The sequence below is a fragment of the Barbus barbus genome, assembly GCF_936440315.1.
Source record: "Barbus barbus genome assembly, chromosome: 15".
Taxonomy (NCBI): domain Eukaryota; kingdom Metazoa; phylum Chordata; class Actinopteri; order Cypriniformes; family Cyprinidae; genus Barbus; species Barbus barbus.
Genome location: NC_136743.1, coordinates 21,314,590 through 21,458,768, shown reverse-complemented (window position 1 = coordinate 21,458,768; position 144,179 = coordinate 21,314,590). Strand labels below are relative to the sequence as shown.

The 144,179-nt window shown below is 37.5% G+C and overlaps 9 protein-coding genes across 16 annotated transcripts; 1 reads left to right on the top strand and 8 right to left on the bottom strand.

The window, feature by feature from the left end:
• Window positions 1-5,430: 5,430 nt before the first annotated feature.
• On the bottom strand, window positions 5,431-31,531 carry LOC306881580 (uncharacterized protein). The gene is made up of 34 exons (XM_079435761.1): window positions 31,394-31,531; window positions 31,143-31,294; window positions 30,958-31,060; window positions 29,898-30,080; window positions 29,282-29,417; window positions 29,144-29,199; window positions 28,847-29,007; window positions 28,505-28,652; window positions 28,037-28,191; window positions 27,833-27,929; window positions 27,705-27,731; window positions 25,737-25,898; window positions 25,471-25,621; window positions 25,298-25,365; window positions 25,000-25,187; window positions 24,534-24,728; window positions 24,409-24,413; window positions 13,774-13,817; window positions 13,520-13,671; window positions 13,335-13,437; window positions 10,920-11,102; window positions 10,377-10,512; window positions 10,239-10,294; window positions 9,942-10,102; window positions 9,600-9,747; window positions 9,135-9,289; window positions 8,931-9,027; window positions 8,803-8,829; window positions 7,037-7,198; window positions 6,775-6,925; window positions 6,599-6,666; window positions 6,301-6,488; window positions 5,906-6,071; window positions 5,431-5,754 (listed from the first exon to the last, which is right to left on the bottom strand). The coding sequence occupies exons 1-34, from the start codon at window positions 31,428-31,430 to the stop codon at window positions 5,717-5,719; spliced, it is 4,059 nt and encodes a 1,352-aa protein (XP_079291887.1). The 5' UTR covers window positions 31,431-31,531; the 3' UTR covers window positions 5,431-5,716.
• A 15,777-nt stretch (window positions 31,532-47,308) lies between these two features.
• On the bottom strand, window positions 47,309-63,214 carry LOC306881338 (UBX domain-containing protein 7-like). 4 transcript variants are annotated; one of them, XM_079435384.1, is made up of 12 exons: window positions 63,109-63,207; window positions 61,887-61,930; window positions 61,409-61,565; window positions 61,224-61,291; window positions 54,753-54,818; window positions 54,558-54,670; window positions 53,325-53,471; window positions 53,125-53,215; window positions 52,224-52,351; window positions 51,683-52,133; window positions 49,655-49,734; window positions 47,325-48,227 (listed from the first exon to the last, which is right to left on the bottom strand). In XM_079435384.1, the coding sequence occupies exons 3-12, from the start codon at window positions 61,537-61,539 to the stop codon at window positions 48,066-48,068; spliced, it is 1,437 nt and encodes a 478-aa protein (XP_079291510.1). In that variant the 5' UTR covers window positions 61,540-61,565; window positions 61,887-61,930; window positions 63,109-63,207; the 3' UTR covers window positions 47,325-48,065. The 4 variants fall into 4 exon arrangements, with proteins under 4 accessions (XP_079291512.1, XP_079291510.1, XP_079291511.1 ...); XM_079435386.1 differs by lacking the exon at window positions 61,887-61,930 and having other exon boundaries at window positions 47,309-48,227; window positions 63,109-63,211; XM_079435385.1 differs by lacking the exon at window positions 54,753-54,818 and having other exon boundaries at window positions 47,331-48,227.
• Window positions 63,215-65,232: 2,018 nt separating this feature from the next.
• Window positions 65,233-70,731, bottom strand: LOC306881926 (protein phosphatase 1 regulatory subunit 7-like). Its single transcript, XM_079436292.1, has 10 exons — window positions 70,636-70,731; window positions 69,831-69,926; window positions 69,689-69,744; window positions 69,541-69,606; window positions 69,282-69,412; window positions 68,279-68,441; window positions 68,049-68,165; window positions 67,865-67,969; window positions 67,417-67,503; window positions 65,233-66,509 (listed from the first exon to the last, which is right to left on the bottom strand). The coding sequence occupies exons 1-10, from the start codon at window positions 70,673-70,675 to the stop codon at window positions 66,333-66,335; spliced, it is 1,038 nt and encodes a 345-aa protein (XP_079292418.1). The 5' UTR covers window positions 70,676-70,731; the 3' UTR covers window positions 65,233-66,332.
• Window positions 70,732-71,114: 383 nt separating this feature from the next.
• Window positions 71,115-85,205, bottom strand: LOC306881924 (glycerol kinase 5). Of its 2 annotated transcripts, none has more exons than XM_079436290.1 (16): window positions 83,934-85,205; window positions 83,765-83,858; window positions 82,827-82,902; window positions 82,647-82,740; window positions 80,873-81,004; window positions 80,712-80,787; window positions 79,458-79,519; window positions 78,795-78,868; window positions 78,642-78,702; window positions 78,417-78,543; window positions 77,835-77,939; window positions 75,486-75,580; window positions 75,257-75,360; window positions 73,733-73,792; window positions 73,506-73,639; window positions 71,115-72,328 (listed from the first exon to the last, which is right to left on the bottom strand). In XM_079436290.1, exons 1-16 carry the CDS (start codon window positions 84,060-84,062, stop codon window positions 72,162-72,164), a joined length of 1,590 nt encoding a protein of 529 aa, XP_079292416.1. In that variant the 5' UTR covers window positions 84,063-85,205; the 3' UTR covers window positions 71,115-72,161. The 2 variants fall into 2 exon arrangements, with proteins under 2 accessions (XP_079292416.1, XP_079292415.1); XM_079436289.1 differs by having other exon boundaries at window positions 75,257-75,384; window positions 83,934-84,793.
• A 290-nt stretch (window positions 85,206-85,495) lies between these two features.
• On the bottom strand, window positions 85,496-108,981 carry LOC306881923 (5'-3' exoribonuclease 1-like). 2 transcript variants are annotated; one of them, XM_079436287.1, is made up of 42 exons: window positions 108,772-108,981; window positions 107,435-107,667; window positions 107,017-107,114; window positions 106,665-106,774; window positions 106,480-106,590; window positions 106,279-106,364; window positions 106,116-106,203; window positions 105,836-106,004; window positions 105,697-105,764; window positions 105,012-105,146; window positions 103,774-103,843; window positions 103,412-103,514; window positions 103,216-103,305; window positions 102,549-102,705; window positions 102,343-102,462; window positions 102,083-102,252; window positions 101,152-101,269; window positions 100,946-101,041; window positions 100,128-100,228; window positions 99,875-100,006; window positions 99,344-99,506; window positions 99,112-99,225; window positions 98,933-99,031; window positions 98,658-98,773; window positions 97,427-97,573; window positions 97,243-97,332; window positions 96,944-97,079; window positions 96,802-96,858; window positions 96,589-96,721; window positions 96,435-96,504; window positions 95,752-95,947; window positions 94,336-94,431; window positions 94,164-94,256; window positions 93,680-93,769; window positions 93,394-93,471; window positions 90,793-90,909; window positions 90,547-90,688; window positions 90,249-90,412; window positions 89,600-89,713; window positions 89,324-89,423; window positions 89,072-89,229; window positions 85,496-87,765 (listed from the first exon to the last, which is right to left on the bottom strand). In XM_079436287.1, exons 1-42 carry the CDS (start codon window positions 108,844-108,846, stop codon window positions 87,493-87,495), a joined length of 5,076 nt encoding a protein of 1,691 aa, XP_079292413.1. In that variant the 5' UTR covers window positions 108,847-108,981; the 3' UTR covers window positions 85,496-87,492. The 2 variants fall into 2 exon arrangements, with proteins under 2 accessions (XP_079292413.1, XP_079292414.1); XM_079436288.1 differs by having other exon boundaries at window positions 94,336-94,428.
• LOC306881925 (RNA-binding protein 4.1-like) lies at window positions 91,870-93,071 on the bottom strand. The gene has a single exon (XM_079436291.1). The coding sequence runs from the start codon at window positions 93,029-93,031 to the stop codon at window positions 92,000-92,002; it is 1,032 nt and encodes a 343-aa protein (XP_079292417.1). The 5' UTR covers window positions 93,032-93,071; the 3' UTR covers window positions 91,870-91,999.
• Window positions 108,982-110,237: 1,256 nt separating the features above from the next.
• LOC306880752 (uncharacterized protein) lies at window positions 110,238-113,750 on the bottom strand. Of its 3 annotated transcripts, none has more exons than XM_079434492.1 (6): window positions 113,511-113,740; window positions 113,207-113,374; window positions 112,498-112,761; window positions 112,165-112,257; window positions 111,936-111,950; window positions 110,238-110,891 (listed from the first exon to the last, which is right to left on the bottom strand). In XM_079434492.1, exons 1-6 carry the CDS (start codon window positions 113,566-113,568, stop codon window positions 110,749-110,751), a joined length of 741 nt encoding a protein of 246 aa, XP_079290618.1. In that variant the 5' UTR covers window positions 113,569-113,740; the 3' UTR covers window positions 110,238-110,748. The 3 variants fall into 3 exon arrangements, 2 of the variants coding, with proteins under 2 accessions (XP_079290618.1, XP_079290619.1); XR_013785102.1 differs by lacking the exon at window positions 111,936-111,950 and adding an exon at window positions 111,160-111,348 and having other exon boundaries at window positions 110,239-110,891; window positions 112,143-112,257; window positions 113,511-113,750; XM_079434493.1 differs by lacking the exon at window positions 111,936-111,950 and having other exon boundaries at window positions 110,239-111,348; window positions 112,143-112,257; window positions 113,511-113,735.
• A 4,395-nt stretch (window positions 113,751-118,145) lies between these two features.
• Window positions 118,146-125,699, top strand: LOC306880751 (sodium/potassium-transporting ATPase subunit beta-3-like). Its single transcript, XM_079434491.1, has 7 exons — window positions 118,146-118,400; window positions 119,536-119,664; window positions 119,800-119,898; window positions 120,005-120,192; window positions 122,504-122,554; window positions 124,057-124,143; window positions 124,946-125,699. Exons 1-7 carry the CDS (start codon window positions 118,286-118,288, stop codon window positions 125,111-125,113), a joined length of 837 nt encoding a protein of 278 aa, XP_079290617.1. The 5' UTR covers window positions 118,146-118,285; the 3' UTR covers window positions 125,114-125,699.
• A 780-nt stretch (window positions 125,700-126,479) lies between these two features.
• Window positions 126,480-133,718, bottom strand: LOC306880824 (rhodopsin kinase grk7a). The gene is made up of 4 exons (XM_079434597.1): window positions 132,746-133,718; window positions 132,154-132,591; window positions 129,524-129,804; window positions 126,480-129,188 (listed from the first exon to the last, which is right to left on the bottom strand). Exons 1-4 carry the CDS (start codon window positions 133,340-133,342, stop codon window positions 128,855-128,857), a joined length of 1,650 nt encoding a protein of 549 aa, XP_079290723.1. The 5' UTR covers window positions 133,343-133,718; the 3' UTR covers window positions 126,480-128,854.
• Between the last annotated feature and the right edge of the window lie 10,461 nt (window positions 133,719-144,179).

The following is a 144,179-nucleotide window of genomic DNA, read 5'->3' as shown; positions in this document are numbered from 1 at the left end:
GCAATAACACTTCAAGAGGCCATTCACACATCACAATAGCACACTACCACACAAATATCTACATGGCCTTCCGGATTAGCACCGGAACTAAATTTTTGCAACACAGATTGTTATAGATTAGACTCCACCCATCTCCCAGACATGAGCACAGAACACAAACTTCCACCATCGCATCATCACCTCATCTAGACTGTCCAGTCTGAACGCTACACATCACAGAAAACAATGATGGCTTAGATTCCAAATGTGGTACCCCACTAAAAGATCTATTGTCCATCTTCACACTGACAGAAACACATAGATTCTCACACATAGGATTTAGTTAATCCCATGATGGCAGTCTCAGAAAGACACACATAATAGTTATGATTTACAACCATCTGCCAACTCATGGAAAACATAATACATCTGTATGGCTACTGTCACAAATCGATGATGTATAATTCTGAGTGCAGAGTCAAACCTGCCATGAAAATTCAAAAGATTTAAACTTTCTGATTGTTATTGGGATGTTTTGGCAAACCAGAGGGCCCGCTGGTTTCCCAACACATCACTAATAACAGAAACATTATCAAAATGATTAAATATGAAGTGTTGGCACTTCTGTTCATCAACTACAAAATGTACAACTTGACTATGCCATCGAATGTGACGTAGCTTGCATAACACACACATACACATACACACACACACACATATACACACACACACACACACACACACAATTACAAAGGATCCAGGATCTCCATTCTCGTACCTAAGCACACTTTAGATCACTACCTTGAAATCTTAGGTGACTTTGCATTGGAGAATTATATGTATGTCTACACCTTTGTAATTGGGATTGAATATTTATTATTATTGTCATATGTTTTAATGATGCATACCATTTTTATAAACATGTAAGTTACACTGACTTTTTGCTACTTTTCATATAAGCCACTCAGACCAAGCATTCTTTAATTCCACTACCATTAAAAATCCATCAGAGCGGTAGTGAGGAATTAGCTGTTTTAAAATGAGATCACCTTATGATATGAGACCTCAAAAGATACCAGAGACCCAATGTACCATTCGCACTTGTTGACATGATGTTATGTTTTTTGCTTTGTTATATGTTCTTGTGCCAAATCTCACAGCTTTCTACATCGAGTTCATCATTGTTCAATCATTGAGCCATTAAGATGCTGTTAAGTGTCTCACACAAAGCAGTATGTAACCAGCGAGAAACCTTCACCTATTGGAGTCTGCCCAGAAATCTGCACAATTGAAGGTGACGAGATTCAACAAAAGAGGCAAGGAAGTCCTAGGGAAGGTGTCACTAGAGACAGAGGTTTCTCCATGATGGAACGACTCAAGAAATGAAAGGATGCACACGTGTTGTTCTCAACCAGACAGGTGAAACCCTGAACCCGTTCATCTACCTGCTGAGTTCAAGCTACATGCACCTGCTGAGACTGGTATACACAAAGGCCTTTCTAAAGGCGTCCACAGCTGCAAATACTACATCACAAGGACCACAACAAGTGTCTGACAAGTGACCTCTTTGGGAATAATTTGGAATTGACCCACGTGGTCAAAGGGAGGAATCTGTAAGGATTACAGAACCTCAGACACTTTGAACTCCTGAGATGGACAACACACACACACAGTGCATTAACATACAGACATCTGTCTCCACATCCCACTGAGAGAGAATACAAGAAAATGCCTCTCTCACATATGCATCAGTTCCTCTTCATCCCCTTCCTTCCCCCATCCTTCGCTCACTCAGAATGGTCGATAGCAGAAATGTAATGTTCTGCATTAATGCAAGTGTTATTTACAGTCATGTTTGGTATCATTTGAATTGTCTCAGGGCGACTGGTACAATGGTCTCATTCTTATAAGAAGTAAACTAAAAGGTAATACAAATCCTAAGAGTTCAGAGACATTTTGCATACTGTAGGGGGCGGATCAGCACCTAGTGGTTTTCATGCAAATTACCTTCTGTCCCAAAAGGTGCCAACTTGGCTTGATCAAAGCAAATTCAAATTGTTAGTCCCTGTCTCCAGTTTGGGGGATGTTTATTCTGGTCTGAAGTACTTAAGGAAATTTGGCAAAAGGGTCGGGGCGATTTCTGTAGCCAGAAGCCCGTAGTGTGCTGTGTCAATACTCACACTACGTATTTCTATAAAGTCAGGTTTGCATTCTTTACTCATAGATTTATCTTTGAGAATTCTATGTTTTGTATTGATATGATTTGATCTCTTTGAATTGCTGTGGAATTGAGATAATACATACAGTATTTACCTGACTGAGAATAAATTGTTACATTTGACCTTATTCTGTTTTACTCTGTAATTATTGACTCTAGTAGATTACGTTGCATCCTTGTTTAAGACATGAGCAACCGAATGAACGAGTAAATATAAAGTCAAGAGTTAACTAGAATAATCAAATATCAGAAGAATACCAATTAGAAATAGACAAGCAATCAATTCGTATTTCAAGCTAAATACGAGGTCAAGCTAAAATGGAGTCAGATTAAATGATAAAATGGAGTCAGATTAGAGTTTAATTTAAATTGAAGAACTTTGCACATTTGGAAAGACCGAACACGCAGGAAACCTTCATCCACCATCGGATACCTTCTTTGGGCCGGATGGGTGGAGCCTTACACTGTAATCGAACAGCTTGATTTCAGAGAGGGGTAAACATACAAGAAGATAAAAAAAAAAACACTGGATGGATATCTATCATTTTATGATGGTTGTGTACAGGCACTGCCAACACACATTTAAGTACAATCAACTTGTAAAAGTGCATGTACCATTATATGACCCCTTTAAAAATGATTGTCCACAATGCTTTTCTTGAGCAATAATTGTTTTCTTTTTCTCATTTGGCAGACGCAGTGATGACCAACTTTCCATTGGCGACTGAATGGGAAATAAAAAATGCAATTTCTGGTCATTTTAAACCGGCACCAGGGAGAGCAGGGGGCGGGGGTTATGGCTATAAAGCTAACAATTAATTAAACATTTTAGTATCTTAAGTTGTTTTACATATTTTGCAATATTTTATTTGTTCGTTTTTATGTTTGAATGTTGTCTAAGTTGTTAATATAATTGTTCTTAATAAATCCCTTTATATTCAAGTAGTTTGGATGGATTTTCATTTATGAGAACCTGTTGTATTTGAGTGAAAATAATCCTTATGCCTCCTTTTGTTGTCTATTACATGTATATGTAGTGTAATTGATGACTAGTCTATTCTTGGGCTATGGTTAGACGTCTATTAGATTTTCACTGACAGCCCAAAATCAGCCTTGTTTTAGCCTAGACCCATATTGCCTGTCTATTAGACGTATATATGTAGTCGTTTAATAGCTGTCTATTCTTGGGCTATGTTTAGATGTCTATTAGACATATATATGTAGTCATTCAATAGCTGTCTATTCTTGGGCTATGTTTAGACGTCTATTAGATTTTCACTGACAGCCCAAAATTAGCCTCGTTTTAGCCTAGACGTCTGGGCTGTGTTTTGACGGCTATTAGACGTCTATTAGACGCAAAATTGCTTGCTGGCATATATATGCCATTATTAATTAAAGTATAATATAAAAATGAGATGACAGACAGCATAAAATGTTATAAAATAAACAAAATATGATTTTTTTCCCTTTTATTCCCTCTCCCACCCCACTTAACCTTGCAGCCTCTTTTAAATAGAGCACATTTAAGGCAGAAGATATAAAACACACACACACACACACACACACACACAAATTATCATGCGTTATGGTATATCAGGGAAGCAGTCCACTCCATAGGCCTTCATAACGGACCTGAGGCATAGCAAAAAAAATAACGAGGAATGAAGCGAACAAAATATGACGAAACGAAATGCATCATGCAATTTTTCAGTTAATACAATAAAATACAATTTATGAGCATAAATAAAGCACAAATTGTATTGATTTGTTTTTTGTAAATTTAAAAGCATCATGAAACACAGTGGTGGTAAAAAATTAGTGAAAGAGAAAGTGAAGTGACGTGCAACCAAGTATGGTGACCCATACTCGGAATTTGTGCTCTGCATTTAACCCATACAAGTGCACACACAGTAGTGAACATAGACCCGGAGCAGTGGGTAATTGCATATTGCTGCAGCAGTTGGGGGTTCGGTGCCTGGCTCAAGGGTCTCACCTCAGCCATGGTATTGAAGGTGGAAGACGCTGTACATTCGCTCCCCCGCCTACCAGCCCTGAGACTCAAACCCACGACCTATGGGTTACAAGTCCAACTCTCTAACCATTAGGCCATGACTGCTGCAAACACTAGTATTTTCACCAGCTAAAAAACAGTTTTAAGTCCGTTATTTTATCTTTTGAGTAGTGTGTCAGTAGGAAATATCAGTTTACATTTGCAAACATTCAGTTTGCCATTTATTGTAATAAGACAACAGCCAGTGCTCCACACAGAGATCTGATCTGATCATCATCCAGTCTGTCTGGAATAACATGAAGAAACAGAACACAGACAAGAAACCTACCTGCAAAGCTACCTGAAAAATTATGTGCGAGTGCACCAAGGGCAAAAACTGCTTTAAGCACAAGTGCCTAAAACTTTTAACATTACTGTAGCTTTGCAGGTAGGTCTCTTGAAGCATATTGGAGACGTTGTCACAGTTCTTCTGAATTTAGTCTGTCTCAGTTTGTTCTGTTTCTTCTTGTTATTCCAGGCAGACTGGATGATGATGAGATCAGATCTCTGTGTGGAGCACTGGCTGTTGTCAGACTCCTTGTGCAAACAAAAAACTCACTGGATTATTACAATTAATTAAACAAAGCTTTTTTTGTTTTGCTTCATACTATGTGGTGAAGTATTTTTTCAGGTTCTGGTCAAATTATTATTTCTAAGTGTTTTAAGAATTCAAATTAATACAAGTGTTTTCACTCTGACAAACAGCTAGTCAGCATAGCGAAAATTTTAAAAATTAAAAAAATAAAGTGGACTACCACTATTAATAATGATGAACAACACATTTTATTATGAAGGGCCAAATTACTCAAAATTAAACTTAAACAAATAATCTCTGTATGTGTCTGTCCTCAGAAATCTTCTCATGTCATTCAGGAACCCACATACTTTGCAAGAAGTGTTGCTATTATAATATTTTTCTTTAAAGCTGTGTTTAGACTGTCAAGTATGTCAATCAATTATTCATAAATGAATAGTGTGTGTGTGTGTGTTTGTGGTTATTGTCTGACAGGTCACACTAGTTTTATGTTAAAGCAGGCCCTGAATGACAATAACGCTTGACATGATATGAATTGCACAGCTCCACCAGAAGAGGGTGCAGACCTTCAACCAAGTTTTTATTCCTATAGTGGTTTTACTGTAGCCTTTCAAAACTCAGACTTTAATTATGAAACACTCACAGACATGGTTTTGAGGAAAAAAAATATATATTTCATCCCCTGATGTAATAAAGAAATCTGATCACATCCATCACTGTCCTGAGTGTGGACAGTTTGATCATCATAGCATATGAATTTGTACAGACTCTGCTGCATAACATGAACATCATGGTTCCCTCATTCTGGTAACTTATCAGAATAAACAGAGAGATTCACAAATGTAGATTCTTAGTTGGGGAAACATGCCAAGACCTTTGTCTGAATTTCAAATGGCCTGTATTTGGTGTGTATTCATGTGTATTTATGTCAATTTTATCCGCACCATTTAAAACTGCATGCCTTTACCAGATCTGTGAAGAAAAAGAACAGAATAAATCAATATGTTCTAAGTGGACACTATTTTGTAAGTCAAGACATGACTATAAAACTTAACATTTATAATAACATCTATTTTTTTTTACATATAATTTACCAGATATTGTAAATAGACACACTGTTTACCTGGTGGACCCTGGCCGGTCTCGTAGGTCCTTTCAATCATGTCAATGTACTTTTTACCCAGGAATTCCTCCAGAGGTTTAGTGATCTCTTGAAGGCATTTAGTGGAATCAGAGAAAAGGAGGTTTCTTTCACCCTCTGACTGGAACAGATTAACTTTTGGATCAGCCTGAAACATAGGGAAGAGGAGTCAAAACTAAGGCAAATTACTTTGCAGACAAAATGTAGAAATATATTGAGGTTAAAAATCTGGTCTGGTAACACAAAGTAATGAAAGAGTGAACTGAACCACCCTGCGCTATTAACACTGCAATAGACCAAATGCAGAATGTGTGAAAGAAAACTGAACTGAAAATGAAAATTACAGGAAATTCTACACAGAACTGCACTGAACTCACTTGAGCCTGATTCAGAACGTTCACCACATCGATTCGTGCATCTTTCCGGGTGATCACAGCATGAGCTGGAACCTTGGCGAGGTTACAATTAACATAATCAGTGTGTTTTACTGATTTGTCTGGTGATTCTGGACAGATCAGTTCAAAATCATCAGACTTCAGATCCTTAGCCCAGTCCAGTCCTTTACCTAAGCAGATACAGATATAGAAAAGGAACCATATCAGAAAAATATAATATTTAAAAATGTGCCACAATGAAAAATGTGAAGCTTTATTTATCAATGCAAACCATGCTAACCATCAGTGTACTCCCCAACAGTAGTGTGCTTGATAAAAGCAACATCACCAGTTTTTTCTGCAAGACACCTACAAGAGGAGTAAGATCATATTCTGCTTTAGATTATGGAGTCAGCGTACAAATCTGATAAAGCACATTATCCTTTTAATTACAATGTGTGGCATATGGTCCAGTACCTGAAAGCCCCATCATAGCCATAATAAATCTCATCAGAAGAGGCTTTGCACTTGCTCTGCTCTCCCACTGCCTTCCCACTGCCTTTACACAGTTTACACATGTTTGATTTAGGATCAGCACCAGGAGCACAGCCTTCACTGAAGAAATTGTCTGAGAAACGGAGAGTAAATGTGCAATTTTATGTGATTACAACAACTTTGTGTGATTGTTCATAGAAAAAAAAAATTAACCAACTGTGAGTGCATATTTAGTAATACTCACATAGGGTACAGTCAGACGTATTGCCGCATATGGCTGAATCTGGGACTATCCAGCCAGCACTGGTGTTCAGGCCAGTGTGGCAGGACTTCTTCCCTCGCAGGTTATTCCAGGTTACACCCGAACCCTTACGCACCACGGCCACAGCATAGAAACTTGAGACCTCTGTGCACATCACAGAAATGAAGTTTAAAGGTCCATTCACACCAAGAACAATAAATATAAAGATAACTATAACAATAATGATATTAGCGCCGACACAAATGAATGATAATGTTGTGTTTGCTATAAACATGCTCTGCACTTTTGTTATCACTTTAAATGCTCCTTAAAGCAGGGTTGATTCTGATTGTTTTTATAGTTTATCAGCTGGAAAAAATAGTTTTGAAAGTGGATTATTCTATTCATTTTAGATGCTTAAATTTAACAAATTTATATCATTAAAACAAATTTAAAATTATATCATTATCATCCTTGGTGTCAACAGGTGTGCATTAAAGGGATAGTTCACCCAAAAATGAAAATTCTGTCATCATTTACTGTGACTTTCTTTCTTCTCTTGAGCACAAAAGATGATATTTTGAAGAATGTTGGTAACCAAAAAGTTGTGTAAGAATTACAGAACCTCAGACACTTTGAACTTCTGAGATGGACAACACACACACAATGTATTAACATACAGACACCTGTCTCCACATCCCACTGAGAGAAAATGCGGGAAAACGCCTCTCTCACATATGCATCGGTACCTTTTCATCCCCTTTCTTCCCCTCACCCATCCTTCACTCAGCTCACTCAGAATGGTCAATAGTAGAATGGAATGTTCTACATTAATGCAAGTGATATTTACAGTCATGTTTGGTATCATTTGAATTGTCTCAGGGCGACTGGTACAATGGTCTCATTCTTGCAGGAAGTAAACTACAAGGTAATACAAATCCTAAGAGTTCAGAGATATTTTGCACACTGTAGAGGGCGGGTCAGTTCCCAGTGGTTTTCATGCAAAATTACCTTTTGTACCAAAAGGTGTTAACTCAATCAATGCAAATTACAATTGCTAGGTCTTGTCTCCATCTCGGGGGGTGTTGGTCTTGGTGTGAAGTACTTAAGGAAATGTTGCAAAATTTCAACCTAAATACGAGGTCATAATAAAATGGAGTCAGATAAAATAATAAAATGGAGTCAGATTAGAGTTTAACTAAAATTAAAGAACTTTGCGCATTGAAAAGAACCAAACACGCAGGAAACCTTCAGCCACCATTGGATACCTTCTTTGGGCCAAATGTGTGGATCGTACAGTTGCTTAACCCCATTTACTTCCATCGTATGGGAAAAAATACTGTGGAAGTCAAAGGCTAGTATACAATGATTGGTTACCAGAATTTTTCAGTAAATCTTCTTTTGTTTTTAACAGAGAAAGCCATTAATGTAGGCTTGGAAAAAGTGGAAGTTGTGTAAATTGTGACAGAATTTTCATTTTTGGATAGTTCACCCAAAAATGAAGTAATTATGCATAATTAATTGCTAATTATAACAGTAAGTGCATGTAACGTGTGTAACAAAGACATGTTAAAATAAAGTATCACCCTTCTTTTGTGTTCAACATAAGAAAGAAACTTATACAGGTTTGGAATAACATGAGGGTGTGTAAATGATGAAAAAAAAAAATGTTTGGGGTGAGCTATTCTTTTAAGACAGGATTAGCGGACCAGTTTTCACAGTACAGTACAGACCAGTGCTTCACAAAAGTGGAAGTATGTTATACTTACCTCCACCAGCACCAGCATCACAGCTTTCTGCGAGGAAAAAGAGAATATAATATTTGGTTTCATCAAACATGTAAATTCTGACAAACAGGTGGCTTATAAACTGATTTATGAAATATGAGTGTTCATACTTTGATCATACTGCTCAACCATAACTGGAACTAGACCGCACTTTCCAGCAATATATACCTGGCCACCATCAACTGCAATGGCATCAGCTTCTTTGCGCTTTTAAAGTCAAGCAGAAAATCAAACAGAATATTAAGCTACATTTGGACAGCACATAAAGATAATTGACATCAACCTCAGAACTCATCCATGTGATCCAACAATACCATGATTTTCTTGAAGCACTCTTCCACAGATGATGCCCTCCAGCACTTGATACGATCAATCTGACTGCTTATTTTGTCACACTTCTGTTGCTCTGCATGGCTAATGGTACACCAGTCAATTGGAGGGTCTTGAGGCGGGGCTGACGGGTTCCCAGCTGATAAGAAGTTATACATACAATCAAGTAAATGTCAAGAACAGTACATAATACATAGTCAGCACACAACTTTATATGTAGCGTCTGCACTCACATAATGCTAGAGCATTTTTCAGTTTTAGTGGATGTATAGTCAATATCAAAGTTCACAGTTCAGACTAAATAATATATATGTAATTTAAGCAATCGATGAATGCTATATAATTAAAATAAATGTTGTTTAATACAGGATTATTTGAGGCTTAATTGTTGTAATATTTTTCAGGGACCCTGTACATTCAAATGCATTCTTAGCATAATTGTGTGTCACCTCTAAGAGCAAGCATGGCCTCATGATAATCTTCTCCCAGGTAGATGAAGGAGTCTGTGCTCTCAGCGAGCTCCACCAGTTCAGATGTAGAGTCTAAGAACATCAGGTCTTTACCCCCAAAAGCAGCAGAAGAGAAAAGATCTGAATCCTGTTGAACAAAACAGTTGAATATTCAAAGCTGGCTTTCAATGTCTCCTGAATGTATTGTATTATATGGTTAAATATCTAGATTTAGATCAATATTACTCCCTTTCTTAAAACAATGTCAGGGTCTTTCTTCAGTAATAATGTGGTCAAGAGAAATTAAAATAACTAATATAACATTTATTTGAATTGGCATACCGGAATCTGTTTAAGGACTTTATGAATCTGCTGTGAGTCAGCGTCCTTGCGACTGATGACAGCACGGAAAGGCTCTTTGGCGAGGTAGCAGTCCATGAACTCCTCAACACTTTTCCTGCTGCCATCCATGCACAACAGCTGGAAGTTCTGTCTTTCACTCGCTTAAGAGTTCAGATTGGACAAGAAGCTTGTAAATCAGCAGCCATGCAATCATAACCTCCTGCCACAAATCTAATATCTTTAACAGTTTTAAGACAGTCAATAATTATTTAGATTTTAGAAAAAGATATCACTCACATGGGATTGCATCCTGACAAACAAAGGCAACTTGTCCATGACCATTTGTCAAGCACCTGGAGAGAATGCAGGAGTTATATTGTTGTTCATATGTAGAGAAGACAATGGTATATGAGAGTGTGTTAGTGTGAACCGTACTGTAAGGCTCCTTCATCACCGTAGTATTTTTCGTTTTGTGAGCAGCTGCAGTCACCCTGGCAAGCTTGGCACAGGTTTGGGTATTGGGCTTTTGATATTCCAGGAACGCAGCTACTTGAAAAGAACTGTGACACAGCTGGAGAACACAAAAAACACAACTAAAAACCTGATATTGTATTGTATTATTGATTTTTTTTTTATGCAGAATTAAGCAAATTTTACTGTAAATTGATAAATGAACTGCTATAGATAAATAACAAAAGAATAACAAAGTGGAGTAAAAACAAAAAGTCCTCATGATTATGATAATACATTTTATGACGAATACTAGTTTGCAACATCAAGCAGCATACTGGACTGAGATCAAATTGGAAGTCTTGCACATTCAAGTTAAAAATAGTCGTGTCTGCTCTTGTATTAAAAATAAGGTGGATGCAAAGTTGCAATGGATGACGGTCAATATTAAGAAATATCAGACAACTGAATATCAATATTCCAGAGAGCCGTGTAATAATAATTTACACAATAATAAGCCACACTAACCATTCTCAAGAGGCAGGTCATCATGACTGTCCCAGAGAATCTTATTTTGTGCAACCAGTCTTCCAATGGGTATATTCCAGCCTCCAGGTCTTTGATAACAACTGTGGCATGAAGTCTTTCCCTTGAGATCATCGATAGTAAAGTCAGTGTCCTTCTTTACCACAGCCACAGCATAACAGGATTCTTGAGAAGAAGTGGAGAAGAAAGAAGGTGAAGAGATTTAAAAACATCTGACTGATAAATTAAAAGATATTTAGAGACAGTTTCATCATGTGCTGAATGATGATGATTTTTATTAAGGGAAAAAATAAGGAAACATTTGCTAATGTAGTTGTTATAGCACAAAATTAAAAATCATAAAAAGGGGCCATCTTGTCTCACCACTGGGCTAAGAGGATCCCCCTACATGGAGAAAGAAGCCTGCATAAACTTATCCCAGCTATTATCTGATTTTTGCAGAATATGTCAAATATAATATGACATCATTATTTATTTATTTTTATATTTCAAAAAATGTGTCATTAATCTGAAACTAAAACTAAATGAATGTTGTCTATTTTGACAAATTAGTTTAATAAATAAATAATGAATGACAAATCAAATAACAGAATCACAGTTAAAGAGATTCATCTGATTTGCATTGCATATTCTATGTAATACAGGTCCTTTTCAAAAAATTAGCATATTGTGATAAAGTTTATTATTTTCTGTAATGTACTGATAAACATTAGACTTTCATATATTTTAGATTCATTACAACACAACTGAAGTAGTTCAAGCCTTTTATTGTTTTAATATTGATGATTTTGGCATACAGCTCATGAAAACCCAAAATTCCTATCTCAAAAAATTAGCATATCATGAAAAGGTTCTCTAAACGAGCTATTAACCTAATCATCTGAATCAACTAATTAACTCTAAACACCTGCAAAAGATTCCTGAGGCTTTTAAAAACTCCCATCCTGGTTCATTACTCAAAACCGCAATCATGGGTAAGACTGCCGACCTGACTGCTGTCCAGAAGGCCATCATTGACACCCTCAAGCAAGAGGGTAAGACACAGAAAGAAATTTCTGAACGAATAGGCTGTTCCCAGAGTGCTGTATCAAGGCACCTCAGTGGGAAGTCTGTGGGAAGGAAAAAGTGTGGCAGAAAACGCAGCACAACGAGAAGAGGTGACCGGACCCTGAGGAAGACTGTGGAGAAGGACCGATTCCAGACCTTGGGGGACCTGCGGAAGCAGTGGACTGAGTCTGGAGTAGAAACATCCAGAGCCACCGTGTACAGGCGTGTGCAGGAAATGGGCTACAGGTGCCGCATTCCCCAGGTCAAGCCACTTTTGAACCAGAAACAGTGGCAGAAGCGCCTGACCTGGGCTACAGAGAAGCAGCACTGGACTGTTGCTCAGTGGTCCAAAGTACTTTTTTCGGATGAAAGCAAATTTTGCATGTCATTCGGAAATCAAGGTGCCAGAGTCTGGAGGAAGACTGGGGAGAGGGAAATGCCAAAATGCCTGAAGTCCAGTGTCAAGTACCCACAGTCAGTGATGCTGGTGTTGGTCCACTGTGTTTTATCAAGGGTAGGGTCAATGCAGCTAGCTATCAGGAGATTTTGGAGCACTTCATGCTTCCATCTGCTGAAAAGCTTTATGGAGATGAAGATTTCATTTTTCAGCACGACCTGGCACCTGCTCACAGTGCCAAAACCACTGGTAAATGGTTTACTGACCATGGTATTACTGTGCTCAATTGGCCTGCCAACTCTCCTGACCTGAACCCCATAGAGAATCTGTGGGATATTGTGAAGAGAAAGTTGAGAGACGCAAGACCCAACACTCTGGATGAGCTTAAGGCCGCTATCGAAGCATCCTGGGCCTCCATAACACCTCAGCAGTGCCACAGGCTGATTGCCTCCATGCCACGCCGCATTGAAGCAGTCATTTCTGCAAAAGGATTCCCGACCAAGTATTGAGTGCATAACTGAACATAATTATTTGAAGGTTGACTTTTTTTGTATTAAAAACACTTTTCTTTTATTGGTCGGATGAAATATGCTAATTTTTTGAGATAGGAATTTTGGGTTTTCATGAGCTGTATGCCAAAATCATCAATATTAAAACAATAAAAGGCTTGAACTACTTCAGTTGTGTTGTAATGAATCTAAAATATATGAAAGTCTAATGTTTATCAGTACATTACAGAAAATAATTAACTTTATCACAATATGCTAATTTTTTGAAAAGGACCTGTAATTTATATTAACTTGTCATATTAATAAAATATCAATTTACACTGAATAATACCAATCATTTGGTCTATAGGTTATGATGAATAATGAATATGTTTGAAGTGTGTATCTTATTTATTAAATATATTCTTGTAATCAACACCACAATAAAATAATAACATTTTTTACTTGTTTTCGATTCCTCTACTATGACAGGACGGAGGGCATATGGACGTAGTCCAGCTTGATAAATATGTTGTCCATCTACAGTTATAGCATCTGTTTCACCAGCCTGTGAATCATAGACAATTTAATAAAAATGTTATTTAAACAAACAGTGTGTGTGAGGTAAAGCAATAGGCATGTTTTATTACCTTGATGCTTAACATGCACTCAGTTACAGAAGATTTGAGAAGACACTCAAGCTCTGGTGATTTGGTGGTGAGGTGTTGGCATTTCTTCAGCTCATTCTGTGACTTCACACACCATTTGACTTTCTGAGCGCCGGCTGAGGGCAGTGCCACAACTGCAAAGAAAACAACACAGTAATAGTTAATAGTCCACTTGAGCACAATAATTAAATAAGAACTGAAGAAAACATGTCAAAAATATCAAACATGGCAATTACCAAAGCACCCCAGCAATGAGATGAGCAGGATGTTCATGTTAGGCCTTCACCAGGGATTTTTGGCACGGGGAGACAGGAGAGACAAGGCTTTTTATAGGAGCTCTGCAAGCACTATTGGGTTGGATCAGACATACAAGACTAGATCATCATCATCATTGTTTGCTCATGATTTCTCAATATCTGTTTGTGCAGGCTATGTGCCAGTTCACATTTTGCAGAAGGGGCCATTTTCTATCATGGAAATTATCTGGTGAAGTTAATGTTAAATTCAAACATTTATTTTTTTATACTTTTTATATAAATTAATAGTAGAACAGTACAATTATACTGTACATGCACCTAGAAAATTAGAAAACACTTTAGATTAGGGAATACCATTCACTATTGCATATTAGCATGCATATCACTAGCATATTGGCTGTTTATTAGTACTTTTTAAGCACATATTAATGCCTTATTCTGCATGACCATGTTCTGGAACCCTTAACCCGGCCCCATACCTAAACATAAGTATTACAAACAGCTACCTCACTCACTATCAATAAGATGCAGATTGAAAGGGGAAACTCTTAGTTAATAGTGAATATGTGTTTCCTAATCTAAAGTGTTACCAAAAATTTAATTAAAAACAACTGACAACTTGCCCTTAACCTGACATTAATGGAAAATACCCTTCAACCACAGTTGAACCTTTTAGTTAAAATCTACATTCATTATACAGTGGACACTGAATGTTAGTGTAATTTTATTGTGTGTGTGTGTGTGTGTGTTTGTTATATATATACACATACATAAATGAGTGTGTTTGTGTGTGTGTGTTTAATATCATATATACAGTATATATATATATATGTATATGTATGTATATAGGATATTAAAATCGTTAATTCAACTGGAATTTTAACTCAAACTAGTTAAGGTGAAGTCCCTGTGGCAATTAATCCTGATCTCTGCTGTTGTATGCATCAGTATTAATGATTTATTGTCCAACACATGTCTTCATTCAAATTCCTTATATGCTGCTTAACATGACTGACTCATTTTGTGGTGGATGGCTGCATTCGTAAAGACATTTGTTCAGAGTAAACAGTGTTGTCTCTGTTTGGAGAACATTTAGCAGTTTTTGCACTTGGCAATCAGTGGACTGGTCCGTATTTGATTTGAGTACATTGTAAATATTATTCAATGCAAGAGCGTAAAGTACAAACTGATGAAGGTTCAGCAAAGTAACCAAAAATCAGTAAAAGCGTTTTTGACAGATTAAATACATCATTTATCATCATATCCACATCAACTCTCTTTAGTGTCAGTCTTCCATCTAGAAATACACTGTGCCTATTAAATACATGCTGTTTTATACAGTAGGCCTACATAATCTTTATTTACATTTTGAGATAAAAGTCTGATAAAAAATTGTTTATCATACAAATAGTGCAGAATCTTATATTTCTGAAGCATTTTTTCATAATTTTTTTTTTGTTTAAATTAGACTTTGAATAACATATTTCTAGTGTGACTTCTCTGAACACCACTGTGTGTGAATGCTGCTCAAACAACACTGTCATTGTGATTCGTGTGTGGAAAATACAGTCTTAAAAATAACCAGCATTTATAATGGTACTTTATTTATTGCCAAGAGCAAAAATTATTAAGAGATTATTATTTTTGACAGAATAGTATTTCTCTCCCTACTCGCTTCTGAAATGATGGCTACGCCCCTGCTAATGTCAATCTAACACGTTTACATAGAAAAATAACCTTGTCATGTTTCAGTCAGAATTCAGTCGGTGATCACATTGCATTTATCAGCTCAACAGTAGTGTTGTTTTTGGCGGCCTGTTTTAATTAGGTTGGCTTGAGAAAGCCAACCTACTGATCTTCTACTTAAGCTTATTATTATTCTTCTTAGCCAAATTTCTGAACGCATCTCCTCCTAGAGCTTTCAAGCTAGAACCACCAAACTCAGCCCAGCTCTTCAGACTGATCTCACTTAGTGTGCTATATCTTTTCTAACTGATCCGACGTATAGTTTTCATAAAAATGAATATTAAAAATCATAAAAATCCCATAGACTTACATTCATGGAATGTTCAGATGAGCCAAGATTCAAACTCCAACTGTCAAAATTCAAACGTAAACAAACTGAAGCCCTTAGACTCAATCAGACTTCCCTTCTATGTACTATTTCTAATCCATTCAAACTCATTCAAACTCATCTATCTAATATTTCTAATTAATCTATCTATCCTAGCGACATGCTAATCATGCTAGAAACATATTAACAATATGCTAGAAGCTTGCAAATCATGCTAGCAACATGCTAATCATGATAGCAACCTGCAAGTCACTTGCTAATCATGCTAGAAACATGCTAGCAACATGCTAGTCACTTGCTAGTCATGCTAACAACATGTTAGTCACTTGTTTATCATGCTAGCAACATGCTAGTAACATGCTAATCATGCTAGAAACATGCTAGCGACATGCTAGTCACTTGCTAGTCATGCTAACAACATGTTAGTCACTTGTTTATCATGCTAGCAACATGCTAGCGACATGCTAGTCACTTGCTAGTCATGCTAGCAACATGCTAGTAACATGCTAATCATGCTAGAAACATGCTAGCAACATGATAATCATGCTAGAAACATGCTAGCAACATGCTAGTCACTTGCTAATCATGCTAGAAACATCCTAGCGACATGCTAGTCACTTGCTAATCATGCTAGAAACATGCTAGTGACATGCTAGTCACTTGCTAATCATGCTAGAAACATGCTAGCGACATGCTAGTGACTTGCTAATCATGTTAGAAACATGCTAGCGACATGCTAGTCACTTGCTAATCATGCTACCAACCTGCATATGCATATAACATGCTTATTTCTAATTAATCTATCTATCTATCTATCTATCTATCTATCTATCTATCTATCTATCTATCTATCTATCCTAGTGACATGCTAATCATGCTAGAAACATACTAACAATATGCTAGAAGCTTGCAAATCATGCTAGCAACATGCTAATCATGCTAGCAACCTGCTAGTCACTTTCTAATCATGTTAACAACATGTTAGTCACTTGTTTATCAAGCTAGCAACATGCTAGTAACATGCTAATCATGCTTGAAACATGCTATCTATCTATCTATCTATCTATCTATCTATCTATCTATCTGTCTGTCTGTCTGTCTGTCTGTCTGTCTGTATGTCTATCTATCTATCTATCTATCTATCTATCTGTCTGTCTGTCTGTCTGTCTGTCTGTCTGTCTGTCTGTCTGTCTGTCTGTCTATCTATCTATCTATCTATCTATCTATCTACCTATCTATCTATCTATCTATCTATCTATCTATCTATCTATCTATCTATCTATCTATCTGTGTAACTATCTATCTAAACTTTTAAACTGTTTCAAGATAATCATGCTAAAAACATGCTAGCAACAATATCTATGCAATCCATCCATCTAAATTTTCAAACTTCAAGCTTTTACAACTGCTTTTAAACTTTTAAACTTTCAGGCTAGGCTTTCTCAAGCCAACCTAAAGTTTGTCTTGACGAACTTTTTTATCTAGTTTTAGTTTTAGTCTAGTCTTTGTGTGAAGCTGTCATTTTAGTTTTTATTAGTTTTAGTCACGTTCATACTCTTTTTAGTCTAGTCTAGTTTTAGTCTACGAAAACTGATGACATTTAGTCTAGTTTTCGTCAATGAAAATTGTATTTTAGTTTCTTTTTAGTAATGCAATTCTATTTAACCCAGTCAATATAGTATAAGTACCTAGTAGTATAGACGAAACCAAAATTTTCTTTTAGCCAAACCCATTTCAAACAAGGTTATCTTATTATATTATTGTTACCTTATAGACTCAAGAATACAGCCATTCCAGACACAGAAGACGCTCTGATTTGAATTTACAACATTTATTTTACCAACCAAACATGCTAGAAGTACACACACATCTCCCAAAGACGAACCCTATGGAGCGAATTTTGTGCCAATATTAATCAAACAAATCAAGTGTTTTGCAAATAAACACAATCTGCTTTGCAAAGAAAAACTTGACTTTCAAACAAACGCAAAGTGATTTTCAAATACAAAACTCTATTTGAGAGAAAATGTAGAGGTATGGACAAATATATGTGTTGTGTGTTACAACTGTGAGACTCATTTGCCTTTTTATGAGGAAACTTGGCTTGATTTTCTCACAAATGCGACAGGCTGATTTTTCTCACAAATGCGTGCAGGCTGATTTTCTCACAAATGTGTGCAGGCTGATTTTCTCACAAATGCGACAGGCTGATTTTCTCACAAATGTGTGCAGGCTGATTTTCTCACAAATGTGTGCAGGCTGATTTTCTCACAAATGCGTGCAGGCTGATTTTCTCACAAATGCGACAGGCTGATTTTCTCACAAATGCGTGCAGGCTGATTTTCTCACATGTGCAATTGAGCAACTTTCTTTTCCAAAACAGCAGATGGCGCTGTTGGTCAATTTACGCTAGTCTCCCGAGACCTGAAACACCTCTTTACCTTTTCAGACCAATATGAGAGGGGAACAGGTGAGTTTCTGTCTTACTGTCTCTATAATTTACCATTTAGATGTTTTCACAAAGCAACCCTACTACAGTGTCAGTGAAATTCACAACAAGTGCTGTAAAATTGTTAACATGATTGATTAGTTCAAAAATCAGAGGTGACATGGCTAAACATTTAACTAGGCTGTCTTTCCCTATAACAACTGGTCCATTCTCCGTACCTCTTATCCTCTGTTGGATCGCGGGATATAGAATATACATATATATACATACAATTGTTCAACATTCAAAGTAATGCAGGGGTATAACAATATATCGTGTCACAATATATGGTAATACTAAAATGCAAATGTATAGTGGATAGCGACAATATTGTGTACCAAAAATGGAAGCATTTTGAATTTTATTTTTTACGTTAGGTCAAGTAAGATTTATTGTCTTTCTGCTATATATGTTGAAACATAGCCTACAGTGGAGAGAAATGCTGTAGGCTACCTCTGTGGTAAAAGTTTAAACAAGTATAAAACTACACATAGACAACCTACTAAAAGGAGTAGGCTAAACTAATTATACAAATAGACTACTATAATCAAACGAGTTTAAGTTCAGGTGAGCTTTATTGTGATTCAGCTATATAAATGTACCAAAATATAATCTAAACATTAATATCCCTTACGAAAATTAGCCATGGTTTTACTAAATAAATACCATGGTATTTGTAGTAAAGCTGCCTATATTGAAATGGTAACCTGCAAAAAAACATGGTTACCACACTTTTACAATAGTAAAAACAACTTTAATTTTCATAAGGGATATCATAGTTTATCATATTTATGTTTATATATAGTAATATACATGCCTTGTACAACATTTCAAACTAAAAGTGGCCTGTAAAGAGATATTTCATATTTCAACCAATATACCAGCAGATTTTAGTCTGACAATAGCCTGTTTGGAAAAATTCAACTGAAATTATGTAGCTTTTTAAATGCAAACGTTCGTCATCTGAGTCACTCCTAGAAGAGTCCTCGCTGTCCAGAGTGTGTCTTCACCCGTGTAGCACGCTGTTTATTAAACCACTGTTTATTAAAATGCTGAATTTAGTATTATATCAGCGTGATCCTATCACTTGATCCTTCTCCCCAATTGACAGGACAAGAGTGACACCAGAAAATAAATATTCATAATTTTGCTAAGCTAAAAAATACGTAATTATTTTAGACAAATGATTGCACAGTTACATCATTTAAAAAAAAAAGTTTTAGATATTGCACTAAATAATGTGATTTGTTTTAATTTTTTATGAATAATTAATGACCGCTTGGGTGATATTACTATATCTGATACTAAATTAAATTGTCTAAGCTTTCATTTTTGGTACACAATATTGTCGCTATCCACTATACATTTGCATTTTAGTATTACAATATATTGTGACACGATATATTGTTATACCCCTGCATTACTTTGAATGTTGAACAATTGTATGTATATATATGTATATTCTATATCCCGCGATCCAACAGAGGATAAGAGGTACGGAGAATGGATCAGTTTTTATAGGGAAAGACAGCCTAGTTAAATGTTTAGCCATGTCACCTCTGATTTTTGAACTAATCAATCATATTAACAACTTTACAGCACTTGTTGTGAATTTCACTGACACTGTAGTAGGGTCGCTTTGTGAAAACATCTAAATGGTTAATTATAGATCTAGTAAGACAGAAACTCACCTGTTCCCCACTCATATTGGTCTGAAAAGGTAAAGAGGTGTTTCAGGTCTCGAGAGACTAGCGTAAATTGACCAACAGCACCATCTGCTGTTTTGGAAAAGAAAGTTGCTCAATTGCACATGTGAGAAAATCAGCCTGCACGCATTTGTGAGAAAATCAGCCTGTCGCATTTGTGAGAAAATCAGCCTGCACGCATTTGTGAGAAAATCAGCCTGTCGCATTTGTGAGAAAATCAGCCTGCACGCATTTGTGAGAAAATCAGCCTGTCGCATTTGTGAGAAAATCAGCCTGTCGCATTTGTGAGAAAATCAGCCTGCACACATTTGTGAGAAAATCAGCCTGTCGCATTTGTGAGAAAATCAAGCCAAGTTTCCTCATAAAAAGGCAAATGAGTCTCACAGTTGTAACACACAACACATATATTTGTCCATACCTCTGCATTTTCTCTCAAAGAGTTTTGTATTTGAAAATCACTTTGTGTTTGTTTGAAAGTCAAGTTTTTCTTTGCAAAACACTGGATTTGTTTGATGAATATTGGCACAAAATTCGCTCCATACCGCCGAGCTTCAGTGCTTTGCCGCGGCCGCTGCTCTCTGACCGCGGTCAAGCCAGCCGCAGTTCAGAAAAACACGGTCAAGCCAGCCGCAGTTCAGAAAAACACGGTCAAGCCAGCCGCAGTTCAGAAAAACAGAACCTTTAGTGAGATCTCCAGAAGTAAGACTGGGCATACGCTATGACCCATCCATGTTCCAAACCAAACTGCTACAGAGCAAAGACTCCATATTAAGTGTTCTGAAACTGTGTGAGGTATAGTGTGACATTTCTGACAGTGGGTGACTTCATTTTAGCTGTGCTGATAAAATAGGAGGTACCTTGCATGCAAAGGCCATTATTTTTATCTACATATTTATATTGATGTTTCTATGAGCATCAGAATTGGAGAAATAATGTACTGTCTTTAAAAACTTTGTTGAATTCGGATGTATGCAACTTCAAACTGCCACAGTACACAGACTTCTCATTTGGTGTGCTGAAAAAGTAGGAGGTACTTTTGAAGAAATAGCCTTTTTTTACTTATTTGAAATAATATTTCTAGTTTTCAATACTGGAAAAATTGTGCAATGTCTGAGAATTTTCTTGATTTTGAACTCCAAATTGCTACAGTAAAATGTTTTTAATATAAAGGGTGCAGATAGTATGGGAGGTCCATTAAGATTTGGCTGTTGATTTTTTGTACTTATTAGAAAGCATACATGTACAGTTGTATAATCATATAATTGAAATAATACCATGCACTTTAAAAATGATACAGTAAAATGTTTTCCTCTAATGTATGTATAGAAGATGGGAAATGACTTATAAGAATCAACTGTTTTTGTACTTAGATTACACGTACTGTAGATTAGACCTCTCTATATGTCAGTCTGTGTCTCGTGTTCCCCCACCTCTCGTGTCCATATTTGGCCTTCTGTTCCTGTCCTCGTTCCCTGTTCATTAGTTAATTAGTCCCTAGCCCTGTGTGTAATTGCCCCGCACCTGTTTCTGTTCTTCCTTGTTGATTTCTCCATGTTTATAAGCCCTGTGTTTCCCTGTCCCTGTGTCCAGTATTAAACGTCATATGTGTTCTTTTTTCCCCCTAGCTCCACGCTATGTGTTTTGAATAAACCTGGCTATTGCTATTTCCGTGTCTCCTCGCTCCTTGCCCCGAGTGCTACGTGACACTATAAGACTTTGAAGTAAAATATAATGGTACATTTCTCTATAGGTAACTCTTTATTTTAGGGTCTCTTAAGTTGCTGCTCATTAGCATGCATATTAATGCCTTATTCTACAATACCTTATTCTACATTCCTAATCCTACCAAATACCTAAATTTAACAATTATCTTACTAACTATTCATAAGCAGCAAATTAGGAATTTATTGAGGGAAAAGTCATAATTAATAGTGAACAAGTGTTCCCTATTCTAAAGTGTTACCTTTCTCTAAAGTGTCTCAGCAAAATAGCTTCATATAAGAACTGACCACTCATGACTTCTACTTACTTCTACTCAAAAATTAGGCCTTTGTAGCCCTCTAAAGTGTTGTAATATTACATATCTCTAAAATTCTGCAGCAAGCTGTTTTCATATGAGGTGTGCATAAAGTATGGGATGTCCCATATAAGAACTGATCGTCCATTTCTTCTTATTAGAAATGGGATGTTTTTGGGACACTGAAATTAGACAATAGCATATTACTCTGCAGTAAAATGCTGCAGAAAAAAAGATTTCATATGAGGTATGCAGATAGCATGAGACGTCTTGTATATGAACTGATCATTTTTTTCTTCAACTTACATGCCCTCTGAAGTTGAATAATGCAACATTTCTTCAAAACGGTGTAGTAAAAATGATTATTATGAGGTGTGCATATAGTATGGGAAGTCCCGTATAAGAACTGACCATTCATTTCTTGTACTTATTAGAAATGGTGTCTTTGTATCCCTCTAAATAGAATAATGTCCCATATCTTGAAGACGCTGCAGTAAAATGGTTTCATATGATGTGTACATATAGTATGGGATGTCCTATATAAGAACTGACCAGTCATTTCTTGTACTTATTAGAAATTAGGTCTTTATAGCTCTCTAAAGTGTAATAATGTCCCATATCTCAAAGATTCTGCCGTAAAATGGTTTCATATGAGGCGTGCATATAGTGTAGGACGTCCTGTTTAAGAACTGGCCATTCATTTCTTGTACTTATTAGAAACGGGGTCGTAATACCCCTCTAAATCGATTAATGTCCCATATCTCCTTTTCTACGAATCTTGCAATAAATGCAGGTAGAAGAATATAGTAGGCCTAATACAGATACAAAGACAGCAATAAATAACACGAATATTAAGCAGATGTACATAAAACAAACAGAAAAAAGTCATTATATCTCAATTCTGGGCGTCTAGAATGAAAAGCGCTTTGAATGCGCGTTCCCTCTTTGTTGGTGCTGCAATTACCGTAAGTATAGCAACACGCGCGCAGTATTAATTTCAATCGCGGCTGGCTTGACCGCGGTTTTAATTCTTGCCTGGCAGCCAAGCCTTTCTCCGCACAGCGGTGATCCATGCTTGCAGTCTCCCTTGGTCTTTTGGAAACCGATTTTTTTTTATTTTCGACAAGGCATTCAGGTCAGTTTGCATCCCACAGCACAACAACCTGAGCCCAACTTCAGTCTATTCATAACCTTACATTTAACTGCGTTTGTTGTCGGCGCCATATTACCATTCTAGATCAGTGAGCCAGAATGATAAACAAACACAGAACGGAAGTTAACTTAGGGCCAGACGCGTAACCGTGGCAACGCGCATGCACCTGATGAAACCGTCTATAGCCTAAGTGTCTAAATAATATAAAATGCATTATATCCTATGTAAACAAGTAATTGTGGGGAAGTCGTGGCCTAATGGTTAGAGAGTCGGAATTGTAATCCAAAGGTTGTGGGTTCGAGTCTCGGGCCGGCAGGGATTGTAGGTGGGGGGAGTGAATGTCCAGCGCTCTCTCCAACCTCAATACCACGACTGAGGTGCCCTTGAGCAAGGCACCGAACCCCCAACTGCTCCCCGGGCGCCGCAGCATGGCTGCCCACTGCTCCGGGTGTGTGTTCACTGCTGTGTGTGCACAGAGGGAGCATGACCCGGGGTCCACTTCAGCCCCCCCAATGTTCAAACCAAAAACTACGCCCTTCCATTCAGGAATACATGTTCTTTGCAAGAAGTGTTGCTATTATAATATTTTTCTTTAAAGCTGTGTTTAGACTGTCAATCATTTATTCATAAATGAATAGTGTGTGTGTGGTTATTGTCTGACAGGTCACACTAGTTTTATGTTAAAGAAAGGCCCTGCAAGAAAAATGCTATTTTATTTCTCCATGAATGACAATAACGCTTGACATGATATGAATTGCACAGCTCCACCAGAAGAGGGTGCAGACCTTCAACCAAGTTTTTATTCCTATATTGGTTATACTGTAGCCTTTCAAAACTCAGACTTTAATTATGAAACACTCACAGACATGGTTTTGAGGAAAAATATATATTTCATCCCCTGCTGTAATAAAGAAATCTGATCACATCCATCGCTGTCCTGAGTGTGGACAGTTTGATCATCATAGCATATGAATTTGTACAGACTCTGCTGCATAACATGAACATCATGGTTCCCTCATTCTGGTAACTTATCAGAATAAACAGAGAGATTCACAAATGTAGATTCTTAGTTGGGGAAACATGCCAAGACCTTTGTCTGAATTTCAAATGGCCAGTATTTGGTGTGTATTTATGTCAATTTTATCCTTTGCAAATTTTAAAACTGCATGCCTTTACCAGATCTGTGAAGAAAAAGAACAGAATAAATCAATATATTCTAAGTGGACACTATTTTGTAAGTCAAGACATGGCTATAAAACTTAACATTTATAATAACATCTATTTGTTTTGACATAATTTACCAGATATTGTAAATAGACACACTGTTTACCTGGTGGACCCTGGCCGGTCTCGTAGGTCCTTTCAATCATGTCAATGTACTTTTTACCCATGAATTCCTCCAGAGGTTTAGTGATCTCTTGAAGGCATTTAGTGGAATCAGAGAAAAGGAGGTTTCTTTCACCTTCTGACTTAAACAGATGAACTTTTGGATCAGCCTGAAACATAGGGAAGAGGAGTCAAAACTAAGGCAAATTACTTTGCAGACAAAATGTAGAAATATATTGAGGTTAAAAATCTGGTCTGGTAACACAAAGTAATGAAAGAGTGACCTGGACCAGATAGTTACTGAGATGTTACCAACCTGCTAATAACACTATAATTAGTAAGCCAACTTATAATTATAAGCCAACACTATAATAGTTAAAATGCAGAATGTGTGAAAAAAAAATTGACAGGAAGATCTACACAGAACTGTGATAAACTCACTTGAGCCTGATTCAGAACGTTCACCACATCGGCGCGTGCATCTTTCCGGGTGATCACAGAATGAGCTGGCACCTTGGCGAGGTTACAATTAACATAATCAGTGTGTTTTACTGATTTGTCTGGTGATTCTGGACAGATCAGTTCAAAATCATCAGACTTCAGATCCTTAGCCCAGTCCTTTCCTTTACCTAAGCAGATATAAATACAGAGAAGAGACCATGTCAGAAAAATATAATATTTAAAAATGTGCCACTATGAAAAATGTGAATCTTTATTAATTAATGCAAACCATGCTAACCATCAGTGTACTGCCCAACAATAGTGTGCTTGATAAAAGCAACATCACCAGTTTTTTCTGCAAGACACCTATAGGAGTAAGATCATATTCTGCTTTAGATTATGGAGTCAGAATACAAATCTAATAAAGCACATGTTCCTTTTAATAACGGTGTGTGGCATATGATCCAGTACCTGAAAGCCCCATCATAGCCATAATAAATCTCATCAGAAGAGGCTTTGCACTTGCTCTGCTCTCCCACTGCCTTCCCACTGCCTTTACACAGTTTACACATGTTTGATTTAGGATCAGCACCAGGAGCACAGCCTTCACTGAAGAAATTGTCTGAGAAACGGAGAGTAAATGTGCAATTTTATGTGACTACAATAATTTTGTGTGATTGTTCATAGAAAAAAAAAAATCATTAACCAACTGTGAGTGCATATTTAGGAATACTCACATAGGGTACAGTCAGACGTATTGCCGCATATGGCTGAATCTGGGGCTTTCCAGCCAGCACTTCTGTTCAGGCCAGTGTGGCAGGACTTCTTCCCTCGCAGGTTATTCCAGGTTACACCCGAACCCTTACGCACCACGGCCACAGCATAGTAACTTAAGGCCTCTATGAACATCACAGAAAGTTTAAATGTCCGTTAACACAAAGAATAATAAAGATAACAATAACGATTATTACATTTGAGCCCCTGAAAACGGGGGGACTGTGTATAAAAATGTTGTAATTCCTAAGCTTTTTATGTTATGTTTTTGTTCAACCCCTTGACTTAAAGCTTAAAGTCTGCACTTCAATGTCACCTTGATTGTTTCATTTTAATTCTATTCTGGTGGCATACAAAGTCATAATTATGAAAATTGTGTCAGTGACCAATTCGTTATCAATATTCAATATCGTTATCGTTATGGTTGTGGTGTGGACCTTGCTGTTTATTTAAACTCACCCAGATTTGGAAAACGTGGAAGGTGAGTAAATGGTGACAGAATGTTTTTATTTTGGGGGTGAATTAAGGTTATTTTCGTAAACGAAAACTAAAACTAAGATGAAAACGATTGATGAAAAAACTATTTCGTAAACTGAAATAAAATAAATATCAAAATATTTGAAAAACTAAAACGAATCTAAACTAACAACAGTTATTGAAAAACTAACTGAAATAAAATAATAATTAACAAAAATAAATAATCGTTTTCGTAATCATTAAGTTCTAACCCCTTGGCTGAAAAATATATGAGCTGTGTGGCGGTTTAGGGAAATACCTGTAAATGGTGCATCTCTGACGCAAAGCGGTTTAAACCAGAGTCCTGCACGGGTCCTGTTTGATAAACGTGCACCAACAGTAGCTACTTAACACAACACCCGACCTGTTATCCCACAGCAGCACTATATATTTATTTCTGTAGCCTACCAGACCAGAACCGTTTGACATAAAGACAGACCCGAACCGGACCCGCATTAATCTACAACATCAAGAAGGCAAATTTATTTATTTTCTCTTCTAACACAAGCAATCAAACCAACATTAGGCAAGTTGGTGCTTTGAAGAAAAACACACGCATCATGAGAATTAACAGAAAAAAAAAAGATGAGAATGCACCTTTCTGTAAACAATACAAAACTTGTCCTAGCATCTTGTGATCACTGCCAAACTTTAGATCAAATAAATATGCATAGGCTAAATCACATCATACACACGCTTATAATTCTTCATAAATAAAGAAAATAACACATTCAAATGTGAGCCTTTAAATAGGCCTACGATTGCCGTTATTATTGAATTTCATTAGTGTTATGATTTATGATGTTCAAGGAAAAGTGCGCAAGACACGACAGTTACAATATCATGATTATAGTTAAATAAGAAAAAAAAGACATATAACCAAATTAGGCTACGTTTATTTTCATATTAAATGTCTCAACACACCATTAGATATGACATTAAGCGCAACTTAGATTTATGTAGTAAAAAGGCTTACTTCCTTTGGTGTATATTTGTATACTTTAACCGTCTCTCAATCTCAGCATGGGTTAATTCTGTCGCTAAACGTTTGCCTCTAAGGTTAAATTATGCCTAAGTCTTTCTTTGGCCTTCGCTCTGGAAGTGATCTGTTGATTCTGCTAAACTTTAATTAAAACTGAAACTAAAACAGAAACTAAACTATATAAAACTAAATAAAAATGTTCACAAAATACAAACTAAACTAAATCTAACAAAAATATTAATGAAATTAATAAAAACTAAACTGAATTTCTTAGCAAATTTGAATACGATATTAAAATAAAACTAATTTAAAAATTCAAAACTATAATAACCTTGGGGTGAACTATCCCTTTAAAACAGGATTAACAGAAAAATTTTCATAGTAATCTGTGACAGACCAGTGTTTCACAAAAGTGGAAGTATGTTATACTTACCTCCACCAGCACCAGCACCACAGCTTTCTGCGAGGAAAAAGAGAATATAATATTAGGTTTCATCAAACATGTAAATTCTGACAAACAGGTGGCTTATAAACTGATTTATGAAATATGAGTGTTCATACTTTGATCATATTGCTCAGCCATAACTGGAACTAGGCCGCACTTTCCAGCAATATATACCTGGCCACCATCAACTGCAATGGCATCAGCTTCTTTGCGCTTTTAAAGTCAAGCAGAAAATCAAACAGAATATTAACCTACAGGTGTACAGCACATAAAGATAACTGACATCAACCTCAGAACTCATCCATTTGACCCAACAATACCATGATTTTCTTGAAGCACTCTTCCACAGATGATGCCCTCTGGCACCTGATACGATCAATCAGACTGCTTATGTTGTCACACTTCTGTTGCTCTGCATGGCTAATGGTACACCAGTCAATTGGCGGGTCTTGAGTCGGGGCTGACGGGTTCCCAGCTGATAAGAAGTTATACATACAATCAAGTAAATGTCAAGAACAGTACATAATACATAGTCAGCACACAACTTTACATGTGGCGTCTGCACTCACATAATGCTAGAGCATTTTTCAGTTTTAGTGGATGTACAGTCAATATATATATATATATATATATATATATATATATATATATATAATTTAAGCAATCGATGAATGCTATATAATTTAAATAAATGTTGTTTAATACATGATTATTTGAGGCTTAATTGTTGTAATATTTTTCAGGGACCCTGTACATTCAAATGCATTCTAAGCATAATTGTGTGTCACCTCTAAGAGCACGCATGGCCTCATGATAATCTTCTCCCAGGTAGATGAAGGAGTCTGTGCTCTCAGCGAGCTCCACCAGTTCAGATGTAGAGTCTGAGAACATCAGGTCTTTACCCCCAAAAGCAGCAGAAGAGAAAAGATCTGAATCCTGTTGAACAAAACAGTTGAATATTCAAAGCTGGCTTTCAATGTCTCCTGAATGTATTGTATTATATGGTTAAATATCTAGATTTAGATCAATATTACTCCCTTTCTTAAAACAATGTCAGGGTCTTTCTTCAGTAATAATGTGGTCAAGAGAAATTAAAATAACTAATATAACATTTATTTGAATTGGCATACCGGAATCTGTTTAAGGACTTTATGAATCTGCTGTGAGTCAGCGTCCTTGCGACTGATGACAGCACGGAAAGGCTCTTTGGCGAGGTAGCAGTCCATGAACTCCTCAACACTTTTCCTGCTGCCATCCATGCACAACAGCTGGAAGTTCTGTCTTTCACTCGCTTAAGAGTTCAGATTGGACAAGAAGCTTGTAAATCAGCAGCCATGCAATCATAACCTCCTGCCACAAATCTAATATCTTTAACAGTTTTAAGACAGTCAATAATTATTTAGATTTTAGAAAAATATATCACTCACATGGGATTGCATCCTGACAAACAAAGGCAACTTGTCCATGACCATTTTTCAAGCACCTGGAGAGAATGCATGAGTTATATTGTTGTTCATATGTAGAGAAGACAATGGTATATGAGAGTGTGTTAGTGTGAACCGTACTGTAAGGCTCCTTCATCACCGTAGTATTTCTCGTTTTGTGAGCAGCTGCAGTCACCCTGGCAAGCTTTGCACAGGTTTGGGTATTGGGCTTTTGATATTCCAGGAACGCAGCTGCTTGAAAAGAACTGTGACACAGCTGGAGAACACAAAAAACACAACTAAAAACCTGATATTGTATTGTAAAACCTATTATTGTATCCAGCTTATCACACAGCAACTCATCAAAAAACAATCCTTATCCTAACTTTGTATTACTAGCACTTCTCATGTTTATTGCCTCTTTATGATGAATTGCTTGTTGTATTTTGGATGAAAATATCTGCTAAAATAATAAATGTAAATGTAAAAGTCCATGCACAAAACAATTGAAAATAGTGCCATATCCACCTAATTTTTCAATTCAGAAGTACTGTAAATGTGCAAATCATCTGATTCATTACTGTTATAGATAAAGAACTAGATGAATAACAAAATGTGGTTAAAAAAAGTAATAATGATTATGATAATAAATGTTATGACAAATACCAGTTTGGTAATATCAGACCATTGAATATCAATATTCCTCAGAGCCATGTAATATTAATTTACACAGTAATAATAATCTAGCCACGCTAACCCTTCTCAAGAGTCATGTCATCAGGACCGCCCCAGGGAATCTTATTTTGTGCAACCAGTCTTCCAATGGGTATATTCCAGCCTCCAGGTCTTTGATAACAACTGTGGCATGAAGTCTTTCCCTTGAGATCATTGATAGTAAAGTCAGTGTCCTTCTTTACCACAGCCACAGCATAACAGCATTCTTGAGAAGAAGTGGAGAAAAAAAGAAGGTGAACAGAATCAAAAACACATCTATCAGAAACCACTGATAAATTAAAATATATTTAGAGACAATTTAATAATGTGCTAAATGGCAATGTATCTTCCAATGTATTATTAAGAGAACAAATATAAGGAAACATTTGCTAATGTAGTTGTTATAGCACAAAATTAAAAATCATAAAAAGGGTCCATCTTGTCTCACCACTGGGCTAAAAGGAACCCCCTACATGGAGAAAGAAGCCCCCTCTGTGTAAACTTATCCCAGTTGGAGAATATGTCAAATATAAAGTGACATAATTTTTTTTTTTTTTTATATATAAAAAACATGTGACATTAATCTGAAATACTAAATCAAATCTGGTCAACAATTTAGTTGAACTACTAATCAAATAATAGAATCAAAGTTCAAGAGATCCATCTGAATTGCGCTTCATAGTCTATGTAATAATTTGGTCACACTTCATTTTAAGTCCAAATCTCACTATTAATCAACCATTAACTATGAGTTTTGCCTCAATAAACTCCTAATTTGCTGCTCATTAAGTTCAATTTAGGTATTGGAAGAATTAGGAATGTAGAATATGATCATGTAGAATATGTGCTTTATAAGCATTAATAAACAGTCAATATGTTAATAAGAGGCATGCTAATAAGCAACTAGTTAATAGTATTGGTCTCTATACTAAAGAGTTACCAATAATTTACATTTAATTGTCATATTAGCAATAAAATATGTTTACATTGAATGATACCAATCATTTGGTCTATAGGTTATGATGAATAATGAAAATGTTTGAAGTCTGCATCTTATTGAATATATTCTTGTCATCAGCACCACAATAAAATAAAATATTTACTTGTTTTCGATTCCTCTACTATAACAGGACGGAGGTGATATGGCTTGAGTCCAGCTTGATAAATATGTTCTCCATCTACAGTTATAGCATCTGCTTCACCATCCTGTGAATCATAGACTATTTAATAAAAATGTTATTTAAACAAACAGTGTGTGTGAGGTAAAGCAATAGGCATGTTTTATTACCTTGATGCTTGTCATGCACTCAGTTAGAGAAGATTTGAGAAGACACTCAAGCTCTGGTGATTTGGTGGCGAGGTGTTGGCATTTCTTCAGCTCATTCTGTGACTTCACACACCATTTGACTTTCTGAGCGCCGGCTGAGGGCAGTGCCACAACTGCAAAGAAAAAGACACAGTAATAGTTAGTCCACTTGAGCACAATAATTAAATAAGAACTGAAGAAAACATGTCAAAAATATCAAACATGGCAATTACCAAAGCACCCCAGCAACGAGATGAGCAGGATGTTCATGTTAGGCCTTCACCAGGGATTTTTGACATGGGGAGGACGGGGCTTTTATAGGAGCTCTGGAAGCACAAGTGGGTTGAGTCAGACAAACACATCCAGACCAATCATCATCATCATCGTTTGCTCATGATTTCTCAATATCTGTTTGTGCAGGCTATGTACCACTTGACAATTTTGCAGAAGGGGCCATTTTCAATCACGGAAATTCCCTGGTGAAGTTAATGATAAATTCAAACATTTATTAACGATAAACATTAGCATTCTTTTTTGTATAAATTAAAAGTAGAAAAGTACCATTACACTGTACATGCACCTATTAAATTAGTTAACACTTTAGATTAGGGAACATCATTAGCTGCTTATTAGCATGCATATTACTAGCATATTGGCTGTTTCTTAGAATGTATAAAGCACATATTATTGCCTTATTTTGCATGACCATATTCTGGATCCCTTAACGCGGCCCCATACCTAAACATAATTACTACAACTACCTGACTTACTACCAATAAGCAACAAATTAGGGGTTTGTTTAGGCAAAACTCTTAGTTAATAGTGAATGCATGTTCTCTCATCTAAAGTATTACCAAAAATTGCATTAAAAGTTAAACATGCCCCAACCTGACATTTATTTTATTTTTATTTTTAGTTACAATAAAATACAATTATATTGAAATTGTATTTTATGAAACTGGAATTTTAACTCAAAATCCTATAGTTAAGATAAAGTCCCTGTGGCAATTAGTCCTGATCTCTGTGTGTGTCAAGTTATTGCAAACCAAACACAGTCTGCATTTAAATTCCTTACATGCTCCTTAACATGATTCAATAATTTTGTAGCAGATGTACATTTGTAAAGACATTTGCTCAGAGTAAACAGTGTTGTCTCTGTTCTGAGACCGTTGTGTTTGTGAGTTTGGCAATCAATGGACTGGCCTGTATTTGACTTGTGTACATTGTAAATATTACTCAAGAGCGTAAAGTACAAAATGATGCAGGTTCATTGAAGTAACCAAAGAAGTGTTATGACATCCAGATTAAACATTGCAGGTACCAGTATCTGCTACTAAATCACAAAAAATCACACCAGTGTTTGACTGGTGTTGCACAACCCTGGGATGTCCATTATGGGGGGTGGGGGGATTTTTGACTGATTAAATACTTTATTTTGCATGCCATTTGTACTATCCACATGAATTTTAGTGTCAGTCTTCCTAAACTAAAGTGTTACTTGTTTATCTAGAATCTAGATAAACAAGTAACACTTTAGTTTAGGGACCAATTCTCACTATTAACTAGTTGCTATTACTGCTATAGTTGCTATTAAGTTGCTATATTGCTATTAACATGCATATTATTAACATATTGTAATGGAACGGGTCGGACACAGAAGGTAAGTGAAATCACAAGGTGTTTATTTACAGGGTGAACAGCAATCGTGCAGATTCTTCGGACTTGGTGAGTATCAATTCGTGAGGTTAAAGTAATCGGAATGTCAATCACAATCAGTCTCTCTGTCTTGACAGATCCTGGAGTTTGGCAGCGTCAGAGCGGCAGAGACATACGAGGATTCGACCAAGCCACCGGGGACAGACGAGGAGGAGGACTGGAAGAGGACAAGGCAGAAGGTAAGTAAAGACAGGTACCTACAACTACCTATTCGCAGGTAGTTATACTCAGCTTATAGGGAAGCAGAGACGGTCCATGTAGCAATCCGGAACAGACAGTGTAGTCCTGTAACATCACTTCAAGATCGGACCAAGAAGTGAGCTGAGGGAAGTGCTTTTATGAGTGTGGTGATAGGAGATTGATGAGGTGCAGGTGCGGGTGATGATTGGAGATACAGGTGACAGTGATGAGTGACGGGGAAGACGGGCCATTCTGTGACACATATTAGCTGTTTATTAGTACTTATAAGGCACATATTCTGCATGACCATATTCCATATCCCTAATCCTACCCAATACCTAAATTTAACAACTATCTTAATAAACGAAAGCAGCAAATTTGGAGTTTATTGAGAAAAAACTTGTAGTTAATGGGTTGTTAATAGCGAGAACTGGACCTTAAAATAAAAAACATTTTATAGATAACTGAGCCCTAATACTAATTGTATTGTATTGGGTCAGTGACCAATGAAATTGTCCATAATAAAGAAGTGGAAAAATCCCTTAAAATCTAGTTTAAAACACACGTGCCAAGTTATTTTAAAATTGCTCTTCATTGGTTTCATGTGTTGTAAATAATACAGTTTCAATTTAAATGCAATGACTATAAAATTGTCACGTGGAAAAAAAATAGCAATTTAAAACAGAGTTGTGAACATTACAAATTTATTTTAAAAAAATGAAATAAATAGCATAAGTATACCCTTTTCTGGGACACTTGAAATTTAACTCAGGATCATTCAAATCTCTTGTAGATGTAACTACACTTCAAGTGGAGTTACTTTTTGACAAATTCAATTGAATGGGTATGTTTTGGAAAGACTCTAAATACAAAGTTTAACAACTGAAAATGGCTATCAGAGCAAAAATCAAGCCTTGAAGTCCAAGAACTGCCTGTAGAGCGCAGAGACAGGATTATGTCAAGACACAGAACTGGGGAAGGGTTCAGAAAAAAAATCTGCTGCTTTGAAGGTTCATAGAAGCATATAGCCTCCATTTTCTTTAATGGAAGAAGTTTGAAACAGCCAGGATTCTTCCTAGAAATTATCTCAAGCTCAAACTGAGCAACTGATGGAGAAGGGCCTTAGCAAATTCTATATGCAAAAAATGCTACTAAAATAACACTGCTTGACACACTATTATATAATTTGTAATTTTATGTTTTTTCTGCATGTGTATTGCACCACTTGACTTTGGTTGACATACATTTTTCAAATATTAATAAGCATAGAATCTGTTTTAATATATTATCATCATTTCAGTTATGACATTTAAAATATTATCAAGAATCTGATTTGTTAAATGGCTTTTTTTAACCATTACCATTATACCACTCAAATTACGACTCAAAGTGTCAATCCATTTTCTTTACAAGTTCCAGCTGTCTATCTCATGAACTCTGACCTCAGACACTCTGCTATCTGAATGAGATAACAGGTGGGCTTCAAACAGACGCTTCATGATACATTGTCCACAGCATGAGGAGATCATACGTTATTCACACAGTGATATGCTCATAAATGGCAGATCAAGAAAAATATGACGTTGGCTGAAAACTGACTAAAAGCATCTGCATATCCTTCTCTTCTCTTCTTTGAAAAATTTAGGAAACTGGCATTGTACAAGGTAAACAGAAATATTTCTGGAATCCTCTGACACTGATGTTGAACTTTGTGCAGGAAAACATGCTAATTCTGCAACAGCTAAAACGGTGGAGGACTTAATTATTGAAACATTTTAGTTCATGCAGGTTGCAGCATGTTAACTGGTTTCTGAGAATGAACAGAGGTGACTGAAGGTCCAGCTCCTTTATGTAAACACTTCAATAGCATACTGGAGCACTTTCTAGGATCTGAGCATACAGTTACAGTGCAGTGACACTAATTCCAGATACATGCTGGCCGATTAATAAGAGTGAGATCTCTCTGTTTTGATGATACATTCCTAAGTACAAGTAGAGCTGGCAGTTGTCCTATGTCCAAATCCTGTGGTTGACTGACCTGACTATTTGGCCAGCTGCGACTTTTAACTTAGCCCTGGTTGCAAAAGTTTAAAGGTAGTAGTCCAATGTAAGCATTGAAGAGCACTGTGTTAAAGAGGAAAATAATAAATTAAATGTTTTAGCAAAACTGTAGATAGACATTTTACAAGTTATCCATTACAGATTAATAAAAAAACATTCATAAATAGGTGGTTGGTTCATTTAATATTTCATCTGCATAACCAGAGATTCTTGTTCAGCTTCCAGTTAAACATTAATCTGTGGTTTAGCGCTCAGATTTGTTGCATAATTTAGATCTTATTCATATTTTATTTGCTGGGCATTGGAACATTTTATGTTTATTCAGTGCAAGTAGTTTGTTAAAGAGTTTGGTTGGGTTGGGTCAACTCCACACTAAAAAATTAAAAGGCTACAACTGTCATTGTTTTTCATTTTGTCTATACGAAAATGAATGAATAAATAATCGAATGAATTAATGAATGAATAATCCATTATTTAAAATTATATAAAAATAATTCAAAGAATGATTTTATATTTTAGTTTTTGGATGACTGTGATAAATGGCACTGCGTTCTTGACATGATTTAAGAAAAGCGTGTGAGTGAGGTTGGCTGGATCACTATAAAATTGTATAATGGTAAAAATTGTTTTTATTAATAGCTAATATTAATAGCACAAACAAATATATATATACCAAATGCAGTGATAACATGCAAACAACATGGTAACATTCAAAACTTAAATTTTAAATGCATTATGACAAGTAACAATTTGAATGTCTCTTTATAAGCTTCAATTTGCACCTAGTTGGTGGGTTTTATTATATAGATCTCGTGCGAAAATGACTTTTTGAGTGACTTTAATATTTCTGCACAGTATATAATTTTTTGATGAATTTGAAAATGTATATTTGTAAATAACGATATATATTTATATCATTTATTTGAATACTATTTTTGTAACCTCATTCATCAGACTTTGAACCTCATGTGACTAAATTCAGTTGCAAGTTCACATTGTCCCTTTTAACCCCACACACACCTTACCCCGACTTATAGTGAATATGACATTAAATAAATAAAAAAATTGTTCAAGATCTTTAAACCACTGAAACGTTACTTAACAAAATATCTTCATGATCTCTCATTCAACTAACCACCATCAAGATTAAGATAAAGAAATTGCTCAATGTTCACCATAAAAAGTGTTTTAACCATGACAAAAAAAAAAAAAAAAAACTTCTCTATTTCTTCTCTTATAGTTGATGCTCTCTTGTGCTTGTTACCTTGCAGGAAAGTTATGTCAGTACCGTCCTTAATGTGTTACTCTGAGAATCATGACCCATGTTGGGACAAATTCTGACTTCAAATCATAAAATAACATGAAAATTGTGCAATAACAATTGATAGAAATATTGTACATATTTAATAGTAAATTATTGCCTCAGGTTTATCTTTTTTTTTGGAGGTAGCAGTTTAACAGGGAAGCATCTGGACTGAATCTAGATTGTGGATTTATTTCACAGTATAGGCTATTGATTAGTATAGGGAATGGCGTTCATTGCAGTTAGCGGTTCACTAGATAAAAATCACAACCCAAATAGTCGAAAACATCATAGCAGACACATTTCTGTGATCTTTGTCTGAAAAACTGTGTTGGCGGCACATGAGTGGTGGGAGTGTAACTGGTGTTGTCTGCGTTGTGTGTTTTTCGAATAAATAGACAGACATCAACTAACAGGTCGACTCTTCATTTAATCTGACAAGAAAAAATAGTCTCTTACAATGTGTGATTTCACCCTTTTACATTTCTCTCCCATGCAGACACAATGCAGAAAGGGAAGGGAGAACATTCAAACAATAAAATTAAAGATTAATACAAACGCCCAAAAAAAAACATACCTGAAGAGATAAAACTGTCTCTTATGTGTGATTTGCCTTTTTACATTTTTGTGAAGTAGATGTTACATGCAACTAGTCCATGCTTAAAGTTCAGTATGACACAGAAAACTAATCATAATCTTAATCAAAGTGAAAGCATGAAAATAAAACTAAATATTATTTAAAAGAAAGATCTAAGTATAAAAATTTTTTTAAAGCAAAGATTAAATTAGATTATTCAGAGCTTATGTAGAAACCTACTTCTATATAAAGTGCTTTGAGTACCCAGAAAAGCGCTATATAAATGTAACAAATTATTATTATCTTCTGTCATCTGCTCAGTGTTCAAGATCCTCCACAAACCTGCGAATCAAGAACAGTGTTACTGCTCAGCATAGTCGCAGCTCCAGCTATTGAACTATTACTTCTTACTTGTGATCATCACTTCCTCCTCTTCCAAAGCCTTTAAATAAAGCTCTGTTTTGTGGATATTTACTTGTGTTGTCTTCTTCTGTGTGGTGACAGTATACTTGATGTACCTACGTGTGTGCATCTTCCCTTTAAATTGTTTGGCTGCAGTATTGATATTACTTTCCTGTCCGTCTTTGCTCCTCCTTTTTGTTTTCTGTATTGTCTGCATGAGAGACCACCACCAGTGTGCAGCATCCACGAGGATGATGTGACGGCAGCCATATTGTGCCAGAATGCCTACCACACACCAGCTTATTGGTGGAGAGGAGACAGAGTGATGAAGTCAATCAGTGTATGGGAATGATTAGGAGGCCATGATGGTCAGAGGCCAATGGGCAAATTTGGCCAGGATGCTGGGATTACACCCCTACTCTTTTTCAAAGGACATCCTGGGATTTTTAATGACCACAGAGAGTCAGGACCTCGGTTTAACGTCTTATCTGAAAGACGATGCTTTTTACAGTATAGTGTCCCCGTTACTATACTGGGGTGTTAAGACCCACACAGACCACAGGGTGAGCACCCCTGCTGGCCTCACTAACACCTCTTCCAGCAGCAACCTAGTTTTCCCAGGAGGTCTCCCATCCAGGTAATGACCAGGCTCAGCCCTGCTTAGCTACAAGGTGATATGGCTGCTGAATCTGATGAAGGGATCATGCGGCAGGTAAGTGGATCAGGTAAGGTAGTCGGGTAAGTTGATGCACAATGTAACAGCAAGACCAGACGTCAGTGAACTGAAGGGAAGGTGACTATATACTGTGGTAGATTAGTGCAGACAGGTGATGGGAATCAGAAATGAATGATTGTGAACGAGTGGGTGGAACTGAAGGTGGAGACTCCGTCACAGTACCCCCCTGCTCCATGGGTGGTTCCAGAAGCCCACAAGGTGCGACGGCGTGGACGGCCATGGCCTTTGGCAGAATGATCAGGATGAAGAGTATGGAACTCTGTTAACAGGACAGGATCAAGGATGTCATCTCGTGCAACCCACAATCTCTCCTCTGGGCCGCATCCCTTCCAATCAGCAAGGTATTCCAGATGGCCGCCTTTATTACTCTCCTACTGGCCTACTTACATACATGGTCATTCAGAGGAGCTGGAAGAAGGCTCACCAGACCCTGCATATAAACTGCAGGTCTGATAAGATGTGCTCGGGTAGTCCATAATTTTGAAAGACATGTTGAAAGAGGAGCTCGGCTGTCTCGAAGGCGGTGGGTAGTCCCTTGCGATGTATGAGCTTACAGGCCTTGGAGAACATATTCAAGGCTGGAGGGAGAAGGGTTTCTGGAGCATAGCAATTTTGTCATCAAAGGTATGGATTCATGAGAGTGCGTCTGCTTTCTGGTTCTTGAAGCCAGGACGGTAAGTGACTGTAAAGTTGAACCTCTTGAAGAAAAGAGCCCAGCGGGCTTGTAGGGGATTAAGTAGTTTGGCATCACAGAGATATTCCAAGTTGCAGTGGTCCGTGACCACTTCAAAGGGGTGATTGGCTCTCTCCAGCCAGTGTTGCCAGTGCTAGCTTGATGGCTAGAAATTCTCTGTTGCTGATGTCATAATTCTGCTCTGCCGGAGACAGTTTTTTGGAGTAGAAGGCACATGGATGAAGGCACTGGAGGCTGTCTGTGACTCTGAGACAAAAACGCTCCTACCCCTACTATAGAGGCTTTCACTTCCATAATGAAAGGAAGTTGAGGATCTGGGTGTGTAAGGGTGGGAGCTGAGCAAATGTCTTCCTTGAGATGGTGAAAGGCATCAGTGGCAGAAGGCGTCAAGGACAGAGACTTGGGTTTATTTCTAAGTAGTGTGGTGAGGGGTGGCATGAGTCCGGGCCCGGCAGTTCTTCCCGTCTCCACCAGTGGTCACCATCTCCCTTCCTCCCGGACTCATCTCCCGTAAACACATACACCTGTCACATTACATACACCTGTCACATCACACACACCTGTCCCACTCATTACACCCCCAGCTGTTCCCCATTGTCATGGACTATATATACACCACTCTCCCACCACTCTGCCTGGTTCCATTAGATGATTTTGTATTTGTGATTTCATGTGTATGCTGGGTAAAGGTAGTTGTTTGTTTTCTAGTGTCTGCTCTGGTCTGGGAGACATGCACTGCATTGCCATTCGTATCCCAGTCCTTTTCTGTTTTGTTTTTTGTGCCGTGCTCGCCTTTTTGTTTCATTAAAAAAAGCACCTTACCTGCATTTGGACCCTGACTCCGTCTTTTCACGCCACTCCCGAGGCGTTCCGTGACAAGGGGTGCACAGACTTGACTGAAATTGGAGATGAACCTGTGATAGAAGCAAAGCCCAGAAATCGTTGAAGTTCTTTAATGGTGCTTGCTTGTGGCCATTCCTTGACGACTTGTACCTTCCTCTGGTCCATGTGAATACATTCATGGTCACCTGCTTTACGTGTTGGCAATGTTCGGCCATGTTTCGGGAGTAATAAAGGATAATGAACGAATGCCGTCTTCCAATAATCACCCTCGTGGATCTGAAAGAGTTTGTACCAGAGGAGGTTGTAGGTTAAGACCAGAGGAAGTGGATAGCGGTACTTGACTGTTTGAGAGTTAAGTTAATCTATGCAGGGGCACAAGCCTCCATCCTTTTTGAGATGGATGGATTTCTGAGAGCCTCCTCGATGTACTGCTTGTACTTCTTGTACTCCTTAACCTACAACCTCCTCTGGTACAACCTCTTTCAGATCCACGAGGGTGATTATTGGAAGACCTTGGCCTTCTGTTCCGTGGATAGATTCTGCCTTTCTGCAGCTTTGCCCCAGGCAGCAGGTCGATTGCACAGTCCCATGGCCAGTGAGGTGGTAGACTGCTTGCTGAAAACATCCTGCAACGCTCTTTAGTCAAGAGGTATTATTGGAGTTGTTGAAGTTTCTGGAGTCTCACATGAAGTGGAACATAGTGTTACCTTCTTAGGTATGGATAATGAAGGTGGTTCAGGTGACTTGGGAACCGACGAAACACAATTCTGAAGACAGTACTCACTCCATTGAAGGATCTCACCAGTATTCCAGTCCACCATGGGTGAATGTTGTGTTAACCACGGGCATTCCAGGATGATGTCGACAGTTGACCCTTCAAGTCAAGTCAAGTCTGCTTTATTGTCAATTCTTCCACATGTACAGCACATACATACAGAGAATTGAAATTGCGTTACCCTCAGACCCTTGGTGTAAACAGTTAACATTAAACACGTTCAAATACAGATAATACGGTTTAAACATATGTACATACAACTCTATAGCTATACAAGTAAGGACATTGTAGAAAAAAAAAATAAAAATAAAAATAAAGAAATAGATAAAGTGGCATAAGGCGCATGGCAGATAGTGCAAACCAGTTAAATAAAAACAAAACTGTGCAGATATATTTGTAGTGCAAAAAGAGCTTATCAATCTGAGAACATTGTAGAAAAATAAGAATAAAAACAAAAAAAAGATAGATAAAGTGACATAAGGCACATGGCAAAATAGATGGAGTGCAAACCAGTTAAATAAACCAAAACTGTGCAGATATATGTATAGTGCAAAAAGAGCTTGTCAGTCTGAGGACATTGTAGAAAAATAAAAAAGATAGATAAAGTGACACTTGGCAGAATAGAGTGCAAACCAGTTAAATAAAACAAAAACTGTGCAGATATGTGTGTAGTGCAAAAAGAGCTTGTCAGTCTGTTAAATTGACAGGAAAACAGTCTTTTTATCAGACTATCCGAGGAGGTAGTTTGCAGTCAATGCTGGATGAGGTAGTGATCAGTCCAATGCTGCACAAGTGAGAGGTGCTGGTCACAGTTTGTAAGTAGGTGGGGGTGGCTGGTCCTGGGGGTGTGGGGAGCCGTGGGGGGGGGGGGGGGGGGGTCTCATAGTGTCAGAGTTCAGTGTTGTATGGGGTAAGAAGAGAGGAGGGGGGGCAAGGACGGGAGGGAGTTCAGCTTCCTGACAGCCTGATGTATGAAGCTGTCCTTCAGTCTGCTGGTCCTCGCCTGGAGACTCCGCAGTCTCCTCCCTGATGGCAGCAGACTGAAGAAGCTGTGTGTCGGGTGGGTGGGATCACCTGCAATGCGGAGGGCTTTGCGGGTGAGACGGGTGCTGTAGATGTCCTGGAGGGAGGGGAGAGAGACACCAATGATCTTCTCAGCTGCTCTCACTATTCGCTGAAGTGACTTGCGGCAGGATGCGTTGCAAGCGCCATACCACACAGTGATGCAGCTGGTTAGGATGCTCTCGATGGTGCCTCTGTAGAAGGTGCACATGATGGGGGTCGGGGCTCTGGCTCTTCTGAGAAATATTGTTCCAACACCAGAAATGCTATTGATGTTGGAGCGTGACGTTGGAGAGAGCAGTACAGGATCTTGCCTTTGCCCAGTGGTTTTCCCAGTATGGTGTGAATATCCAATGGTTGTTGACAGGTCTTTCTCCTTAGATTGAGTTCTCGGAGGAGATTTAACAAGATAAGGATTGCACTAATACAGATTGGTAGGTAGAGGTTACCAGCACAGTAGTGCACGACAAAGGTACAATCTTGGGTTCATTCTCACCACTGGGCATGGTGGATGGACTGGGCAGGCCGATATCATATGTACTGTTGCTCCACAGTACAAGCAGAGACTGTTGGTGATTCTCCATTGATGCTCCGCTCGAATGAAGTGGTATGAGTCGATCTGCATGGGTTCTGGTGCTGGAGGAGTGGCAGATAGGGTAGCGGTGGAGGAGATGCACTAGGAAGGTACATATTACAGGCTGTGAGGAGTTGAGAGATGCGGATAGCCTTTTGGATTAAATTTTCCAACCCCAGAACATCATCATAGATAACCATTTGCTGGCAGATGTTGACATTGAGCCTTTGTCTGAATGCAGCAAGGAGTGCCTTTTCATTCCACCCACTGGTGGCTACAAGAGTGCGGAACCGCAACACATAATTACTCATGGTGGAGGAGCCTTGAGTTATGTCCAATAACTTCCTTAAAGTGAAGGACGAATATGGTGAGCGATCTGGTATGGGGCTGTTGGCTTCTCAGATGTATCATGCCCACTGCAGAGTGCATCCAGTCAAGAGTGATATAATATATGCAATCTTGATAGTCTTTTCACACCTTTTTGCACGTCTTTAGTAAATCCTGACAGTAATATTTTAACAGCGGTTTGTGCTGGCACAATCTGTTAGTACATCTGGTCCATAGATTTGACAAGAAATCTGAGGTATAATTATATGTATATAAGCTACAGAAAAGAGAAGCAAATGGATCCCTGCAATTCAAAGAAACAAATGAACTCCAGGCAGCAAAACATGGATTTGCAGTTATCATTTTATGTTAATATGTTGAATTTTGTGGTAAAATCATACGCTATATTGTAGTGTTATATCGTATTGACAACTCATCAATTATATTCACCATCTTATATTACACATAACTGGATGTTTTTAAATAAACACTTGACAAAAACTACATACGTTTTTGGGCTGAATGATATAATGATGATACAATATAACATTGATCACCTAGATGTAGACCAAGCTATTTTACAAAATGCGTTCACAGGCAAATTCGCATTATGTATTTCCCCAACGTCAAAATCAGGCCCATATAAATGTCAGGAAACATGATTCCTGGCTGCTTATCACTCGCCTTTTTACTGTCTGATAATCCGGGGCCTGATGTCTTTCAGTTATCATTAAACAGAAGATTGTGTCCATGTTCTCCAAAAGTATTTAGTTAGATACCTGAGTTTTAACGGTCAAGTTATACAAAAAGTATTGTATTGTAAACATGACATTGTGTTTTTGCTCAATTTTCCAATGGAAATATTATATATAAACCCAGAGTCTAGTAACAACACACAGCTGGGTTTAATTTCAAAATGAATCTACATTTTGAGCGAATGAATCAATGCCTGCGTCCCAAATGTGCATACAATCCATCCTAAAATGTGATATTAGTACATTTCTTACTATTTAGGGCAGATAGGGTGGATAGTATGCACATTGGGATGCAGGCAATTATTCAGTGGTCCTTTCTTCATTACTGAATGAATCTGATGTTTGAACGAATGGACTCAATGATTTGAAAACATTACGGCCACCTACTGGCTGTTTTTGATGCATTTCTGAGTATCATTTCAGTTAAAAAATATTTTGGAGATAGTTTCACAAACCTTTTAATTCTGTTTATTTACATGTACCACCCCAATGTTGTTTCAAACCTAAATGTCTATTTCTTTTAAAGACAATAAGAAGATATTTTGAAGAATGCTGGTAACAAAACTGTTTTAGTCTGTAAATTTAAATACTGATTCAGATGCAGCTTCTAAAAAAAAATATTGTCAGTGTGTCCTAATCTTTTGTGTAATAAATTCTAAATTAGATATTTCTTTCTAAAGCAACATTTTGTTTGCTTTTTCTCAGTCTTTGCTCGTCACTTAACACAATTATATGAATTTAAATTACTTTAAATTACTTTTTCTTCCTTTTTAAAAAACATAACATGATATACTGTTTAAAACAAAAAAAGTATGCTCTAATATTTATTATTATTATTATTATTATTTACTTTTTAGACTTCAAACCATGCTGAGGAGCCTTTTTTATTTTGTTTTATTTTATTGAACAAAATTCATGTGCATTTACACTTCACAGTATACAGTGTTTAACACAATTTTGGCCATCTTCGCGCTGTAGCAAACTGGATGCTCAGACTTGCTGTAGATTCCTCGTAGCCATGAGGTGTGTATTAATTTCAGTGTAAACAGCTTCAGTTATTTTAATGGGAGTTTTTGAGAGTGCTTGAAGTAGACTCAGTGAAAATGTTCTTTGCTCTCTTTCTGTACAATGAAAGTGTTATGATTAGTAGCCTAACTTGCAATGTTTTTATTCACATTAACTTTCAATGTTAAATTCAAATTAAATATAAAGTCAGTCATTTTAAAAATATGTTATGGCATGACACCCATAAACAGACAGGTTTTTATGCATAGCCTAGTCAATAGATTACATTATTAGACCATCGCCCATGGATCAACATAATCTATAAAGGTGAGAATCAAGATATTTCATGATATAGTTAATGTATAAAGAAAAAATTATAATGAGTGCATGACGCCCCTGCCTATCTATATATATATATATATATATATATATATAAAGCTAAAAGAATGACAGTAAAGTTTTCAAAAAGTGTTTTATCTTTAATCTTGTAAATAGATACAACATCGTAATCTATGAAGGTTTGTTTAGTCTGTGTTCCTATAAATGATTAATTACAGGTTTCACCATGTTTGCAATTGATTTACAGTGTTACTGGTCACCTGCTATCAAGATCAGTCCATTCACTATGATGTATGTGAAAATTGATTCCTGTTTATTGAAAAGAGGTTTGTAATACATTCAATTCCAATGTATTTACTTATTTTATTTTTGATGCATTAATCTATTTTCCTTTGTATTTGCAGGTCGTGTACTTGAATGCAGCAAATAACAACCGGGCCTCGACATCACACCAATTCTTCTCAGAAGCAATCCAGAAATTTGGCACACTGTCAGGGCAAGTACTGTAAAGAAAAACATTTTCTGGAAATGCATAGCTTGTTTTTTTTTTTCTTTAAATCAGGGTCAGGGGAGACCAAGGACTGGAGGATGTACAGATTGCCAGGTTCATGTTTTCTTCAGGAGGCACTGACCAACATAGTTTCATATCTGGTAAAAGTGTCCATAATCAAAGGTAAAGTGATATGAGGTATGGTGACCCTGTTTTAGTTACCCTTTCACCACACTACTGTTTATGTATTAATCTAAGTGGATTTTTAATGATGTGTTTAACTGCTAAATCTTCAGGACATCAAAGAGCCATATCTAGACTGGTACATAGCAGTGATTTTTTTATTTTATTTACCCCATATTTGTAGAATAAAACTGACAGAGCAAACACAGTTCTTTGCCAGGGAAATTAGGACCAGTTGAATTGAGCAGGTGTTTGAGTGCCCTCAACTCATCCAAACTCAAAAGGGATTAAAACTCTTGAACAACAGCTTTGAAATCTAGCTTCTAGCTATAGCTTCTTTATTCTTTTTGTATTCTATTTGTTTTCCTTTTATTTATTATACAATTAACAAAAAGCAAAAAAAGGCCTCTAACAATAGCTTGCTCTATTCTTTTTCTGTTTATAAGATCAAAGATAAAACACTTTTTGAAAACTTTACTGTCATTCCTTTAGCTTTATATACATTGCTTGTATTGCGCGCAGAGGACATGTCACATGTCATCATTAGTGCGCTTGCTTATTAATGGCATAGATTTGCCACCATAAAACTCGCTTATGCCTCGTACAGACATTTAATTAAGTGAACGAATCACGGACTCGCTCGGAGCCACCTGACTCAATCATGTAACCGCCAGAAAATCCAATTGCATTTCTTTTTTCATACAGTTCTGAGATTAAAGATTAGTAGGAAAGAAACTACAGCATTATTTGTCATCATTTAATTTCAACACTATAGTTTTTGGTTGCTCAACATGCATCATTTGATCTAGGCCTAATCTGAACTATTTCTGTATTAATATTTTATACTCAATAAATGACAACCTCAAAGTTTTTGAATGTCATGATGGGAGTCACAATATCGTGCAATAATATATGTTAATTCATTAAGGTCCCTGACTGTTATAAATATGTTTATGACAGAAAACTACATGTTTATGAGGGACTGGATCTCAAACCCAAGCTGTTCTTGTGTTTCAGGAATAGGTGTCTCATTGATCTTCAGAGGGAACATCCTTCAGAAAGCATTCTAATATGCTGATTTGCTGCTCAAGAAACATTTCTTACCAGTAATGTTGTAAAATAAAGTTGTGCTGCTTTATATTTTGTGGAAATATTAGATTTTTTTTTCAAGATTCTTTGATGAATAGAAAGTTCAGCATTTATTTGAAATATTTTGTAACATTATAAATGCCTTTACTGTCACTTTTGATCAATTTAATGCATCCTTGCCGGAAAAAATAAATAAATAAAAAAACTGATCCCAAACTTTTTAACACTGTATATAAATCTCTGCAGTGGTGTTTATGCAAACCCATAAGCTAGCAAATGTCTCAGATACCTCATTTAACTGCTCCAAATATGTCAATGTGTCTGTGTAATGATCAACATTTCAGATGCTGCTCATCAAGATGAGTCCTTTCCACAATCTGACTCTGCTTTAGCCTAGATATAAACTGCTGATTTTGTTTGGCCAGAGTAGAATGACACTATTTCCCCATCTAAATACTGTAAAGCTGATGTAAAACCACCCAGCATTATATCAAGCTGATGTAAAGCTGCTTTGACACAATTTGCATTGTTAAAAGCGCCATACAAATAATAGTGACTTGACTCACACCAAAAAAACAATGCATTTTCACCAAAGATGCTCCACCTTGTGCAACATATGGTTGTAAAAAACCATAGATCTCTACAGTAGGGTTCTCTGATGATCAGTAATATTTATAAGAGCTTTAACAAATATTATTTAGCACTAATGATAAACTAAATATTTATGATAAACTATATATCGTGTGAAAATCAGATCCTAAACAGATATTGCAGGAATAGATATTCTTTCATTTGAATAACTAGGTTTTACCATTACAATATGGTCCATGACTTGGGTTATCAGCTGCTAATGTGGGATCTTCATATAGATATCTATGAGAAAAATGCTACAGCTACTTTGAGTATTTGTCTGCCCCCAGTGGCCACGTTCTTGCGCTCATACTGTTCATAATATTGGTGCACTACTAAGCTAAACCTGAGAATGTGTGTCACTTTGAATCAGTTAAGATTCTGTATGCAAAAATAAAAAGTTGCATAAAGAGACAACCAGATACTTCTACTGAGGCATATGAGATATTCAAGCGCCCATCTGGAGGATTCCACTCAAAACCGCATATTCTTGATAAAAATCATGTCACTAAACAGGAGAAATCAAATAAGTTATTGAAGAAACACTCAAGAGGACCAGCTGTCCCTTTTGTTTCAATGATTATATTTGAGAATCAGTTTTTTGTGGAAATGATGCAGTATATAAAAAAGGAGATAGAAACTTACTATAGCTAAATGTCACTCTACTTCTTCCGTCCCTGCACACTGCAGATGAGATATGGGTCTAAATAATAAACATTCATCCCAATTCATCACCTGAGCCCACGTTCAATAGGATCCCAACCTGCTCAGATGATTTTAACAGGAACTGTAGTCACTTTGGAACTGATGTTCAATCCTTAGAAACTTTGCATATACATGATACACAATGCTTTCCCTACATCAATGCCATCTGTGAAACCCTTTTAATTTCCATATCAATATGAGCGGAACTCATGGACAGGTACTGTCTTGAAGAATTAGACCCAGGTAGGATGGGATGTGCCAAGTTGTTTGTAAATAAATACGTGACAAATGCAGCTCAAGGGACGGTCCCTATGAACTACCAAATGTTCGGAGTATCCTGGACTTATAAAAAAAAAAGAAAAAAAAAAGACAAGTGGTAACAGGGCACAGTCAATTCAGTCTTTCTAGGGAACAAATGACAGGACAGGACGGGGGGTAATTTATCTACAAGGGGAGGGGCTAATTCCTCTCCTGCACAAACACAGTCTCCTGCGGACACAGTCCTGCTTCCTGCAGTGTGATGTCATAGTCCAAGTGAGCGAGTCTTCGGCGGGGGAAGTTGGTGACAAGTTCGAAGCGTTCGTTAGGGAATCCCTTAGACTGAACGTGTCTCACCAGTGCCTACAAACAAGAACAGAGGAAGAAAATGAAGGCTACATCTCCAAAATCCCAAAAAATCAGAATTTACACACATTTGAAAATGTTTCTATATTAGACATCTCCTGCTGCAATCTTTTTTCCTTTTTGTTAACAACTGTTTATTTAATTTTATTCTGAGGAACAGTAGTATAAAATGAAAAGCAGCTGTACAAATTTAAAACCCACCCCAACCCACCCACCCCCTGGTAGACTTAAAATAATAATAATAATAAACATATATTAATCAATATTAATAGATGAACAAATAACAATAAAATAATTTTTACAAAGATTTTAGAAAAGAAACATTAAAAGCTGAATGCCATGAATTTACAGTTTTCACATTAGATCCATGTATACGAGAAGTAGAGAGTTCCATCGAGATAATGTCCAACAAATACACAGTTCGTCTGTCCGTTGTGTGAGGAGGATTCCAACGTTTGACTAGACATTTTAGTAAAGATCTTTGTTGGACGGACAAGGTGAAGTCCAACATATTGGCGTGGAGTCAAACATATCTCAGTACCCAACAAATATGATAGGTCCCGTGAGAGCTGAGTCCAAAAAGGTGAGAGAGAGGGGCACTCCCAAAGAAAATGCTAAAATGTGCCTAAAACTCCTTGGGAACAGAGATTACACTTAGGAGAAGACGACAGATTCATATAAAAACGTTTCATTGGAGTCAAGTAAACCCTATGCAGCAATTTCCAATGAATCATAATCTCATAATCATAAATCTTTCCTTTTTAACAGAAATAAGGTTTTCATAAATTGGTAGGGGCTAGACATATTTTGGTATTACGTTTTAGCTGAATTGTGCAGCCCTACAAACAAGCACAGCAAACCTGGATTTTAAAATTCTGAATAACAAAATAATTTATATCTGAAAAAAATAATAACAATAATTCCCCCAAATTGTACAGAATTAAAGCACTGTATTGTTACTGTGAACACTTTACAATACCATGAAAAATTCTAGATACCTTATTCAAACTATTTCGATTTTTAGAAATGTGTGTTCTAGGCTCTTAGCTTCTTTTCTATCAACCAGTTAAAATGTGCCAGATTTTTGACAGTAGGTGGCGCTTGAGAAAGAGCAGAAATGCTCCAATACACAACAGCAATGCTGCACAATTTCTGACACCAGCTTTTTATGGAGAAGAAATATTGACAAACAGTATTTACAAAACAGTCAGATATTTGTATTCACTTTGTATTTGCTTTATGAATGGTCCGTGTTATTCTTGTATATTGAAAATGTTACTAAACAAATTACAGTAAAAGTTTCAGCAATTATCATGATATGAATAATTCATACGTTCACATGCCTAACAGCGGCAAAGTCGGCAATGGCAAAAAAATTAAATAAATAAAAAATATAAAACATCATCATGAAACGCTGTACCCACCATGAGTTTAGATTTAGCAGACAGTGCTATCTGTTCTCTCTGGCCATCTGGGTATCGAAGCATTAAACGGGCCTTTGGACCTGTGGACAGAGTCATTTTAGTACATTAATTCAATCTTACTGAATATTATTAGCATGTATAAATGTTCAAATCCTTTAAAGGGAAAATCCAAAAAGCTGTCATTATTTACATCACCTACATTTCACTCTAAACCATTCTAAATCTTTTCTGCAGAACACAAAAGGTCAATGTTTAAAGATAAGCTTGTTTCCATATGACAGTTTCAAAAATGACAAAACAAAACAAAACTCACCATTTGAAAGGTCTTCTTAATACATACAGTACATATTAGATGTGTTCATTCGTTAGTTCAACTGGAAGTGCGCTGTGCAGACTGATCGTTGTAAGACAAAGTACTGCGAGAGCTATTTGAAAGCACAAGGAGCAGTCCATTCTCTATAACTCTCACAGATGTCATACAAAAATCTGTCTGCACCGCGCAAACAGCCAAATCCATGATATTTTATGCAATATAGAAATCCTGGCCAGGACGTGTACCGTAAAAATGGCACCTATGATCAACCTACAACTGATAGGTTTCTGGGAGGAACAGACTGAAATTTAAGTCATTATTAACTGATATTCTTTCATTCCAGCTGTTAGCACACAAACTCCTTATGAATGGATCACTGAATTAATGCACTGAATTTTCAAAGATTCTTCTCTTGCTCAAAAGAATGATTCATTCACAAATGGGTTTGCTTTGTTTCTGACTTCATCTGGACACATTGATTCTTAAATTAACAGCTCTTTGGAGGGAAAGATTATCAGAGAATACTTCAGTCTGTTTCTCACACACCGATGTTGTTTTAATTCAGTTGAGTTGGAATATAATCCACAAGTCGGATACGGACTACCTTTGCTGTGCTTTTATAGTGCTTTTTTGGACTTTGACAGACAAGGTCACTATGAACTGTGTGAAGTAGGCCTGCATGATTAATCAAAATTAAATCACATTCGCGATTAGGCAAAAACTGCAATTTTCATGCGCAACTTGTCAGTGAAGCACGGTTCTGTGATCAGTAGTAAATCTCCACCCAAAGGCCAAAGGGCGCTCTTGCACTGAAACGCCAAATATTCCCTCTCAGAAGAAAGGTAATACATGTCATTCCAGTTAACAGAAGACTGAACTGCTTTCATTGATTCAACGTGACTGACTCACGACTACGACAAAATATGGTTTATCTGAGTTCTTATTATAATTTTCATTAAAATAAAGTATATTTATTTACTTCATGTTATAAGCGACTCAAACTTGCCGTGCTTTCCGATGGAGCAGCATTTACTATACAGAGCCGTAGTTCACTGACAAGCTATGCAAAACCGCTTTCATAATCACGGACTGATTTCATAATCGTGCGACTGTGTAGTAGCCCCTCACTGCAGAACAAAAGTCCAGGGGGCGGGGCTGGATCCACATCTAGGGGATGGAGATTGGTAGGTTTAGGTGGAGATGGGTGGATGTGTGTAGGTTTAGGTATATGTGAGGTGGGAGGAGTTGGATCTGGAACCAACCTCGCCCCCTGGATCTTGTGTTCTGCAGTGAGGACCATCTCCATCTGAAAGCACAGCGTGTTTGAGTCGCTTATAACATAAGTTAATTATATTTTATTATAATGAAAATAAACCATATATTGTCATAGTTACGCTGAATCAATGAATGCAGTTCAATTTTCTGTTTCCTGGAACGAAGTGCATAACCTTTCTACAGGGCATATCTGGAGTTTCAACGAGATGGAGATGGAGATTTACTACTGATCACAGATCACCGTACTTCACTGACAAGTTGCACATGAAATCACATTTGATTAATCATGCAGACCTAATGTGATTTTTCCTCTTATCTTCAGTGAAAAAAAAAACAGCAATCAGGTTTTAAATGACATGAGGGTAAGCAAATAATGACAGTATTTTCTCTTTGGGTGAGCTATCCCTTTAGACAACTGACATAAGTGAAATGGTGTATACCGTTATCGTCTGGATCTGCTGTGCTGGTGCCGGCCGGTTCCGAGGGCTGGTGTGATATGGATCTGTGGTTTTCTCCCAGCCGCTGTTGGGACTCTGTTTGTCCTGTCTGACTGTGACTGAGCGGCTCTAGGTGGTTCTTCTTACTCTCCTCTTTCCTGTGGCATAACTCTTTATGTGGGGACTTCCTGTGATGGGCTGGGCTGTCCGGCCTGGTGGGAGAGACATCCTCTGCAGAGACGTGTCCATCTAAAGAATCCTCCCCTCCGCCGGCTTCATTATCCGAACCATCCACTGAGATCAGACCTTCGCTGTCAGAGAAAGGTTCGGCATCTGAATCATCATCTGAGCGGGACTCTGTCTTGTCCTGGGTGGACTCGTAGTGTGTTTCTTGAAGAGAGGCCCGGATAGCGGCCTCTAACTGACTGTCCTCACTGGCATCTATCAAACTCTCCTGTAAAGACAGATAAAAGTCTATGATGTGAAGCAAAGACACATAAATTCTTTTTCAGGAACCTCCAGAACCTTAAATGTGAACACTTACAGAACGAGCCCTTTTGGCCGGAGGTTGACTGGACTGCCCATCCAGCTGCCCGTGCTCCGATAGGAAGCCTGTGACCTGATCCAGGAATGAGGTCACATCTAACTGGTTCCACTCAACCATCTTTTGTCCTGTATTTGTCAAAGGTAAAAAAAAAAATAATAATAATGATAAAATATATATATTTTTGTTTTTAACCATTCCCTGATAATGCATACAAATGTTTTAATAAAACCATAAGGTACCTGATTAATAACTTCATTAATGATTGAATGAGCAAATATTTAAAACTTTCATGGTATCATGCTATTACCATGCTTTCACTAGTCTTACTACTTTATCAATTAAAAAAATGTATTCTATATTATACATGAATATACATGAACTATAGCGAAACCAGTGCAATGCAATAAATAAAAACAAAAAACTTTTTCATTCAGATTTTGAGAAACTGCATTTGTATATATTGTTTAAATTTATACAAATATTAATAACAAGCATCAATATTAAATGTTTGAAATCTATGAATTTAATAAAAATCTAGTTCAAAATGCATGTGCCAGGTTTTTAGTAAAAAAAAAGAAACCGTAATAACATTTTACCAAGATTAAAAAAATATTCTTTCATAAACAGTTTTACAACATCAACTTACACTGACACAAAAATATATATCTTGTTATAGATGTATTCATTTTATGAGGCATTTTCAGATTCCAGAATATATATATATATATATATATATATATATATATATAGAATTTTTTAAATCAAAAACATACTCATTATAGAGAAGACACATTAGTCATTTTATGTTTGACTTGGCATGGGTATCTGAAATGAATTGGTCCAAACTTATTTTTCATACAATGTATCAAATCAATTAACACTGCCTTGGGTCTCTCACCTGTACGAGGGTCCAAGATAGAAATATAGGGGAACTTGTTAAGCTTGTAAAACTGAATGTACCTCTGCCCTTCCTCGCTGTCATGGTACACCTATAAGCAAAAACAGCTTACCTGAACAACTCAAAAGCTCACATTCACAATTCAAGTAATCTCATGGAAGACAAAGAGACAGAAGACATTTATGTCTGTGTAAATGTACCTGCCAGAATATGAAGTGCTCTCTGATCAAGTTTTTCACAGCATCATTGCTCCACACGTCTCTGTTTAAACACTGACAGGCAAAATCCTGGACATTCTGAATGTTGATCATCAGCCACTTGTTCTCAAGCTGACCGGAGTCTTTCGCCTGGGGTGACAAATACATTGTGTGAATGTGTTAAATCACATAGTGAGAGATAATGGCTTGACTTACAGGAATATTCTAAAATTAAAAGCATAAACAAGCTTGTATTTTTGTTGTGCTGAAATTATATAGTCCCTTACATAAACAGTCTACAGTACAGGTTTCTATTAAACCTACAGATTCTTTTTTATAACATCAATATTGCTCTGAAATGTTACCTGGGGCCTGTTTCATAAAACAAGTTTACCAAATAAACCAGATTTATTTCAGTTAGTCTGGCTTATTGTCAGTTGATCTGGTTCAAAATAAGTCAGACTAACTGAAATAAGCCTGGTTTATTTGGTAAACTTGTTTTATGAAAATATATACTGATTTTACTTAAAGTTTCACTTTCAGATTAAAAACATTATCTACTTTTCATTCTGCAATGGTTCATCAATAGATGTGCATATTCATGTTTAAAAACGAAATTCAGTGCAGAAAGTGTGAATGAGGTATAAGCGAAAGCCTAAATATGTTTTACAATGTATTTTTGAGACAAATCCAATTTACAGAGGCAAAAAAGTTGATACCCAGTCAAAATGGACCCAAAAACTAAACATGTAACTTTTTAAAAAGATTATTTTTTTTAAAAGTCTCAAAAAACATAAATAAAACAAATAAACAATGTTTCTTTTGATTGTCTTGGCTCATTTGTAAAGTTTGGTTTGCATTCTCATTTGTTTAGTTCTGATTTTCATTCTCAAGTGATTTTTGATTGTTTTCATATAACTTTCTGCTGTATCTAACAGCACATCAGTCACAGATGCTGTCAAAAGGGCTGAACCAGGAACATTTTTTCAAGAACTGATGCCACCCGGCCCGATTTCTGTTCTTTCCTTATGCAAGGCTTCAGAATAGCCTGAACCTTTGTTTGGACACTCCCTGATTTGCAGGGCTTGACTTGTTCTTGGCCAGGAATAAAACACATTATTACGCTGACAAATTTTGTACTTAATGAGAGAGAGGACTGAAGCACATGAATTAGCTGATCACTGGATGTGTTACTGGTAATGCTAATGGGTTCACTAAAGCAGTCGTAGAGCTTACCGTCTCAAAGCTGCCTTTGTGCATGAGTTCAATGGGGGGACGGAACAGATCTGCTAGGGTGCTCAGCTTCTTGTCCATTGCACTTCCGTTTCTCAACTCCTGCTCCTGTCGCACTGAAGATTCACATCACAACAGCAGGGTTTCAGACGAAGCACTAGACCATGTCTGCCTTCAGAATGCCTCACATGTACTTACTGGTTTCCGTCTGAAAATCCCGAAATCCATCAAAGATTGATCGTGCTGGTCTACGCCTCTTTGGTACTGTGAAAGTGAGGTATTATTTAAGTAAACAAAACCAGGGTTTCCCAAATTGGGGTTTGAGAGTTACTGAAAAGCTAATAAATAATCCTATTGAATGTAAAATTTAAATACATAAATGAGGCTGTATGATAATTACGAAATAGCTTATCATTGATTTGATTATCAAATGTTTGGATTTAATTAAATATCTGTATAGTCTGATGTGCTGTATGTTTCATAGTGAAGCGCACATAAACTTGATCATCTCTTCCTCTTTACTACTACATACTATGGCTGTCAAATCAATTAATAGCCAAAATAAAGGTTTGTGTTTACATAATATACGTGACCCTGTCTGGACCACAAAACCAGTCACGCGGCAATATTTGTAGCAATAGCCATCAATACATTGTATGGGTCAAAATGACAGATTTTTCTTTTATGCCAAAAATCATTAGAATATTAAGTAAAAATCGTGTTACATGAAGATATTTTAAATTTCCTACTGTAAATATATCAAATCTTAATATTTGATTAGTAATATGCATTGCTAAGAACTTCATTTGGACAAGTTTAAAGGTGATTTTCTCAATATTTAGATTTTTTTTGCACCCTCAGATTCCAGATTTTCAAATAGTTGCACCTCGGCCAAACATTGTCCAATCATAATAAACCACACATCATTGAAACGCTTATTTATTAATTAGTACTGTCAAACGATTAATCGCATCCAAAATAAAAGTTTTTGTTTACATAATATATGTGTGTATACTGTGTGTATTAATTATGCATATATAAATACAAACACATGTATTTTCAATAATAGATCAAATGGATTAATAATGCAGATTTATTTCCACAGCCGCCTTTGATCATATTTACCAAGGGTACCAACAATTCTGACCATGTGTGTATTTATGAAAAATATGTTATGTTTATATATTAAATATATTTATATATAAGAATATAAATATTTAAATGTATAAACATGTAAATATCAAAAATATATATACTGTATGTGTGTGTATTTATATATACATAATGCATTGACCAAAATTATAAACACAACACTTTGGATTTTGCCCCCATTTTTCATGATCTGAACTCAAAGATCTAAGACTTTTTCTATGTACACAAAAGGCCTATTTCTCTCAAATATTGTTCACAAATCTGTCTAAATCTGTGTTAGTGAGCACTTCTCCTTTGCCGACATAATCCATCCACCTCACAGGTGTGGTATATCAAGATGCTGATTAGACAGCATGATTATTGCACAGGTGTGCTTTAGGCTGGCCACAATAAAAGGCCACTCTAAGGCCCCGTCCACACGAAGACGGGTTTCTCTGTATACGCATAAATTTTTTACCGTATAGGCGTTTCGTCCACACGAAACCGGCGTTTTCGAAGAGTGAAACCGATCATTTTTGAAACCGGGTCCCAGGGTGGATAAATTTGAAAACGCCGTTTTCGTGTGGACGGCGAATCCGTATATTTTCTGAAACGATGACGTCATCACATTTACATTTATTCATTTAGCGGACGCTTTTATCCAAAGCGACTTACAATTGCTATATATGTCAGAGGTCGCACGCCTCTGGAGCAACTAGGGGTTAAGTGTCTTGCTCAGGGACACATTGGTGTCTCAAAGTGGATTCGAACCCGGGTCTCTCACACCAAAGGCATGTGTCTTATCCACTGCGCCATCACCACCCATCAGCCCACGTCTCGCCCCTAATCAGACACCGCTACGTCACATAACAGCGACAACAACAACAACAATGTCAGACTACGTGCCTGTGTTCGTGCTGCAGAACCTACTGAGCTCATTAGTTTTATTAAAGCAAAATCTTCTGCTTTGTGTGTTAGTTTATATTCAGCGCGCAAGGTTTACACACATGGTCCAAGTCTTTTTTTGTGTATCTCTGTGGCAGAATTACAGCGCCACATATTGGTCTGGCATGTGTACTACAGCGTTTTCAGTCGGTTTCAGTGATTCCGTGTGGACGCAGATATTTCCTGAGACGACTCCGTTTTTACAGAATTTTTTTAGATCAGATAAGGAGAAACCCGTCTTCGTGTGGACGTAGCCTAAAATGTGCAGTTTTATCACACAGCACAATGCCACAGATGTTGCAAGTTTTGAGGGAGCGTGCAATTGGCATGCTGACTGCAGGAATGTGCACCAGAGCTGTTGCCTGTGAATTGAATGTTCATTTCTCTACCATAAGCCGTCTCCAAAGGTGTTTCAGAGAATCTGGCAGTACATCCAACCGGCTTCACAACCGCAGACCACGTATAACCACACCAGCCCAGGACCTCCACATCCAGCATCTTCACCTCCAAGATCGCCTGTGACCAGCCACCCGGACAGCTGCTGCAACAATCGGTTTGCATAACCAAAGAATTTCTGCACGAACTGTCAGAAACCGTCTCAGGGAAGCTCATCTGCATGCTCGTCGTCCTCATCAGGGTCTTGACCTGACTGCAGTTCGTCATCGTAACCGACTTGAGTGGGCAAATGCTCACATTCGATGGCGTCTGGCACTTTGGAGAGGTGTTCTCTTCACGGATGAATCCCGGTTTTCACTGTACAGGGCAGATGGCAGATGTGTGGGTGTGGGCGTCGTGTGGGTGAGTGGTTTGCTGATGTCAACGTTGTGGATTGAGTGGCCCATGGTAGCGGTGGGGTTATGGTATGGGCAGGCGCATGTTATGGACAACGAACACAGGTGCATTTTATTGATGGCATTTTGAATGCACAGAGATATCGTGACGAGATCCTGAGTTCCATTGTTGTGCCATTCATCCACGACCATCACCTCATGTTGCAGCATGATAATGCACGGCCCCATGTTGCAAGGATCTGTCCACAATTCCTGGAAGCTGAAAACATCCCAGTTCTTGCATAGCCAACATACTCACCGGACATGTCACCCATTGAGCATGTTTGGGATGCTCTGGATCGACATATACGACAGCGTGTTCCAGTTCCTGCCAATATCCAGCAACTTCGCGCAGCCATTGAAGAGGAGCAATCAACAACCTGATCAACTCTATGCGAAGGAGATGTGTTGCACTGCGTGAGGCAAATGGTGGTCACACCAGATACTGACTGGTTTTCGGACCCCCCCCAATACAGTAAAACTGCACATTTTAGAGTGGCCTTTTATTGTGGCCAGCCTAAAGCACACCTGTGTATATAAATACTCACACACACATAAATATTTCTTAAATACATATTTATGTGTGTGAAATTTAAATACGCATATAAATATACACAATACACACACATCATGCAAACATAAACTTTTATTTTGGATGCGATTAATCACGATTAATCAATTTGACAGCCTTACTAAATACTCTTCCTCTTTGCTACTGCAATTTAAATCTTTACATTAGGGCTGGGAAATATGGCCAAAAGAATTATCACTTTTTTTTCATATCAGTCGATATCAATAATTATCACGATAAATGTAAAATCTTTATTTTTTCAAGTTTAAACCCAGATTTTTGCTCCAAAGTGAAAGTTGTAGAAACCAAACCATTAATTTTCCTTAACAAAATAAATATCTAAATAGAAAAATGTATTTCTTAGTTTCTGCATGTTCTAATGAGTGATAGTGTTTCAAATCAAGAAACAGGTTTGGGTTGCCTGAAAATATTAATAATAATAACATCACTTTTTTTGTCTCTTAGAAATGCACATGTGATAGTAGCTTGAGTTAGGATGCAGAGGTAAAGTTTTGTTCATTATCAAAATCAGTAACATCTGTAAAAATTGTAGCAAGTGTTTTTTTTGTGTTTTTTTAAGCATTGGTCTCTCATAGTAGCATACATTTAAATCATGATAAACACAATTAAAATCACATATATCACCTCAATACCATGGTAAAAATATAACTATATGGTTTTAAGGGAAGCCTATTTGTATGAAAAACAGTAGTCTAAAAACATTCTATAAATGCACACTTGCTATAGCTTAATCACAAATACATTCTATAATTATATACCATTACTCCTGTAATAAAATTCAGTGTGAATACCCCACATCTCTGCCACAATACCGTGGTGCAGCGAGTGTTACTACAGTAAATCCATGGTAAATGATGGCAATGTGTAGATTGAAAAGCCTTCTGACTGTCTCGTTGCACACAATGGGTCTCATTCACTAATAAGTGCGTACGTTTTTCGTATTTATACGCACATTTGAACTTCTCACGAAAACGTTCCGCCTAATTCACAACACGTGCGTACGCACATGAGCTTGTTCTTAAACTCGTTCTTCTGTTAGTGAATCTGGAGTCTTCTAAAAGAGCGCCCGCGTGCACGAGGTTAGTGATTAGCATAATACACGCCCAAACCAGCTCCATATATGTCTAGAGAAAGACAATTATGGCATCGAAACAAAAGACAAAGAAAAATAACTTTAACGATAACGAACGTGAGGGGGGGGGGGGGAATCATGTTGTCCTCTAATTATACTTTATTATCAATTTTAACGTCTAGTTAGTTTTCACCCACCCTGTACATAACATATCTAATTATATGTGGGGTTCTTTATACATGCTTATAAGGCCCTGGGCGTACATGATTATTGCGTACATGTGGTATAAGTTGTTCTTGAATTTTTTTGGACATTTATAATAAATTTTAGTACGAACGTTTTTGATGAATCATGATTTATTCGTGAAAACGTCCGTACGCACATTTCACGCAAAAATTTGTGCATACGCATGTTTAGTGAATGAGACCCAATGTTTCTGCTTTTTGGCTTTAAACTTTAAACTACCACAGAGTCGTTTGTGTTCTTCGCTGAATTCAAGCACTTCACACTGAATCTCACAGCTCTGTTCAATGCATCTGATTCAGAGTAAACGCATCTGATTCTGCTCTAGTGAGCTCGCGCCAGTTTGACTTTGATCTGAGTGGAAAAACGGTCCGTGTGTCGCGGTTCAAATGAGTCACGCTGTTTCGTTCCGCTTTTGGCGCATAAACATTATATCGAACATTTATCAAACTCTTCATATCGTTTTATCGAGGAGCATCGATAAAACGGAACAACCCTACTTTACATATGACTCAAGTTTTGATTTGAGTGTTGATTATTATATAAACTTTCTGTGCAATTTTCCTTTTTTGTGTTTTTGGCTAAATGAAAACTTTAATTTTGGTTTTTGTGTTTCAGTAATCAAAAATCATTTTGGTGCATCACTAAAAGGTTAACAGTTCGAACTTTTAAAAGTGAAAATTTGTAATAAATTATTATAATTATCAACTACCGGGCTGGGATACCGGCAAAGGATATAAGTATCGCTTTTGATTTCTCCTCTTTTCTACTACTTGTTTCACTTCTGTTTCCGTTTTTATAACCATTTCTTACTATGTGTAAGTAAGTTGTTGTTTTTAGCATGTGTGTTTGGCAGTGTTATTTCTTAGGATTACTGATAAACTATACTGTCGTGATTTGTATTTGTTATCTATTTTAATTTTAGTTAAATAATGTCTGAATTTATTATGTCTGTATAGGGATTTTATTAAGTTTTATTTAATTTGAGTTATTTTAATTCTTCAACAAACTAAATGGAAATGAAATGATATATATATTTATTGAATTTATAAATGTGTATGTGTATATATATATATATATATATATATTGGTTGTTTTTGGTGTTTGGCTTAGTGTTATGTTAAAATCATTTTTATACTCTTATACCTTTTGTTCTTTAATATTTTGAATTGTTTTTAGCTTTATTTGTTTTGTTTTTCATTTAAATATTAAGTTTTGAAATGTTGTTGTATGCATTTGTAATTTTTATTTAATTTCTTTATTTTTAAAATGTGTATAGGTAGTATTTATAAAGTTTTAGCTTTTAGTTGTGGATCTGTTTTTAGTTGTTTTAATACTACAATTGATTGCTTCTGTTGTCCTCATTTGTAAGTCGCTTTGGATAAAAGAGTCTGCTAAATGACTAAATAATAATAATAATAATTATAATCAAATTATACACTTCTAATTTACAACAGTAAATATACTTCTGTTCATTTTTATAATTAAGTGTTAAAACCTAGTAATAATAATAAGAACTTATTATTATTTTTGTTTTATGATTATGCTGTTGATTTTTATTATTCAATTTGACTGAGACACTCTCTCAACTAAAGTTTCCACCTTAAAGTCTAGCTACAAGGAATAAAACACTTGCACTTAGATTAAATATTTTATATATGCACTTGCATGTCATATGACCATTACCTGGAAACAGAAAACCATGAACATGCAAATACGTTAATTAATTATTGAAATAAAATAAAATCTCAGGGGTGTACTTCAAGTATTTCACACCTAAGGGGTTGGGTGACAAAAAAAAAAAAGTTCAGGAACCCCTGGGTTAGACAGATAAGATATGTAAATGGGAACTGTACCTCCAAACAAGGGCTCTGGCTCCACCAGAATGTCCTGCTTCTGAGGAATGGGTGCTCGCACATCATCTCTGCCAGAGAGGAGAACACAACATTCAAACTCAAAGCACAGAGCATGCAGTGACTCAAAAAAACAATACAGCAGCTTGAGACTAAGAGCTTTTGGTGTGTCATATGAAGTCACTCACTCTACGGGGGGATGTCTGCTGCTGGACGCTCCGGCTGAACTGGCACTTGTGCTGGGTTCCTCTGCGATGCCCCCTCCGTCTAGAAACATGGTGACGGCCATCTCTAGGTTATTATTACATGCTTCCAACATATGCTTCCCTACACTCTCTGTGGCTCCTGCAACCAAACACACACATGCAAAGATATCACCAGCATATATTATGTGAGATGAAACTTAAACACACTGGAAAAAAGACAACAGATGCACTTAAAGAAGTGAATATGTAACCTAACATGCTACTGGTACTGTGGTCTTCGAATAAGTCTTCAAATAAGTGTCAGACACTAAATAACAAGGATTACCTTTGACTATATGGTGACATATGTTTTAAACACAATTAATGCAGTGCTGTTTCACCAAATAGTGACATGGCACTACAAAATGGTATATTTGAATTGTAAATAACTTTGTTTTGTTCATATTTTGTAAACACTAACCTTAAGCATTCTGTTTCCGTTTTAAAAATATCTTTGCGATCCATCTAGTGAGAAAGTTCAACATTGATTTTTTTCTGTAATATATTACATCAGGCATAAAAACTAGTGCATGCATGAGGTAGTTTCTGGCTTGAAAAAGACCCATGTTATAATTTTCCCGATGGTATGCCAAATAAAACTAATAAATAGGTAAAAATGCAATAATTAAGGTATAATTATGGTGTTTTAAAATAATTGTGGTATGGAAACCATGGTAAATATTGATAAGGAAGCCTGTATTAAGATATTACATTGTTCAGCACTTATACAAATACCCAGTTTGTGCAAACCCTTATAGTTTTATAACAGTGCAGTAAGTTTCACACAAAATGCGCTGGGAAAAAAATCTGTAATATTACGTAGAAGACGCACAGCAGCAGCGCCCGCCCCTTCAGAGAGCGCGCATGCGCACAACCAGCGCATCTTTCACCTTTACGAGAAAGTAGCGAGCTGCGAAACATGGCTTGTATTTTCTGACCAACAGAAACGAAACTATCAAATGATGCACACCATCATGCGATGCACACAAACAGCCTTTGCGTACACCTCCAATGACAGCTCAACTAAACAGTCTGAGTGCTTTAAGAACATAGTTATGTGTGTATCTTTGACTTAGTTGTGAGAAGCATACAGAGAAACGGATAACTGGTTGAGAATCAGCCTCTACACAAACCGCCATATTGTGGACTGTGGCTCATATCCTCCACACACACTTGTCGAAGTTGTTAAACACACTCACGGTGGCTGGAAACGTTCAAACACACATAATCAACCTGTAGCGTTTAAATCTAGCAGTGGGAATAATAATATCAGAGTGAAAATCAGTGCAGCCCGAGCCAGATTTGAATTTAAAGGTGTTACACGTGTAGCGATGGTGAAATAACAGAAGTAACGTTATGCTCAAAGTTCAGTCTGAGAGAGTTTTACATTACCATCAGAATACTTTAGAAATTAGTCTACATTAGATCGCCCGCTTTTTGTTCTTTTGCATGCAGATCCATATTAAAGCAAGTGCAGATAGCAGCTAGCCGAAGCTTTCGTTAGTCTCTTTCCTTTGCATGACAGAGGGGGCAGTAATGATGATGCCCTCTCAATACATACAGCATTTCTGAAGACCCCGTGTTTTACTCAAGCGAAATGGCCTGTACAAGAGTTCCCGCAAATGTAAAATGTCAATATTTACCAGTTATGGCTGTGAACTGTTGTATTAACCCATTAACCCCCGGGGCTGATGCGTCTCCGAGAGTCGCCATCTTGCCGCCACTGACAACAACACGACTGCACGCATGCGCGGCATCGACCAATAGGATCTCTCTCCACATCTGCCTCCGTGGATCTCTGGGTAATGTAGTTCATTTGTAGTATCACGAACACGGCTTTGTATGAAAAAATGGACGCTAATCTTCAACATACTTTTCTTCATTTGGAATGGCAAAGGAGAGACTTAAAATAAAATGTAATGCCATACATTTATATTTAGCTAAATATGCTATAAAAAAAAACAATAGAAGCGCAATAGAAACCATCACAGAAATTCCTATGGTTTCCATTAAAATACCATTATAAACCATTAGCTTTTTCCAGTAAAACCATTACAAAATTGGTTTTTGTAGTGTGTTTTGGGCATTTTTCCAATAAGATTTAACATCCCACCAATAGAATCCATCACATACCAGACACCATTATGGTTTCCATTAAAACCAATACAATTCCCATTATAACCATTAAATCTATTACATTTTCTATTGTGTTTTGGGCAGGGCTCTATTGTTTTAATTTAGTAAGGACATTTTGATTTGAAATTAATTCTAGTCAAAATACCAGTGTTTATAATACTAAAAACGGTGCTATAACCACCATGTCTCTCAAGAGTAACACAAATCCAGACTTTTCTAAAATGGGGGTTATTTTCAGGAAGACATGATTTTGAAAACAATAAGAATATATTTATTAACATTTTGATTAAATGATGTAAAATATGTAAGGAAGCACCATTCTAATACATTGTGACACATGAAATTGTCTGAAATTTGGCCAAATTTATCAAATTAATTCTTATTAAATTATTAAGAAAGAATGAACTCACCATGCATGCACCTCTCAGATCAGCTAACACCTGCAATGAAAGTAGTCTAAATAAAATGCCTGTTCATCCACTGTTCTGACACCACAGACATACATTTATTCTTCAAATATAATAAAATATGTATTGTTTTGTATTTATATTTACAACATAACCACTTTATTTGTGTTAAGAATTGTATATTGTTGTAGTTAGATATTTGCTTTTTGATGTATGGTAGGAACATGCACATTTTGCAACACATGGAATCTCTTAAATTCAATTACATATGTATTTTTAACATTTTACAAATTGTTTTCATTCAAAAGAATACAAATATGCAAACATTTTATGATTTATTGATAAAGTTTATTTAAACTGTTGCAAAGGGACTCTGTTACCAGTTGTAGTCTTCATGGTCTTCAGGTGGTTCATGAATAATCTTTATTATTATTATTATTATTATTTAGTCATTTAGCAGATGCTTTTATCCAAAGCGATTTACAAATAATCTAATGTAAATTTTGCACACTGCAATTATTTAATGTGCGTAAATGTAATGCAAGCTCAATTTAGGGTTATACAGACTAGAAGTAATAAATTGTTTGTTTCTCTATTTCTGTAACTAGGCATTACAGAAGCTTTAGTCTGGGTCCAACACTTAAATGATCTGAGATGACCAAACACCTGAGAAGAGATGATGCCAACCCCTCAGAGGATGCCAACGCTCAGACAACATACAGAATTACCAAATTTTGCCATAAATTAAATATTAAGTTTCTGCAATATATATATATTGTGGAACCTTAATTTCCTGTAGAGCTGCTTTGCAACGATTTGTATCTTAAAAAGCGCTATACAAATAAACTTGAATTTACAATTTATATTTTTATGCAAAATATATTGTGCTGTAATATTTGTATACTGAAACAAATATACAAACGATTGCGATTATATAACATGATTTAATAACAAATATTTGATTTGAATATGACTCATGCATGAGCGTTGTATAGTGTCAGTTCTTATTAAAAGCTTAGAATCATGTACAAGATGTATCTGGTATTAGTGTGAATACTGTTAATGAGAATATACTTTCTTTAAACATTTCCATTAGAATCTTGGCCTTTCCAACATTCAGCAGCATCCACTAAAGCAGTATTTACGTATTAATATTTATGAAAAATGAGTTGCATTGTGAAATCAGAGGTAACTTGCACGTCTTAAATACAAAACAAACATCATAAGGGTGAGCATTGTTCAAATTCAGTTTATTTATAGTACATTCAATTCTGAAACAATCAACCAAGCTTGTAAAACAAAGAGAAAATTTAAAAGCAATCCTATGCAGTTGTTCTTTAACCCTTTTAAAGGGACTGGGCTCATTCCATAAAGAATCAGCTGAGTGAAACCCCTCAGACCCCCCTCCCTCCTGGCAAATGGGAGTGGCCAATCACAGTCACCACAGTGTGGCCGCTTCCATTCACCTCCTATTGTGGGGGAAGAAAACGACTCCGCAGATCATACAATAATATGAGGTGTCTCTGTGTGAATATTTTGAGTGCATGTGAGATTTAATTTTTCACAAAATAAATACTAATCACCTGACATCACCTTGCTCTGTTGAATCCCTAAAATCACTTAAGATTGTGTGGCATAACCTTAGTTTATAATGGAATTAATCCCTAATAATTTTGAGTATTAATGAAGAGTGAACAATATGCGTCATGCCATTTCAACCGGCCATACTGCTACAACCAGAAACAGAACTGATATGCAAACAGAATCCATAAGAGCATAACACTCTCGGAAATAGTCCCTGATCACATCAAAGAATAAGAAGTTCCTCATAGCCATCTTTAGTACATGAATGCAATCGAATTCTGACCTTTTTACCACCTTGTATAGTAAATAAGCCTGATGTAAATCATACAGGGTGGAAATTTCTGATTTTAAATTGATGAAAGAGACGAGGGATAACTGCGATGAAATGATTTCCTAACCAAAATGCTAAGGGCAGCAAGATTTAGCGCTGATATATTTTCCGAGCAACAGGCGTCAGCTCCTTTAAGTTCAGACTGATAAGGTCCTAAACTGAAAATAAATTAACAAGCATTCACACTATAGCGCAAGTCAGAGCATAGGTATATAGTCTCTGTGTGAGTAAAAAGTGCCAGCACATGGAGTGGCAACACTGGGAGTGTGAGATTCTTCTTTTTTGTTGTTAAAAAGTAAATAAAAGAGATAAATAGGGCAGACGGTGTCCATGAGGGTAATATGGTAGTGGTGCGTTTATAATAAGTGGTGGATGGTTTGGGTGAGGGAGGGCACAATGATGTGGATGATCAGAAACGGATGAAGGTGGCATCTATCTGCCTGACACTGGGAAGAGCCAACATGATCTTGCGTCTGTATTGAGGGTCCTTCTGCAGAGGGTTTCTCTCCAGATAGACAGTCTCTAGACCTTTGGCGTTCTTGAGTTCATCCAAGTCTCCCCAGTTATCAATTTGGTTGTCATTCATCTGTATAAGGAAGAATAAAAAAAATAGCTTTTTAACAATGCTTTGTCATTTTTAGATGTTATTAAAATAAAAATAAGCATTGATACTCCAAAGTATGATTTTTACAGAATGCCATTCAAAAATTTTTATACAATTTTTATTCAGCAAACATGCATTCAATTTGAAGTAAAGATGAATGTTTTCAGCATTGACAAATGTTTATTGTTCAGCAAATCAGCATAGTAGAGTGACACTGGAGTAAAACTAAGCTTTGCCATCACAGGAATAAATTATATTTAAGATATATTAACGGGGTCATGAAATGCATTTGGCAGAAGAAACTTCAGTTGCTCAGACAAGTCATTAAAAATACATTTCACCCATGCATTTCTAATTATCGAATCTTTAGCGAAGGCTATTCAAAGTTTTGGAAGTGCAATTTCTTTACATCCACTGACAGAACAACGTTTGAGTTTGTCGCTGTAACATCGTTAACCAACAGTAGTATTGATCTTGTGATTGATGGACAGATATGAGCTTTTAAGATCACACCTCCTTGATTCTATATGGCGATCATGACCTCACAATTCTCCCGGTTTCAAATCTGAGCTTCAGAAGGGCAGAAAAGATTTATATGATTTAAACTGGGGAGTTAGTTTTAAGTTCTCAAAATTGCAGTATGTTTTTATTGTAGAGTGCCCTCTTATGTGTGTAAATATCAAGAACATTTTGATCCTCCACTTCATGACCCCTTTAACAGTTATTTAAAACAGTAATGATTTTTCATATTACGGTTTTTAACTGTATTTTTGATCAAATAAATGTAGCCTTGTTGAGCACAGGAGACTTATAAGATAAAAAAAAAACCTTACTAACCCCATGTAGTGTGCCATGAAATATAAAAAGTTAACCTGTCTTTTTTTCTTACCCAAAATTCTTTTAATTCAGTCAAATGGCTGATATTTTCAATCTTTTTTATCCTGTTTGCAGCGATATCCAAAGTTGTCAGCTTTTTCTAAAAAACAAAGGGAAGAAAGATAAGTATATTCAAGAACTAAAATATTGTGGGGCAGATAAAAATAAAACCACTGATGTGACGACAGATCAGAACACAGACATCCCCTGTAGAGAAAAGGTGCAGTGGAGAGGCAGAGAACTTCAGAATAGCTGGAGAAACGGGCCTATTAAACAAAACTACCAGATTTCAGCCTGACAGCTTCTTAACATGCATTTTATAATGGTTTCTTTATCTTGCAATTTGCTACGGATATTTAACAAGATTTAAGGCACAAATATTTTGTGCAAACATTCGGTGCACAAATTTAGAATTGACAGGAAAAAGTATTGCATCTGTGGACAACCATGCTAGATCTTACATTGTTCTCCAGGCCCTCGATGACTTCGATGCCATTATGACTCAAGTAAAGCTCTCGCAGGTTCACAAGATTCTGGAGTCCTTCCAACTTCGTGATGCGGTTACTCTGTCAAGACAGGAACAGATGTTAACACAAACAGAGAAGGCAAATTTGGCTTAAAAAAACCTTTCTAGCAAAAACGCACCTGGATACTGAGAACCGTCAGACTGTGCAATCCATCAAGGTTCTGCAGCTGAGTGATTTTATTCGTGCCAAGGAACAAACTCTCCAAAGTAGTAAGAGAATCCAGATTCTCAATAACCTAAAATTTACATAACATAAGCATTTGCATACATAAAATTCAAGCCAAGACACAGAGTAAGCAAAGCAGAATATGTAATGCATAAAGAGCAGATGTGGTCTCGGATGTCTCACCCTGATGCGGTTAGAGCCCAGCTCAAGCATCTGGAGGCTCGTCAGTTGATCGAGGTTGGCAATGCTTGCAATCTTATTATGAAGCAGGAAGAGCTTCTTGATTTTTGTGAGACACTCCAATCCCTCAATCTTCCTCAGTAAGTTGAACGATACATCTAGCTGCCTGCAAATCACGATCACAAATGAGGCATGTTTTTCAATTCTTCAAGTACAAGAGATGATACAAATTTTTAGAAAACATTATTTATATATATTTTGTGTGTGTTCATGTTGGTTTTGTACAGTTTTGAAAGAAAGAAACCAGAAAGAAACCTTTATACAACTTTCCTCTCTGTGCTGGTTTTTTAAATGATGTTTAGTTGTTTCCTGCATGCCAGTTGCACCACTTGACTTTGATTTTGTGGATACAGCTTTTTTTTTTCCCTTTCAAGATTTTTATTTAACAAAGCTTCTTCATTACGATAAGAGGGCAGTTATCCTGACATCTGTGTCCTCCAAAAATGTCAATGAATTTGAATAGAAAAATTTAAAACTTGCATATCATAAAAGTGGATTGGGGTTGGTAGTCTCCAGCGCTCACATAGTTTGCATTTATTTGATCAAAAGCACAGTAAAAAAAAATAGTAATATTGAGAAATATTATTACAATTAAAAATGATTTTAAAATGTCATTTATTCCTTTCATGGCAAAGCTGAATTTTCTGCAGCTGTTACTCTAATCTTCTGTGCCACATAATCATTCAGAAATCATTGTAATAAGATGATTTAGTGCTCAAGAAACATTTATTATTATCAATGTTGAAAACAGTGCTCCCTAATATTTGTGTGGAAATCGTGTCACTTTTTCCCTGTATTCTTCGATTAAAAGAAAGTTACTTTTGAGAAATTGAATGCATTAGTAATAAACTGGTAAAAGCAATAATAATAATACTGACTGCAAACCTTTGAACAGCAGTGTATAAATAACATTTATGTATTTTTGAAGAAACAAAATCTGACTTACTCGAGCTCTGTTAGGGTCTGAAGACTCTCTAGTTTGCGGATCTGGTTGTCATAAAGATCGAGTTCCCTCAATGAGACGAGGCTGTCCAAGTTCTCAATGTGTTTGATGAGGTTTTGTCTAAGAGAAATTGTCTGATGATAGAAACAAAGAAAATGGGCATAATTAATTGATACTCCAAATAAGCAAATCTATACATATCTGTCCAGTAACTAGACAACCCTACTATATTACCCCCTAAAAAAAACCCCAATACTCTCACCTTTGCCTTCCGAAGAACCTCCAGACCCTCAATCTTCCCAATGCGGCAGTGGACCAGATCCACATCCTAAATAAATAAATTAAGACACAATGAATCATAGTGCTAATAACATCCATCTGTCTACGCTTTCAAAATCTGAATGTTTCACCTCCTCATCTGGGTCTAAGGTTATGGTGTCCATGTCAACAGGCGACTCCTCAGGTACTAAAAAGGAAAGTGAGAGAAGCGATAAGGAAACGGATCAAAAGACAATCATTTTAATTGTTTTCCTCACGCCAAGGTGGTCTCACCAGTCGAAGGAGCTTGCAAGGAGTCGACCTCTCCATTGAGACTCTTCCTCTTGGTCTCATCATCACCAGATTCCTCAGATTCACCCCTCCTGTCCACTTTAAATCACAGTTTTTATGAATAACAATGAATAAGTAAGACACACCCACAGTACTAACCTGCATACAAAACGCCACTGCTGTTATCTGGGCCAAATAATCGTGATAGCACGTACTTTAATACGAAAAGCACAATTTCAAAGCCTCCATCTATAAAATGAACCCATCCCACACACACACCCTCATCCCACAGCAGCAGCATGCTAGCAAACTGTGCTGATACAGCAGCTGGAAACAAATGGAGGCGTCGAGAAAAGCTCGATGTGTCACGTCTGATAGCTCACAATCAGCTTCTCCTACACTTTATCCATCCGAACAGGTGAGACTTTAACAGGTAACTTAATGTGAGCTGGTGGGCTACATTAGCTAACCAGCAAGGTGTGCTGGCTCTGATGACCTGTCCGCTACTAAACACACAGCTGAGCAGAGGTCTGGCATTTAAATACACTCAAAAGAGGAACCAAGAAATGAAGCAGCTTTTATCGCCCTTTCATGCGTGCAGACCATAAGAGTAGCTTTAGCTAGCTGTGTGATAAACGTAAACAATCACACATTGCTGTCTGAATGAATGGTAAGAGCACACGAATGTATTAACCGATTAAAAATAGAAACTCAGCTTGGTTATAAAGAGAGAGAGCAATAAGAATAATCGCTGTTTTTTAAAGGCTCCGTTGAAAATAAATCATTATAAATAAACAAGTCAGCTCACCTTCCATCTCTTGAGGCTCTCCGACAGATAAAGTCGCCATTTTCCTTTAATCCCGCCCACTTTGCTTGATGATTGACACTTGGATCAACCAATAGCAAACCTGAAATCCGTTTCCTACACCCTTTGAAATGATCTATAAATAATTTACGATTATATAATACATTTAATACAAGACAAAATCAAATGCTCCGATATTCATTTTTTTTAGCTATTATAAATAAATCTGTTATTATTTCTCATTCATACCATTTTATCCTCTGTAGAATCCTTTAAATATATAATTATGAATCCTTTTTAGTCTTTTATTGTGAGACTTTGCATTAGTTTTACAATTGTTAGACCCATGAATTATATAATGTTTATCAGGTCATAGTTGTTTAATTAGGTAGTCAGAAATGTCATGTTTTATATGTCCATTGACCTCAGATTGAAAACCATTGCTTTATTAGCATGACAACGCACACAATTTGACACTGAAATGGCATAATGAAAATTTATTAAAACAACACATTTTACATACTGACATGAAACATGGCACAATGAGTTCTTTGATGATCTATTAATTCATTTATCTTTCCAAATATTCTGTCTATTCTTTCTTTAAGTTCCTGATAAAAGCCTAGGATATTATACAGTTTCACAGTTACTCATTTTTTACTACAGTTGAATGTATGCTATTATTAGCCACTGTTAATAGTATGAAGAGACAATCTGTGACACTGCTACAGTTTTGTATACAAACAAGTATAGCAGGTTGGGTGAAAAAAACACAATAGGAAATATTGTCCTTCATGTAACAAATTTTCCATGTTTGCAGCATTCTCTTTGTATTATGAGGTACATTTGATTAAAAAATAACCTACGTAATGCCAAGACTATATATGCAATTAGAAAATATTAACTAAAATTACATTAAAATTACAACAGCATTAATGTAAATGGATGCACTGTGTGTTAACTCAGTGTATGTTAAAAATAAAGAGCAGTAAGTTTCACATACTCCCATCTGTGTAAACAACACAAATGACATATAATTACAATACTCCTCGAGGGTGAGATGTCATCCTTTGGGAGATGAGTAACCGAGGCACCTCACTGAGGATCTCTTGTACACAAGCACTTCATTAAGGCACATAGCAAGTTAAATTAATTTGTTCATATTAAAAAACAAACAAAAAAACAGTAGTTGGATTAAGGCACTGATTGATTTTTAGTGCCTAATGACTAAATTATTGATTGGCAAAATCATAATACTACGAGTAGGAATTGTGCTGCAGCCTGCTGCCGCTTCTTCATCATAATACCACTGGATTCACAACTGGGTGATTTGGATTTACACAAACAAGCTGTAAATCTGTAAAATCCCCCATGATTTGGCAAAACTGTCACTAACCTTTGATATGCAGGTTTCCAAATCCAGATTGGAAATGATTCTGTTCAAGTGCTTTTCTCAGTGACAAAGAGAACTGCCCTAAACTTGTTCACATGAACATGGAGTTTACAGAAGAAACTTGTATTCTGGTAAATCAGGGCTGGCTGTACCAGTGCATAGAGCGCTGAAGAGCCCTCTCCCAGCTCTGCAGTACACCTCTGTATGGGCCGCCCTTGTCCCAATCTGTTTTACTCCTTCGGGGAAGGAAATGTTGGTCTGTGGTCAAAAGCTTCTTCAGCTCTTCTTGGTTCCTCCAGTAGCCTAGAGGACAGTTCAAAATAAAATGGGCAGATTAACTCTTTAAAGCCTGACATATGAAATACCTTTATTTTGTAATTATTTATTGAACCTTTAGGCAAAAATCAGGAAAAAAGTATTTATGTGATTTTGTTGTCATTTAAATCAGAGATCTTTACAACAGTATAGCAGACTACTTACATAAAATGCATATAAATAAATAAATATCAGCTGAACCACAAAACCAGTCTTTAGTCGCTGGGGTATATTTGTAGCAATAGCCAAAAATACATTGTATGGGTCAAAATTATTGATTTTTCTTTTACGCCAAAAATCGTTAGGATATTAATAAAGATTATGTACCATGAAATTTTTTGGTACATTTCCTACCATAAATATATCAAAACTAAATTTTTGATTAGTAATATGCATTGCTAAGAAAAGATTTTTTAGCACCCTCAGGTTCCAGATTTTCAAATAGCTGTATCTCGGCCAAATAATCTCAATTAAAAGCTTATTTATTCAACTTTCAGATGATGTATATATCTCAATTTTAGAAATATTTACCCTTATGACTGGTTTTGTGGTCCAGGGTCACATATAGATAATCAAGTAAACCAGTAAAAGGTACATGTACCTTGTTTTGAAAATTATACTAAAAGGCTTGCTAAGCAAGTATAGACTATCAATCAGACAGCAGAAGGCATGTAGTAGATTGTGCACAACAGGTTTTTCAGCAAAGTTCTGATCATGTTGATAATTTAGAGCCCTTCGAAATTTGTTTACCAACTATGATACCGAGTTAAGACGGATTAAAAAGGGAAAAGGAAAGGGAAGTGGTGTGTGGCCAAGTATGGTGATCCATATTCGGAATGTGTGCTCTGCATTTAACCCATCCAAGTGCACACACAGTAGTGAACATGCACTCGGAGCAGTGGGCAGCCTATGCTGCAGCGCCCGGGGAGCAGTTGGGGGTTCGGTGCCTTGCTCAAGGGTCTCGCCTCAGTCGTGGTATTGAGGGTGGAGAGAGTGTTGGTTATTCACTCCCCCACCTACAATCCCTGCCGGACCTGAGACTCAACCCTTGACCTTCAGGTTACAAGTCCAACTCTCTATCCATTAGGCCACGACTGCCCTGTCTACATTAAGCCTAGATTAGGAATAGTTTATTTGCTGCACTCAAATGTGGCTGGTTCCTTACCTGTTCCAAGTCCTGCAACAAAAGCAGCTCCAAGGCAGGACATGTCAAAGTGGCTTGGACGTTCTATCTTACGCCCCAACAGATCAGCTGTGAGTTGCATGATGAAATTATTGGTGCAAACACCTCCATCTGCCCTGTAAATGTGTAGCAAAATGTGTACGCAAAAGTTCAGACAGGCAGGATCAAGCGCAATGCAATATGACACACAAACAGGGCGAGACCCTCACCTGATTTTAGTGATAGGAATACGGGTTTCTCTAAGCATGACTTCAAAGAGCTGCTTGTTCCTGAAAATCAGAATCAGAATTGCTGTTGAATTGTGGCACGAGAATTACAGGAATCACACAAGACGTTATGACTAGGAATGCACTGGTTGATACCGATCCGAGTCCAAGTTTTTTTTTTTGCAAATTGGTGGACAATTTGAGTTAGGTTTATAGGGTTCAACCTTCATGCTTAGTTAAAATGAATGTTTTCATGTGAATCATACTATATTGCTAATACAAAATCATACTAAATATGAATACAAGTCCTACAAATACAAAATCATACTAAATTGCTAACTTGTTTAAAAAAACAAAAACAAATACCTTGCATATTCATCAGAGATGGGGTTGGAAATGTCAAATTTTCACATTATAATGTACAGTATGAAATGGATATTCACTTTGAACACTTTGAGTGAGACAACAATACAAAAAAAATCCAATATCCATGATAACCATTATATCATGCATCCCTATTTTTGAAGCACATTTACATGGCAAACATGAAGCAGCAGAAACACAGTTCTACAGTATATATAGTGGAGTTGGAACAGTAGAACATGAGAAGAAAACTATTCTGGGCTATTGACTTTGGCCTTTATTTCTCTGATGGAGGAACTTCTGAAACGATGAGACAGTTGGAAAGAGTCTCTATTTTGGGGCCTGATAACTTCTCTAGATTGGTATAGAATGCCAAGGGATAGTGGTTTGTATCCAGTCACCTTCTCATTTCTGTTTTCTGATTGATCGCCAAAGCAGATGATAACTGAAGAACTCATTTTAAGAACTTAATGTGCTTTATAACCCAAGTGACATTTTTGTTCCTGCAAACACTGTTTGAGATAAAATGGCCTAAGAATTTGCAGGTTTTTGAGTGAGATAATTCTGGTCTTTTCTACAAATTTCATAGTGTGACCATTCCTTGCAGTAAAGAACTGTAGTAATAATTTAGCATTAAAGAATTCATTGTGGATCATTCATTTTCAGATTATTAAATTAATACAAAATAATTTAAATACAATAAATTAATAAAATATTGTGTAAAATAAAATAAGCTAAATTCTACAAACAGGATTGGATATGCTTCAAAACCATAGACCGTTCAAAACACATACAGTTGAGGACAAAGTCTATTTACATTGTCCTGCATTGTCAGGCGTTAATCATTTATTTAAGTTATCTTGCATTTTATCAGAACAAGAACAATAACAGATGATTTGAAACAATCCAGCACTATGTATATGAACCCTGATTGATTAATTTATCTTGCACAGTGTTTTAGTGTAGATGGTCATATACTAGTGTCAGAAATTAACTTTTGTTTTTATTAGGGGCTGATATTCACCCATTTTCCCCAAAGCCCTGGTATGTTTTCTGACCTTGACACAATAAGGGCCTCTTGACTTTTTATAGCTTTAACATAGCACATTCTTTGATTCATGAGACATCTTAGGTTGATGATACAGTCAGATCTTGCAAGCTCACCTGAACGCTATAGACTCCAGAATGGCTCGAACAAGATGTCTCTTGGTTGTGGAAGGTTTTAAGCCCATGAAAGAGGCACAAGCTTTAGGATCATTCAGAGGGGCCTGTAGCACATCAACAGAGAATGTCTTGAAATGACACAACACTGTATAAAAATCTTGTATTTACAACAAATTCTTGAGATGAACAGCAACTTAAAAACAGTATGATGGAAACACAAAAAACACACCTGTAAGCCATTGAAAGAAGGCACAAAATACACTCCGTCTGAGTCTTCCACACTAGTGGCTATAGCCTCAGTCTCCTTCACATCAGAAAAGAGCTCTGTAAGACAGGCATCAAAGAAATTACGGCACAATAATATAATTATTATTTTTTTTATTTACTTAATCCAAGTTAAATAAATTCTCATAATGGAGTGGAATGTGCATCTACTATCTGGAATTAGGGGTGTGCGATATTGACAAAAAATAATATCTCGATATTTTCTGGGATTTTATCGACAACGATAATTAGACGATATTGTGCTGGTATCTTAAGGACTGCCGTGGACAGCTGACTCCTAAAATGTATGATATTCTTCATATTCAGTGGTGGTCAGGTCACACTGATAGAAATGAATCTTTTCCAATAAGTTTAAACTAATTTTTACATTTTATGGGCATTTTTACCTTCATAAAGACATTTTTTTCTAAAAGTGTCCATTATCTTTTAAGTCGCATTCTTACATTTAATCAGTGAATTAGAACAATAAGACATTTGGGCTGTTACCAAGCAAATGAAATCAGTATCAACAAAATTCATCTTTACAATGCAGAGGAAACACAGAGGCTGCATCTGAAGTGGCATTTAGATGTATTTACTAGGGATGCACCGAATCCAGATTTTTGGGGTTCGGCCGAATACCGAATCCACTGTTTAAGATTCGGCCGAATCCGAAACCGAATACCGAATCCTACTCGCATCCTTAGTTTTAACATCGGCGATGTTGTGTACTGCTTAGGGTCCTTGCCACTAGAGTGCTGCATTGGGATTGGGACCCGCCGAGTCCCGTGGGACCCAACGCAAATCTCGCGGGAGCGGGCGGTTTGAACTTTGCTGCGGGCGGGAATGGGCGGCTAAAAAAAAACACTGCGGGATCGGGAGGTAACCTAGCGACATGATGTCATTGTCAACAAAATCAAAGTACTTGAAGTCTAAAGAAACGCGCGGTAGCCTAAGCGTTTTAGATGTCCCCGATAGCCCAGGCTATATTCATCTTCCCTACCAGTGCGTCAGAATACATGCAGGTCAGGGAAAGAAACAAACACGAATCTCTTTAATAATAGCAATACAATACTTTTTTTTTTTTTTCCTGCGGGACGGGAGAAGACACAAAATCAATGCATCTCTATTATCGTGCGGGAATAAATTCTCAGAGTTTTGCGGGTGCGGGCGGGAGTGGACATACATATTGCGGGAGCGGGCGGGAGTGTAACACACACGTTGCGGGAGTGGGCGGTAATGGTCAGAAATTCGGCGGGCGCGGGATGAAGAAAACAGTCCCGCGCAGGGCTCTACTTGCCACCACGAGACAAATTGGCATTGCAAATTGAACATAAAGCTCGACTTGAATCGCCTTCTTTTGGTTGAAAGTACTGCCAAACAAAACTTTTTTTGCTTACGAGTTCCATTTTCAGATTCTTACAGCCTATTACATTCGAACGGGTCCTATGTAAACACCTTCACGTAATCAACGGCCGTGTGACGTCGTAGCGCAAGTCTAGGGTTCGGTTTCGGTGGAAAATAAATCTAAGGTTCGGCCGAAACCAAACCCCGTCAAAAAGCCCAGGATTCGGCCGAATCCGAATCCTGGATTCGGTGCATCCCTAGTATTTACACACGGTTTAATGTAGAACAGGAACGCATTTATCCTGCAATTACAAATGCATAAATAATGTTTTGATATATTAAACATAAAATGTTGAATACTGATATTTAACATGATTTAAAACATGAAAAAAAGAAAAAAAGCCGAAATGTGAAATAAAAACCGCCAGTAGATGGCAGCAAGCCACTGTTAATAAGTGAGTCATTGCAATTGAACCGACTCATTTAAATGGTTGAATCATTCAGGAACGAAACACCGTCATGTTGCTCAGAAATGCAAACGTTTGGAATTATTTTTGTTGGCGAAAATAGGCAATATGGTGTCTAAAATGTAAGTCTTTTTAACTTCTTGTTTATTGAGCTGTTGTAAAAAAACAATATCACACTTGTAATCATGGTATTTTTGGAGAAAAAGTGTGTGAAATTGAATAACTATATGAAGTGGTATAAATATATCCATTTTCTGTATATGTTTTATGGCAGACTGAATCATGCAGTGAAAGAACAGATTCTAAATGTGCACTCTAAACTTGTAAGCGTGCGCTCTGTAGGGGTGTTTTGAATGGTTTTTGCAAAATACTCGATAATGTATTAATCGCAGATGATATATATCACACACCCCTATCTGGAATGGCTTTTTTTTGGTAGTGAAAAATACATATTCAAGTTAAGAAATATGTGTGGGCTTGGGCACATTAGTCGTCCTCACCTAGGTCCTGGGCCCATTTAATGGCAGCACCTGTTCCAGCAGCATTACCTTCGGCCAGATACACAACATCAGCACCGATCTTCCAGCCCACCAGCGGATAAAGACCTACTCAGAAAACAGATGAAAAAAGAGAGATATAAAGAGGGCCCAACAAATGGACGCATTAATGTCTCCTTTCTCACTCGCCACACTGATTCATTATGAGTAATGAGTCACATCGTGCCCTAACCTGCTGTTTTCAGTCATGTACACTACCATTTGAAAGTCTGAGGCTGCAATTATTTGATCAAAAATATAGTAAAAACAGTAACTGTCAAACATTATTACAATTTAAAAGAACTGTTTTCTATTTTAATATATTTTTTAGTATTTAATATAATAAGAATTTAATTTCTGTGCTAACAAACCTGAATTTTTAGCAGCGATTCCATGCAGTCTAAAATGCTATTTAGTTGGCTGTGTAGTTGGCTTAGATTATTAGTTCTAGTGGTTTAGTAGTATTTCTTTCATTTCAGTTGAATTCCAATTGAATACTGTGAAAAGCTTAACCGATAAGGTAAGATCAGCACTGGAATGACATACCAGCTACAGATGTGTGTGGTTTGTTTCCTGTATTGATGTCCATGAACGTCCCTGTGCCCATAGTAATTTTCACATCACCAATGTCAAAACAGCATTCTCCAAACATGGCTGCTTGTTGGTCCGCCATCTGTGACAAAGACATGAAATGTAGGGTTGTAGCACCAAATAAAAAATCAAGCACACACACATATATTATTAAAACTGCATGACAACATTTATACTCACAACAGACATGATTGGGATGGGCACCCCGAATATGGACGGATCACATGTGCCAAATTTATTACTAAATATGAGAAAAGAGAACATTAATTGTTTAGTCAAAAGTGATCTAGAAGGTATTTGGAAATATCAGAGCAATTCAGGGTGCATGATTACCTGGTGTTCTGCACACTGGGGAGGATGGACAGAGGTATAGAGAGGAGTGAGCAAACAAATCCACTCCAGCACATCTGATGATCACACAACACACACACACACACTATGAGCACAGACAACATCCTATGAACAAGCACCACTTACAGAAGCATGTTCTAAGACACTATATGGACAAAATATAAGAGAACAAAAGAAAAAAACAACACAAAAAGATAACTCACCCCAAAAATGATAGAACAATAAAAACTTTTTTTGTGATTTGGAGCAAGTTAATACATTTTTTCAATAATCAAGAAAACCATTTTTGGAATACTGTGCACCAAGCATGTGCATTCATTTCTGAGGTACATTTTGATTTACTTTAAACTGTTATGTGCCATGACAAAGGGGAACAAGTTTCACCCTGTTCCTCAAACAAAGCAATTGTATATTAAAGAACAGCACATTTTCTCTTTTTGTGTCCCATGTTTGAAAAAAAGTCATACAGGGTTGAAACAACATGAGAGTGAGCAAATGATAGCCTCCATTTTTGGCTGAACTACCTCTTTAACTATCTGTTTTTAAATGTCTGATACACGTGTTTGTACTGAAGTCCACAATCCAAAGGTAATGGTCAGATAACAGCAATCACACAAATATAGTAATTGGACAGTTGTAACTGACCTGATAGGAATCAAATATTGCGGTTGCACTGGCATTAGAGTAATCAGTAGCATGAACCAGGCCTGCAAAAAACAAACAAATAATAAAAAAAAGGGCTGTCAAATGATTAATCGCATCCAAAATAATAGTCTGTGTTTACATGTTTGTATGCTGTGTATATAAATACAGATGTGTATTTAAAAAAAAAACATATACACTTTTATTTTGGGTGCAATTAATCGTGATTAATTGTTTGACAGTCCTACAATAAAATTATAAATTTAAAAAGGTATGCAAAGGGATTTCAGATTGACTCACCATTATTATTATTATTAATAATAATAATAACAGCACCAAATCATCACATTAGAATAATGTCTGAATGATCATGTGACATTGAAGACTTTGCCATCACATGAGAATAAATTACATTTTAAAATATATTAAAATAGAAAATATTTCTTTAAAATTTTAATATTTCACAAGATTACAGTTTTTACTTTTTGATGAAATAAATGCAGCATTGGTGAGCATAAGACACTTCAGTAACACTTTAGAATAGAGAACACTTATTCACTATTAACTACGACGTTTCCCTCAATAAATTCCTAATTTGCTGCTTATTAACAGTTAGTAAGGTAGTTGTTAAGTTTAGGTATTGGGTAGGATTAGGGATGTAGAATAAGGCATTAACATGTGCTTAATTACTACGAATAAATGGCTAATATTCTAGTAATATGCATGCTAATAAGTAACTAGTTAAGAGACTTTAAAATAAAATGTTACCGAGACTTCTTATAACATCATTAAAACCAACCAACCTGAACCGTTCTGAACCATAGTTTATGTGATTAATGAATGCAAAATACAATTAAATAGATCGAAACACTACACACTGGCTCCTGGCCATCTTTATCAACGCTGTGTCAAGTTGGAAAACGTGACGATGATAATAAGCACTGTAAAATCATCACTGTGTATCTGTGACTGCTTATGATTAATACTCATAACACTGGTGTGTGACATTCATTCACCTTTGTCAAGGGTTGTATTGCTTTCTAAGTATAGTGTCAGTCAGTGATGTAAGATATCAGATCTGTGGCACGCTTTGAGCAGATCACTCTGAAGAGCCTCTTACAGATCAAACTGGTTTTATTTCAGCAACCTCTCAATGGAATCCAGCCAGAATACTTTGCACTCCTCTACCTGATTTTCACTGTTCAAATGACTTCTATACAACAGGACAACATTTCTATTTCATAATGAAATACCCACCTTTAGTCAGTTTGTACAGCAGCCAGGTGTCTATGGTCCCAAAATAACAGGAGCCGTCTTCGACTGCCTGCCGCAACTGAGGAGAGAGGAGGTTAGGATACATATACTAGTCCTAGAGAAGACAAAGGCTGAATGCCATATTTTAACTACTCCTGGTTTACCTGAGGAATATTGTTCAAGGCCCAGACAAGACGCAGTGACACATGCTGGGTGGTAAAAACTACCAGGCTGGCTGCAAGGAACCGCTTCTGTCTGGTGAGGAAGTGCAGCATCTTCATCACTCCATGTACTGTCTGCCATAAAACATACATGCAACTAAATATTTTTAAGCAATAATAATAAATGAAAACTTTTCGAATTGTATTTACTCTTGGACCATCCAAGATGTAGATGAGTTGCTCTGAACAGATTTGAATAAACTTAGCATTAAATCACTTGCTCACCATATTTGTTTAGAAGTGTTTTGGACTGCATTTGCTTGTATTTGGTGGTTTAACTGTGCATATTTCTCTCCTGATTCAGACAAGCTGATGATTGATAGAGGACTCTTATATTAATTGGAAGCAAAAGTTTTAAGTTAACAACGTCTAAATGATACATTTGTTTCTTATAAACACACTGTTTGAACTCTCATTCTGACGGCACCCATTCACTGCAAAGGATCCAAATGATGTAATGCTAATTTTTTCCAAATCAGTTACGATGAACTATTGAGTGAACTATTCACTTTTAATTAAAACGCTTATAGACTTGACAAGAAAACACTCTAAGAGTAATTTGAAGAAAACTACCACCTTCAAGCTGGACCTCTGCCCTCAGTGATAAGATACTGAAAACATTTTACTCTGTTGATGAAGTTGTTCAAGTATAACCAGTTTTATCTGCGACTACATACACAGGGATGTTTGCTCTCACACATTCAAAAATGTCTTGTACAAACTGACATGGTTTTGTCTCTGCAATGATAGGACAAAACTACTTAATGTGAATGCTTTAGGACCATTACATGACCACACTGGGTTTCAAACATGAAACTCAAACCTGCCACTAAGAAGGGCATTCTGCTGACTCAAACATGAGCACTTTTAGCATGCGTAACAAAGATCCTCACAGGCCAAATATTCCCATCCACATTCACGATCAGCACCTTACACAAATATATCGGCAATCGGCGGTTTCTTTTTCACTGCTGTATTGCTCATTTAGCTTACAGGAATGAACGAAACACTCATTCACTGACATACACAATGAATGACAAACACTACGATCGGTCACTGTCCAAACAATACACACTTTGTTTTCAGTAATAAACTGCTGTAAACAGTTTTTTATTAACTAATTAAATTATATAGGCAATTATTTAGTCATTTGGAGATTATTAGCAACTGTACCCACTCCTAAAAAGTACCAATAGCTTGTCAACAAATACACAGTTATTTTTTTGTGATTTTAAATATAGTATGGGTTATTTTGTGAACATTTTATCTTCAGTAATATAATTACAATATGGTTCACAAAGGAGTTTGTAAGTTTTTGAAAAGTCTCATGCTCATCAAGTCAGAATTTATTTGATAAAAAACAGTAAAACAATAATACTGTTAAAAAATATTACAATTGAAAGAAATTCTATTTTAAAATATTTTGCAATACTTCAGAAATCATTCTAATATGTTGATTTGGTGCTCGAGACACATTCCTTAATATTTGAAATGGAAATCCTTTGTATTATTAAAACTTTTGAACAGTAATAATGCAATAATATATGAATTGTGAATGTCAAGCCAGGATTTGGATTGTGTTGAATGATATGTTCCAGTGATTGTTGTGTTTGGATCATGTCTAGACATAATACACCCCCAAATACAACAGTGTTAATCACAAAGACAATCCGCAATGAACAGATATATCCCAAGATGACATGCACAGCAGCCTCACCTTCATAGTGCAGGACCTGTTCCACGATCTCACCAACTCAGCTGCCCTCAAGTCCTGCCAGGTGATGAAATTATGAAACGGTTTCCCTGTGTTTCTGGAGATGATAACAAAAGAATATATGCCACCTCAGTCAGTTCACTCAGTTTTCCCGAAAACAATCACAGGATTTAATATACAAACCTGTCCCATGTTATGAACGTTGCCCTCTGAGTTGAGATGCCAAGACTTTCCATTTGGCACATCTGTAAGCCTGAGTCTAGACCAAAGAGATAGGAGAGGAGAGGAGTCTTGTCATTGTAAACTCATGGACCTACATTTATCACAGAGGTTCTCAACCTTTTTGACTACAAGGCCTCCCTTTGTCCAAGTCAATATTTAAGGGCCTTTCTATCTAAACTGATATGTACCTCTGGCACCTCTGTTGCAGTAAATATAACTATGATGTCTAAAAAGATGATGTGAGTTTAACATCCTTATTTGTAGTGTTTTTAGCATATCAATTAAGATTATGTTCATATAAAAAAATTGGATCCTTCTAGATGTTTGCTAAGCACCTCTAGTGGGCCTCAACCACTAATATATCAGATTGCACATCAAAACGATTTACAGTAGCCCTGAAAAGTATATTAACACCTTCTCATTTCAAACATCCAATATGCTGGATTCATTTGTTTAGATTCTCTTTCCACACTGATTATATGTATGTATTTATTTATTGGTAAACATAAAACTACATTCATAAAAGGCAGAGTAATGCTCAGTTTTTTTAAAATGCTATTATATTTTCATAGTCATATAACAATTTTTTGTGTGAATTTTCATGTCCAGTATACTGAAAGTTTGGAGTGTAAAATTGTACACAGTGTCATATTACACATTAACATATGTGCAACAACTATAACTTTGTAAACTGCTCCAGGATGTAATTACAAAAATGCTGTTCATTAGTTTCACTCACTGTTTACACAAAAAACAAACAAAAAGACTACAGTTTGTTATTTAATGTGCAATATTCGTTTAACATAATTTGATTGCAAACATGCCACTAGGTTTGATGTTCTGAAATCTGATGCAATGACATTAACAATGATAATGGAGCCAAATTAAAGATGTCTGACCTTGAACTGCTCCTTTGACTACAGTCACAAACCCTTTCCACAGATCCTCAGGGTCAATCTCTACCCATCCAGGCTGAGGATAAAGTAGGGACACCTGTAACAAGGAAGCTGCTGTCAGATTTCACACACTGGCACGATCCTGTAAGTCAGTCATCCTGCTGTCATTTACCTTCGTGGAGCAGGATCCCCTGATACTGGCGCTCTTGTCGTACACATGGCACCTGATGGAGGTTGTTCCCACATCAACAGAGAGAATGAAAGTCTCTCGTCTGCTGAAGCCGTTTCTCTGAGTCCCCATCGCACAATGAGTTCATTCAGAGAGCCGCAAACCTACTTTAGTCACCATGGCTGTGAGTAACTTATATCAGGGAGGATCCAAACTGGAGTCAAATGATCCCGTTTTCAACTTTGCTCCGTAAAACTTTTGAGTTTCATTCCTCCATAGACTTGAACGCCAGACCACTGGCAGATGTTTACTCGGTTAAGATTCAATGTGTTCATTCAAATGGGTGTTTTGAATGGATAAATAATAATCGAAAGCATATGTAAGTTCTGTGTCCCCAAACTTTCCCCAACATGTGATCTCGCGACCTATTTTAAATCGTCAAACAAACTATCTACAGTTGCGTTTTAAGACAAAAAACAGTCGTTTGTTTTCACCAGTCAGTGATAAAAGTTACCGAAACCTGAAGTGGATTCATTAACCTCTGTAAAGACCACAACATATAGCAGGCGGTCGATTAAGTAAGTTACAATAGTGCAAATCAGTACGTCACGCATCAGTCGATAGGTGTGGAGAGTTCTTAAAGAGACAGAGCACCATTTCTGAAAACAAGCCAAGGGTCTCCAAGTAGATGTGCACTCGCTGCTAAACACCGGAAACACGTGAATGGAGCTGTTCGGAAATGGACCTCTCTCACATTCCAGAGTTCTTCTCACAAGAGAGAGTCATAGGCTGTGTCCAAATTCAGGGTCTGCATCCTCCTTAGGATCCTTCCTACCCGGTTGAAGGAGGAGGGATCCTCCGACGTCCGCAAAACCCGGAAGTCGGTGTTTGTGAATTTGGACAGCCTACCCTTCTTTCATTTCCCTCCCTTACCCGTTGCTCATATCCTGTCGCCTAGCAACCGTGACAGCGCCAAGTAAGAAGCGGGAAAATGGACAAACAAAGAGTTATTCTCCTCATTTTAATTCTTTTGGAAGAAATAAAGCAATTAAATAAATTAAATACTTTCTTTGCTCGTTGTCGGAGAGTTTTTTATATCAGACTACAAGACAGTCACATCCAGGTAAGCCATTATAGCCTATTTTTATTTGTTTTTAAGTATTCTACTAATTTCTCCTACAAATTCATTGAGCCGAAGCATAAACTTTAGCTTGTTTTGTCAGAGAAACTCCTCTCCCACTCCGCTACCGCTCGCTTCGTCCGCCATTACGCTCTGCCGAAAAGAATTATGGGATAGGTAGGACGGGAAAGGATCCACCACACCCATCCTTCCAATTCGGGGAAAAGGAGGACGTATTTGTGGGCCGCATTTGAAGGATCCTACGAATTTGGACAGCCTTCGTCGCGGCGCTGTGACGTAACATCCTTCAAATGAGTACTCCGAAGGATGCAGACCCTGAATTTGGACACAGCCATAGTTGGCTGAACTTCTATAGTGGTGAAAGGAATCTACAACAAATATCAGTTTTGAAAACCCATTAATTCCAACAGCAATAAAAAAAAAAAAAAAAAAAATTATAGGACTTTTATTTATAGAATACCAGTTATAGGACATTACAGAAGAGGAAAAATATTGACAGATTAAGGCGATCAGAAGAGAGAAAAATATCAAATTTAGCATCACTTCCTTAAACACCGAGTACAGACAGAAGTGGTCACTAGGTTTTTGTAATTTAATGCTAAAATAATATTACTCAAAATGTTATAGTGTTTGTTTTAAAAATGAAAATACAAAACAAAAATTAAACTTATGGTATAAAATAACTGGGGGAATAAATAGCAGTCTGTGAATAGGGTCCATATAAACTGGGATCCAATACACAAGAAGCTCAAGTTCATTCTTTTCCAGGAATTACAGCACCTGTTTAGAGAAAACATTTCATGAACATTTTTGAATGGTTCTTATTTACACTCTGGCATATTTGTGTATTACTTAATCTTAATAGAACTAGGCCTATTGAATTATTAGCAGTTATGAGCCATGTCAGGAATTTCAGAAAGTTTGTCTTTCGAAGTCTATGATTAACATTACTGGAAGAGACTTTTACATGTGGATACAGAGCAATCATGTTTCAAACATGACTTTAGAAGCTCCAGTGTTTTTGCCAACAAGCTGCTCAGACAATCAATGCATTTCTTATAGCAGCTTGTTAACAGATTTTCTGGGTTGGCTTTGAAATCGAGGTCATAACTGAACAGCTTTATAAGCCAGGCCACTAGAGGCCAATATTTGCTTGTGTTGGATTTTTAAGGAAATAAAACATTTCAACATGTAAAAGAGTTTCAAAAGAGTTCAAAATCACGCAAAAACACCACTGAGAAACCCTAATAATGATCACAAGATCAGTGGCATCATGATAGCAAAATGTTTATTATGATAACAAAATGTCTATTTACAGCACACATCCTGTTAGGAAGTGCACTCATTTTTTTTCAGAATGACAAAAATGTTTTTTGTCATTCTGGTTTTAAGTCATTAAATAAACAACTCAAATGGCATTAAAAAATAAAAGGGTTTAGTTGCAATCTTTTAAAACTTGGACAAAAGAGATCTGGCAGGATACAAATACGCAGAGAAGATGAAAACAAAAAGGGTGCCGGCATAGAAATATTAACAATTGTTATTTATCCATTTGTAAAATGGTGCATATAAAATCCATAGATCTAAATACACAAAATTCATTTTAAAACCACAGAACTTAAACATCTCCCCTGGAAATAAAGGTAGGCTAATACAAAAATAAAACCAATTTGAAAAGTTCACAATTCGAGCAACGTCTTATTAGAAAGGCATCTTATTATCATTTTTAAGTTTGCATCCCCTGCCCGACCATGTTTAGTCTTGTATGTATGTGTGTGTGTGTGTGTGTGTGTGTACACACACACACACACACACACACACGTACAATAAATCCACAGAGATTACATTTGCTTAAATCAGTGTGCTTCCTGGCTTGGTGAACATAATGAGCTGGTTTTAACACCTGCTTTAGGGCTATGAAATATTCCATAGAATGCTTCCAACAAATCTTTGAGCATAGAACTGGACTTAATTTGAACCTCTGAAACTCAATCGAGTACAGATGTTGTATTGTAGCAGCTTGTGCTACATTGTATCACTTCCTTGTGCATAACATCTTGTCTACAAAACTAATTATTGCACTTTGAATATTAAAATCCAGCATCACAAAATAACCAGTGAACATGATAAAAGCTTAAAGGTCTGATCTGGGTCAAAAAAAGGAAAGGAAAAGAAAGGAAAAAGCTGAGGTAAATGTAAAACCCATTTCATGATTCTATGATCATCTTGGTGCAGTAATCAATAAAAATGTTTTCCTCCACTACCTTCACTCAAAACATGCCAACTATAAGGAATACAAAACTAATTCGATGCCAGTGACAAATACATAGTCTCACCAAACGATCTAATCATGAAGACGGACAACTGCATCTTGTTTCTTGCAATGAAATGTCGAGAGATGGACAGTGTGAAAAAATGATTTCAGTCCGTCACTTTAGCAGCCTCGAAGTTGACTGCCAGTTTCCGGTGTTTCCGCTTAGAGGCCGAGCCGGGCGTGTGAGGATTGGCGTTCTGCCTGGGTGTCTTGGGTGTGGTGGGCTTATCTGCAGGCTCATGGCTGCTGATGGGTGGGGGGGTCTTGGGGTCAGAAGCAGCCAATCCACCGCTTGGGGTCTGACCAGCATAGGCAGAGCTTCCTGACACTTGCTTTGCCTCTTGGTTTTTAGTTCTGCCTGAAACTCGCTTCTTGGTCACCTAAAGACACAAAGGCATGTTATAGCTACAGTGATATTTCAGGATAAAGGGGTCAATGACAAATAAGTGAAATTGTATTTTGAAGAAAAAAAAAAAAAAAAAAAAAACCTTTCTGGGGAGTTCCACCACATGAATTTTTACAACCTGAACTAGCCTTGACTGTTCATAAACAGATCAAACTACCAAACATTTTAAAGGGATAGTTTGATGTTTATCTGCTTACCCCCAGGGCATCCAAGATATAAATGACTTTGTTTCTTCAGTAGAACAAACAGAGATTTTTACCATTGCAGTCTGTCAGTCCAGTAATGGCAGTCAATGGGACCCACGGCTTTGAGAGTAAAAAAAAAAAAAAAAAACATACATAGACAAAACCAAATTAAACCCTGCGGCTCGTGACGAGTTCCTCGGCTCAGGACAGTTGGACATTGCGGTGGATCAGAGGTAAAAAATTATATAAATACTGTTCAGTTTCTCACACAGACCGATTGTTTCGTGTCTTAAGACCTCAATGCATCAAAGGTTTGAGTTAAAAATCTTTGTTTGTGTTCTACTGAAGAAACAAAGTCCCCTCCATCTTGGATGCCCTGGGGGTAAAGCAGATAAACATCAAATTTTCATATTTGGGTGAACTATCCCTTTAAGAGACATTTTGACCTTGATGCACAGTCATGAGGGTCTTATAATTACCTGATATTCATGTTTTTTTCTTTGCATGTCGGTTGCATCACATGATTTAGCTGATTTTGTTCTTTAATATGAGAATTTGCTTAGTATCTTTACATTTATTTGTGGCTCAAAATCTATTTATCTGGAAAATTACTTAACCGCTCTGAAATGCTGAAAACACCGGATCATGAGCTGCATGTGTGTAAATGATCACAGTGCCACACTTCTGAAACACGCAGTGCAACTGACTTTTTTAAAAAGTTATATCTTTTTGGGCTTCTGTATTCTTTTAATCAGACAGGACAGTGGAGAGATGACAGGAAAGTATTAGGTAGACAGAGGGGAGAGGGATTGCCATAGGACCTCAAAACGGGAATCAAACTCGGGTCGCCATGAGCGCAGTTGTGCTGTATATGTGGGCGCACCAACCACAAGGCTATCGGCGCTGACATAAGCACTATATTCTTAATTATTAAAAATGCACATTACTGTGTGTATCAACTTGATGTCGTAAATCTGCAGCTAGCACCAGTGTATCGATACTATGGAAAAAGAGTACTGATATGGTTTCAAATATTCAGAATGTATATGTAAAAAAAAAAAAAATCTATATTTGACAATATTAAGTTGTTCTCACCTGGAGGGGAACAAATTGGTTGTGGGATCCGCTGGGTGCTGATGGCACAGGGGCCCGTGCTCCAGGGAAAGTTCCTCCATAGAACGGCTGGCCCTGGTGGGGAAACTGCATCCCCCAGTGAAGAGGTCTGTAGCCTTGTGGGGGCATCAGAAGACCACCTGTGTAAACAAAACATCAGATCATGTGCAAATGTAAAGAACATCTGCATAAGAAGAACAGGATTTAACAGAAAATAGACAATATGACTCAGACCTGCTGGCTGACCAAACATGGAGGGATGAGGCGCAATTGGCCTCATCTGCTGCACTCCGGGGAATATGGGAGGAGGCAGTGGGAACGAACCCAATGAGTTCTGCAGAAGTCAAGATGCTTTTATTCGGCAGTCAACAAGGTCTTAACATGTACTAAAATTATTGTAGACTATACTGTATTCCATTAAGGCACATCATTTATTATATAACGAGAAAAGTCGTTGAATTCATCATTGTTTTTTTTTAGTTAATACAAACTGATAATTTCTGCACTTACCAATCGCTGAAGGGCAAAGAGAGCAGCTTTCTCTTTAGCTTCAGTTTCAGATTGACACTGAGGACCGTGAATCAGCAGGCCATTAGACAACTTCACCTGACACACTGTGAGACTCTACAACAAGAAAAAGAGCAAATGAGATGGAAAGAGGAGGCAGAAAACATTAGGTCTCACTCACTGAACTACATACAAACTTGTGCTTGAAATCTACATATGAACTTTCAACATTCATTCATCAATAACTTTTGCACAAAAATGTATTCTAAATTTTAAACAAAAGTAGGGGGGGGGATTGTTTTATGTCAATTATGACAGTACATGGCTTGGGTATTGAGCTTTTTTTTTAATTCTTCCTCCAACTTTCTGGTCAGAGTCCTTGTAAAGATCTAACCAAATTAAAAAAAACATAAAACTCAAATTATGTTTTTCATCGATTTTTATATGGACTTATGAATGTTTTTTCTTTCTTAGACAGCACACTTTATCAAATTATCTACATTGCACATTATTCCAAATCTATATTTTGATTTAACTTCATTTGTTTAGTTTAGTTGTGGGCATTTCAGAAGTCCCTGTGCTTTACCGTCTACGGAAAACGACATTACTCCAGATTACACAGATCTAGGTGGAGTTTGTGAGATGGACCAACCTGTCTGTTGCGGAGGAATGCGAGCTCTGGAGGTCCCATCCCAAGCCCCATGCACACCCGCCCAAGTTCAGAGGCCATGCTGGGGAGGAGGAGTGGCTGGCCACCCAGAGGAGGAGGAGGAGCCGCTGCTGGCGCATCAGACTGAGGAGTATTTATCCGAGCGGCTGAGAGAACATTCACTTATTATTATTCACTGTGCATATCTCAGGTTTGAGAATTAATCATCTAACAATATAAATTTCCACAGCCTGAAATCTTAGAAGATTGATTCTAGTTCAGATTGGACACAATGCAGTACCTAGTTTTTTGCTGGAGCGTCTCTTGCTCTGCTGTTGGGCATTGGGGTTTGCTGAATCCTGGCCACCAGTGAAATCAGGGGCAGAGGAACTTGGTCCAGAGCTGTCAATCTTCAACATTTCTTTCAATACCAGAGTTCCCTTCTGCTCGAACGAAAAAAAATTACTTGAAACATTCAAAGATCATCTAAATAACCATACTTTTTCACTCTTTTGTGCTACAGATATGAGAACCATGGATTACACACCATGGCAAAGGACTGAGGGGAAAGAGGCTCTCCTGATTGGCTCTTGGGCTCTGTAGGTGGCTCAGGATCCTTTGAGATCTTCAGATTGGCTATAAGCTCCTCAAATTCTGTAGATGCCTGTAAATACATAAATACTATAAATGTATTATACTAATTATAAAAAAAAAAAAAACCCTAGCAATTTTTTTGGGCAACAAGTCATTCATATAATCATTTCCACATGACTCATGCATAATAGTGAAAGTGGAATGTGTGTTGTAGATTGGCACCTGTATATTAATCTACCTCTTGAGTAATCCGCATAGTCACGCAGTCGGTTTTATTTAGATATGAATTGAATGGGAAGCCAATAATGGATAGTGATTGCCCTGGCAGCTGTTTGTTAAGGTTTATTTGCAGCTTTTATCTTTCCAAAACACTGTTTGAAATTATGTTGATATGTTTTCAACCAAGTATAAAAGTTTTTTTTTTTTTTTTTTTTTTTTTTTTCCAAGTTCCAGTCTTTTTATTAAAACTTTCAAGTGTTCCTATGAAAGAAGATGATACAAAGTCCTTTAACTTCGATACTCTGCAATTAAAATCCACACTACAGCACAATTTCAATAAAGCCAGTAGACGGAAAGGTTTTATTACTGCGGAGATAGTATTCTTACTTGCATGCCGCACTTTAACAAATAGCTTGGAAAGGGGAAAAGAGAGAGAGAGAAAAAAAAGCTTTACACATGAATTTCTGGTTCAAAATCAAAGTTATGGAATTGCGCTTGTTACAGTAGTTTAATAACAAACGATAAGCTCATTCCAAATTTTAAAAAGTAAAAATGTACAATGAGATACATTGAAGTGTTCTTTGAAAGAAGAATTTTTATGTGTGTTCCTTTCAGTCTTTAACAAACCACCAAGTTAACCTAATTGACGTGCTCTGGCTTAGTGCCTCTCTCAGCTATCAAATGTTAAACAATAAAAACAAGGCAAAAAAAATTAAAATAAAGCAGAGTTGACAATTTAGCATGAGGACGATTTTTTGCGTGTAAAAGCGGTAGTTTTATAGAATGTGCAGTCCGCAACAGAACTCTTCCACTATGGTGCGCAGGCGAACGAAACGCGCTCTGGCAGACAAAGACGCATCGCGGCACGTGCACCTGGAGACAACGACGACGGTCTTGTTGAATAATTTACACCTTGGATTACAAAAGCGCAGTTGTGCACTTTAATACGAGTAGCGCGCAGGTGGTGGAGGCGGCGCCGCCCTGTCAGCATAGGGGTCTCTGGCCCGAGGCAAGTTGTACATCGGGGGCCGAGACATGGAGAGAGGGGAGAGACGAGATCGCTCGAATGAGTAACCATTCCCGGCGGGTGTCTGAGGGGCAGGAGGAGCACGTCTGATGGGACTGCGGTCTCGTGCGTAGTACGAGGATGGTGGGGGTGGAAGGGGGCGTCGCTCATAGGGGTCGAGGCCGTTGCCAGCCAATCGCTCTCTCATAATGCCAGATGAAGGGGGAGGAGGGGGAGGGGGGATGGCACCCGGACGCCGGTCCTCATATGAGGCGGCGCCGTAAGGGCGAGCGCGGTACTTCTCGTAATAGTCTACCACACTGCGTTCGCGCTCGTATGCCGGCGCTGCACGCTCTGGGTATGGGGGGCGTCTGGGGGGCATGGGTGGTGGTGGAGGAGGGGGACCAGGGGGGTACCCGAAGCGACCCCTAGGATAACCAGGGGGCTCAGGCCGGTCACCAGGGAAACGGGGTGGCCAGTATCCACTGTCTGGGGGGCTGTAGTCTTCCTCCTCACCTCTTGGGCGACTCTTTGAAATTTGCACATGAATTCGTTTACCTTGGAATTCAGCATTGTCCAACCCCTTGATGGCATCCATGGCCTCATCGGAATTGCTCATGTGTACGAAGGCAAAATTCTTAACAATTGCGCATTCAGAAACTGTGCCGTACTCTTCAAACAGCGCTCTGAGCTCTTCATCTACTCCTTTCTCCACATTGGCAACATGAAGCTTCACCGGGCCCTGGTTTTTGCCCCGACTCGCTTCAACGTTGATGGGCGTTCCATGCAGCTTGTATAAATGAAGGTTTCGGATAGCCTTTGTTGCACTTTTGCGATCATCCATGTGGACGAAGGCAAAGTTCTTGATAATGGCACACTCAGTGACTGTTCCATATTGAGTAAACAGAGACTTTATTTCTTCTGCTTCTGCCTGTGGAGGCAGGTTCCCAATGAAGATCTTCACCATCTTTGCTTACGTGTTATGCAAAGCCTGAAACACACGTCTGCTTCTCGCCACAATGAGGAAAAGGGTGGGTCATTCAATAATATCGTATAAAAGTTTCTTAAAGGGATAGATCACCCAAAAAAGAAAAAGAAAAATCTGTCATTTACTCATCCTTAAGTTATTCCAAACATATACAAGTTTCTTTTATCTGTTAAATCGGTCTTTTGTGTTTGGCATTGGACATTAATAACATTGGACCCCAATGGCAATCATCTTATTTTGTGTTTCACAGAAGAAAGAAAGACAGTCATACAGTTATGGAAGGACACGAGGAACAGTAAATTAGGACAATATTCATTCTTGGGTAAACCATCCCCACAAACCTTATTTGAAGGGCCTTGTACGAGAGCCATATTCACATCCTCATTTCTCTTCAGAAGTCTAATACTGCCACCTGACGCCTGCAAAATAAAAAATAAAAAAACTTAAGCATTTAGTATAACACATAAAAGAGAAAGCTAATGAAGAAAACCTGATATTAGAATATAAGCTACTGTATAAATGTGAAACGTATAAGGTCATCATATTGTATAACTATTGAGTGATCAAATGATATGGCTTGACAGCTGACTTATACATTGCAGTGCTGTATGAAATATGAAAACTTACAAGTTTGCTGGATGGGTCGGTGCCTTGGCTTTGTTTACTTTGGCCCTCCAGATGGTGCTGATGTGGCATCGGTCCACTGCTTTTACCAGCCTGTCAAAAATAACACCAGGTAAACGTCATATACCACATATGACAACCAGTACTATTTTAGTATGATTACTGCATACTCCTAGTAATTTACTATTTTGAATTAGTTTGTTTTTATATTTTAATTTAATTTTTGAAAAGCAATTTAGTTGTTTAGTCTTCTGTTAGCCTCGTCCTTAGTCCTTTTTTTATGTCCATTTAGTTTTTTGTTTTCAGTTTTATTGATTTTAGTTCTTCAACTTTAAACAAAGATGAGAAATTTTACATTTGAACCTAAATGAAAGAAAATAATCTTATCTCTTTCTATGTTCTAATTTATTTTTGTTAAAAAAACATTTTTAGTTTTAGTTAATGATAACACTGATCGCAAGCACACAGAGTAAGAGAGAATACTTACATTATTTTGCCAGTGAGCTGGTGGTTTCTGGGGCATTCCTGAACTCTGAAGAGACTGCCATACATTACTGAACTCTTTCTCATTACTAGAGCCCTAGAGGAACACAAAGAAAAGTGTTCCAATCATGATCAATCCCCAGAGCAGTAAGGCCTATACCTCACACAATTCATACCTTGTGTTGGTTTTTCTGGTTGACGGCTTTGTGAGGCGAGTTTCTGTTGCCCTGAGTGTCAGCCCTGAGATTAAAACTCTGTCGGCCATTCTGCTGCTGTCAATAGGAAATTCAACACCGTCAGATCTTCACATACTTCCCTTTACAATATTGAAGGGGAACCTGTTGGCACTTCACAGATTTCTACTTAATAATCACACCTTAATATTAAGACGTTTGAGTTGTGGTGCTCATGCAAATCTGGTTCATATCATTTCCTGAATCACCCTTATTTTAAAATAATACATTTAATTCTGGATCACATATTCACCAGCCAAATTCTACTTGATTTATTCCAGTAATCTTCCTGTTATTATATATTTAAGTCAAAGACAAAAAAGCATCAAAACAATCAAAGTTTAATACAGCTTTGAATGTTGTTGTTTGTTTTCCATACATTAATATATGGGTAGAAGGAAAAATGTAAAAAAAAAAAACACCATTGAAGATAAACCTCTCTCTTGCTATTTGTAACTAAGAATGAAGATACATGTTCCATTTTTTATCTACATTTTTACTATGTCACACCATGGGACACAGTCCAATTTTTTTGTCAACTACCCATATGTCTTGTTAAATTATATTTCTCAGAGCAAAAAATAAAGTCTTTAGTACATTTTTATCATGATTCACTAAAGACACCTAGGGTTGGGTACCGTTCACATTTGAATCGGTACCTGTAATTCGGTACCCAACAGTACCTTTTTTCAGTACTTTACTCTCTGTGTAACAACAAAACATTTATTTCAGTGAAAGAATAAGTCCAAAACTCTCAATTTCAACATTTTGAACAATAGGGCCCTACAAAAAAAAAAAGTCCTCTTTTTTTTCTTCCAGAAATTCTTGTGTATTTTATTTTTTCTGATAATCAAATGAAGGCATGAAACATTTATTTATTTTTAATCAAATGAAAACCTTTTATTTTTTGGCAAACAAACAGAGGTCTACTGTTAAAATTAATATATGGTAGAAAAATTGTGTGAATATTCCTTTAAAACTTTAAAAAAAGTTTGAATAATAATTGTATTTTTTTCTACAATTAAGTGGTTAATGTGGTTGTAATAATTATTTTTATCATTTAATTGCTTTATTTAAATTTGTCAGTATATGGAATGTTTTCAATTTAAATAAAAAAACCTAAAAGTAAATCTGCCGTTATGTCATTAAAAATCTATTCATATGAATCAACTGAAAAGTACAGAGTCCTAGACAAGTAAAATCATCACAGCCCTGTGCTAAAGTCCAAAATCTCTGCTTCAGAGATACTGGACTCTAGCACAAGGAGCATGAAGGAGGATCTTTATGACCTATTTGCTAGTGGGGTATCAGTAGAGTGATTGAGGGCCTGATTATGAGGGATGAATGTGCGCCCATTACCTGCGTAGGTATAAACGGTGAGCGTGGCGAGTGGTTAAGGCCGCCCAGCTGGCTCTTGTGTGAGAGATGTGATGAAGACGAGGGCTGGGGCTTGACGATAGCAGTAAGTTTGTGAGAGCCGTGCTCCTTTCTGCTGCCATGGCTCAGGTTGATTAAGGCACTGGGGGGCAGTCGATAGCCACGCCCAGGAGAGCACCTGTACACACAACAGATGCGTATAAAACACTGTCTAACACTCACACACATTACCGTTTAAAGTTTAGTGTTGGTAAAATTTGTAATGGTATTGAAAGAAGTCTCTTTTTTCATTTGATCAAAAATACAGTAAAAACTGTAATACTGTGCAATGTTATTTATAATATATTTTAAAATCGCATTTATTTCTGTGATGCCAAAGCTGAATTTTCAGCATCATTACTCCAGTCTTCACTGTCACATAATCCTTCAGAAATCATTCTAATATGCTGATTTGGTACTGAAGAAACATTTCTTATTATTATCAATGTAGAAAACAGTGTGCTGCTAAATAATTTTGTGGAAACAGTGATCCATTCTTTGATGAACAGAAAGCTCAAAGCAATGGCAAACTTTATAGTCACCTTTTAACTATTTAATGTATCCATACTGAATACAAATATTATTTCTAAATTTGTATCATCCACTGAGAGACATAACTTCAGTACCTGACAGTGAGTCCTCCGGCAAACTCTTCATCAAACAGCACTTCATACAGAACTTCAGCCTCACGTTCAGCTGATGGAACAGGAAAGACAAAGAATGAAGGACAAAACGAGATGCAGAAGGATGCCAGAGTTTGCAATGGGTTTACACTTTTACCTCCTTTGATACCAATGATGGTTCCGCGAAGGCCGAGAGGGACAGAGAAGCTTTCTCTCACATTGACAATACGGTCAAACAGATGATACTCTGCGTCAGGATCTGGAACAACACCGTGCTGCTGCTCCAAAGGCTGCATACACACATTTTTTTATTTTATATATAAAAAATAAAAGAAATACGTAGAATATATAAACACTGACAAATACATACCCTAAAAAGCAGGTGGGGCTTCACAGTGACCCTTACTTTCTTGTTCATCTTCTTTGCCTGTGACCCACACATGATCAACACATCATCCACAGAAAGACAGGAACAACTATTGTGATTGCTGAGGTTAATATGTGATAATCACCTTTGTTTTCTCCAGCTCCTCTTCAATCTTCTCCACAATACCAGCATCCAGGATCTGCAGATCACATGATGCTCGGGAGGAGGAACTGACTGGATGGTTTTTCAACCAGCCCTGGATTTCCTGGACCTTTTCAGCACTATTTAAAGCATCACAATGATAAACAGTCATTATCATAAAGTCTGGCATACTGAAAATGCATTGCATTCGGTACAATAATTAATTATCGGTAATAAAGTAGTATTACAAGAGGATTTGCATTATATGTACTAGTGCTTGTCTAAAACAGATTCAAAACACACCCATTCTCATCTTCTCCTGGCCAGATGTCATCTTCGTAAAAGACGTCATCGTGACTGTTTCGTGCTATATAGTCAAACACCTCTGAAAATCTGAGAGACAAGGACAAAAAAAAATTGTTCAATTATTTGCAGAACCACAGGTACAACCACAAGCACACACACAACCTCCAATACACATACACACCTCTCTAAGTATTCAGCTAAAAGTTCCTCTACAGCAGCAGAGTAGAGCCACTCTTTCTCTGTTCTCTTGGTGTAGCCAGGAACTTCCTCATTCTTCTTGTTGAACTTGAGATTAAGGCCTGCATTGACTTTCTGCTCTCCATGAGGACTGTACAGAGAGACATTTATTCAAAAGTCATTCATTTTTATGGAAATAAAAAGAAAATTGTTCATTAAATAATCAAAGTCAAATCCTGTGGATGGACAATTATTAATATGATAGCCTATACCATATATATATATATATATATATATATATATATATATATATATATATATATATATATATATATATATATATATATACACACACACACACACACATTTTTTTTATTATGACTGATAATTGACCTATATTGTCTGGTAAAAAACAAAAAAAACTAACTAAAAGCAATTTAAATTCTGCAAGTGAATTTAGGCATCAAACATTATAAATGTGCAAGATGAAGAAAGGATATTCATTTTGAGATAACTTTAAATGGGGGTCTGATAATGGAAAAGGTAAACTAAATGTAGAAAAGGGAAGTGACAATTAAATATCCAAACTCAACCGATACCAGTATATTACAAAAAACCTCTAATATCAGCCGATAATTTAAGATCCTGACATATTATGTATTCCTATGGAATTTATCACAACTTTAGATGGATAACTAATTTTAAAAGTTCTTACATAAAACTGTTGTGGAGAAAAATAGATTAAATGTGACCCTGGACCACAAAACCAGTCATAAGGGTATTTTTTTTATTTTTACTTATACATCACCTGAAAGCTGAATAAATAAGTCATGGTTTGTTAGGATAGGACAATATTTGGCCGAGAAAAAAATTTAATATTGAGAAAATCGCCTTTAAATTTGACCAAATTAAGTTTTTAGCAACGCATATTACAAACCCAAAATTAAGTTTTAATATATTTACGGTATGAATTTTACAAAATATCTTCATGGAACATGATCTTTACTTAATATCCTAAAGATTTTTGGCATAAAAGGAAAAATCATTTTGACCCATGCAATGCATCGTTGGCTTTGCTACAAATATACCTGTGTGACTTAAGACTGGTTTTGTAGCCCAGTGTCACAAATGCAAACCTTGGATCTATAATTGTTTAAAAGGTCTGCTTTTGAAAGGCAATGTATTGACAGTACATTAAAAAACGAATCAAAGTATGCATTGTTTTATTCACTGACTTTTTCTTGGATCCTCTTCCGATGAGGATGGTACCGGAGAACCTTGAGACGAGGTAGCTGGTGATACCAAGGCGGGAGGCGAGCACATACCCAGGACTGTACTTCACAGAGTATTTCTGAACAAAAACAAAAGACTATTGGTAAAATCTGAAAACAAATCAGACCAAGGCCAAATGTACAGTGTGAAAACAATTATAAGTAAAATAAACTGAAGAAAAACATAGAATAGTGCAAAGTATACTGGGCAAAGACTTCTTGACAGACTCAAAACTTACATGCTGGTTCTGTATTAAGGCATCAAGTTGAGGTTCACACGGTACGGAGAAGACCACTCGAACCCGTCCCTCACTGATGACATCACTAGAATCTTGCACCTAACCAAACAGAAAAAATCCTACATAACTGGCATTTAACAACTCCAGCTGGTCTGAAGAGCACAAAAACCAGTACATACATCTCCCATCGCACCGTAATATGGGTTTCCAACCATAAAGACAACGGTTCCTGGGTGAAACAGCTCCTCCAGTGTTTTGAAGCGTGCCAATGATGAATCAAAGGCTTTGATATCCTGAAGTGAAAAAAACGGCATACTTAAAACATCCAAACAACTTTTACATTTTTCCCCCCCAAGAAGCAGGATCTTGGTTAGATTTCCTGTTTACTTTTGGGGTGGTGCAAATATTTACCTTTACAATGGTCTGGTAGGGATAGGGCAGGACCTGTTTGGCAAACTGCTTTTCCAAATGGACCTTTGCGTTCTGACCAACAACATACTTCCTGCCTATCAGCAGCTGGGCGTATACCACCACATCCGTCTCATTGATCACAATGCCTTTGCGCTTGCTGAAGCTGAAAAGCAGATAAAGTCATATTTTACATATGGACGCTCAAACAAACATACACACTTAACATGACAGAATTCAAAAATATGCAAAGTTTTCTACAACTCTGAACATGCATGGCTAAGATTAAGGATTGCTTTAAAAAAATTAGTTCATACTGTAAAGATACCAGAGACTATAGGCATGAAGTATGGTCTAAATTGCAGCTGAACAAAAAGCACAACGACCATTAATACACCATAATGAAAAAAACTCATTCAAATACAGCCACACTGAATAAAACCTCACTCATGCAAGTCACGTATCAGCCAGATAAAAACATTGCAGCTTACAATTAGACAAGTGCCAATAGCATGAATAAAAAGGGCAGCATACTGCTCTGAAAGGCCTTGCACGTCTTTGACCCAATCCTTCTGCTCTTTATCAGTCAGATGATTGACTTTAGTAGGCGGTAGAGTGTTACCCAGATACAACACCTGTGATCCTGATGGTTCATCTAAAGAAAACCTGCAGAAGAGGAGTGAGACACTATTAACAGTCGAAAAGAGAGAGTCTGAGTGAGCTACATGACTATATGACAGCAACTCATTTAGAAATGTCAACAGATAATACAAACAAACAAACTTACTTTGTTTCTCCATCTGAAACAGCTACAACTCGAGCTTCCATCAAATGGGGCCAGTTCACAAACAAAGACTTTCCAAGAACCAGCGCTGAGACATCTTCCACCTGCAATGCAGAGAAACACACATATTACCACATTACTATAAAACATCATACATTGAAAAGAGGTTTTCAGCAGGTTTTAAGAAGGATCTTTTCATTTTAAATTGAATAAATTGGGAATAAATAGAAGAAAATTGAATAAATTGTAGGAAACATTATGTCTATGTAAGTATGGTCCCTGCTCCCAACCAATAGAAAACTGAAAACAACTTTTACTGCAAAAAAGCCACACTGGCTTTCCAATGTTTTAATATTCTCAAAATCAAGATACATTTACTTGAGAAGCAAGATGAAGCGATATCTGACAATGGGATCAGACAAATCAACTTAATTCAGAGGGAAAACAAGTGTTCATACGCCATTTACACGTTTGCTCTTGTTTTAAGCATAAACTCACTTAATTGTGTTCAGTTTTTCAGAAAACGAGACTTTATTATGTTCAATTTGCTTATGAATTAAATGTTTCTTGATTTAAGGATGTTTAGTTATTTGCAGTGGAAAGCAAAAATACAGAGGAAGACTTCCTTTTTTTTTGCAAAATGGCAATTAATGCCATGATTTTATGAATTAACAAATTCCCTTTTAGGCCTTAATTTGTGGAAGAGTGATTTAGGACTTTTCTTTTTAAGAAACCCTGCAAAATGTATATTAGTGTCTGAGATGGTCCTAAAAAAGTCTACAAGTCAAGCAGCCATTAGTGTGAGGGGACAATCTGCCCACCTGTTCCATTTCCTTGCTGGCTAAAATCTCCAGTATCATGTTCTCCCCTCTGCTGCTTTGTTGAAACACCATCACTCCACTTTTCTTCTTATAAAACTGCGAGAAAGACACAGCAGGAAAATCAGCATTAATCCTGTGATGATCAGATACTGATCCCCATTGTTAGGATAATAAGTGATAATCTGCAGGGATTGTGGATTGTTTACTTTATGACGGATGTGCTGTAAAGTGGGGAAGCCACAGAAATAAAGAGCTCCTCTGTCAATCATTTGCGCTACGTGATCCATTGAAACACGCCAGGCATCCAACGGGATCGGTGTTTGCCTAAACACAAACACGGTGGATGTTATTTACAAAAGTGTGATAACATATTAAAATGAAAACATTACAAATGATAAATATCAACAAAATTATAAATAATAAAAGGGTTTGTTAATTGTAAAGTGAAAAAGTGGAAATATAAATACAAAACTTTGACACTATATCAACATTTTTATTAATGAACATAATCAATTAATATTAAATCATTGAAATTAATAATGTGAATATCAAATAATTCATTTATCTGGTAATTATAAAGTGACAAATGTAAAACTAAATACAGAAATGTGACACCATATCAAAATGAAGGCAAGAAATGATTAAGATACTGTTGTTATTATTATTATTATTATTATTATTAATAATAATAATAATAATAAATAAAAATAGTGATATTAATTTGAATTTATCCGTTAATTATAAAGTGCCAAGTGTAAAGGTAAATACAGAAATGTGACACCATATTAAATTGAAGAAAATATATTATTTTTATTAATATTAAATCAAAAGAAATAATTAGTAATAATATTAATAAGAATGTCTTAATTATAAAGTGCCAAGTGTAAAGGTAAATACAGAAATGTGACACCATATTAAAATGAAGGTACAACAATAAAACAAATAATAACTAGAAATTATAATAATTACATTTATCTGTAACTATAAAATGAAAAGTGTTAATGTAAATGCAAAAGTATGACACTATATTAAAATGAGCGCATGATTTATTATCGTTATCATCAGGTTTGAGCATGTTAACATGTGAGCGGGTGAAATATACTGTGGCATGCAGATTCAACAACAGATAGGACATACCTGACATGGCAGTGGACGATGTTGGGGAAGAGCTGGGGGAGGGGGGAGTTGTAGACATAATCCAGTTCTTTATCGAAGCAGTAGACGGCACACTCGGTATGTCTGTTCCTGGCCTTCTCTGATGGAGCCAGTTTATGACTGTAGGTCTCCATAGCAGCTAACAAGCATGTCTGAATGCAAACGCATATCATATCATGAAACTGCACTTCCATCACAGCTGTTATGGTGAGATACACAGTGAATGCATTTATTTAAAGCACCTCGTCGATAAACGGGATGAGCACCACAGCTTCCCACTCCTGCTGCTTGCCGTTCAGGTCCGTTTTGAAGTCTTGAGGGTAATACTCAACAATGGGTGAGCCCGGTGACGTCATCAGATGCTGTGAAGCACAGCGAGTCAATAAATGAGGGACAGTTTCTAAGGAACACTGACATGATGGGGACTCAATGTGTGTGTGTGGGGCACCTGGTAACACTGTGGAAGAAGGTCTTTGCTGGCTGAAGGCAGGACGCCCAAGAGCTGCTCGAACGGCATGAAGGGTTTGGCCAGATCAAATGTCAACGTGAGACTAGACACGTTTCTCACATCAGAAAGGAAGGGGGCATAGTGATACGGATAATACCTGTGGTGATTTGAGAGGAGAGCAAGATGCTTTGAAACCAACATTACATCAAAACCAACCCAATTTACTGTCTTGTTCCTGGTACATTTAAGTAGGACTACATGATTAATCGCAATAAAGCATTTATTAATATTAATGTGCTTTTAGGAACGCAAATAAGGCCAATCATCTTCCCATACTTGAAATAATAAGCGACAAAAGCAGCAGCTTTAAGAGCGGTTTCCTGTCATAACAAACGTTAGAAATTATTATAAATATTAGCATTGTAATTTTACTGTTGTAATGTAAAATAACATTATACTGTTCCTAAAAAATACTTTACTGTGAAATATAAAAACTACTAAAAAAATTATATATATTTTAATATTTTATTTAATAAAAGCAATTATTATTAATAATAATAAACAAACACAGCAAACCTGGATTTTGCTATTTTTAAACAAAACAAAACATTATTTTCCAAATCATGCATCCCTATTTTTAAGCATAATTCACTCTCTCTCAGCTTACCAGCTCCAAGACTGAACTCCATGGTAGTAGTAATGTAAGATCCACTGGATCCCCTCCACGTAACATTTAGCCTGATTGGCCAAAAACTCACTGCAAGATGAAACCGAGAAAATTAGTCTTCACAAAACTATTCATTGTCAGATGCAGACAAAACATGCTTCTATCCTTTCCAAAATTAAAATGAATAGAGACTTACTCTGAGACGACTTCAACGCCCATCTTGGTCATGTAGTAGGTGCGCTTATACTGTCTAAACTCTGTTTCAAACATGTCATCATCCTCACCGTCTTCCTCTGCGCCTAGTGCATTGTGAAAAATAGTAAGCTTTATTTAGAATGCTTTAAAATGTGCGTTATTGTCAGGCTGCACTTCATTTTACAGTGTGTGCACTTTTGTATTACTCGGACTTGATAAGGTTAGGTGTAGGGTTAGGTTCAAGGTTGGTACCCAGTCATTAGAGTAAGTACATAGTACATGCACAGGATTCTAAAATAAAGTGCTAGCCAATGTCTAGAACAATGATCAACATTAATGGACTTGGGGTTTGGGTTTATGTACCTTTTCCTGGAGTGCTGTGAGAGTCCCTAACTCCATCAAGAGCGGCAAGACACAGAGAGTCGTCTGAAGACTGAAAAAATAAAAGGATCATTTTAAAAAATTGCTTATCTTTGTTTTGCATGAATCTTTCTTTCTTGTGTGAAATGTACATAAATATATAATTCCAGAGTTTTAACATTGATCTTTACCATACTATGAGTTCTTGGTGATCATAAGCAAAAAAATTAAAAAGGCCAAACTATAAAAATCACAGTAAAAGTTGTTCATCAGTGAATAATGAGTCCGTTCGTCACATAACAATATAAAGCCTAAAATATAGCACATTAGTTGTATGAACTGCATTTATTGTGCTTTTTATGTACCGTTTTTGTATGAAAAAAGCCAGATTTTTAAAGCGATACATCTAATATTTTTTTTTTTTTTTTTAAACACAAACTAAAGTTTTCATTAAGGCAAAAACAAAGTTTGGGTAATTGGGTTATTAAACTCTCTATGCTGTTAAGGGTGTTGTGTTCACCCAGGTCAAAGTAAAGTTCTTTAGCACCGAGTTGTTGTTTCAAACCTGTGTGAGTTTGTTTCTTCTGTTAAGCACAAAAGAAACCAAAGAGTTGACGGTAGCATTGACTTGCAAATCAATGGTTACAGTCATCTGTTTGGTTACCAACATTCTTTAAAATATCTTATTTCGTGCTCAGCAGAAAAAAATAATTCATACAGGTTTGGAACAAAATAATGGTGAGCAAATTAATTTTAATTGTTGGGTGAGCTATCCCTTTAAACGACACTGTTTTAAGTCAATGATTACGGCTGGGGGGTTTTTTTCAGTTGCTGTAAATTTTGTGTATCACTAGTTCTTACAACTTTATTAAAAAATGATAAATAATTAAAAAAAATTTTTTTATTTATTTTAAATGCTTATCATAGACCAGCTAAAAAAAAAAAAACTCCACAACACAGCCAGCATTACTATTGCTCATTCATCAAAGCCCTATTCATGAAGAGACAAAAGGGGCGAAAGCAGGAACAGTGGCACATTCATTTAGAAAGCAGGAACCTGGTAACTAAAACTGAACCGGACTCACATGAGACAATGGCGGCAGCACATGGTTACTTCTCACACCCCTTCTTTGAAACAAGTACAGGCTGCTCATTGTTTGTGATGATTGTAAATGCATATAGGATATATGCATGTGTACTTTGGTATATCATCCGTCTGCCTGCATACTGCTAATATTCACCTTACTCTTCTTCATGTCTTTGGCACCAGCCTCCTCGGCTGCAAGCCCAGCTGCTTCGTTCAGGTATTTGTTCCCCACCTTACTCTCAAACCACTTCAGATCTACAAACACCTCGCTGAAGTGCTCCCGGTCAAACTGAAAACAGAGAAGAGAGTGATGGCATGGACTAAGAGCAGAATGGGGTGGATTTACCTTCCTCTTGTAGTATATAATGAACGGGGAATCATAGTTTTCATAAATCTGGATTTCTGTTCTGGATTTAATGTTATTGTCTGTATTTGGCATATCAGAGGTGGCTGAGGATCTACCCCATGTCAGGAATGCAGTAACAATGTTTTAATCATTTATCCCAGATCCAAAGAATAAATATGCATTTGTTTTGTAATTAATTAATTTGATCATTATACAATAAAAATGAATCTAAAGTTCTATTTTTCAGTTTGACTTTTGTTCTTTATCCATTTTTTTTTAGCTGTTCTGATGTTTTAACATTTAAACTAACTTAATTTAAACCGTTTTCTTTTTTAAATCTATTATAATAATGATTTTGTTCATAATACACTTTATTCAACATTCTTTAATGAATTGAAGCTTTACTGTCACTTTTGATGAAATTAATGCATCTCTGCTGAATAAAAATATTAATTTCTTTAAATAAAAAAATTAAAAAATTCCAAACACTCACATCTGACAACTTCTCAAGGTACTTCTCAAAGTGGGCAAGGTTGAGATGACCGTTTTCATTCAGGTAGCCTGATGGAGACAACAGTAATCAGCACTTTATCAGCATTATATTACAATAACATGCGGGTGGACTGACTCACCCCCCAGACTGGGCAGCACGCTGATGTAAGTTCGATAGAGCAGTGGCAGTGCATCGTGATTGATGTGCAGGTGAGGAAGATGAGGGATGAAGTCATTCCCCACCAGGAAACCCATCAGAACCCAGTCGTCTATGATCCGCTCCAGGTCGTACTCAAACGAGATCTTACTCTAATGGGAATAGATGAATTTATGAGCAGACTACAGGTCAGTATATTGTTTATAATAACTTTGTCAAGATTTGTGCTTATCACGCCAAATGAGAGAGACATATATTCTCACCCTGAGCCCTGAAAACTCATAATCAATGTATTCCCTCATAAGAGAGAGATGAAGCAGGTGAAAGGTCGTCTCCTCAGGAGCTGTTATCCTACAGACCAGAAATATACATAATAAAGGAACACAATTTTTTAACTTGGCGCAATGAAAATAATGCCACACTTACCTCTTTTGTGACTTTTTACCTCCAAAACGAACCTCCTCTCTGAGGAGAGAAAAATGAGGCTCATGGCTGGTCAAGCCAAGCATTATCTAAAAAAAAAAAAAAAAAAAAAAAGAGAGAGAAAGGAGGAGAAAGCATGCTTAAAATAAATACAAAAATAACTGGACTATGACCAAAATTTCAGTTTCACATAACTGTACTCACCAGGTCGGCATCCAGACCATAAAGGCAGTGTCTTATGTTTGGGTTATGACCCGGTTTGGTGGTCTCAGAACGGATGAACTCCATGATCTTGTGCTCTCCTTCACCAGGGGTCTGGGAAGAAACAGGAATCAGAAGAACTTCACAGAAACGCACACCACACAAAGCTCTGAAGTCACGTAACTCACCTCATGACCAGACAAATACACATTCACTCCCTGCCATGCTTTGTCTGTGGACAGTTTATTGTGAACAAAATATTTAAGCTGTTCCTGTAGCCTAGCCATGAAATCAGTTCCTACAGAGGTCAAGTCAGAGAAACAGATTACTCAAAACATTATACGTCAGAATTTAGCAGAAACAAAGCCCATAAAAAACACCAGACAGCCAGTAACAACCATCCTATCCATGATTTAAAACCCATTGAAAATTTTGCTTCTTAATTTTAAAGTTCATCTTTATCCTGCTATAAAATGATAGAAAATGAATGATATACAACATCACTAGGACAAAATAAGAGCAATCAAGGAGCACACAAACCAGGGGTGATGCAGTTAGAGTCAAATCTGGCCTCTGTGGGCAAAACTTCACCCTTCTCCAAGGCCTTCTTGATTTTCTCCTCAGCTTCTTTTGCTGACCTTTAAAACACAAAGGGCATTAAAAAAAAAAAGTTATTTCAGAGTTTCAAAAATTAATTTTCTGATACAATGTTTTGGGATTGGTAAGATTTGTAAACTTTTAAACGGCAATGTATGTTGTGTTTATTTGCCCTAACACAGTTATTTGTACACTTATATCAATCTATAAAAAAGCAGTGCACAAAGAACTGTTATAGTAAAAGTCAAGAAATAACTTTTTAATACATGATCTGTCATAAGACATCAAATAAAAACCCTTAACACTTTTATATTTCAGTCTAAATTCTATGTTTATGTTATGTTGAGGTCTTCTGCTATACCTGAATCTTCTTCCACGCTGCTGGTTCATCTTGGCCCTGGGTGCAACACCATCCACAGCCATGAAGAACACTCTCCTGGGCTTAATAATGCGAAAGAGCACCTCCAGGTAGTGAAAAATATCTGCAAATATCTTCTCTTCAGAAATACGGAAGTGTACATCCTCATCATTGGGGTGGGAACACTGGTGGATGATCCCATTCATATCTAAATATAGGTTGTCAAACTCTGGGATCTGGGATGAGAGAGAGAACACAAGTTGGCTGGAGTAAACTTGACCAAATATGACTAATGTCTCTGAAGAAAAAATAAATCTCAGGGGTAGTGTTCTGTTAAGACAGACAAACAAACAAAAACTGTGGATTATAATACAAATAAGCAACTTTAAAATAACAATATGAAAACAGGTACTCAATGCAACTATTATATGGAACATTATATGATTAAATGAAAAACCTAAAAGCTCTTCTAACTAAGTGAACTAAATCAGTTATGTTGAAGTTATAAAATTACAAAGACTAAAACTGAAATAAATCAAATCTATATAAATACTAATAAAAATGACTAAAGCACATAACAAAATAACTAAAACTTAAAATAAAAAGAAAAATATACAAATAATTTAATTAATTCATGTTTAACACCAGCAGCAAGGCACCTTCATGTGTCATACAAAAAAAAAAAAGCTAAATAAAACATTTAAGATCCGTTATGGCAAATACATCAGATAAACGTATATCTTATTAAAAACGTTGTTTATTTATATTTAAAACGGTTCAGTCCAGAAAAAATAAATATTTAACACTCATTGGAGTCTATCAAGGAAGGCATGATGGTGATTCTTCACCTTTCAATAAATTACCAAATGTAAATATTGTGACTTTAACGTTAAACGGCAATTAAAATAAAACACTCTCTCTCAAAATCTAGTGGGCTGCCAAGCTAGGGTGCAAATGTGTGCTTTATTAGGGGCGTTCCGAGTAATGATCAGAAATGTTGCTGATTGAACTTGAATCACCTGCTAAAGCTACTGTTTGAGCTTGTGCTTCGTTACAGTTGGCTGCATATTTATGATTGGTAGCTCGTTCAAAATCGCCTACGATGTCTAGGTACGTTAGACAGCTTATTAGATTTGGAGACAGAGTCATTATAATGTACAGTATAGAAATAATGTCGGTAAAACATAAAGATAAAATCCCCCTCTATACATAACATATTCATGGAGGAGGGACAGTAAAACTAAGGTTTTTGTGTCTGTTAGGTGTAAGAATTGAGCTTCTGATCACAGAGCTGTAAATGATCTCTATGCGGCCTGTTATATTTAGCCAAACTAGCTCACCTGATGCTCTTTGACAACTTCACTCAGACACGGATACCGCTCCGATATCCATCGATAAAATTTAGGCACTCCCATCTTCTCGTGTAAGTCTTCAAATAACAACAATGAAGAGAAAACTTAATCAGAAGCCAATGTGAGCAGAATTTCATAGCCTGGTGTTGCTAGTCGGTTTAGTTTCTGTATGAGCTGTTACTGTCCAGCCAATAAAATGTCCGTGTGGAAACATCTTCTAATATCGTTCCGATACTTATAAAACACTAGAAACATCATATTAATATTAGATAAACGTCATGGAACTAGCAAGTTATGTAAGTGAAAATGCACACGTATTTTCAAATTATGTATTTTTTTTGTTATAACTATTAGAAAATATCCCAGAGGTTGACGACCAGCACACTCTTCTACCACAAGGGATGTGATGTAATGTGAGAAAAAAGGGGCAATTTGACACGACAACATTCCCTCTCTCTTGGCCAAGGTTAAGAGTAGTTCACCAGAGCATTCTGTACATGTAACTTATCCTCTATAGTGCTTACTGAGCCATTTATAAATAATAAATTGAAAAAATAGAAACATCCAAGACCCTTGTAATTAAGACTCATCATGCTACATGTAGTTTATATTGTTCTATCATATTGAATCTATAAACCGTACTAAAATATTAAGTTGGCCTAGTTAGGTATGTCTGCTGTGAATCACAGACTCACAGTCAAAAGATGAAAGGCAGAGAAACCAAATTCATAAATGTGAATTTGTGTTATGCGCAAAATAGTTTTCACTTAAATACACTGAACAAAATAATAAACACAACACTTTTGTTTTTGTCTAAATCTGTGTTAGTGAGCACTTCACTAACGCAGGTGATATCCTGCTTTCGGAGCCCCCCGGACCCCCCCAATACAGTAAAAATTTTTTGAGTGGCCTTTTATTGTGACCAGCCTAAGGCACACCTGTGCAATAATCATGCTGTGTAATCAGCATCTTGATATGCCACACCTGTGAGGTGGATGGATTATCTCGGCAAAGGAGAAGTGCTCACTAACACAGATTTAGACAGATTTGTGAACAATATTTGAGAGAAATAGGCCTTTTGTGTACATAGAAGAAGTCTTAGATCTTTGAGTTCAGATCATGAAAAATGGGGGCAAAAACAAAAGTGCGTTTATAATTTTGTTCAGTGTAGTTTTATTTTTATTAATTAACTTTACTATTATAAATAATAACCATGCTAATGAATTATAACTATTATAATTATAATTAACAGCACAACACAATCATATAATAATAATTATTATAATTAATACATGAATTGGTTTATCTCTAAAAAGGAACAATGGTTTATTTAATATGTTATTATATAATTCATACTTAAATATATAACACTTATATAACACTATAAAATGATTCCATCTTTATTAGAGAAAATATATAAAAAGTGCAATGAATAATGAAAGAGTAGACCTATTACGAGGTAAGGAAAAGTTTTATTTGGTTATTTGCTGGTTTTGGTCTTTTTGCATGAATTCACAAAAAAAGAAAATGCTAGTATTGGATACAAGAAAATCTTTTGCTAGGCTATACAGATGCTTTCAAACATGTTATCTTATCAGCTGTTTTAGTGACGGAAAATGTGACATATTTCACATCAAAAACAAGTATGTCTAGCTGACATTACACACAAGAAAATGAATAAGACCGCCATAAAAATGGTAGAATATCAGTTGGTAGCATAAAAAGACCACAACTACAGTAAAAAAACAAACAAATAAAAGCTAAACTGCTTTTTGGAGGCACAGAGATTGTTGTTAAACTCTGTACAAGAACATTCTGCAACAATATGTTATACATACAATACTACGAACAATTATTTCAAGCAAAAACATTTTTATTTATACTGATATATACATTGGAACAATTTTATTACTGAACTTACAAATCAGTCTAAGACTTCTGAAATCATGACAAAGAGTTGACTCTTCACAAAAATGTGGTCGGGCAGGTTAGGTGATTGCTATAGGGACCCTTCAGCACTGGAACTTGAGAGATGTCCTTTTGACTCTGTTCGTCCAATGGTACTTCAAGATGATGGGCTGGATAGTGGATAATTGAGCCTAAAACACCTAGAGGAAAGCCACAAATAACACATCTGATAATCAACAGCATAAAAGCATTTGGAAAGACCTGTTTGGTAGGATTGTGAACACACCTGTAAAGGAGTGGATGGCAGATCTACAATGGCCTTTTGTCTAAGTTTATCTAGGTTTTAGAACCAATCTGAATTTTGATTAGCAACCTCTGTTAGGGTATAATTGCTGGTGTTTTTGAATTGTAAAACAGGTCACCCAACGAATTTCATATTATTATTGATTATGGACTTGTATTTTATACCTTAATGATGGATTTGTTTCTTACAATCATGCAGCTTTTCACTTTACAAGATGTTAATTGATGGACTGGAGTCAAGTGAATTACTCGTGGATTATTGTGATGTTTTCATCACATTCTGACGGCACCCATCCACTGCAGAAGATCCACTAGTGAGCATGTGCTGTAATGCTGAATTTCTCCAAATCTGTTCTGATAAAGACACAAACTCATCTACATCTCGGATGGCCTGACGGTGAGTACATTTTTGTGTGAACTGTTCCTTTATGGAATGTATGTACATAGCTTTTTAGAAACAGTATGAGACATCAATGACCTTCTCTATGCTTGTTTTATTAATGTGTTGAGAGTTTATTGCTCATGGATTGTATTTACTTTCTGTAAGACCCACAAGAACAATTACTGAAGGACATTTTTGTTGCTGTAACCTTAAGCATGGTTGATAGTCAAATTTTTGACTTAACCACATAAAGCAAAATATTTTCATATTGTTTTTAATTACACTGTACCACTGTAATGTAAAATGTGGCCACCGTAGTTAAATAGAAGGTGAATATACATCCTTATCACCCTTTTTAAACCTTATTAAATCCATTTTAGTGAAATTCACTTCTAGGATAATAGAACATGGACTACAGATCATCTGAGTCTGGGAACCTTAGATCACTGAGTGCCGTCTAGTCGACAAGGACAGCTGTATCAATGTCAATATATAATCCTCTGTCAGCCTTTATATTGCAGCAATTAAGGCATTTAGTAAACAATGTAAAACATCTCACCTCCTGGCTGATGACCTGCATCAAGCAAAACAGAAAGAGCAAGACAAAGAAAGGAGAATGAGACTTTGTTACATGTGACTGACACCAAACAAAACATATTTTTTACGCTCATTGTGATCATTTTATTTTTTATCCATTTAAAACAATCATTGGTAGTGGTCTGACTGGTTTGCAGTGGTGTTTTCACAAATACACATGTGACAGCACATGATTCCAGTCGTATGCTCACCGTGTCGCTTGAAGATAAGGAGGCTCATAAAGACAAATCCAATGAAGAGAACAGTGGCGAGAACTGGAACCATCACTCTTAACACACCGAGCCCTGAAAAACATTCAACAGATAATATAAACTCCAGATACCAAAATCTTGTAGTACTATTTTATTATATTATAGTATAGTATTCATAAAATGTTAACAGTTGATACAAAAGTATAGTGTAAAAAAAAATTTAAATGGAGGGTGCTTTGTATGTTTTTTTTAGTCAAACAGCATTTTTTAATAAGAGGGATTTTCTTTAAGTTGCATCAATTACTCTAACAAATAATCATCATAAGTCTTCACCTTGTTTATTCTGGGTGTCGTTCATCTGTTTAATGAATTCCTCACATTCTTCCTTCAGGTGATTTTTCTCTAGACTCGCGTGCTTGGCCTTAAGTGTCCATGGCTGCTTTAGATCCTGTGCCTCTGGCATCAACACTGTCCACGAATCACTGTCTGAATCTAAAGTCAGGTAATCTTGGCCATTGACCTGAAACCGGTCGGACAGCTGCAGGACTTGATATCCTCGCAGCTTACATTCCCTCAAACGTATATAGGTACCATAACCTGAAAAATAAAGATGGATTTATTGTCACAGAGTGGCTGCATAACAATACGTGACAGAGCAATATTTATTACCATAATTCTGATATTTTAACTTAATCAAATAAATGGCACCACTTGGTGGATCGCTAAGGAATAGCATTCAACAATATCATTATATGCTCAACAGTAGAGTACATTTAACCTGTTGTTTACACAAATGTGCATGTTCAAGCGCAAACATTGCATATGTTTTACATTTAAAGTAACAGTCATTCAATATAATTTACTCACTTATGCATTTTAAACTTACAGTAACCCAAAACAAGAAGGAAAATACATTTTATATACAGAGATATACAAATAAGTTCTAAATATTGGTTTAGCACATTAAAAAAAACATCAGCATCTTTAAAAATATTACTGTTCCTTCTCTAATGCTATAAAATGTTGCATTAAGATTGTTTACTTGCTGATTCATGATCATTCTCCACCATCATCTTCAGGATTTCATCTTCAATGGGTCTGACAACAGGTTGCTTGTCGAGCTGTCCCTTTAAATTCGCTTCACTGACAAGGATCCTCTCCACGACTGTCCCGTTCAGCAAAACACTGCGCTCGAACTGAATAATAATGTCTAACAACAACAACAACACCACACAGACGAGGGCTTTATCGCTTGACCATACTTAAAACAACAGATCATAAAATATGAGCAATAGAACATCAACTCCTGGTTTAGGAATGATGCTATAACAGGATAAAAGACTTACCCGTTGGAAGAGCCCAGGATAAATCTACAAGAAAAGCGAAGGTTACAAAAAGCAGCATTTCTGCGCAACAACAGTTTGTTTTGAATCTTGGCTCGCTTTCTTTCGGTTTCTATATCTATCAATCTAATTCACACTGCACAGTTGTTGTTTTTTTTAAAGACTACTAAAGTATACAAAATCCAAAGCTGGTGCAAACCCGTCTCGTGCAGTGTGCAGGTTTGTCTCAAACTAGTGGACACTGAGAGCACTTGCGTGTGATTGGCTGTTAGCAGGAGAAACTGAGGGAGGCTGTCACACCAGGGTGAAGAGTCTTTAACATATAAACACTGACCTGAAGTTGACATTTAACAGCTATAAAAACAGAAATATTCAATAGAAACTGCACTGGAGAGAGTTTTTAGTCTCTCTCCTTATCCTTAAGACTATCTAAACAACAACTGAAGCAGAAAAAGTGTTTGGGAAAAACCAGATAATTAACCTATTATTATTTATTTGTACTGTATTTAGAGATGCTGGGATATTAATGTTATAAACTGGGATTTTGTGAATACAATGCACTGTATCTCTATATGTGGTGTCCATTTAAAGGGACTGGTCACCCAACAAATACAATTCTGTCATCATAATTTGTGAAAAAAAGGCCTTTAATAGGTCTATTTGTTTTGTTATTTATTCGATTTTGGGCTGCACTTTCCCTAAAACACATAATTGACCATGAAAGAAAGCTTTTTTTATCAAGTCTAGGGCGGTGCTGGAAAAACATGACGAGCAGGATCATGTAGGCTATTGTAAACAAAAACTGAAATCAGAAGAGAGCAGACAATGGCATTCACTGGCATTCTTTTGGAGACTAAAGAAAAAGCTTCATCTTAATGAAAATGAGTGTGAAATCACACACATTACCAGCAGGAAATAAAACAAACACTCTTGGGTGCAAATTAGCTGGAAGGCAACCATACGTTTTCTGACACTGGTAATAATTAATCTGTGCATTATTATTATTATTATTAGTTAGTTTTGTTTTTTTAATGAAGACATTTCTTACTTTCTTTAGTTACATATTTCAGAAAATAGAGAGGGGGAGAATGAGGGACCCTATATGGCAAAAGACAAACACAGGCCAGGAATTCATGACTTAAGAAAAGGAAAAGCAGAGGATTTAAAAACTTTCAGATTAAAACCCTGTTGAACAATGTTGAAAAAACTGACTTATTTTGACATGGCATGATGTACATCATAGAAAAAAATGGAAGCTTGACATGCAAGTTCTGGATCTTTTCCTCAAAACAAAAATGTATTGTGAAAATTTCCTTTTCTCTGACCCAAATACTACTGGAGCTACCATGATCTCAACGGTCATGTGTTTATAATAGGTCTTGTTCAGGACAGTGGAAGTTTATGGCACATACTCTTTGGACATTTGCTCTTAGATTTTTTGTGGTGTGTTTACGTTTAAATTGCAGACATTTTAATACAAAGGGATTTGAAAATGAAGAATGGTTCATCCTGAGAAGACATGCAGAAGTGCTGCAATACAAACTTACCAACATTTAGAAAGAAAGCACTAAGTGAAAAAATGTGACTTAGCAGGGAATATTTTTGGTTAATGGTTTAAGAGTTAAGTGCCTTAGTAGTTGTAGAATATTGGAAGATAGTGAGGGTCTGCTGCTAGTGTTGAGATTCCATACAAAGAAAAAAATATTGATATATTTAACAACAACAACTGAATATGATAAATATTTGGTCATTTTACATCTCTGTGTTGCTGAATGTATAGTTTAACAAGAACACAACTGCCTTACCAATGCCTGTAAATCATTAAAATGACTACCACATTTTCTGGCTAACACAAAACATATAGTTAAAAAATAATTATTCAGTTTGTAAATCTGTATCGGAAAGGGAAGTTTAAAGGACATTTCAAAGACATTAAAGTAAAATTACCTGTTTTGCCAAACATTTTTCTGTTTCTACAATATTTAACTATCATAAGTTAAACTAACCAGACATCAAGTTGACAAGTTTGTTTCTCAATATAAGGACAAAGTAAAAATCCAACAGTCATCTTTATCAAGGAGTTTGCATTGAACTACTGACCAGTAAGAGGCAGTATTTGACAAGGCAGTGGGCTCTGATCATTTTTTTTTTCTTTTGCAGACTTATACTTTTTTTTTACTTAAACAAACACTTCAGAAGCACATAATAAGAAAAGACAATTGTGACAGATTGAAAATTAATGAAAAGCAGTATTTATTCAAATGAATGATCTGAAATAGTTTATTTGTCTAACCTCAAGTAAGACACTGAACAATGTTAGCTTTTAATTTATAATTTATAGCTCCTTCACATAAAAAAAATACTCAAACAGGACTTGACAGATGTTCATTTCTTGCTGAAGCACCGACAACATACAGTATACAGTATCACATTTTTGTAAATATTTTATTATATCTTTTCATGCGACAACACTGAAGAAATTACATGTAAAGTAGTGAGTGTACAGCTTGTATAACAGTATAAATTTGCTGTCCCCTCAAAATAACTCAACACACAGCCATTGTCTAAACCACTGGCCACAAAAGTGAGTACATCCCTAAGTGAAAATGTCCAAATTGGGCCTGAAACGGAGCTGCAGCACGGTGCCAAAGACCATACAGTGGTTTAACAGGACAGGTTCCACTCAGAACTGGCCTCGCCATGGTCGACCAAAGAAGCTGAATGCACGTGCTCAGTGTCATATCCAGAGGTTGTGTTTGGGAAATAGACATATGAGTGCTGCCAGCATTGCTGCAGAGGTTGAAGGGGTGGGGGGGTCAGACTGCCAGTGCTGTCAGACTGGGGAGCTACAGTTCATTGAGGGAACCATGAATGCCAACATGTACTGTGACATACTGAAGCAGAGACTGGGCCGCAGGGCAGTATTCCAACAAGATAAAGACCCCAAACACATCTCCAAGACAACCACGGCCTTGCTAAAGAAGCTGAGGGTAAAGGTGATGGACTGGCCAAGCATGTCTCCAGACCTAAACCCTATTGAGCATCTGTGGGGCATCCTCAAACGGAAGGTGGAGGAGCACAAGGTCTCTAACATCCACCAGCTCTGTGATGTCATCATGGAGGAGTGGAAGAGGACTCCAGTGTCAACCTGTGAAGCTCCGGTAAACTCCATGCCCAAGAGGGTTAAGGCAGTGCTGGAAAATAATGGTGGCCACACAAAATATTGACACTTTGGGCCCAATTTGGACATTTTCACTTAGGGGTGTACTCACTTTTGTGGCCAGCGGTTTAGACATTAATGGCTGTGTGTTGAGTTATTTATACTGTTCTACAAGCTGTACACTCACTACTTTACATTGTAGCAAAGTGTCACTTCTTCAATGTTGTCATATGAAAAGACCTAATAAAATATTTACAAAAATGTGAGGGGTGTACTCACTTCTGTGAGATACTGTATATGTCACCATTGCAAAATGATATCGATCTGTTCTATACAGACTTGAGCCAAACTTCGAAAGCTTCTTACACACACTACTTATTCTTTCTCTGTTTTAAAAGATATTTACAATATTTTACTTCATAATCACAGTACGTTCCTAATATGTTTTGCAAATAATACTGTTGGTATTTGTTTTCAGATGTCTTTTCCATTTGACCATTTTTGATTGTAATTGGTTTCTTATGACAATGGTCAATTTAATTAAAATAATACATGAAAAATGTTTAGCTCATTCACTGGCAGCAAAACTGACCATGTGATTTGGACTAAATTTGTGGTTTGGAGGATGTATGGCAAATGTATGTTGGTAAAATTCGGGTCTTCTTTCTTCAGGAAATTCAAGAATTCAACAAATTTATTTTGACAGCTCCAGCAGGGTACAGTGCCACAACCCTTTCACCCTCCCATTTAACAAATTCTTCTTTCTGTGTTACATAATTCATCTGTGTTTACTGAGATCTTGCTTCTAATTAACAGCACTGCCTGATTACAGCTCCGCTGCACTCAGAAAGCTGAAGAAAATAGTGATGCAATAGCATTCATTTTTGCAGTTCTTCTCTTTGTTCTTATGTTTACATTTTGAAGTAGCAAATAAAACAAAGATTAGCTTACTGGATTACGTTTTACAAGAAAATACTATTTCAGTCTTTCTAAAACTGTTAAACCGTATTAATCAAAGGTTATCTATCAATCCATCTTGAAGTCAATGGTTGAATTTCATCTTCACAGAATCTCAGAATGATGTGTTTCATAACCATGTAAACATTTATCTGGTACCAACTTTATCTGAAATTTAAAATTAGAAACTAAACACAATTTGTAATTGAAATTAAATGAAAACATCCCAACACCTACAAAAAGTAACATTTAAGTAATAATCACTAGGCCTATTATTGCTGTTGTTGTTACTATTATTAGTGTAGCCTTTTTTGACATAACCACTATAGGCCTATGTATATGGAAATTAATTCATCTTGTTAGGCTACTACCTGAAAACCACTGAGCCGACGAACACCAAACACCAAGCTTCTCCGGCATAAAATTCATAAACTATTTGTATCAATTTGTAACAATTTCAGGGTAGCATAGTTTACGCATGCGCATTAGCGCTGCCCCCTCGTTCCCTCCCCCCCACAACATAACGTGCTGCTGTCGGTCAGTTTTGGCATCAGGAGCGTTGCCGTGCATTTGGAGACGCCAGAGGTTCTTTGGTCTTCATCAGGGCATCAGCCCCCTGAGTTCAGCCTCCTCAGACCAGGTCACATCACCTCATTCCAGCATGTCTAAAAAGAGCGAAAACCCGGCGGACGGCAAAGAGCCCGAGAACAGCTGGAAAGACGTGATCTACAATCCAAGAACTGGAGAATTCTTCGGTCGGACTGCAAACAATTGGGGTGAGCTGACACAAGCCCTGTGAACGCATCTTTCATGCAAGTGTTGAAATGTGCAGCTTACAGAAACAACCATATACTGCGGATTTTGTTGCAGAAACTGTTCAGCCACAAGCATTTAACGTTAAAGCATGAAGACCCCCCTGGGGTCATGAATGAAAATGAGGAACGCGATCGTTATCTTTTAGGCATTCCGACATCTTGATGTCATCAACTCTTTCACTGATGACATCAGTGGCGATCTCGTGTCGTCTGTGTTTTGTGAGAAATATGATGCTCAACATCTCCAGGTTTTAGCAGATCTTCTCCTGTAAAATGTTGAAAAAAAACAAAAAATCAATATGATGATGTTACAGAAAATGCAAGCGACGGCAGCGCTTTAATGACATTATTTTTAAGGATTTAAAATGCAACGAAATGATACGTCAATGTTGCGCGCGTTATTTTATTTTTTTGGTGTGGCGTGAAAAAAGCAGCGTCTGTAGATGCTAATAATAATAATCATCATTAGACACTGGCTCAGTGGCAAAAAACGACAACTTTTTATTATAGATTGTGGTTTTCAATCTACGTACATCTGTTTTATTATTTGTACATCTCTTGTTTACATTATCTACAGAAAACAGGCGCTGATTCCATGATGTTATCCTTAAAAACAACAATATTATCAGACACTGCGTGCTTACTGCTTGATGTGAGAGAAAGGCTAGTGCCATTAACCTTCTCTTGTCCTCATTGACCTCAGGCCCATTATGCCTAGTTAATTCATCCGACTGTCTTGGCTAGTAAAACTAGTCTAAACGATTAAAGGCCTGCAGAATGAATAGTTTTCACACAGTCAAAATAACGACCCCGATTTTCTAGAAACCCATTTATTCTCGTTCTGTTGAAGAAAGACCTGACGTCAGAGCGGTCGGTAACATCAAAGGGTCGTCGCTGAGCGCCGTGACGTGGGGAAAATATATGTGATTGACCAATCAGACTGAAACTGGATAAGATAATAATGCACACTGTCAGATTAAAATGAGCTCTATATAAGATCCCAGCCAAATGTTGTGCTTTGGTTGGCTTTTTAGCAGGGCCTAATTATTTCAGGTCTGCTTAGCAACAAATGATTTTCAAAGGTACTGTGTTTCAGGTCTCATCCTCCTCTTTTACTTGGTCTTCTATGGCTTCTTGGCTGCTATGTTTGTCTTCACTATGTGGGTGATGCTTCAGACGCTGACTGACGACACACCAAAGTATCAAGATCGGGTTGCATCCCCAGGTGAGTTTTTTAGTTTTGCAAACACTGATAGTAATTGAAGATTGTAAATTAAAAGGGCTATTTTCAGTTGTATATATTATTCAGCTATGAGTTATTTAAACAAAAACAAAAAAACTAACTTTTTTTATTTTGCAGGGTTGGCTATCAGGCCAAACTCTTTGAATATAGTTTTTAACAGATCAGAACCTCTTGAATATGGCCAGTATGTCCAGCATCTAGAATCGTTTCTGCATCGTAAGTGCTCAACACTTTGCCTCACTCCCCTTTTTTTTTTTTTATAATTTCTCATCTGGTTGCATAGTACTTGTATATTTATAGTTTCTCTATTTTCCATTTCCAGAGTATAATGACTCCGAACAAGCCAAAAATGACTTGTGTATGGCAGGTCAGTACTCTGAGCAGGATGAGGAATCTCAGAAGAAAGTGTGCCAGTTCAGGAGGAGTTTACTGCAGCGTTGCTCTGGGTTGGAGGACACCACCTTTGGCTATGCTAAAGGACAGCCATGTGTTATTGTCAAGATGAATAGGGTGAGTAACCTTACATACACTGTTGTTCAAAGGTTTTGGGGTCAGTATGATTTAAAAAAAAAAAAAAAACATTTATTTTGTAACAAGCAAGGATGCATTAAATTGATCGGAAGTGACAATAAAGACATTTATAATGTTACAAATTTGTTTTTATTTTTAAAGGGGTGGTTGATTGCGATTTTCACTTTTTGAACTTTTTGTTTGAGCATAATAACAACAATAACAATATCTGCAAAGTTGCGGCGTTGAAAGTTCAATGCAAACGTCTTTTAAAATTCTGGCAATTCAATTTAATGCCTACAAAAACATTTCGTAGGGACTACAAGAAGTTACTTCCTGGGTTTGTGACATCACAAACCCAAACAAACCCCGCCCCCGGGAACATGCAACAAAGGGGGCGAGGCCATGCTGTGCTGCTTTAGAGAAGAGGAAGAAAACTAGGGGTGCACATATGAATCACGATTCTGTCTTCTAACGATTCTAATGGATTCACTAGTTTCAAAATCAATGTTCTAAAGCAGCGGTCCTCCATGCTGTTCCTCGCGTCACCCTGCTATGCACACGCTCTACATCTCTCTCTCTCATTCAGATCACCAGCTCAGCTCAAACAATGAACTGTTCCATTTATACACTGATTTTTACATAGCTATGAGAAGCATTATACATGGACACGCGTGCGGTTGCCGTACTGTATTAAAGCTTTAATCAGGATAAAACCGTATATTAAAAGCTAACAGAAGCAGTAGCATTTACAAATAACAGCGTATCTAAAAGTATGAGACAACAACAAACAAAAAAACATACCATTAAGAGCCGTGCTTGCACAGGTTCTGCGCGATCCTCTTCACTAATATCCTCTGCTTCTCAATGGGGTTCAAACTGATAAGCAATATAGACGACGCCATTGTTTACAATACAACCGGAGCACATGCCGCTGATGTGAGGGGTGGGACATTTAGACGCGCACTAGAGGTGGTTTAGCCAATCACAACACACTGGACCAGCTAACCAATCAGCCCATCACGTATTTATGAGGGAGGGGCTTCATAAAAGCAGGAAATAATCAGTGTGTTTATAGAGAATGGGAATGTGTTGTCACAGCGGCAGTGCATTCTGGGAATATTCCATAACCCTTATCAATGTCTGCATGAAATACCTCTGATTTTGATTAATGCTATGTTGACACAGTAAGCATTAATCATTTCAACGCGGTCTTAAGTTGAATCAAACATAAAATAATATAAAACGTCTACATTCACTACGGAACTCGGATGAAATTTAAACTGGAACTCGGTATGATAAACAACTCAAATGTGTGGCTTAATAAATGATCTCTGTAGATTTATTAAATACAGTGATTTGCATTAAACTGTAAGCTTTATTTGCATGGCATCCACAATACACATAGTTTCAAAGCAGCCTAGTAAGTTCTGTTACCTCTATAATGGCTTCATTCTTTACACTGAACAGTTTTACTGGGCATTATGACAATATATAACAATGATAAATGATCCACTGTTTGAGATCTAGCTATGTATTCTCCCCTTTAAAAAATAGCCATGGTTTTGCTGCTCTAACCGAAGTGTTTTAGCCGTTAGCCTATGAAGTTTTTTTAATTTAAAGAGATTTACATATTAGTCCGTTTTATTCTAAGAGTATGTAAGATGGTTCTCAAAAAAATATTAATCGTAAACTTTTGGCTTTTTCTGTGTTGATTTGCGTGTGTTTACACTGTGTGCTCCTGAGCATGACCTAAAACACGGCAGAATCCAACACGGCGTGACGTAGATATAGGAGAAGAATTATGAGAAAAATAATGCGTTTTTTCTTTTTTTTTAACGAAGCATTAACTCATGTTAGACTGCACCCCATAAACACAATCAAGCCTAGAAAAAAAAACAGGCAACCACGCCTTTAAATAAACGCTGTTCTTTTAAATTTTCTATGTATTAAAGAAACCTGAAAATCTGTATCATAATTTCCACAATATATATTAGACAGCACAACTGTTTTCCGGAGTAATGGCTGCTGAAAATTCAACTTTGCCACCACAGGAATAAGTTGCATTTTAAAATATATTAAACAGAAAATAGTTATCATATAACTAGTTAATAGTTATGATAAATAGTAATGATATTTCAAAATATTACTGTTTTTACTCTATTTTTGTATATACAAAGCATGTAATTCTAAATGAAATATGCACTACCAAACTATTGTCTTCAAGAGTAAAAATGTCTGGGTATTCATATCAACTTATTGACTGACTGAGGGTGAATCAGGCTGATATTGTGTTATTCTTAACCCTCAGATCATTGGTCTTAAGCCAGCTGGAGATCCATACATCAACTGCACATCAAAGGTAATAAAAGTAGACCTGTTTAATAGGGGTGCCAAATAAAGAATGATTTACATTTTGATATGAATATATTGTAGATATAGTATAAGACCATAAATAATGTATATGTTTGTTTTTGTGGTGTTTCATGTGGTTTAAAGCTGCAATTTACAAGAGAAAATTAGAAAATGGAACTAAAACGGCACAAATACCCCAACACAACTTTAAGAGATTAAGACCCCATGCTGGCTGTTTCTCAGAGTAATCACAATTAAGGTCCATTCTCCAACAATTACTTTCTTGTCTACCTAACCATTTTCCTTTATCATTATTGTTTTGGCTACTATGGCTTTGGTTTGCTCACTGAGGGCTCATAACAAGATATAACGAAGCCAATCAAAGTGTAAGATGCCAGCAAATCAAAGGTCTGATTGGTGCCCACACAGCCCTCACCATTTTGGGGTGTTTCATTGCTCTGTAAAATAGCAAAACAGTGTTGGGTGTGTGTAGTTGCCAGCATTTCTGCAATTTTCTTATGGATTTCAGTTTTAAGGTTTGATATATATGTTGTTGTGTTTCCAGCTTGGATTTCTAATTGTTAGTCCATCCTTTCTCAAGGGTGTTTTTTTTTTTATCCCTCCCTTTTTTCTTTATCTCTCATGTCTCAATTGCATGCTGCCAGTTGAACTCCTTTGTAAAGTGATGGGTAAGATCACTATATATCTGGTCTCTCTCATTCTTCCGGTCTCTCGTTTGCTACTAGCGTGATTGAGCATGTCTCTTATATGCTTTATCGTTCCTTACCTTAAATTTTCTGCAAGCCACAACATACACATATTTTGCACAATCTTGTCAGAATTTGGGATGCACCCTGACATATTTAATATAATCTAAACTGAAATGAAATAAACAAAATATAAACCAATAAAAACTAAAATCAATAATTTCAAACGCTACACATAAATTTAGGCAATATTATTATTTACAGTGTGAAAAATGGATAGTCATTTTGTGATTTGCTAAAGATTAATTCAATTATTAGTGTTATTCAATTAGTTTTTTGATTAATGTTGAGTGTAAGATGGCAGCATAAAAAAAAGTAGAGAGAGTGAGCTGCACAATTAAATATCTTTAATATTAGCTGATGTGGTACTGATATCTCATGCATCCCTAATCAAAATCAGTTGTCCATTATCACAATGGTTACCATCTGAACATTTTCGTAATGAGCCACTACTTTTGATCAAGAAAGTTGGCTAATGAACAAATGCTAATTCATTTAGCATGGCAAAGCAGCAGCATGACTTCTAGCGCTTGTTTTCTTCAAAGCAGCAGTCTGCTTTGTCTGTTCTCTGCTGGGATACATTATGCTCTGCATCCAAATGTATTTTTACGCTGCAGCTACTGTATATGTCATGGATGATTTATATTATTGTTAGAACAACATCAAACGGCATCATCCACTCTCACCCAGTGACAGCCTGCTGTCTTCAGTTGTCTGATGGTATTTTCTTCTTTCCCTTCAGAGTGGGAAACCTCTCCAGATGCAGTATTTTCCCCATGAGGGGACTATTGATAGGATGTACTTTCCTTACTATGGGAAAAAAACACATGTAAGTATAGAGCTCAGAACATGCAGGAATAGTTCACCCCAAAAAGAAAATGTACTAACCCTTAGGCCATCCAAGATGCAGATGACTTTGTTTCTTCATTGGAACAGTTTTAGGGAAATTTTAACATTACATCACTTGCTCATCAATTGATCCTCTGCAGTGAATGGGTGCCATCAGAATGAGAGTCCAAAAAGCAGATAAAAACATCACAATAATCCACAAAACATGTCCATGAATTAACATCATGTGTTGCAAAAAGTAATAAACAAATCCATTATCATCACGATTTCTCCAGGAAAAGAGGATCCATTGGTGAACAAATGATGTAATGCTATATTTCTCCAAATCTGTTCCATTCAAGGAAATGTTCACCAAATCGTCAGTATTTATAACATAATGTTGATTACCACAAAAAACAAATTACAGTGGATTACAGTGAGGCATGTACAATGGAAATGAATGGAGTGAATTCATAAATGACACAACATTTCAATAGTATAGTATAAGTTAACAAAACTATGTGTTAACAAATCTGCCTTTTCTGTGTATTCAGTTTTAAAACATTGTTGCCATAATACAATGCCATAGACTTATGCAAAAATGATATTAACAGCTGTTTTACTAGTAATTATATTATGATTGTTTATCTTATATCAAACCCTGAATATTCTTTTAAAGACTTCATTATGTAATGAGATGACGTATAGTTAATATAGTATATTGTGTTACATCTTAATTTAAGTGTGTATATTGAAGTACACATTTTTTTCACCTTGCTTTTTCTGTCTCTGGTCATCTATAGAAGGGTTATGTTCAGCCTCTGGTTGCTGTAAAGCTGTTTCTTAAGAAGGAAGACTACAACTCTGAGCTGATTTTAGAGTGCAAGGTAGAGGGCTCCAACCTCAAGAACAACGATGAGCGTGACAAGTTTCTCGGTCGCGTCACCTTTCGAGTCCTGGTGACCGAATAAAGCAGCTGCTGTTGCGGACGCTAAAGAGAAACTTGCACTACTTTTGTCCCTGTCCTCCTTTTAAACCCCCCACTGTATCTCCTGCTGGTCCTCAGCAGGTCTCAAGGACCTAATTTAACTCTCCACAGACAGGCATGACTGATTGATTTCTGTTAATGAATCCCACTCACAGTGTCTCCGCAGGAACCCGGTTTAGTCTTCTATCTAGCACCTCCTCCTGCCTCTGAACATCTAATTGTATTTTAACCCTTGGCCTCGCATTCCCTAGATGTTTTGAATTCTTTAACATCATTACGTTGTACCCTTAAAGGGATTTTGTTTACATTGTGATTGATGAGACGGGTTAGTTGCTATCTTAATCCTTAGTTGGTGTTTTTGTGTTTGTGTTGCTTTGTGTGAATATATTTAATGATCGTATTGTTATATTGCTATAAGATTTATGTAAAAAAAAAAAAGTGACATTGACACATTTTTGAAATATGAAATACGTAAAGAGTTAAATGATTTTCATAACCTCTGCATAGATCCTCGTTCATGCAGATGCCTTCAGAGCCATAAAACATCTTGGTACAAATGCTATTTTGACAAATAAAAAGAAAACAAGTAAGCGGTGGTTGTAGATTGTCTGTAATATCCTGAACGTACCACATGATGGTGTTAGAATATAATGTTGTCTAACAGCAACCTTTTTTCTTCAAAATTACAGTTGTGAGTAGCATTTTTTTGTATTTACATTTGAACTCACTCTGTTACTACACTGAATCATGTGTTCGGTGCCATATGTTATATTCGTTTAACATGTCACAGTGCTCAACCAAACATAGCACTGTCTGTTCCTGCCAACAGCTATCAATAAATCAGCAGTTTGCGTCAACTGATTAGTTGACCACATTTAGTCACAGACATGGGAGTCTGCTTCAGTCGGTCTTTTAAGCTGGCCAATGTTTCAGGTAATTGATGCAATCATCTATTCAGCACACACTTAATAATTATTACTGTTTAATTTTGCTTTTTTAAGGCTGATTAATCACAGTTTTTTATTCTATTGACAGTCTCTGTTTTAAACAGTAATTTATAAAAAATGATCTGGTTTGTATTTTAAAAGGTCTATACAGAAAAGAATACACTGCCAAGTAATTTCCCGATTGTATAATAATTTGCTTTGGTCTGTGACACTAAATTATAATAGATAAAGGACCCAGTTATTATTTTGAAAACTGTATGTTTTTCACAAAGCATTATTAAAATATATAGCTGCTATTATGTTTCAGGAAATATTAAAATGTATTATTATTATTAAAAGTGTGAGAACTCCTGGCTAATGGCAAACATGCCAAAATCAAAACTCCCAACATGTTTTGATAACACAGCATTTTTTTTTTTACTTGTAGATGTGAAGAGACACACTAATACCGCTTCTTACACACATAAACTTATTCTCAGCATTAGTGGATATTGGTTCACATAAAGAGGAGTGGGATCTGTTTGGCTTAACAGGGTCTTAACTTTACCGTCTGAAGACTTTTCTGACTTTCTACTACTCCATCAAAACTCAATCATGAGCAGACCCGCATATTAATAGTAATATACACACCATCTCTACATGTACATAAAGCTCAGAAGGGATGTAACAGTCTTTGAATGCAGGAAGCAGATTCATTTATGTGTGCTAAACCAGACTGGTATTTCCATGCCCTCAGTGGAGATCATAAATTGGTAAGTCTGGTGAGAGTGACTTGTCTTGGTTCAGCAAATCAGACTGGAGGATACAAGGATTAGAGGTTGATTTAAGTACGCGAGTATAAACCAGATTATCGCCTTACAAGATAAGTGTGGTGTTCTGAATTCAGCCCAGAACTTTTCAGGCAGTCTGTGATTTGACTCCTTAATCTGGGGAATATTTTTAGATTTTGACTTTAGCACAGGTTTTTTGGAGGGTTTTTTAGCATGCGCCAACATATGGTTACGTTTTCATTGAGCATTAAACTTCAGATTCAATTATCTCAGGAACACATTCAAACCAGAAATAGTGGGAGACCGACCTCTGTAAGTGAACTCTGAATTTGCTGCTTTCAAACCGAATTAGCACCAAGTACCAGTGTTATGGGACGGGGGAAAAGCTAAGAAGTAAATCTGTAAAAGAAAGAAACATTTTATTGATCCATTTTGAATCCATGCCCCTGAATATCTGAAATTTCTATTTAGAATCATTCTCAGGCCTTATATACAATTACATTCAGTCATTATTACTTATCTAGCAAACAGTAAAAACTCAAAGACAGAACAAATCATTCATTTGCAGACAGGTAGTTTGGTCCATTTTATGTCACAATAACAATTGTTTGCTCTTGCTCAGCATCATAGAAGCAACACCACTGAAGACTGGAAGAGGGCATAACTTCCACCTTGGTTACATAGCACAACTGGTGAGGATTTAGCAGATGTAACAGTGCCAAAGCCCTCTATTTGTGCCCTTGAGGACTGACCTCTTTCAGCTGAATTTATCTGTAAAGGAAGGCTGTGTTCATAGCTACCACTCTGTTATGATGGGATATGATAACAAAACACAGTTGGAATTACCTTTAAATGCTAAACAATCAAGCTCTGATTTTATTTCAGAGCTAATAATATATGTTGATTTATTAATTCATATTTATATGTACATATTTATACACACAAGGTGCAGAATCAGAAAAGCCCTGCTATCAAAGATCACAAGCATGGAGGTTGTGGGTTAACAATTTGTGCGACACTCTCTACAACAGAGATCATTGGAGCTTTGTTAAACAATTACACAATTCATTTAAATGCACTTTGTTAGCATGTAGATGTTTACCTGTGTCAAAACAAGCAGGCCCACATGGAATCTGTGCAATTGGAACGCCCACCATTACAACATTTTTGCATCCTTCACGATTATTTTGTTACACATTTTCACAAATTTGACCCTGTGATGGACTAGCCATCTCTCCAGGGTCTTTCCCTGTCTACAGCTTGAGATGCTGGGATAGGCTCAAGCAACCCTACATAGGACAAATGATTTGGAAAATCGATTGGTGGACAGAGGAACTTTGGCTCATTTAATTTTGCTTTCGGCTAACCGTAAGCTTGTAGAACATTCCACAGAATTCCGAATTCAAAAAACAAGAAGGAATTCCGCAGATTCCGTCTGGGCCTGACCTTCAGTAGCTTCTTAAAGTCTTACAAAGAGTATGTATAGTACAGATGCCAATTGTGTACTAGCACACAGTGAACTAATCCACAAATAAACTGTGATTTGGCAAGGCAGGAGATGTTTGAAATGCAAGCCGCTGCTTCTTGGGAATGATTCCACTTTGCATATCCATGCATCTCTGCCTTCTGATCACAAACTGCTGCCGATTACATTGTAGTCTTCTACTCTTCTATCATCTTCTCAATAGGGAATAGTACTTTTACTTGCACCCCCTGTTGGATAGGAGGTTGACTATTTCACGAGACATAAAGGAACTGCAGAGAAGAACTTCTCTGACTTGTCCAAAGCTCAGTCCACCACATCATGGATTATCTAGAGTGTTTCTCAGACCATGTGGCTGTGCAACTGAAGCAATAAGTGTCTCCTTCTATGCTACAGTGGACTAACGTCCCATCTCTTTCCAGTCACGGTCCACTCTTCTTCAAGAGCACAGTTTCATTCAAATTAGTGATGCCACTGAAAGCATTTGCTGGTGAATTCTGGGCTGGGTGGCTGGATTGGTGCTCTCACAGAAGCGTGCAAGTGCCCGATTTCTTATCATCATCTAAACCGCCGGATGATTCTTTCCGGTTGGGGTCATTGAGCTCGTCAAAGAGTCCAGTGTCAATCATCTCCGTTTGCCAGGCAATGGACACAGCACCTGTGCTAAACTCATTGAAGAACTTATCATCCTTTGCGTCAAACTCAATACCCTTGATTTCAGAGAACTCAGCAATGTCACCTGTATCTTTTGCGTAGACAACGTTGGGTTTGGGCACCCAGGGTGGATCGATAAGGCCGGCCTCCAAACGAGCAAAGTTGATGGACTTGAACCACTCATGCTTCCTGGGATCATCACCCCTGTGAAAATAGTACAAGTAACAATTATACTCTCTGGTCATTTGGGAAAAAGGAGTTTGATGCATTTCACAATATTGCCATTTTCTGGTTCAAGAAAACCAAGGCTTTTGGTCATTATTACATTTGGTTCAAAAGAAGAGATATAGGTTGACCATATAGGATTTTAGACCTAGAAAATCATCTTTGCTAAGGCATACAAATTTGATACAATACCTTTGACCTACTGAAGAATATTGTGGGAAAGGATTTCAAACAGGTTAGGGTCCACATATCCTGCTTTAATACCTCCGATCACACTGAAGGATCAGAAGGTTAAGACGGATAGAAGGACTTACTTGCATCCAAGACGTTCATCAATCTTCTTCTTGAGGAACTGCTTGATGATGTCTATGGTGGGGGCGTCAAAATTCTTGTGCTCAAACTTAGGTTCCTCGTTAATGATACGCCTCTGTACCTCCTCCTTCTCCACCTTCTCCTTCTTGGCTTCAGGACCTTTGAACGGGGTGTAGCCAGCTACCATTTCATAGATACTGCAACCAAGAGCCCACCAATCCACTGATGTCCTGTATGGGATTTCAGTGAGAATTTCAGGTGCCATATATGCACCCGTTCCAGCCTGTGAAAAGAGAACCAAAGGGTTTGAGGGACAAAAGTTCAGACTGAATCTTTTTAATATTATAATTTCCCATAGGAATCTATTTAAATAAGATGCAAAACTGCCCCTTTGTATGAAACTCTCATGGTTTGAGGAGCATATCTGTTTGTCAGAGGAGTTTATTAAGGTAACAGCATTGTAGTAGTAGAGCATTTTATATAAGTATTACCCTATCTATTGCTTGTACCTCATTTCCTCTCTTTGCCAGAAAGAAGAAGCTTAATTGTAATCCTCTACTACCTGTCAGGAGTCATGTGCCGATCCACTGTGATGAAGTGGACAGACTGGTTATATAAAGACATCCATTCTTAGGCTCAAACGCACATGTGCACCTTTGTGTACAAAGTTATGCTTTCACTATATGGATAATCTAACAGCAGAGCTCTTCAATTTACTTACATGGCTTTAAGACAGACCATTATGGGTGTTTAAAAATCCATTAATGGGATTTAAGGTGTGATAATAGTTACAACAACACAATCATGTTGAATGGCTTAATATTCCATCCTTAAGCAAGAAATGCTGGCAGTTTATAAATCAAGAGGAAAACTCTTCAGAAATGCAGAGAACTAAGACATAGTAATCAACAGGGTTAGGCTCAGTCAAGCTAAAATGTAGTGATGATTACATGGGAAAAGATGCACGGTCATTGTGCCAGACTATCATAATTAGATTACCTAAGATAGAATGACCTAGACCTTCAGATCACTGAAGCTATAATTTGTGCATATAGTGTAGTTACATAAATCAAACTGCTGGGTTGTGGCTTTAAAGTTGTGAGATGTCAAGAATAGCAAGGCTTCAAGAACAATAAAGTGAACGTCAATAAAGTGTTCAAGAAAGACAAGAAAATGTCAGTGATAAACACAAAGCCTTTAAACATATAAAATTCATGCGACAAATATAAAATGTAGTGCGTCCCCAGCCTTTGGCTATCTGATCAGAGACAGATTTGTGTAATTCTGCCTAAGAGGATCAGTAGTGTAAAGCCAACCAAACCCCCGGTGGTTCAGCTTGGGCTTCAACCTGCATTGAGGACTAAAGAAGGGCACGGGATAATAAGCTTAGGGTCACAGCATGAAAGTTGTTTCATTTTGACATTTGACAATATATCAAAGATGAACAAGTCACGAGGGACAACACTGAGTATGCAACCTCCTTTTTTCCAGTGAGCTTAAGAAATATGATAAGAAAATATGAATACCAAACAAAAACAATGATTTTCATCAATTATAATTTCATCAGTAAATTTCATCAAGGTTCCTAGTTGCTAATAGTGTACTGTCATTTTGCTATTAATAACGCTGCAATACATTAATAAACTTCACAATACCTATAGATTTCATGCTATTTTGTATAACACTGTTTATTGTAGTGAGATAGAGACCCAGTTGTGATTATTGTGCCTCTTGGGTAAAGGTGAAGCACTTGTGGAGCCTCTGAATGAAGTAACCTTATCTTAGCTACAGCAGAGTCTTAATGCAGAGCATATTATGAAATGAATAATGACATAATTGAATGAAAATAAATATAATTTAATGAAGAATCCTCTAATCACAATTATTTGTGGCCTACCAATGCAAAAGCTTAAAGAGACGATGAGCCAAGGGTGCAGCTAAGGACACTGCAGCTAACTGAGCCTTTTATCACTTCTTCATGCTGTCTTTGGGTCTGTTCACTGGTGTAGCTGTAGTCAGGTTGATGAAGATCACCAGGAATTATATAACAGGCAAAGAATACCACGCTAACACGGCCGTAATCCCAATTTACTGTGTAAAAGACTAGACCAGTGATCTCTACCTGAGTTCTGATGACCACTGTCTGTGATGGAATCCAAGTGTTCTGCAAGTTGATTGGCTAATTTAAAAAAATGACTTAACAATAATTGTTAAAAGTATTTAATTAGCTAATTGTGTTCAATTTATGATTTGAAGTGTTTCTGTTTTTCTCACACAGTGATGTAGCTCAAAGGTATGTGTCAGTGTGCGGCCCAATTTAGCTAATGAATAGTCCATTAAGGTTTATTAGATAAAAGTAGTGATCAAGTTTATTTTCTTACTTCATTTTTACACTAGTCCAATCTAGTTTCAATAATATATATAGCATAATTATGGATTGCTGTTGAATAAAATCCCCAAATAACATATGGAGTATTAGGCAGTCTGTAATTTTGATTTTACTGTTGAAGTTGTTCATCTCCTTTCGTAGTTTTAGAATGACTCTCCATGCTATTTATCTCATACAAGCATACCCAATTGTTATCCGGTGCCTTTAACGGTACTGATCACAGCATAGATGCAATTAACTTACCTTCTGGGTGATGGTCTTTCCAACGGGAATCTCCACAGCGAGACCAAGATCTGAAAGACGGCACTGGCCCTGGCTATCTAAGAGCACATTCTCTGGCTTCATGTCACGGTACACAATGTCCATGTTATGCAGGTGGAGCATCCCGGTTGTAATCTGAGCTGTATAATAGATGATCCGATCCATTTCAATACCCTTCTCTCCAATGTTATAGATGTGATACTTGAGGTCACCTCCATTCATCAAGCTCATGACCAGACAGAGATGGGTCTTGCTATCGTAAGCATAGGCCAGGCTGACAATGAACAGGCTGTTGACCCTCTCCAAGATCTTCTTCTCTAACAGGGCCATTTTCTCACCATGTTTCTTCTTGAGGCGCTTCTTGCAGAGCTTCTTGCAGGCATACATCTGGCCGGTGTTCTTAACCTGCACTGCACACACCTGGAATTGTATATGATTGACATTGTTAAGTTTGAGAGACTACATCATGATATCTTTGATTTAAGACATGTACTCAGAATTTTTAGCACCTCCTAGTGAGGGTTGACAATTTAAAATATATGCTAATATATTGCACTTCGCGAAAAGAACCTACCTCTCCGAATCCGCCCTTTCCAAGTGTCCTGAATTCATAAAAGTACTTTTCAGTGATTGGCTGTTTCTCGTACTCTTTCCACTGTAAAAACTTGTCAAAGAATTCGCTTGTCTGGTAATCTGTAAACGGCTTGCCTTTTATGAACTCTTTGGTGGCCTCCTTCACCTGTCCCATCACCTCCTCGAAATCTTTGTCAGTAACCGCCTTGCACTTGGTTGCTACATCTCCAGTCAGGAAGGTGAGGGAGCTCTTGGAGCCATCTTTGCAGAACTTATTGATGATATTCGTACGGGCCTTGTCTTTGGCAGCGGCCTCTGACAATTCCCAGTCGTTCAAATCATCCAGAAATTCTGCAGCTGCTTTGCACTCTGGCCCCGCTTGATCCAGGTACTGGCGAAAAAACTTCCTTCCAATAGGTTGCTTTTCGCAGAGGGAATCAAAGTCCTTGTCTAGAGTCGACCTGAGAGCTGCACATTGTTCTGGCTTGGGTAGAGAGAGACTTCGGCGACGTTTCTTCATTTCCTTGTCATCACCCCCTTGGGCTTTTAGGTAGGCCGTGTTGGCCACCAAGTTATCGAGTCCCCCCATGTCACACATTGTGGCGGCTGTGTCGGGTTAGTCGCCCCAGAGAAATGGAAAGCTCCGGAAGCTCTGCGGTATCAAGCTAGAAGATGCTACTGCCAGTGCGTTTGTGTGCGACTCGCTTCGAAGCCAAGGCGCGAATGAGCCACTAAGACACACGCACCTGCAGACCAAGACACACTGACAACCCAGTAATTACTCATTTAGAATTAAATACCTGCAAGGGATTTTCACTTAAGTATATTTGTGTGGTCTATACTCAGCTACTATTCAAGGAAAGAAACTTATAAGAGGGTTCTCCCACTAAGAAGCTTTAGAGCTGACTATATTTAGGCAGATGCAGAGCGCTAGTAAACGAATGGCCATCGGGCTCTGTTGTCTAAACATAAATGGTGATACGATGAGAGGAGCAAAATTGTGAGAGCTAACAGCTCAGCATGGAGCGTACAAAATGCTGAGGCTAGCAGGATGCACTAAAATGTTCTCCTGTTGTTTATAGGCCAATGGCTAATGTGTTATTGCCACACCAAATACCAAAGAAAGGGACTAATGTCCATCTGTTGAAAAATCATATGATTTTCAATCATTTTAGTGACATGACATGACATACGACCAAGTATGGTGACCCATACTCAGAATTTGTGCTCTGCATTTACCCATCCAAAGTGCACACACACAGCAGTGAACACACACACACCGTGAACACACACACCGCTTCAGCAGTGGGCAGCCATTTATGCTGCGGCGTCCGGGGAGCAGTTGGGGGTTCGGTGCCTTGCTCAAGGGCACCTCAATGGTATTGAGGGTGGAGAGAGCGCTGTACATTCACTCCCCCCACCTACAATCCCTGCCGGCCCGAGACTCGAACCCGCAACCTTTGGATTACGAGTCCGACTCTCTAACCATTAGGCCACGATTGCCCCTTTTTTTACTGACTGATTTCAAATATTAGCAGTTTGCCTTTTTTTTATTTAGCATAATCATTTAGTCAAATATGCCTTTTTAATTTTCAAAACAATTGATTCAGAAGGATCTGCTGTAAGTATCTACTGAGAGTCAAAAAGTGTGTCAATATGTTCCTGCCACATGCTTTCTGTCTTTACTGGAGAACGTTCACACAGGGATTCATTCTGAGCTATCACACTTTGCATAATGCTTTGGCACTACGTGCCAGATAACGGCACAAAATTAGGCAAAATTTGAAACGTGGGGTTATAATCCTATTTTAATGAGAGAAAAGCACGATTTTGTTTATTATTGAGTATGTCATATGGTTTATGCAGGAATAAAGCTGATAAATAATCAATACAATATAAATACATTTTATGATGTAGTGATTTACTCTGAATGCAAGTAATAGGTAATAATCCTTAGTGTTTGTTAGTATGAAATGCATACTGCAAAAACATAATTGTATGTTTACAAAGAAGCAAGTTAATTTGTTTAATTAATAGACATGTATATATCCGTACCCACTGTAAAATGGTAACTCTGCACATATTCATTTTTCTCTTCAGATCGGACACAGCTAGGCAGTCATCTCTGTCCTTCATGGCAGTATTGCCTTGTCTCACCTGGAGATCACCTCCTCTTACAAGGGAGGATTAAAGAGGTGGTGGAGGGAGAGAACAGACTAACAATCTCCCATCTGCTTTTAACCCAGAGACAAAGTACTGAGCAGATCAGCGGGTCACTCGCGCAAATGGCAGAATACAACAGGAACAGGTTTTTGTTCAAAATCATACCTATACTATATAATCTATGAGCATGTCAAATATAAAATATATCAAGCATTGCACATTTACTGTGTCCACTGCTTATAAGTGTTTTAACAGGTTAATTGGTAACACTTTAGAACAGAGAACACTTATTCACTATTAACTACGACGTTTCCCTCAATAAATTCCTAATTTGCTGCTTATTAACAGTTAGTAAGGTAGTTGTTAAATTTAGGTATTGGGTAGGATTAGGGATGTAGAATAAGGTATTAACATGTGCATAATTACTACTAATAACTGGTTAATATTCTAGTAATATGCATGCTAATAAGTAACTAGTTAAGAGACCCTAAAATAAAGTGTTACCTATATTATTAATAAAGAAGTTATTCTGCATGTCTACAATGTTTTTTTTTTTTGATGTTATAACATTGACAAATTGGTTCAGAGTTTTCAGTTTAATGTTTGTGGAGGTTCTTCTCAAGGGTGTTCTTTTGAAATATGCTTTGTTTCAGCATTTCCTGTAAATGTCAAGTGTCAACAGTAAATCCAGTAAATGGTTACATACATCTGCTCAGTTACACCGACTGGCTTTAAGGAATTATCCATATATTACAAAAAAAAATTTAAGAGTAAAGAGGTCTAGTACTTCTATTTACTAGTAAAGCTAAACAACATTAAAAATAATAAAAAAGTAAAAATTGTTATCAGAGGAGGTTTTTACCTGTTGGCAATGGCTCCACTTTCTCTAATTAGATAGCTTTAGCTGCCCTCTAGTGGATAACTGTAATTATGTTACAATCATTATGAACTGGAAAAGTTATTAAAATTGTGGAAAGAACTTTGACCGAGAAGAAACACATGAAAATAAACATCTTCCTTTCAGATGGACAGAGATCTGAGCAACAATAACAGCAACATGGCAGTGTCTCTCAGCAGAAAGTCATTTTAGAAAGAATATCTGCTAAATGCCTTCAATATAAACGTACGTTCACTTTTATGACGTTTTGCATGTTTGTAAAACCATGACTTTTAAAACAATAATGTCAAAAAGTTTCATGATATTGACATTTCGCATCTTGTGCCAGAATATTTAATTTTATATTATTTATTTATTTGTGAATTCTGTCCTCCAAACTATGTTATATTTCTGTGTTGTGTAAACAAGTGAACAAAATACAACATCTGGCATACATCGAAACAAGAATATCATAATTATAATGAAAAAAATTTTTATTTGAATGTTGTTGATTTGATGTTTTTTTCTCATTAAGTTTTTGTTACAATATTTTTGGTCAAAACTATTTTTGTTATTTTTATTTCCCATTTTCCCTCTTTCATAAATTGATTCATGCTTCATAAAGGTTTAGCATTGAATTTTTGCTGAAAAGTCTATAATATAATGTTAGAATAGGCAGGTTCTACTCTGATATGTGAAACATAAACCAGTGGTAAGTAATTGATTAAGTATTCTATTCCTATTCCTGTGTGATAACAGTGGAAAATGTTTAATAGCTTTTTTAATTTTTTTTGTAGCTATAAGTAGCCATGAATTGTCCCTGAGAAATATTAAAAGGTAAAAATGTGACAACTAACCTCAAAAGTTGGCAGCCCTGTTTAAAAGCCATATATCCCTCCCACCTCCTGTTTTTTTTTTTTTTTTTTTTTTTGTGCGTGAGTGTGTGCATGTTGGGGGGGTTATAATAATACCATACTCATTGAAAACACAGCATCTTCCTGTGTTTGCATCAATCGAGGTCTAGTTTGTGGCCTGCGTTCTGATTTTACCAGGTGACAACCACCTTTGACTGGGTCAAATATGGGAAGAATATAATTCATTTATATTAATTCAATGCATTCTTATTTTAAAGGCAGCTTCCCAGAGTATGTCAGTCCTTGTCTTGTGTTTCCCCTCCTCTCGTGTCCCTATTTGGCCATCCTCGTTCCTTTCATGATTAGTTGATTTGTCCCAAGCCCTGCGTTTGATTAGCCCTCACCTGTTTCTGTTCTTCCCCGTTAATTTCCCTGTGTTTATAAGCCCTGTGTTTCCTAGCCCCTGTGTCCGGTCATCACGTCAGATGTGTTCGTCTCTCCCCATGATCCCTGTTTGTCTGCTGGATTCTAATAAAGAACCTTATAGGAACCTTCACGTCTCCGCACCTCCTTGTATCCCGAGAGGGAACGTGACAGATGACCGGACCTACAAAGTAAGCGGCGCTCCTTTTCCCCCGTTTTGTTTTCCGTTTTTGAAAGTTTTTTGTTTGCTCCTTTTTTCCCGCTCCCTCCATGGCAATGGAGTTTACCGCCCGCCTCGGCGCACTCGTTATGCGGGATCTCCCATTCGTGGAGTACACCGGGGAGTTCTGCCGGCTCGCCGCGGTGACGGATCTGCACGACGCGGCCATCCTCCACCTGTTCCGGCTCGGAGCCTGTTACAACTACCCCATGGACCTCCCAGACACCACAGGATTGACCTGGAGGGTAGGAATATACCGGTGTCTGGGAGACTTCCGGGTCCGAGTCGGAGCTAGCCCGCCGTCGTCCGCGGCTCTCCCGAGCCCGCCGCCGCTCGCGCTTCCAGAGCGCCCCCGCGAACTCGCGCTTCCAGAGCGCCCTCCAGTGCCTGCTCCTCGCAGGTGGACTCCTGCGTCCCCGCTGGTCCCGCCCAGCTCAGCTCTTCCCGAGCGCCCCCGCGAACTCGCGCTTCCAGAGCGCCCTCCAGTGCCTGCTCCTCGCAGGTGGACTCCTGCGTCCCCGCTGGTCCCGCCCAGCTCTCCTGCGTCCCCGCTGGTTCCGTCCGGCTCTCCTTCGTCTCCGCTGGTTCCATCCAGCCCCGCGCCTCCCGAGCGCCCCCAAGTGTCCGCGCTTCCCGAGCGCCCCCAAGTGTCCGCGCTTCCCGAGCGCCCCCAAGTGTCCGCGCTTCCCGAGCGCCCCCAAGTGTCCGCGCTTCCCGAGCGCCCCCAAGTGTCCGCGCTTCCCGAGCGCCCCCAAGTGTCCGCGCTTCCCGAGCGCCCCCCCGTGCCGGCTCCACGCACGTGCCCCGCTGGTTCCGTCCAGCCCTCCTGAGTTCCCGCTGGTTCCGTCCAGCCCTCCTGAGTTCCCGCTGGTTCCGTCCAGCCCTCCTGAGTTCCCGCTGGTTCCGTCCAGCCCTCCTGAGTTCCCGCTGGTTCCGTCCAGCCCTCCTGAGTTCCCGCTGGTTCCGTCCAGCCCTCCTGAGTTCCCGCTGGTTCCGTCCAGCCCTCCTGAGTTCCCGCTGGTTCCGTCCAGCCCTCCTGAGTTCCCGCTGGTTCCGTCCAGCCCTCCTGAGTTCCCGCTGGTTCCGTCCAGCCCTCCTGAGTTCCCGCTGGTTCCGTCCAGCCCTCCTGAGTTCCCGCTGGTTCCGTCCAGCCCTCCTGAGTTCCCGCTGGTTCCGTCCAGCCCTCCTGAGTTCCCGCTGGTTCCGTCCAGCCCTCCTGAGTTCCCGCTGGTTCCGTCCAGCCCTCCTGAGTTCCCGCTGGTTCCGTCCAGCCCTCCTGAGTTCCCGCTGGTTCCGTCCAGCCCTCCTGAGTTCCCGCTGGTTCCGTCCAGCCCTCCTGAGTTCCCGCTGGTTCCGTCCAGCCCCGCGCTGCAAGAGCGCCCCCAAGTGTCCGCGCTTCCCGAGCGCCCCCAAGTGCCGGCTCCACGCACGTGCCCTCCCGTGCCGGCTCCACGCAGGTTCCGTCCATCCCCGGCAAGAGCGCCCGACAGAGTCCGCGCGGCAAGAGCGCCCGACAGAGTCCGCGCGGCAAGAGCGCCCGACAGAGTCCGCGCGGCAAGAGCGCCCGACAGAGTCCGCGCGGCAAGAGCGCCCGACAGAGTCCGCGCGGCAAGAGCGCCCGACAGAGTCCGCGCTGCAAGAGCGCCCCCAAGTGTCCGCGCTTCCCGAGCGCCCCCAAGTGCCGGCTCCACGCACGTGCCCTCCCGTGCCGGCTCCACGCAGGTTCCGTCCATCCCCGCGCCGGCTCCACGCAGGTTCCGTCCATCCCCGCGCGGCAAGAGCGCCCGACAGAGTCCGCGCGGCAAGAGCGCCCGACAGAGTCCGCGCGGCAAGAGCGCCCGACAGAGTCCGCGCGGCAAGAGCGCCCGACAGAGTCCGCGCGGCAAGAGCGCCCGACAGAGTCCGCGCGGCAAGAGCGCCCGACAGAGTCCGCGCGGCAAGAGCGCCCGACAGAGTCCGCGCTGCAAGAGCGCCCCCAAGTGTCCGCGCTTCCCGAGCGCCCCCAAGTGCCGGCTCCACGCACGTGCCCTCCCGTGCCGGCTCCACGCAGGTTCCGTCCATCCCCGCGCCGGCTCCACGCAGGTTCCGTCCATCCCCGCGCGGCAAGAGCGCCCGACAGAGTCCGCGCGGCAAGAGCGCCCGACAGAGTCCGCGCGGCAAGAGCGCCCGACAGAGTCCGCGCGGCAAGAGCGCCCGACAGAGTCCGCGCGGCAAGAGCGCCCGACAGAGTCCGCGCGGCAAGAGCGCCCGACAGAGCCCGCTCCTCTGTGGCTCCCAGGGGGGAGCTTCCCCAAGAAAATTTTGGGGGGGGGTAAGAGGGTCACAGCCTGTGTGGCCGGGCCAAGGGCCAAAGCCACAGAACCCCTCAGGCCCGAAAAAAAATAGGCTGTGGCCTCCCGAGTCCCCTGATCCGCCCTGGCCTCCCGAGTCCCCTGATCCGCCCTGGCCTCCCGAGTCTCCTGACCCGCCATGGCCTCCCGAGTCCCCTGACCCGCCATGGCCCCTGGAACGGGCACCGCCCTGGAGGCCTCCAGAGCGCCCACCCCCATTGGATGGTGTTAGGCGTGAGGACACGCCTTCCGGAGGGGGGCGTTATGTCAGTCCTTGTCTTGTGTTTCCCCTCCTCTCGTGTCCCTATTTGGCCATCCTCGTTCCTTTCATGATTAGTTGATTTGTCCCAAGCCCTGCGTTTGATTAGCCCTCACCTGTTTCTGTTCTTCCCCGTTAATTTCCCTGTGTTTATAAGCCCTGTGTTTCCTAGCCCCTGTGTCCGGTCATCACGTCAGATGTGTTCGTCTCTCCCCATGATCCCTGTTTGTCTGCTGGATTCTAATAAAGAACCTTATAGGAACCTTCACGTCTCCGCACCTCCTTGTATCCCGAGAGGGAACGTGACAGAGTAGTAGGATGAGATATCTTTCTTGATTTGTGTTCCTTTGTATCATATTCTGTTCCTCTGAATAGGATCTCGTCAAACCCTGGGGGAAGTGACCATTGAGAGACCTATATAACATAGGATACTGCACACTGGAAGTACTTAATTATCGATTTGTTTTAGAACACATTCATTTGCAATATTTTGCTTTTATGCCAGATTAGGAGTCCACACTTATTCTTTAAGACATTGCCACCAAGCCATTTTACATAGTGCAGAAGTAACTCAATCAGCGTCTGTTTTTAAGTGTGGTGAAGCTCTCGGCCTTCTCCAGAGATGAAAAGCTTGACCAGTATTCACTATATATTATAAATATATATTTCCACTTCAAGCAATGGGTTTAAAACCTTATTGTATGTTTTAAACATTAGCGTTCTTGTTTGCAGCTAACAGTGCTTGAGATGTGAGATGTCATGTGTGAAGAAAACAAAAACAAATCTAAGTACATATCACTTGTGAACATAAGATCTGTAGTCATCGATATGTGTTAAAATGTTATTTAGTTATGTATTTAGGTCATTAAAGCCAGCTATGAAATGAGCAAAACCAAGGGTAATTTTCTTCCCCAAATAAATAGGCCAATTTATTTTTTTGATGACCACTGACCAGAAAGTCACCTTTAGTGTCAATAAAGGAAATTCATTTAGCCTATATAATAATAATAATAATAATAATTTGTTACATTTTATATAGCGCTTTTCTAGGTACTCAAAGTGCTTTTACATGGAAGCTCCTCATCCACAACCGATGTGCAGCATCCACCTTTTTTGATGCCAGAAACCCACCACACACCAGCTTACTGGTGGAGAGGAGACAATCAGTGTATGGGGATAATTAGGAGGCCATGATGGTCAGATTTGGCCAGGATGCCGGGGTTACACCACTCTTTCCCCTACTGGGATTTTTAATGACCACAGAGAGTCAGGACCTCGGTTTAACATCTCATCCGAAGGATGTAGCCTAGAGGTTAGTTATGATTAGAAGATGCAGGCAGACAGGGTATATTAGAAAAAGAAAGAAAGAAAGAAAGAAATATATACATTGGGGAAAAAATAAAAAAATAAATGGAAAATATGTCACGATTCATGGACAATTTTGCACATGCTCGGTTGCTGGACAGAACACATGCTGGGTTGTTTTTAAATGTTTAACCCAACCTTCTGGGCAGTAACTCAACCGCTGGGTCTAAACAACCCAATGGGTTCGTTCATATTTTACGCAGCGCTGGGTTGTATTTAACCCAGCATTTTTTAGAGTGTAGTTACAAATCACTAATTATTATTATTACATATTACATTTTTTAAATCATTAATTATATACATATAATTGTTTAATTAGAAATTAGAATTTTCTCTTGCTCAGTATAGGTGAAGCAACAAAAAATGTTTTAATGTCATTTTCATTATATTCATACACTGGCTTCCCATCACCTATCATGTTTCCTAGGTGGACTGCATTTGAGCCGTGAAATGCTAATGCTGTTCTATTGATGGCTACAAAGCTTAGTCCGATGTGATGCACCTGGTGTTAAATATGAAGGGAGGCATGGTGAGGAATAGACACGCACACTTAAAGAATAAACATACACACACAGGTGTTTTTGTTTTGTTTCTGGGTCAAGTAACCACTTATGGAGATGCAACAGTCAACTATGGATCCGCTACAGACGGAGCATTTATTTAGAGCATCTGCACTTCAACCTGATGGTTATTCAACCTGAAAATACACACCTGTACAGGTGTGAAACATCCACAATATGACTCCAGTCCATCAATTAACATCTTGTGAAGTGAAAAGCTGCGTGTTTGTCATTACAAGTCCATCATTAAGACGTTTTAAACTTCAAACTGTTGCTTCTCGTTAAAATACGTCCTCTATCCATAATATTGCTTTATATTCACATGTCATGTGAATCAGGAGAGACATGGATCAAGCACTGTTCAAAACTATTTGGATGTGAATGGACAGAGGTTGGACTTTTTCACTGGAGGAAGTGTTATTATGGATTATGGACAGAAGTGAAAGTTTAAAAGTAAAATAAATAAAAATCTTGATGGATTTGTTTATTACAAATATGCAGCTTTTTGCTTCACAAGATGTTAATTGGTGGACATGGAGTTGTGTGGATTGTGAATTTTTTTATCAGCTATTTGGACTCTCATTCTGACGGCACCCATTCATCCATTGGGTTTTTTGGGAGAACTATTCCTTTAATGATGCATCCTGTAATATACCTATAATGTAAAAAAAAGGTGTTTGTACAAATTGTCAGTTTGTCATGTTCAGCTGATGAGACAAATATAAACAATGACACTTGATAATGATAATTAACACCTACAAAACATACTGGTTATTGCTAAAACTCATATCACATCCACAGTCACAATGCCATCTGGTTCATAGCAAAATCTTTGTGGCTCTAAGACAGTCCTAGGTAATCAAATATCAAAGTTTACACTGTGCAGAGGTTGAAGGGTTTGTGGTTATAAAGTTTTACAAATAAGATTAGATCAGAGAGAACATTTCTTCATCTGACATCAGTCACAATCACGTAACCCTGCCCTTAAAATAAAGCACATGGAATACAATTAAATAGGGATCATACAACTAAAATACAATATACAATAAAACCAAACACAATGAATACTGTTTATTGACAAATAAATAATGTTTAAGTGCAAGTTCAAAACAGAATAAAGCTGAAAACAGTATTTTTTAATGATAAGATTTATAGCTCTGTGCCCGGAAATTAGATCTGAATGCAGCCATTTTCTGGAACTGGAATACAGCAAGAGAACTGAATTGTGATTGAATCAATGTGTTCTTTACTTTCAATGACAAAGCGAACAGGACAAGGGAGACAATGGAAAAGTCAAAGCACTTATTAATACACAATACATACAGTATATATAATACCAGCATACTGTAAATACAGTGGTGTGAAAAAGTGTTGGCCTCCTTCCTGATTTATTTATTTTTTTGCATGTTTGTCACACTTAGTTAGTACCCTGGAATTACACCACAGAGAATAACCTTCTTTCAAAATAATAAGATAATCTGAATGAAAATATTTTCTGAAATGTATATCAAACATACACACAGAGACAGAGAATCAAACTCCAGTATTTAAAGCTTAAATACATATAGCTTATTAGCAGCGTCCTGGTCAAACACAATTGTGCATCACAATTATATGCAAACCTTCCGCATTTTGTTTTGCAGAAATTCAGTCGTTAACATTTTCACCAACAGAAATGAGCTGTGAAATTTCGAAACATGTAGTATGATCTAGCAGTATAATTGAAGTGGATTAAACTCCTCAGTGAGACTGATGTGTGTCAATTACTCTGTAGATGTGCATTTGACAGTACAATGACTGCTAACTTACCTAAAGAGACAGAAGGCTTGTTGGCACCAAAATAGCCTTGAATGAATCAGTCAAAACATTTAGATTCAGATGATTCAGTATATAAAGAGAAACAACATGATTTTACTCATAATTTAGATAAAAAAATATATTGTGGCCAAAACAGATACAATTTAATGCATAAGCACCTAAATTTAGTCATTGAAAGACTTCATAATGAAGGAATACACAATGAATAAAAAACCTTCATGAACAGTGTCAACATGTAAACCACCATTCAAAAGTTAGGGGTCAATATGATTTTTTAAAAATGTTTTTGCTCAGAAAAAAAACTTTTTGTAGGCTGCGTCTGAAAGCTGACTTGCTGCATTGCACCTCAAGAAACTGATTTCGGACAGGCTTCTGAGGCAGCGCAATGGTTTAACAATCTAGAACAAAACAGAATGAGTTTTGGTGATAACTAAATTAATATTTAATTACTATAATACTGATTTCTCGCTAGAAATAACATCAAAAGTGCAAAACGTTAGTCAGAAATATACATTTACAAACTGAATGGAATGGAACGCACAGGATTGTGGGACATCAAAGGCAGT

Excerpts from the sequence above, each read along its gene's own strand:
- LOC306881925 (XM_079436291.1), bottom strand. The coding sequence starts at position 93,031 with ATGGTGAAGATCTTCATTGGGAACCTGCCTCCACAGGCAGAAGCAGAA.
- LOC306881923 (XM_079436287.1), bottom strand. The coding sequence starts at position 108,846 with ATGGGAGTGCCTAAATTTTATCGATGGATATCGGAGCGGTATCCGTGT. Across the intron at positions 103,844-105,011 it reads AAGACATGAAGAAGAGTAAG|TCTTCAGACGACTCTCTGTG; the intron begins GTGAATATTAGC and ends TTATTTTTTCAG. Across the intron at positions 94,432-95,751 it reads CACCGTTTATACCTACGCAG|CAGCAGAATGGCCGACAGAG; the intron begins GTAATGGGCGCA and ends TCCTATTGACAG.
- LOC306880752 (XM_079434492.1), bottom strand. The coding sequence starts at position 113,568 with ATGCTGCTTTTTGTAACCTTCGCTTTTCTTGTAGATTTATCCTGGGCT. Across the intron at positions 113,375-113,510 it reads ATCCTGGGCTCTTCCAACGG|ACATTATTATTCAGTTCGAG; the intron begins GTAAGTCTTTTA and ends TGTTGTTGTTAG. Across the intron at positions 112,762-113,206 it reads GAATGATCATGAATCAGCAA|GTTATGGTACCTATATACGT; the intron begins GTAAACAATCTT and ends TTTATTTTTCAG.
- LOC306881924 (XM_079436289.1), bottom strand. The coding sequence starts at position 84,062 with ATGGGGACTCAGAGAAACGGCTTCAGCAGACGAGAGACTTTCATTCTC. Across the intron at positions 82,903-83,764 it reads AGTCAAAGGAGCAGTTCAAG|ACTCAGGCTTACAGATGTGC; the intron begins GTCAGACATCTT and ends TCTTTGGTCTAG. Across the intron at positions 72,329-73,505 it reads TGTTGCAGGACTTGGAACAG|GCTACTGGAGGAACCAAGAA; the intron begins GTAAGGAACCAG and ends ACTGTCCTCTAG.
- LOC306880751 (XM_079434491.1), top strand. The coding sequence starts at position 118,286 with ATGTCTAAAAAGAGCGAAAACCCGGCGGACGGCAAAGAGCCCGAGAAC. Across the intron at positions 119,665-119,799 it reads AGATCGGGTTGCATCCCCAG|GGTTGGCTATCAGGCCAAAC; the intron begins GTGAGTTTTTTA and ends TTTATTTTGCAG. Across the intron at positions 119,899-120,004 it reads TCTAGAATCGTTTCTGCATC|AGTATAATGACTCCGAACAA; the intron begins GTAAGTGCTCAA and ends TTCCATTTCCAG.
- LOC306881926 (XM_079436292.1), bottom strand. The coding sequence starts at position 70,675 with ATGGCGACTTTATCTGTCGGAGAGCCTCAAGAGATGGAAG. Across the intron at positions 69,745-69,830 it reads CTTGCAAGCTCCTTCGACTG|TACCTGAGGAGTCGCCTGTT; the intron begins GTGAGACCACCT and ends TTTCCTTTTTAG. Across the intron at positions 69,607-69,688 it reads CCTTAGACCCAGATGAGGAG|GATGTGGATCTGGTCCACTG; the intron begins GTGAAACATTCA and ends TTATTTATTTAG.
- LOC306881580 (XM_079435761.1), bottom strand. The coding sequence starts at position 31,430 with ATGAACATCCTGCTCATCTCGTTGCTGGGGTGCTTTG. Across the intron at positions 24,729-24,999 it reads ACGTTCTGAATCAGGCTCAA|GCTGATCCAAAAGTTCATCT; the intron begins GTGAGTTTATCA and ends CCTATGTTTCAG. Across the intron at positions 6,926-7,036 it reads TACGTCTGACTGTACCCTAT|ACAATTTCTTCAGTGAAGGC; the intron begins GTGAGTATTACT and ends TCCGTTTCTCAG.
- LOC306881338 (XM_079435386.1), bottom strand. The coding sequence starts at position 63,178 with ATGGCGACTCTCGGAGACGCATCAGCCCCGGGGGTTAATGGGTTAATA. Across the intron at positions 54,671-54,752 it reads GGATTTTCAGACGGAAACCA|TGCGACAGGAGCAGGAGTTG; the intron begins GTAAGTACATGT and ends GTGAATCTTCAG. Across the intron at positions 49,735-51,682 it reads AGCAGATCCAGACGATAACG|GTCCAAAGGCCCGTTTAATG; the intron begins GTATACACCATT and ends CTCTGTCCACAG.
- LOC306880824 (XM_079434597.1), bottom strand. The coding sequence starts at position 133,342 with ATGTGTGACATGGGGGGACTCGATAACTTGGTGGCCAACACGGCCTAC. Across the intron at positions 132,592-132,745 it reads GAAAGGGCGGATTCGGAGAG|GTGTGTGCAGTGCAGGTTAA; the intron begins GTAGGTTCTTTT and ends ATACAATTCCAG. Across the intron at positions 129,189-129,523 it reads GATGAACGTCTTGGATGCAA|GGGTGATGATCCCAGGAAGC; the intron begins GTAAGTCCTTCT and ends CTATTTTCACAG.